Genomic DNA, 144,179 nt, shown 5'->3' with positions numbered 1-144,179 from the left:
TCTCCTGGAACCCCAATGCCCTGGATACCTAGGTACCAAATACTAGGGACTTATAAGGGGGGGTCCAGTATGCCAATTGAAATTGGTAAATGAAGTACTAGCCTACAGTGACAAATTTAAAAGCAGAGAGAGCATAAGCTCTGAGGTTCTGGTTAGCAGAGCCTCAGTGACACAGTCAAGCACTACTGACAACACATACATTAGGCCACAAACTTTGAGTGGTGGGGTCCTGGCTAGCAGGATCCCAGTGAGACAGGCAAAACACACTGACATTTAGGTTTTTATCTATGAGCACTGGGGTCCTGGCTAGCAGGATCCCAGTGACACAGTAAAAATACACTGACACACACTCTCAAACAGGCAAAAAGTGGGGGTAACCATGCAAGAAAGAGGCTACTTTCTTACACCCACCTGTCAGACTCACAAACAAGTGCACCAGAAGATCTCCCCTAGAAGAACTCATCCGACGATATCATTTAAATGGACCCCACTGAACTGCCTGGTGCTGCCGCTGATTCCACAGACTATTCGGGGTCATAATGTGCCAGACTATGAAATGATGAACCAACAGTTGCCTCACCCCCAACTTCCTGTGTCTTTGTCTTTGTGGTGATGGTATCATACGTCACTCATTATGGTTATTATGTTCTGTTTGGGCAGTCAAGCGCTGCTGGACTGTCCTTGGGAGGGGAATTGGAGTTTTGTTCAATGGTTTTGTCCTCAGTGATCTCCGGTGAGACTGTGTCTATTGATATGCAGAACGTTGAAAGGGTAGTGGGGTTGCTGGGGGTTATGAATCCAGAAGATTACAGAATACTATTACACAATGCCAATACCGTTGACTACACCATGTGATTGCCTGGAATGTTTGAGGGTTAGGATCTTTGGCCAAACAGCATAAACTTCTGTCATATTTAAAATGCCGGGGGTAGATATCGCTATGTTGCAGGAGACACACCACACACAGACAGACGCCGAGCATCTCCGCCGGCGCTGTAGAGGGCAACGGTTTGGGACCACTTATTCTTCATATTCCCGGGGTAACCTGATCTGGATTAGGGCAGGGCTACCTTTGGAAGCAATGAGGGTGGTAGTAGATGATGAAGGGCGATTGCCTGAGTAGGAGGGCACCTGCATGGTAGACCTATCTTGCTGTGGTCTGTATAAGCCCCTAATTACGACCAGGTGGCCTATCTCCATACCCTCTCTGCACACATAGCTGATTTCCCAGGGGGGCATACCTCATTGCAGAGGACTTTATTTAATGGGGTCCTGGACACAGACCTCGACCGCTCTTCCCAGCCGGTGCAGGGAGTTATCTCGATTAGGATTGCTGCAGGGCTGAACACCTAGCTGTCTGGCTGGGCCTTGGAGGATGTGTAGTGAGCACAACAGCCAATGCATCAGGACTACTCCTATTATTCTCATATCTAGCAGGTACATTCTAGAATTTATAGGTTTGTGTGCAGTGAGCCAAACAGTGGACAGATAAGGCATTCAGAGTATCTAGGACACACATTCTCAGGCCACAGCCCACTTCTGCTACATATGCAAGTGGTAGAGCCCCGACCCCATATCCCGACTTGTTGCCTACAGCCGACTGCACTGGAAGATGCCAGTTTGAGAGAAGCGCTGTCTGCAAAAGTGGCGGAGTTCTCTTCTTGCTATGAGGGCTCAGCAACACAGAGGCGGATGGAATGGGAGGCCCTCAAGGTGGTGGTACGGAGCCACTGTATGGGCCAGACGATGGGCTTTAGGTGAGTTTTGGAGGGAGACCTCATGCATCTCGAAGATCGATTGCATGCCTTGGACAATGAGCAGGGCCCGGGCCATAAACGAGTAGTTGGAAGTTCAGGAGGAATACGCAATAGCCCTTGATTATTACTTAGTGCTGTATGCCCACCCAGAGACTCCGCTACCGGACACACAATTATTTATTTTTTTAAACAAATTTTATTGGTATTTAGATTCAAACATTGTTGTTACATAGGAATGGCAATCAATTAATATTCAATTGTCCTTTTCCACTGATCACATTTTCACTGAATATTGCCCAACACGGTCTGTCAACACATACTGGTATAGACATAGTCAGCGACCCCAAAGCATAACGTGTCTATCCCCTCCCAACCCCTTTAAGTAGGTTAAAACTCTGTGAATTTATAGTCGAAAAGGGGCATCAGTTAGGACAATTCCCTTGACAGTTTGCTAAAATCACATAGGGAATAGTCCCACTCATCTCTCAGCTGACTCCTGTGCCTCTGCCGCCTGTCTGCCCCTTACCCAGTCAAGGATTCACGTAGTGTGCCCATATGTATATTACCTCTTGATGCCTCTTTTAGTGCAGAAATGTTATAGAGCAGTTACCGATTTGATCATCTACTTCTACTGTCTGTTTTGTGGATGTAGTCTCCCTTCAGATTGTGGGTATAGTAGATGACTCAGTCCCCTCAGTGTGGGAATTCAAGGACTCATTGTGCAATGCTGCAATAATCTGCATCCAAGCCTCCATTAACTCAGGAGAACCCCTTCCCCTACTAAGCTCCTTTTCTTCGCACAAATCTTTCACAGTCTGCCCATTTCCTTAACTCTCTCTTCCAGCTTTGAGGGTTGGGGCCTATGGGACTTTTTCAATTCTTTGTCAATTCTCGCTTAAGTGCGAGATCTTGAAATTTCCTAGTTGCCTTGTTCTTGGGGGCATGGGGAAACCGGTGTAGTCCACTACTGGACACACTAGATGACCTATTATCAGGAATGCAGCTGAGAACCCTCACTGAAGAGGCCGCTGAACTGCTGGGTGCAGAGGTGACGGAAGATGAAGTGAAGTCGGCAATCAAGGACTTGGTGACTGGTAAGACTCCTGGAACGGAGGGCTTTCCTCCAGAGTTTTTCAAATTGACATTAAGCATCTTGTCCCCAAGGCTGGTAGCAATGTATGTGGAAGCCTATGGGCGGGGCCTTATCCCTGTGACACTGAGGGAGGCGCTGGTGGTACCCCTCTCTAAAACTACTGATTGACATGCCGGGGTAAAAGACTTCTGGCCACACTCCATGCTCAATACTGATTTTAAAAGTCTGAGTAAGAACCTGATCCATAATGACCAATGTGGGTTCATACCTACCAGAAGCGCCTCACAAAATCTCCGTAGACTATACACAGTATTATATAGTTCCCCACACCCTATGGACTCAGACGCAGTGGTAGTAGCAGTAGACCTTGAAAAAGCTTTCGACACGGTGAGATGGGATTACCTCGAAGTTAAGATGCGATGGTTGGGATTAGGAGAAGCATGTTTTAAATGGTTTCAGCTGTTATGCGGTTCCCCATCTGCAAGAGTCAGAACTGGGTGGCAGCTCTCTGACGAGTATGACATCCATAGAGGTACCAGGCAGGGGTGTCCGCTCTCCCCATTGCTCTTCGCCTTGGCTATGGAGCCCCTGGCGGAGTGGGTCAGACAGGAGGGGAGTGGTAGAGGAATTTGTCAGGGAGGAGCGGAACATATCATATCGTTGTACGCTGATGACTTGTTGATTTACCTAAGAGATGGGGAGAGAGACTTGCCCCTGGCACTTTAGTCACTGGAAAGTTTTGGGACCTACTCAGGGTTATGCCTTAACAGAGGGAAGAAGTGTGTGTTTCCGGTAGTTGCTGGCAGTGCCCCGCCCAACACCTGCCCGATGGATGTTAAATGGGCCCCTAGTACATTCAAATATCTTGGGATTCAAATCCACCACAACATAGTCAATTTGTGGGATGGCAATCTGGGCAAAGCAATACGCCCTTAGTGGGAAGGGTATGCCCAGACGTGGGTCCCGTGCTTCCCATGCCACTGGATTCAAGCTAGCCTGGCTGATGAGGGGTGAAACCCCGAAACCGGTCCCAGGATGCTTGTTTCCAGTCCAGGGAAGACCTGGCCTAGCAGTTCGGGCTGGACTGTTCCCATGGGGAACAGGGTCAAGACTGATTTGCATATGGCTGGGTCCAAACTGGAATGGCATGGGCAGCAAAAAAACGATGGATTAAACCCAGATCTGTGACTGGGGGTGAATGTTTGACAATGTTCAGCATTCCGTCCATCACTTGCTGTTTTTGCATTTGTCGCCCTAAGTGGGAAGGGTATGCCCAGACATGGGTCCCGTGCTTCCCATGCCACTGGATTCAAGCTAGCCTGGCTGATGAGGGGTGAAACCCCGAAACCGGTCCCAGGATGCTTGTTTCCAGTCCAGGGAAGACCTGGCCTAGCAGTTCGGGCTGGACTGTTCCCATGGGGAACAGGGTCAAGACTGATTTGCATATGGCTGGGTCCAAACTGGAATGGCATGGGCAGCAAAAAAACGATGGATTAAACCCAGATCTGTGACTGGGGGTGAATGTTTGACAATGTTCAGCATTCCCTCCATCACTTGTTGTTTTTGCATTTGTCGCCCTAAGTGGGAAGGGTATGCCCAGACGTGGGTCCCGTGCTTCCCATGCCACTGGATTCAAGCTAGCCTGGCTGATGAGGGGTGAAACCACGAAACCGGTCCCAGGATGCTTGTTTCCAGTCCAGGGAAGACCTGGCCTAGCAGTTCGGGCTGGACTGTTCCCATGGGGAACAGGGTCAAGACTGATTTGCATATGGCTGGGTCCAAACTGGAATGGCATGGGCAGCAAAAAAACTATGGATTAAACCCAGATCTGTGACTGGGGGTGAATGTTTGACAATGTTCAGCATTCCGTCCATCACTTGTTGTTTTTGCAAAGCAATATGATCCCATAGATCTGGGGTTGGTCTTTGGCACTCCCTCAACTTGCCCTTCATGGCGCACATTTCACTGTCCAAGATGATTATGCTCCCACTGCTTCTTTACTTCTTTATTAATCTGCTGGTAACCTTTCCGGTACACTGGTTTAGAGCATTAGACACCCTCATCAGAGACCTAATATAGAATGGCGGGTGCCAAAGAGTTGCATTGACCACCTTTCGCCTACGTCTGGAAGCTGGGTGGCTGGTCGTACCAGACTTTGAGCTCTACTATATGGCAGCACAGCTGCAGTGACTGGCGCGGTGGCTGAATGCCCATGTGTTGTCCGAGGTGTATTGGGATGGGGCTGGACAGAACACAGATAAACAGATGGCTGGATTGTTCTGGCCGAGACTCCTGTCCCGGCGGGATGGGGTTCTCGTGACTGCGTTCTATAGGGCCTGGCATAGAGGACTTAGGCGTACTGAGGTCCGGACGCCCTACGCGCTTGAGATCCCATTGATGGGTCTTCAACTTGGTGAACCGCCACATTGCTTTTCAGAGACAGATGTCTCCCTGGACGGAGGCGGGGCTGGTTACCATGGGCGACTGTTATGCCCAGGGTGAGTGGTCATCTTTTGCGGAACTATTAGACCAGACAGAACTCCAGCGGGGTCAGTTCTTGAGGAATGAGGCAGTGACCTGAGCTGTACAAGACTTATGGGGAAGGGTTCGGAGCAGCCACCCACACATGCAGTGCTCCAGACGACACTCCAGATGGGTGGAGGACCCCACTTGGTGACCTGATAGTACAAGGCACTAAATGGAATGGCGAGTAGGCCACTACATTCCCTGAAGGCTGTATGGGAGGTGGATACAGGCAGGGAACTGACGGAGATTGAGTGGGGACCAGTAGTTTCATCTGCATCTCAAGTCTCACATCTCATGGAACACTCGCCTTGAACTAATTCAGTTCAATCTCATACACAGGACATGTCTAATTCCGCATAGGCTCTAGTCCATCAATGGTGGGGAACCCCGACCCTGCCCCAGATGCCTGGCTCGGGACGCAGACTTCCGACACATGGTTTGGGGTGCCCTACCCTGGGAGTCTACTGGGCTGGGGTGGTAGTGCATCTTAACCTCGCCCTAGATAGGTCCCTACCTGTGATCCTAGAGATCTGCTTATTTTGCCTCCTGGTCAGGACACCTCCTAAAAATGTGGGGAACAGGTTCCTAGATCTGGCCCTAGTGGCGGTGCGGTGTAGGATAACGATAACCTAGAAAACGCCTGAGGGACCCCGGCTTGCAACATGGGTACACAAAGTCACACACTGGGCTGGGGTGGAGGAGAGGACTTTAAGAAGAGAGGAATCACAGGGGCTCCAATGCCAACCCATAGAACATCTCTGGGTGGAGATTATGGAAGAGTGCAAAGCTATTGACCTCGCTGATGATGCCCATACAGAGCCCAGCACTGAGGAGGGCCCGAGATCAGGCCCTATCATTAATGCCAAAGTGGTCCATCAGAGGTTGCTGGGGCTTCCCAGATAAAAGTTAGGGTTACCAACCCAGCAGCGACAGACGAGCTGGTACTACTCAAATATTGTTGCGGAATCGCTGGTGATTGCACAAACAAGGTCATGGTTAACTAGTTTGTAGAGTTACACCTTAGTAATATAGGGGGTCATTCTGACCCTGGCGGTAATTACCGCCATGGCGGAGGTCGGCGGTAGCACCGCCAACAGGCTGGCGGTGCACCGCTGGGCATTCTGACCGCGGCGGTTCAGCCGCGGCCAGAAACGGAAAGTCGGCGGTGTCCCGCCGACTTTCCGCTGCCCTTGAGAATCCTCCATGGCGATTCTGACACCCCCTACCGCCATCCAGTTCCTTGCGGTTCTCCCGCCGGGAACAGGATGGCGGTAGGGGGTGCCGCGGGGCCCCTGGGGGCCCCTGCAGTGCCCATGCCAATGGCATGGGCACTGCAGGGGCCCCCGTAAGAGGGCCCCAAAAGGAATTTCAGTGTCTGCCTAGCAGACACTGAGATTCGCGACGGGTGCAACTGCACCCGTCGCACCTTCCCACTCCGCCGGCTCAATTCTGAGCCGGCGTCCTCGTGGGAAGGGTGTTTCCCGCTGGGCTGGCGGGCGGACTTTCGGTGGTCGCCCGCCAGCCCAGTGGGAAAGCCAGAATGACCGCCGCGGTCTTTCGGCGGGAACCGCGTGGCGGGCGGCGACCGCCGTCCGCCGCAGTCAGAATCACCCCCATAATGTCTATATTCTCTACCTGTGTGGTTTGAAGAGGCATGGGTGTGCTCTGGATAACAAAAGGACCTCACCTGAGGTATTCATGAGGTAGGTCGCAATTTGCGACCCCCTTGGGAATCGCCGCCGTCACAGGGATGGTGGCCTGCTGGAGACAGCAGACCACCATGTCTGTGACTGCTTTTAAATAAAGCAGTTTTTTTATTTTTTATGCAGCCTGTTTTCCTTAAAGGAGGCTTTTTTCCATAGGACCCCTGCCTGCTCAAACAAAATGTTTTTGCTGCGATTCACAAGTGGGAAGGGGTCCCATGGGGACCCCTGCCTGTTTGCAAATGGGGTAGCACCAGTTTGAAACTGATGCTAACTGTGATTGTTTTGTGACCGCATTCGCGGTCACAAAACAATCATACATGGGACTGCGACTCGCAATTAGGAAGGGAACACCCCTTCCTAATTGCGACTCGCAAACCCTTTTTGCGATTCGGTAAATAGTTTACCGAAACGCAAAAATGGGTCTGTACATCCCAAATTGCATTTTGCACGTCGCAAACGGCCCGATTCGCTGCTTGCAACGTGCAAAATGCTTCATACATGTGGCCCTAAGCATAAGAACAATTATGAATATGATATATTATGTATGCTCAAAACAACACAACTGTAACAATGCTCTATAATATTATGGCTACTGTCAAACACAAAACACCAATAAAAATATATTTTTTAAAATATGTGTTAGCATTTTAATTCAGAATCATCCACTTCCAGCCAGATTATGACATCTTTCTATGACTGATGGTACAAACTCCAGATGTGCAAGAGGCGCAGACTGTGCTCTCAATGTAGGTTGCAGAATGACTTATATATGGCATTTATGTACTAGCGGTGCCACACAAAAAGGATTTACATCAGAGAATGTTCTGTCCTCCGGACTTAGGTTTCCAGCTCTTTGAGCTGGTTTGGCAGTACTGATGGTCCATGGTGGAGCCCCACGGATGCATGTAATTGGCTCCACAATACCAGATTTGGAATGGGGGGACAATTCCATGATATTAGACATGTTACATGGCCATATTCAGAGTTTCCATTGTGAAGCTACATATAGGTATTGATCCATGGCCCTCATTACAACATTGGTGGTAAATCCCGCTTACAGCCGTGCAGAAGACCGGCAACACACCGCCGCAGCCGCAGAATTCCGTCACAGCTATTACGACCCACAGCTCGGAATCCGCCAAAATCCAGACATCCAAACAAGTCCGCCACACCAAAGGTCAGTGATAAACTGGCGATAACAAAACCTCCACCGTCACGCCAACAGGAATACGGCCACACTATCACGACCCACAAATCCACACGGCGGTCTTTAAACCGTGGTATTCCATTGGCGGTACACACTGCCGCACTCAAAATACACACACACTTACAAAACACAACCACATTGGACAAATCGAAATACACACACCTGATACACATACACACACCACTCCCACACACCCAATACAATATAAAACACACACCCACATCACCCACAAACCCTTAGGACCAGAATTGCGACAGAAGACCAGAGAGAGACACCACCATCGACAAACCAGCATCCACAGGTACTCAACACCATCACTCACACAACATCCACGCACCTCACACAACACACCAAACACATCCCCTCACACATCACAACACACACCACCTCACACATCACCCAAACCACACCATGGCACCGCAAAGACACCCCAGGTTCTCTGAGGAGGAGCTCAGGGTCATGGTGGAGGAAATCACCTGGGTGAGCCACAGCTATTCGGATCACAGGTGCAGCACACCTCCATAGCTAGGAAGATGGAGCTATGGCGCAGAATCGTGGACAGGGTCAACGCAGTGGGACAGCATCCAAGAACTCGAGAGGACATCAGGAAGAGGTGGAATGACCTACGGGGGAAGGTGCGTTCCGTGATCTCAAGACACCAGATTGCAGTTCAGAGGACTTGCGGCGGACCCCCACCTCCTCCCCACAACTAACAACATGGGAGGAGCAGGTCTTGGCTATACTTCATCCTGAGGGCCTCGCAGGATTAGCAGGAGGAATGGACTCTGGTAAGTCAATTCTTAAATACCAAATCCCCCACCCTACCTGCATGCTATCACATACCCCACCCTCACCCTCACCCTCATCACTCAAACACCTCACATATGTCCCACTATCACAAACCACCCATCCCAACACCAAGCTCTGCATGCAACAACAAAGCATGGACACCCATCACCAAAGCGTGTCCACTACAGATACCCACACAGATCCCCAAACCAAATATCACACAAGGTCCTACACAAGAATGTATGACTGGGTGACAGGGTCACCCACCCATTGCACACAATGGCACACACAGATGCTATAATCATGCCTTTTCTCCCCTGCAGGACCCCTACCCAATGTCACCAGACAGGAGGTTCCAGACATGTCCAAACCCCCACAGAAGAGGCCCACAGTGATGACAGCAGCTCTGTCCAACTGGATCTAGATGACCGGCCCGGCCCATCTGGGACCTCGGGACAGTCAGTTCCCCTGACACAGTCACAAGCTACCACAGAGCCTTCCCCCTCAGGAAACACCAGCACAGCACCCACCAAGCGGGCCCATACCTCTGTCCCCAGGACATGTCAAGCAGCAGTGTGTCAACCACTACAATGAACCCATGCAAACCCACCAACCCAAGAACAGCAGGGACCTGGGGGCAATGGCAGTAGGCACACGGTTCAGGGGACAGGGGCAGAGGAAAACCGGGGAACTGGGAGGTCTGCTGTGCGACAGGGGGAGGACATGCCCAGGGAACCCACTCTCCACAAGGCCCTCTCCAACATCATGGGAGCGTACCATCATTCCCAGGAGACAATGACAACGGTCCTGGCCAAGTTTCAGGAGACCCAGCGGCTGCAGGAGGAACAGGATTTGGGATTCAGGGAGGAACTCAAGTCCATCAACACCACCCTGGTCACCATTGTAGGGTTGCTGAAGGACCTTGTGAACACCAGGAGGGACACTGTGGCACAACAAGGGGCCCCTGACACTAGCCCGGACGATGAACTGCCCACAACCTCCGCTGGCGCTAGTGGACAGGAGGCACCGCCACAGGACCACAACACCAGCCCCCCCCCGCAGATGGAGAACCACCCCACAAACGGTCCCTGAGATCTAGGACAAAGACAGAGAGCAAAGCCAAGCCCCCGCCAAGAAATGAGACCACCCTGAATGTCATCCTTCTGTCCCACTTTGTCTCCCTGTCCATCCTTAAACTGCCCTAGCTCCACTTCCTATGCCCCTTTGGACAATGCACCTGTGAGACTAATAACTGGACTCTGCCATGGACATTCCTCCACCATGACCCCGGACCATTTTATAACCCCCTCTACTATTTTGCACTTAAATAAATTCCCTTGAATCACAAAACAATCTGGAGTCAGTCTGTACTTTCACAAATGTGTATTTGCAATTACTGAGGAAAATAGCAATGTCCATTGTATTGTCAACATACCTATGTCACACAGCTCTAGTCCATGAGGTAACATAGAAGAGGTCACACAGTGGGACCCACATCTGTGAAATGGAAAGGCAAAGTAGCAGGTCAGGGTCCATGCACGGGGTGAAAGTGACAGACATATGATAGGTCTAACAATTTTATCAGATGTAGGAGGCAGTGATATCTTCTTATCTGTGTCTCACTGGAAATATTGCTGGATCACGTTGTTTCTGTTGTCGATATCCTCTTTTTCTGCCTCCTCTTCTTCACTGTCTACAGGCTCCACAGCTGCCAAAAGACCTCCTTCTGGACCATCCTCCTGCAGAAAAGGCACCTTTCGTCGCAAAGCCAAGTTGTGCAGCATACTGCAGGCCACGATGATCTGGCACACCTTCTTTGGTGAGTAGTAGAGAGAACCACCTGTCATATGGAGGCACCGGAACCTGGCCTTCAGGAGGCCGAAAGTCCTTTCTATCACTCTCCTAGTTCACCCATGTGCCTCGTTGTAGCATTCCCCTGCCCTTGTCCTGGGATTTCTCATTGAGGTCAGCAGCCATGACAGGTGTGGGTAACCAGATTCACCTGCAAATGTTGAGGGACAACTGTTAGACACACACTAACCCTTAGGGACAACTCCAGACCCAGACAACTATTCACAGGGTATAGGGTCCTTGTCCTCACCTATTAGCCACACACACAGTGCCTCTGGGGTTGACCCATCACATAAGGGATTCTGCTATTCCTCAGAATGTTAGCGTCATGCACTGAGCCTGGAAACTTGGCGTTCACATAGGAGATGTACTGGTCGGCCAAACACACCATCTGCACATTCATTGAATGATAGCTCTTCCGGTTTCTGTACATCTGTTCACTCCTGCGGGGGGACCAAGGCCACCTGTGTCCCATCAATGGCACCTAAGATGTTGGGGATATGTCCCAGGTCATAGAATTCACCTTTCACTGTAGGCAAATCTTCCACCTGAGGAAACACGATGCAGCTGCGCATGTGTTTCAGCAGGGCAGACAACACTCTGGACAACACGTTTGAGAACATAGGCTGGGACATCCCTGATGCTATGGCCACTGTTGTTTGAAAAGACCCACTTGCCAGGAAATGGACTTCTGACAGGACCTGCACTAGAGGGGGGATTCCTGCGGGATGGCGGATAGCTGACATCAGGTCTGGCTCCAACTGGGCACACAGTTCCTGGATTGTGGCACAATCAAGTCTGTAGGTGACTATTACATGACTCTCTTCCATTGTCGATAGGTCCACCAGCGGTCTGTACACCGGAGGGTGCCGCCATCTCCTCACCTGCCCCAGCGTACGTGCCCTATGGAGGAGAACAGCGAGCACAGAATCAGCCAACACTGAGGTAGTAAAAAAACAATTTTATTGCACACATTTGTCAATCCTCTATGTGCCTGTCTTTGTGTTTATGCAAGGCCTAGATATGTGTGACGCATTTAAAATTAATGCCATGTGGCCCCCTGAAATGGCAGCTGCCTGACCTGTAATGTGGGACAAGGGGATATGAGGTAACTGCACTGGCGTTGTACACCTTCGCGGTAGGCGGTCAAAGACCACGCCACAATCCTGCATTTGTTAACATTGGGCCCTATGGATCCCAGGAGCCAATGACGATGTATGCTGGCGGTGACGGTACGCACCGCCGCGGACGTGACCGCCATTTTCTGTCTGTTCACTCACTTGTTACCTGACCTTCAACAGGAGAGGACCTACACTGCAAGTGCTGCTGTGACCTCAGTCTGGAAGCGACAATGGCACATGTGTCTGGGGAAAGGGCCCCTGCTTTCACATCGGAGGAGTTGCATAAACTAGTGGATGGGGTCCTCCCCCAGTACACGCTACTCTACGGTCCTCCAGACAAGCAGGTGAGTACACTGTGAGCATGCTGTATGGGCAATGCCTGTTTGGATTGATGTGGATGGAAGATACGGGGGGTGAGGCCTGCATGATCGGACAGTGAGTGTATGTGCGTCAGGGCAAAGGTGGGAGGAACATGGTACAATGACTGTGACGGTCCAGACAGTTAAAGTTTTTCCTTTACCCCTGTACTATTCCTCTAGGTCAGCGCCCACCAGAAGAAGGATATTTGGCGTGCCATCGCCAAGGACATCTCGACCCTGAGGTTCCACCACGGACGAGCACCCACTGGCGGAAAAGATGAGAGGACATTCGCCACTGTAGCAAGAAGACGGCGGAGGCCCAGCTGGGGATGGCCTCCCAACGTGGGAGGGGTGCCCATCGGACCAGGAGCCCCCTGATGTTCCGGATCCCGGTGGTGGTGTATACGGAGTTGGATGGGCGCTTGAGGGCATCATAGCAGCCACAAGGGGGTGAGTACTGTCACATCCATCTGACTCTGCGTGCATTGGAGGTGTCTGGGTGGGGGAGGTGGGCAGTGGGGCCCCTAGGCTAGGGCGAGCTTTGTAGGCAAGGACCCTTTGTGAGGCAGGCTAAGTGTCACCCCAACCCCACCAGTGGTAAGAGCCATCTACACTGAGTCAGGCTCCTGTGAATTCCATGTGTGCAGCAATCGGGCATAGGCCATGTACCCCATGTCCCTGTGATGAATTAGGGAACTCTAAGTGCATGGCATAGTGCAGAGGGCTGCCGTGTCTGTAGTGTTCGCCAACGGTAGCGGTGTTGCATGCACTGAACATGTCTTTCTTCTTTCTTCACCCCCTTTTTGTGGTCTCCCTGTTCTTGTGTGCAGTAGCATCATCAGGTGGAGGAACAGTGCCACCGAAGCAGGAGGGAGCTGCATCCAATATGGCCCTGGAGGGCGAGGCAACAGAGTCTGAAGTCACCAGTGGGACGGAGGGCAAGTGGAGCTCCACTGCGGGGACAGGAGCAGAGACCAGCGACACCGACTCCTCCTCTGATGGGAGCTCCCTTGCGGTGGTGGACCCCTCTGTGCCCACTGCATCTACAGGTACAGCCGCCACCCCCCCTACCAGCACCGCCCTCCCATCAGCCCCTCAGCATGTGTCCTGTGGCCGCTCACCCAGGAGGGTGGGCATCTCCTTTGCCCCAGGCACCTCAGGCCCTGCCCCAGTCAGCCCTGCTACCCTCAGTGAGGAGGCCATTAACCTCCAGAGATCCCTCACTGTTGGGCAGTCTACCATTCTGAATGCCATCCAGGGTGTAGAGAGGCAGTTGCAACAGACAAATGCATACCTGGAGGGCATTCATTCTGGTCAGGCATCCCAACAACGAGCATTTCAGGCTCTGGCCTCTGCACTGATGGCAGCCATTGCCCCTGTGTCCAGCCTTCCCCCTCCAACTTCCTCCACCCAGACCAATTCCCCAGTACCTCAGCCTATCCCAATCACCCCATTAGACCAGCATGCACATACCTCAAAACACAAGGGTGGCTCTGGCAAACATAAGCACCACACATCCCACAGGCACTCACACAAGCATCATACCCATGCACACATACCAACATCCACTGCCTCCACTGTGTCCCCCTCCTCCACGTCTCCCTCCTCCCTCCTCCCTCCCTGTCACATCTCCACTCACACCTGCATGCACTACATCTTCAGCCACTACCTCCATCAGCAGCACGCCCATCACCACACACCGCTCACGTGCACTCACCACCCCACTACCATTCACACATCCCCTGTGTCCTCTCCCTGTGTGTCTGTGAACCCTCCTCCCAAAGTACACAAACGCAGGAACACACCCACCCAACAGCCATTCACCTCACAACAGCCTCCAGCCCATGCACCTTCACCCAAAGTCAGCAAACGAACACCTCCTACAACCACTACCTCTTCCTCCACTCCCAAACCCCCTCCATCTACCAGTCCCAGTGTGTCTAAAAAACTTTTCTTGTCAAACCGTGACCTCTTCCCTTCACCTCCCCCACCCCGTCCGTCCCCTAGTGCCCGCCTTTCCAGGTCCCAACCCAGCACCTCAGTCACCACATCACCGGGCACAGTGGTGCTAGCAATAGCTGGATTTTGGAGTGTGCCAAGCAACAGGGCTGCCAGTGTCCCAAGGAGCGAGGCCAAGGACATTCCCCCACCCCCAAAACAGAAAAAGTTGCCTACATCCCGGACAGAGAAGGCCAAAACACCTGCCACCAAGTGCTCAGGCAAGACAATTGTTGGAAGGGGCAAGACAGCTGGGCCACCATCCAAGGTGGGGAAGGGCCTGAAAAAGAAAGGCAAGTCAACGTCGCCACCAACCTGCACGGTGGACAAGACCGGCACCGCCACATGCACCGCCGCCACAGACAGCGCCGCCAGCACCCCAGATACTGAGCCCTTCACCAGCACCGCAGTCAGTGAGCCTGCCACCAGCACCACCGCTACTGACATCGCTGCCAGCACCGCAGTCAATGAGCCTGCCACCAGCACCGCCGCTACTGACACCGCCACCAGCACCGCGGTCAGTGAGCCCGCCACAAGCACTGCCACTACTGACACCGCCGCCAGCACTGCAGTCAGTGAGCCAGCCACCAGCACGGCAGTCAGTGAGCCAGCCACCAGCACGGCAGTCAGTGCGTCCGCCGCCAGCACCGCCGCCACAATGTCCGCAGCATGCACTGCCGCTACTGACCCCGCCGCCAGCAGCCCGCAACATCCTGACCCAGCGGCACCACCGCAGACATGGCTGCCATCCCAGTGGTCATTCCTACGAGGACGGTGGTCAATTCCAGGGGCCTGGGCAACTTGAATGTTGCACCACCATCAGTGGATTGTCACATGCACTACCTCTGTCATTGGCAGGATGAAGCACTCTTGGCACAAAACCCCCTCCAGAACCAGTGGAGATTCACATCCACTACCTCTGTCCTTGGCAGGATGAAGCACTCTGGGCACAAAGCCCCCTCCAGAACCAGTGGAGATTCACATCCACTAACACAGTCCTTGGCAGGATGAAGCACTCTGGGCACAAAGCCCCCTCCAGAACCAGTGGAGATTCACATCCACTACCTCTGTCCTTGGCATGATGAAGCACTCAGGGCACAAAGCCCCCCTCCAGAACCAGTGGAGACTGTTATCCACTTGAGAGACTGTGGCTTTGCACTCCCCAGGATAAAGCAGTGGGCAACCCACCGACTGTAAAGACTGGTATGTATGTTTTTGTGGGTGAGGGTGGGGGTGGGTGTGTTGTGTGTTGCGTGTGTGTGTCACTCTCTTTTCCCTCACCCCTCCCCTGTGTTGTAGGTGCAGTACTCACCGTGGTCATCACCGCCAACGGTCGTGCTCCTGGTAGAGGAGCAGGAAGTCTATTGCAGGGAGTATTTGGAGTTCAGGCTCCATGGCGTCCTGTTTCCTCGTGGGGTGTGTAGAGGTGAGTGTTTTCCGTTCCAGGTCCTGTTTCCGCAGTGTTTTTGTTCACATTGAATCCCCCCGGAAAAGGTGGCGGATTGGCCTGTCATAATAGTGTGGGTGGTACATTGTCTTCCGCCTGTCTGTTGGCAGTGATCGCCATGCTGTTTGCTTGTATCGCCGTGGCGTTCAGAGTGTTAAAGTGGCTGTCTATGTTTGCGGTTTCCACCCTGGTCATAATTCAATTTCTTTTTCTGCCGGCCTGTTGGCGGTTTTACCGCCACTTTACCACCGACCGCCAGGGTTGTAATGAGGGCCTATATGTATTGCACGTGTGTAATGGTGTCCCTGCACTCACAAAGTCCGGGGAAATGGCCCTGAACTTTGTGGGGGCACCTTTGCTAGTGTAAAGATGACCTCACACTTAGTAACTTTGCACTTAACCTTCAGCAAGTGAAGGTAAGACATATAGGTGGCTTATAAGTTACTTAAGTGCAGTGAAGGTGGCTGTGAAATAGTGTGCACACTATTTCACGCAGGCTGCAATGGCTGGCCTATGCAAGGGTTTGTCTGAGCTCCCTATGGGTGACAAAATAAATGCTACAGCCCATATGGATCTCCTGGAACCCCAATGCCCTGGATACCTAGGTACCATATACTAGGGACTTATAAGGGGTCCAGTGTGCCAATTGAAGTTGGCAAATGAAGTCATTAGCCTATAGTGACAAATTTAAAAGCAGAGAGAGCATAAGCTCTGAGGTTCTGGTTAGCAGAGCCTCAGTGACACAGTCAAACACTACTGACAACACATACATTAGGCCACAAACTATGAGCGCTGGGGTCCTGGCTAGCAGGATCCCAGTGAGACAGGCAAAACACACTGACATATAGGTGTTTATCTATGAGCACTGGGGTCCTGGCTAGCAGGATCCCAGTGACACAGTAAAAACACGCTGAAACACACTCTCAAACAGGCAAAAAGTGGGGGTAACCATGCAAGAAAGAGGCTACTTTCTCACACCCAACAGTCAGACTCACAAACAAGCACACCAGAAGATCTCCCCCAGAAGATCTCATCCGACGGTATCATTTAAATGGACCCCGCTGAACTGCCTGGTGCTGCCGCTGATTCCACAGACTATTCGGGGTTATAGGATAATGGGCCAGACTATGAAATGATGACCCAACAGTTGCCTCACCCCCCTCTTCCTGCCTCTTTGTCTTTGTGGTGGTGGTATCATACAACACTCATTATGGTTATTGTGTTCTGTTTGGGCGGCCAGGTGCTGCTGGACTGTCCTTGGGAGGGGATTTGGGGTTTTGTTTAATGGTTTTGTCCTCTGATCTCCGGTGAGACTGTGTCTATTGATATGCAGAACTTTGAAAGGGTAGTGGGGCTGCTGGGGGTTATGGCTCCAGAATATTACATACTACTATTACACAATGCCAGTACCGTTGACTACACAATGTGATTACCTGGAATGTTTGAGGGCTAGGGTCTATGGCCAAAAAGCATAAACTTGTGTCATATTTAAAATGCAGGGGGGTAGCTATCGCTATGTTGCAGGAGACACACCTCACACAGACAGACGCCGAGCATCTCCACCTGCGTTGGAGAGGGCAACTGTTTGGGACCACTTATTCTTCATACTCCCGGGGTACACTGATCTGGATTAGGGCAGGGCTACTTTTGGAGGCAACGAGGGTGGTAGTAGACGATGAAGGGCGGTTTGCCTTAGTAGGAGGGTGCCTGCATGGTAGACCTATCTTGCTGTGGTCTGTATAAGCCCCTAATTATGACCAGGTGGCCTATCTCCATACACTGTCTGCATACATGGCTGATTTCCCAGGGGGGCATACCTCATTGGAGAGGACTTTATTTATTGGGGTCCTGGACACAGACCTCGACTGCTCTTCCCAGCCGGTGCAGGGAGTTATCTCAATTAGGATTGCTGCAGGGCTGCAAACCTTGCTGTCTGGCTGGGCCTTGGAGGATGTGTGATGAGCACAACAGCCAATGCATCAGGACTACTCTTATTATTCTCATATCCAGCAGGTACATTCTAGAATTGATAGGTGTGTGTGCAGTGAGCCAAACAGTAGACAGATAAGGCATTCAGAGTATCTAGGACACACATTCTCAGACCACAGCCCACTTCTGCTACATATACAAGTGGTAGAACCCCGACCCCATATCCCGACTTGGCGCCTACAGCCGACTGCACTGGAAGATGCCAGTTTCAGAGAAGCGCTGTCTGCGAAGGTAGCGGAGTTCTCTTCCTGTAATGAGGGCTCAGCAACACAGAGGCAGATGGAATGGGAGGCCCTCAAGTTGGTGGTACAGGGCCACTGTATGGGCCAGACGATAGGCATTAGGCGAGTGTTGGAGGGAAACCTCATGCATCTTGAAGATCGATTGCATGCCTTGGACAATGAGCAGGGCCCGGGCCCTGAGGCTCTCTGCGAGTTGTTGTAAGTTCGGGAGGAATACGCAATAGCCCTTGATTATTACTTAGCACTGTATGCCCACCCGGAGACTCCACTACCATCAGTTAGGACAATTCTCTTGACAGTTTGCGAAAATCACATAGGGAATAGTGCCATTCATCTCTCAGCTGACTCCTGTGCCTCCGCCACCCGTCTGCCCCTTACCCAGTGAAGGATTCACTTAGTGTGCCCATATGTATATTGCCTCTTGATGCCTCTTTTAGTGCAGAAATGTTATAGAGCAGTTACCGATTTGATCATCTACTTCTACTGTCTGTCTGTTTTGTGGATGTAGTCTCCCTTCAGGTTGTGGATACAGTGGTTGACTCAGTCCCCTCAGTGTGGGAATTCAAGGACCCATCGTGCAATGCTGCAATAATCTGCTCCCAAGCGTCCATTAATTCAGGAGACCCCCTTCCCCTACTAAGCTCCTTTTTTTCGCACAAATCTTTCACTGTCTGCGCATTTCCTTAACTCTCTCTTCCAGCTTTGAGGGTTGGGGCCTATGGGACTTTTTCAATTCTTTGTCAATTCTCGCTTTGCTAAAATAAGTGCGAGATTTCCTAGTTGCCTTGTTCTTGGGGGTATGGGGAAACCAGTGTAGTCCGCTACTGAACACACTAGATGACCTATTATCAGGAATGCACTGAGAACCCTCACTGAGGAGACCGCTGAACTGCTGAGTGCAGAGGTGATGGAAGATGAAGTGAAGTTGGCAATCAAGGACTTGGTGACTGGTAAGACTCCTGGGATGGAGGGCCTTCCTCCAGAGTTTTTCAAATTGACATTAGGCATCTTGGCCCCAAGGCTGGTAGCAATGTATGTGGAAGCCTATGGGGGGGCTTTTCCCAGTGACACTGAGGGAGGCGCTGGTGGTACCCCTCCCTAAAACTACTGATCGACATGCCAGGGTAAAAGACTTCGGGCACTCTCCATGCTCAATACTGATTTTAAAATTCTGAGTAAGAATCTGATCCATAATGACCAATGTGGTTTCATACCTACCAGAAGCGCCTCACAAAATCTCTGTAGACTATACACAGTATTATATAGTTCCCCACACCCAATGGACTCAGACGCAGTGGTAGAAGCAGTAGACCTTGAAAAAGCTTTCGACACGGTGAGATGGGATTACCTCGAAGTTAAGATGCTACTGTTGGGATTAGGAGAAACATGGCTTAAATGGTTTCAGCTGTTATACGGTTCCCCATCCGCAAGAGTCAGATGTGGGTGTCAGCTCTCTGACGAGTATGACATCCATAGAGGTACCAGGCAGGGGTGTCCGCTCTCCCCATTGCTCTTTGCCTTGGCTATGGAGCCCCTGGCGTAGTGGTTCAGACAGGAGGGGAGTAGTAGAGGGATTTGTTGGGGACGAGCGGAACAAATCATATCGTTGCACGCTGATGACTTGTTGATTTACCTAAGAGATGGTGAGAGAGACTTTCCCTGGGCACTTGAGTCACTAGAAAGTTTTGGGACCTACTCAGGGTTATGCCTTAACAGAAGGAAGAAGTGTGTGTTTCCGGTAGTTGCTGGCAGTGCCCCACCCCACACCTGCCCGATGGATGTTAAATGGGCCCCTTGCACATTCAAATATCTTGGGATTCAAATCCACCACAACATAGTCAATTTGCGGGATGGCAATCTGGGCAAAGCAATACGATCCCTTAGATCTGGTGTTGGTTTTTGGGGCTCCGTCAACTTGCCCTTCATGGGGCACATTTCTCTGTCCAAGATGATTATGCTCCCACTGCTTCTTTATTTCTTTGTTAATCTGCTGGTAACCTTTCTGGTACACTGGTTTAGAGCATTAGACACCCTCCTCAGTGACCTAATATAGAATGGCCGGTGCCAAAGAGTTGCATTTACCACCTGCCGCCTATACTCGGAAGCTGGGGGGCTGATCGTCCCAGACTTTGAGCTCTACTATATGGCAGCACAGCTGCAGTGACTGGCGCAGTGGCTGAATGCCCATGGGTTGTTCAAGGTGTATTGGGATGGGGCTGGACAGCACACAGATAAACTGATGGCTGGATTATTCTTGCCGAGACTCCTGTCCCGGCGGGATGGGGTTCTCGTGACTGAGGTCTATAGGGCCTGGCACGGAGCACTTAGGCATACTGGGGTCCAGACATCCTACATGCTTGAGATCCCATTGGTGTGTCTTCCACTTGGTGAACCCCCACATTGCTTTTCAGAGAGACAGATGTCTCCCAGGACGGAGGCGGGGCTGATTACCATGGGCGACTGTTATGCCCAGGGTGAGTGGTCATCTTTTGCGGAACTACTAGACCAGACGGAACTCCAGCTGGGTCAGTTCTTGAGGTATGAGGTAGTGACCCGAGCTGTACAAGACTTATGGGGAAGGGTACAGAGGAGCTACCCACACATGCAGTGCTCCAGACGACACTCCAGATGGGTGGAGGACCCCACTTGGTGACCTGGCAGTATAAGGCACTAAATGGAATGGTGAGTAGGCCACTACATTCCCTGAAGGCTAGATGGGAGGCGGATACTGGCAGGGAACTGACGGAGATTGAGTGGTAGTTTCATCTGCATCTCACGTCTCATGGAACACTCGCCTTAAACTAATTCAGTTCAATCTCATACACAGGACATGTCTTACTCCGCATAGGCTCTAGTCCATCTATGGTGGGGAACCCCGGGCCTGCCCCAGATGCCTGGCTCGGGACGCAGACTTCGGACACATGGTTTGGGGTGCCCTACCCTGGGAGTCTACTGGGCTGGGGTGGAAGCACATCTTAACCTCACCCTAGATAGGTTCCCTACCTGTGACCCTAGAGGTCTGCTTATTTTGCCTCCTGGTCAGGACACCTCCTAAAAATGTGGGGAACAGGTTCATAGATCTGGCCCTAGTGCTGGCGTGGTGTAGGATAACGTTAACCTAGAAAATGGCTGTGGGTCCCCGACTTAGAACATGGGTAGACAAAGTCACATGCTGGGCTGGGGTGAAGGAGAGGACTTTAAGGAGAGAGGAATCACATGGGCTCCAACGCCAACCTATGGAACATCTCTGGGTGGAGATTATGGAAGAGTGCAACGCTATTGACCTCCCTGATGATGCCCATACAGAGCCCAGCACTGAGGAGGGCCTGAGATAAGGCCCTATCATTAAAGCCAAAGTGGTCCATCAGAGGTTGCTGGGGCTTCCCAGATAAAATTTGGGTTTACCAACCCAGCAGCGACAGACGAGCTGGTACTACTCAAATATTGTTGTGAATCGCTGGAGATTGCACAACACAAGGTCATGGTTAATAAGTTTGTAGAGTTACACCTTAGTAATTTAGGGCCAGATGTAGCAAACTAAAAAATTGCGACTCGGATTTTGCGAGTTGATGCAACTCGCAAAATGCGAGTCGCAATTTGGAATGCAGGGAAAAAAAACGTGCCGAAATAGCGACTCGCACCCGGACTCGCAACGCAGTGTGCGAGTCCGCCGATTGCGAGGTCGCTTTTTGCGAGTGTGCAAAAAACGAACTCGCAATTAGCGAGTGGATGTCGCAAATTGCGATTAACTTGTTAATTGATTACAGGTGCAGCAAAACACTCCAGAAACCACCCCAGAACACTCTGGAAACACTTCCTGGCACATGATGATGACATCACAGCCAGGAAGTTTACTAATACACCTGGGAGGAGGGAGGACCACACCCTTTTATAACTGCTGAACTACACACAGGACAAACAGCAGCTGCCATGGAGGGAACACCAAGGAAGAGGAAGCAGAAATTCTCTGAGAGGGAGCTGGAGGTGCTGACAGACGAATGCTGTCAGCACTATGATGACTTGTTTGGAAAATCAGCCCTCAGTGTTCCTGAAGCCACCAAGAAACAGCTGTGGCAGGACATACAGGACAAGATAAATTCCCTGGGGGTGAGCCATAGGACCATAGACGACATAAAGAAAAGGTGGTATGACCTCCGCTCCCGGACTAAGGAGAGGGTGGCTGAAAGGCTCCGGGAGATGAGAGGCACAGGAGGGGGACCATCGTCTGTGCCACCACCCACACCCCTGGAAGAAAGGGTGGAGGAAACCTTGGAGCAGGAGGCAGTGTCTGGAATTGGGGACCTGGACACCTCAGAGCCCAGCACATCAACCGGTGAGTACCATGTGACATGCCTGTACCCCTATCAATGCCATACCCCCACCCACCATGTACAAAGGAGCATGCACAACCAAGATAGCTCCATTTCAGGGTAGAAAATGACAGAATGATGCATTATGGGAAATGTAGTCAAGGCAGTTCATGGGCAAATGTTTATTAGGAAGTGTGCAACATAAAGTAGACACTGACAGTCTGTTCCCCATGTCCCACAGGTCTCCAACAAGACACCACCACTACTCCAATCAGCCAGCCCCATGAGGACACCTCAGGACCCACCAGCACCCCCACCTGCACGGTCAACAGCATCCCTGCATTAGACACACCTGCTGCAACAGTATCACAAGAGGCTGCCCCAGCAACAGGCAGGGATGAGACAGGGGAAATCACAGGGCAGCCACCGCTGCGCAGGCGTCGCAGGTCCAGGACATCAGGGCTGCAGTCTGCATCCGGGCAACTTCCGCCCAGCACCAGTGAGGCACAGCTGCTGCATGGTCAGCGCCTACAAAATCAAATTTTAGGGAGGATTAGTGGTGTGCTGCACCGCTTCGTGCGCAATAACCATGCCAGCATGCAGCACCTGAACTCAAGGATGGACATGATCTGCACTAACACTGGGGACCTTGCCCTTGCCATGAGGGAACTGGCAGGAGGACTACTGGCCCAGGCCGAGGGTGGGCGGCGCAGGAACCGTCTGCTCCTGCACAGACTGGACAGGATGGCCACATCCATCGGCAGGCTCGCCATGAACACCACAGGCCTGTCGAGGAGGACAGTTGGGCTGCAGGTGGAAATGGGCCATTTCGCTGGGGATGTGGCTAGGGGCCTGGGACGTCTGACCCACATCATTGACTTGATGGAGACACGGAGTATGTCTAGGGGCACAGGGGAAACACCCCAGGACAGTGAGGAGGGCTCGACAGTGAGCAGTGTCTCTGTCACTGACAGCAGGGTGCTCAGGAGTAGCAGGCAGAGCACCACGGAAGCACCAGGGACCAGCCAGGCTGGCAGGAGGGGCAGAAGGTCATAGAGACCACCCTGGACCATTAGAAGTGGCAGATTACGTCAATGTGCCACATGCCTGGTTTGCATTTTCATGCCCATGGACATTCAGTACTTGTAAATAGTTTCATTTCTACACTAATAAAATAGTTATTTTTGTTCCACTTAACACATGGAGTTTTTGGTCAATAGGTGGGTATGTTTGGAGTTGACACGTACCTTCCAAAATATTGAGTTGCGATGTGTTCCCGTCTCAGTCTGCCTTGATTAGCTATACTCCGATCCCCATGATGGCGATGTGGTTGTTCTTGCTCTTCATCATCAGGATCTGGGTCTGCAGGGGTGAGAGGTAGCCCACGTCGGGTGGCTATGTTGTGGAGGATGGCGCATGCGACCACAATTTTGAATGCAGTAATGGGGGTATATTGGAGGGCACCTCCACTGCGGTGGAGGCATCTGAATCTTGCTTTCAGGAGTCCGAAGGTGCGCTCTATAAGGTTCCTGGTCCTCTTATGTGCATTGTTGTATTGCCTCTCACATTCATTGCTGGGTGTTAAAAACGGAGTCATGATCCATGGCCTTAGAGCATATGCACTGTCACCTGTTGGGCACAAAAAGTACACTGTTAGGAAGTCCTGATTGTTGTGCACAGTGACCTGTGTGTATGTCCGCAAAGTGTCTGTAGCTCTACCTAGGAGGTAACCATCTCCGAATTCCCCACGTTCCAGGCGTTGATGTATCCCACTATGCCTAAACGTGTATGAGTCATGGGTACTGCCTGGAAACTTAGCTACAATGTTCGTGATGACATAATGGGCGTCAAAAACAACCTGAATATTGAGTGAGTGGGTACACTTTCTGTTGCGGAAAAGGTGTTCCAGATTTGCAGGGGGGCATATTTGAATGTGTGTCCCATCTACACACCCTATGACATGGGGAAAGTGGGCAATGCGGTAAAAGTCCAGCTTGGTGCTGTTCATTTCTGCCTCATTCCTTGGTAGGTATATGAAGTGAGACATGTGCGTGACTAAGGCATCTAGGAAGGCCCTGAGGAACCTGGACACTGCACTTTGGGATACCCCCCCTGCCACAGCAATGACCCCCTGATAGCTCCCTGAGGCCAAGAGGTGCAGTGAGCATAGCACTTGCACATGCGTAGGGATGGCGCAGCCACGCAGAGGCTGGTGTTCTAGCTGTGGTTTCAGTAAATCAATTAATTATAGGATGGCTGTGCTGCTAAGGCGGTACTTATCGTATATCTCATCCTCAGTTTGCTGAAAAAGAGTCTGCCTTGTTCTATATATCTTCTCCTGTCTGTGGCCCCTCCTCCTCCTCTGCTGGGCTGCGTGGACTCTCCTTCTCACTGCTATCAGGTATATCTCCGCCATCTTGAGTAACCCAGATGCCTTCTGGGTCTCCTTTTATACTTTGGTAATGGTTACCACCTGCTCTGAGTTAGTGGTAAATGGGACGTGCAAAATTGGCTTTTTGCGACTAGTTGCAATTTGCGAGTTGCAATTGCATAAGGTCTGCGACTCGCAAATTGCGAGTCGCTATTTGCGGGTCGCAAAATGGGGTCGCAACTGATGCGACTCGCAAACGGGCCCCATCGCTTTTTGCAAGCCGGAAATGGGCTTTTAGCATCCCATTTCCGATTTTGCACTGTCGCAAATAGTGAATCGGCCCATTTGCGACTCGCTAAACTTTGCTACATCTGGCCCTTAATGTCTATATTCTCTACCTGTGTGGTTAGAAGAGGCATTGGTGTGCTCTGGATAACAAAAGAACCTCACCCGAGGTATTCATGAGGTAGGTCGCAATTTGCAACCCCCTTGGGAATCGCCGCCCACACAGGGATGGTGGCCTTCTGGAGACAGCAGACCACCATGTCTGTGACTGCTTTTAAATAAAGCATATATATATTTTTTTTAATGCTTTTTTCCGTAGGACCACTGCCTGCTCTGAAAAAATGTTTTCGCTGTGACTCACAAATGGGAAGGGGTCCCATGGGTACCCCTGCCCTTTTGCAAATGGGTTAGCACCAGTTTGAAACTGGTGCTAAATGTGATTGTTTTGCGAGCGCCTTCACGGTCACAAAACAATCATACATTGGACTGCGACTCGCAATTAGGAAGGGAACACCCCTTCCTAATTGCGACTCGCAAACCCTTTTTGCGATTCGGTAAATAGTTTACCGAAACGCAAAAATGGGTCTGTAGATCCCAAATTGCATTTTGCACGTCGCAAACGGCCCGATTCGCCACCTGCAATGTGCAAAATGCTTCATACATGTGGCCCTAAGCATAAGAGCAATTATGAATATGATATATTATGTATGCACAAAAGGACACAACTGTAAGAATGCTCTATAATATTATTGCTACTGTCAAACACAAAACACCAATAAAAATATTTTTTTTAAAAGCGTGTTAGCATTTTAATTCAGAATCATCCACTTCCAGCTAGATTTTGACATCTTTCTATGACTGATGGTACAGGCTACAAACGTGCGAGAGGCGCAGACTGTGCTCTCAGTGTAGGTTGCAGAATGACTTATATATGACATTTATGAACTAGCGGTGACACACAAAGAGGATTTACATCAGAGAATGTTCTGTCCTCCGGACTTAGTTTTCCAGCTCTTTGTCCTTGTCATTTTGCAAAGCAGACGACAAGTGGAAACGAGTAAAACCATAATGCAGCTAATTTAATATTGTCAAAGTGGCACTTCAGACAAACAGCATGTGTCACCAATGTCTTCTGCAGTGCAGAAAACCCATATTGATCATAGGTAATGACATTACCAGGTAAATTCGTTTTACAATACAGAAGACAGCTGTATATCAGGTGACAAAAGAACCTGATTACATTTAAGAGGAGGGATGGAGAGTTCACTTTAAAGGATCACTGAACACTTCAGCTTTGTGTAGCCACCTACATACTTTGTTATGACTTAAATCATTATAAAATGTGTTAACATCCTGCAAAATTGGAAAAAGGAGGCAAATAAAACAGTGCTGCCTTCTCTGCATTAGAGAGAGAGTAGAGCAACTTAAATTACATCTAACAGCCATATTTCACAGGAGCAGACATCCACTCCATGCTGCTTCGAAGATATCCATCATAAAAAATGTTTGAGGACGTATAAGTAGCAGCATTGTATTACAAGTGGCCAAGAATTCATTTGGAATCTATCATAACCTCAATGGATACTGTAAAATGAGAAAGTGTTCCGGAAGAGTACATTGCTTATTGTCATAAAGTTTTCCCATGTGATTGTGGTTTATGCTAAGTATTTGACAATGAGTCTTTGAATTAATTGCTAGTGTTATGATTGTGTGCTTTTCCACAAAATACACGTTGTTTTTTTTTCTAAATGAAGTATGTTCCTATTATTTTACTGCCCTAAGGCATTCACTGCTAATTACACTGCTAATTACAATGTATATTACATCATTCGTGACAATTTTATGACATAATTAATAACATTACTGCAACATTTACAATGACATTATTGATACGAAGCTGTGTATGGTGAGGGCGTGAGTTGTAATTTCTTTAGGGCACAAGTTAAGGTTACCATAGAAAACTATAACTGGTGAATTGTCAGTCGTTTTGTATGTTGAAAATGTTAGATTGTCACTGAAAATATCATGTCACTATGTTACTTTAACCTTTGTGTTTTTTCAGTTATTTACTAGAGTTTTATTTACCATAGAATAATATGTTGTTTCCATATGTAAAGCCACCCCCCACCCGCCGACAGCCAACCAGACACCCTGCACAGGCTTTGGCTGTTCAAAGTGTGAGGTTGACTGCAATGGCACAACCCCCTCCCCAATCCACTTTAAGCTTCGGGGCACCGATCGCCTATTTTTAATTTTTTTGTTAAGTGGAGGGGCACAAGGCCCTAATCCGGACCACTTAAGGACTGGGGTCCTCATCCCCTAGGCCACAACATATTTGTAAAGAGGAGGGGGTGCCCCTCCTCTTCGAGCCACAAAGGGCTCTGGACCTCATCCTCCTAGGATCATTACTTAAAAACAGGGGAGAGGCGCATGACCCCCATCCAGGAACCCCCTGCACTGGGCTGAATACCATAATAAAGGTGGGGCTGCACTTTTGGCCCCGTTGACCCCATCCACCAGGTCCTGTCCTAGCTATAGATAAGTGTCACAGTGCCCACCCAGGGTACTTACCGAGCAGCAAAGGGGCCCTGACAGTTCCCCACACACTGCAGGAGCCGGAATTGCAATTAAAACAGCAGCTATGGGTGATGGTGTCCCCAGGGTTACAGGTGGGAGCCTGCATTTCTTTACCACAAATTTGTGGTCACAATTTAAAAACTGTTTTGGCCCAGGCAGGGCCTCTTTTGGACCCCACCATCATGTCTAGAGGGTCAGGATATCCATACCCTGCCCCCTTAAGTCATTTTTGCACGTTTTTTTGGAGACTCATGAGTCCTGATTCCTAAGATGGCTGCCGCCACTACAACATTGCTGATGTCATGGCGGCTAATTAGATCACTCCAAGAGATCTGTCAGGTCCACAGGTCCTCAGCTATGTGATTTATATGACGTTTTTGTACATTAAATGTTCAAAAACTACTCAACAGATTAAAACGAAATCACAAAAAAACACTCTTTTTTGGACCAAGATCTAGCCTTCCTGCCACATTTGATATAAATCTGTTCAGTGGTTTGGGCTGCAGATGTGTTTAAAGTTCCTATGGAAAAATAAATGCACCCCCCTTTAACTCACCATTGTTTGATGGATCACCCCTAAACTTTCCAGGAAAAATGTTGGGAATGGTTTTTGAAGATTTGTGAAAAATGTAAGCAAACCCCAAACATGCATTTCCTGTAGAAACACAATCCTAAAATATATGCATGAGAAATGTAGGTTTGTTTAAGGTTGTCGGTCTCCTTTCTTATACCAGGACATCCTAGTTGTTTGCCTCCCCGCCTTTAACATTTACTTTCTTACCCGATATCCATCAAAATTAAGATGCCACAGCCAACTTTAACATGTTACCAATCTGCCAGATTTGATACAGATTGTAATGGTATAAGCAAATCAACACTTTTATGACCCCACTTTTAACTGTGATAAGGCATGGATCCCATGCTTACTGTGCTGTAGCATCCATGTGAGGCCTAACTAGGACAAAGCTGGTATGACATTCTTTATATTCTCCTTCACATAGGAGCTGTCCTGGCAGTTTTAGTTGGACTGTTTCTATTGATGCACAATCAAGATTTATTTTGATAAGGCTGGTTCCTTTCTGAAGTGGCATTGTGGTAAAACAGTAGACTGGAAAGCAAACTAATTTATTTCCACTTCAAGTAAACCACCCATCACATTTTTGTTGTCATCATTCAATTGACCAGTCAGCATGAAACTTGAGACTTTGAAATCCACTTGACATCTTTTAGTAACTCAAATATCAAAAAACTACTGAAACATTTCAAGTGCAATTCTAGTTTCATGAGAATTTTGGTATACATCTAGTCAGCAGTTTATGCGTAGTGGACAGCAAACATTCTTAAAGGAACTGGAATATTAACTGCTTCAAATAGACCATCCTAAATGGATCTGCAGTAATCTTAAAATTCTGAAACTTACATTTTTAAAATGTAGCATGGCACACTAATCTTGTTCTAAATAGGCCTATTTATTTCACAAACATAACAGGAAATGAGGGGGAAGGGTGGCTTTCAATGTATAGTGAGACTTAGGTCCTCATTACGATTTTAGTGGTCTTAATGCAAGACAGCTGCGGTGGCAGCTGCCAAAAGACTGCCATGGTGGCGGTCATCTGACCACCATATTGCAACGCACACTGTGAAGACCGCCACAAAAACAGCTAAATTTCCGAAACCGCCAGGACACTGGCAGACAGAAAATAGGTGGTCCCACCATCAGCACTGCCAGCCTGACACAAATCTGCCCACCAGTTTACAATCCACAAATCAGCACAGCGGTACTTCCATGGCAGAAAAGCATTGGCGGAGTGAGCCACCGCAGTTGGAAACCACCAATGAGAGAACACAACTCCACATTGGACGGTTTGAATACCAAACACCTGACACACATCCACACACCGACACTCTTACAGACAGAACTATATAACACACCCTCACACAACCCACAATCCTTTGCAACCAAAACGCCCTGCAGAGACAGTAAGAGCTGGCACATACACAGAGAGAGCACCCTGAAACTACAGGCACACACACATCACACACATCACACATCTAATAAACAAATACATTACACACTTAACCACCACACACATTCTGCTAAAACCATTCATCCCTCACAATGATCCACCAGTACTCGACCATTCACCCAACACTGCACCCTTTCATACACACCACTCCCACACACCGTAAACATAATCTCAAACATGTCCCCACAAAAGCACCTAAGATTCACCGACGATGAGTTGAGGGTCATGGTGGATGAAATTGTCAGGGTAGAGCCACAACTGTTTGGAGCACAGGTCCCGCTAACATCAAGTGCCAGGTGTGAGACCTGACAGCGTTAGGGTGGTCACCCTTAACTTTTTGCCTGCCTCCCTCCACTTTTTAAATACTGTTTTTGCTGCTTTTAAGACTCTTTTTATGCTCTCCCCTTTAAACATGGTAACTTTGGAACATACCCAATTAGAATATTTAAGTTACTTATAAGTCCCTAGTAGAGTGCACTATATGTGCCCAGGGCCTGTAGATTAAATGCTACTAGTGGGTCTGCAGCACTGATTGTGCCACAAATTTAAGTAGCCCCTTAACCTTGTCTCAGGCCTGCCCATTGCAAGGCCTGTGTGTGCAGTTTCACTGCCAATTCGACTTGGCATTCAAAAGTACTTGCCAAGCCTAAAACTCCCCTTTTTCTACATATGTCACCCCTAAGGTGTGCCCTAGGTACCCATTAGGGAAGGATGCTGTGTAGGCAAAAGGCAGGACATTTACCTGTGTAGTTTACATGTCCTGGTAGTGTAAAACTCCTAAATTTATTTTTACACTGTTGTGAGGCCTGCTCCCTTCATGGGCTAACATTAGGGCTGCCCTCATACATTGTTTGAGTGGTAGGTGCTGATCTGAAAGGAGTAGGAAGGTCATATTTCGCATGGCCAGAATGGTGACATTAAATCCTGCTGACTGGTGAAGGTGGATTTAATATTACTATTTTAGAAATGCCACTTTTAGAAAGTGAGCATTTCTATGCACTTAATTTCTTCTGTGCCTCACAATCCATGTCTGGCAGGGTTTAGTTGACAGCTCCCTTGTACATTCACTCAGACACACCCCAAACACAGGATATTCAGCCTCACTTGCATACATCTGCATTTTGAATGTGTCTTTCTGGGCTCGGAGGGTGGAGGGCCTGACACTTGCATGTCAAAGGACAGTAGCCTGCCCTCACAGAAAGGACTGCCACACCCCCTACTGGGACCCTGGCAGACAGGATTGAACTGAAAGGGGACCGTGTGCACTTCTAAGCCACTCCTTGAAGTCTCCCCCACTTCAAAGGCACCTTTGGGGATTTAAACAGGGCCTCTGCCCCTACCAACTCACACACTTCCTGGAGAAGAAACTTGAACCAGAACCTGCTTCCTGCCAAGAAGAACTGCCTGGCTGCCCAAAGGAATAATCTGTCTGATTTCTGTGAAGGACTGCTGCCTTGCTGTTGCCCTGCTGCCTTGCTGTTCTCTAGCTGAGGTGAAGAAGTGCTCTCCAAGGGCTTGGATAGAGCTTGCCTCTTGTTGCCTGAAGTCTCAGGACCAAAAAGACTTCATCTCTACAAGAAGGACTCCTTGTGTGGTGAAATTCGATGCACAGCCTGCCAGAAACAATGCACATGCTGCACCGCAGTGAAAATTTCACCGCACGCCGAACTGGAATGACGCAGCCCGACTTCCTAACAAGAAGATCGATGCAGCTCCAGCGTAGCGACTGGAAATTCTACGCACGGTCCACTGAATCAACGCACAGCCAAGGCAGAAACAACGCAGCCCGACTTCCAGAGAGTAATCGACGCAGCGCCTGCTGTGCAGTAGAAAATGTGATGCAACGCCCACTGAATCGACGCAGATCCTGTGACTTCGCCCTGCCAGCGCAGGAAATCCACGCATCGTCCCTGGGGTGTCTGAAAAGCATGCAACCCAAAGAGGATCCACGACCGAGTGCCAGAAATCAACACACAGCCGTCCCTGTGTGAAAACAAAACAACGCATCGCTGTGTGCAGCCCGAGAAATCAACACACATCCCCTTTGTTTCCACGCATCTCCTCCTCTGCGGTTCTTTGCGGAGATTTTGCACGCGAACCAGGTACTTTTTGCTTGAAAGAGACGTTGGCTCTCATTACAACATTAGCGGTAAATGCCGCTTACCGCCTTGCAGAAAACCGCCAACACACCGCCACAGTCGTGGAATTCCGCCACAGGTATTACGATCCACAGCTCGGAATCCGCCAAAATCTAGACACCCACACAAGTCCGCCACACCAAAGGTCAGAGATAAACTGGCGATAACAAAAACTCCACCGTCACGCCAACAGGAATACGCACACACTATCACGACACACGAATCCACGCCACACCATGGTATTGCATTGGCGGTACACACCGCCGCGTTCAAATTACATACACATCTACGAAACACTACCACATTGGACAATTCCAAATACACACACCTGAAACACCTACACATAACACTCCCACACACCCAATACAATATAAAACACCCACCCACATTACCCACAAACCCTTACTACCAAACATTTTGACGAAGGCCAGAGAGACAGCACAGCAAAGACAACACCAGCATACAGAGGCACACAACACCATCACACATACACATCCATGCACAAAACACCACACACCCCTAAACATCACCCCACACATCACAACACACACCACCTCACACATCACCCACATCACCCCATGGCACCACAAAGACACCCCAGGTTTTCTGAGGAGGAGTTCAGGGTCATGGTGGAGGAAATCATCCGGGTAGAGCCACAGCTATTCGGATCACAGGTGCAGCACACCACCATAGCTATGAAGATGGAGCTATGGCGCAGAATCGTGGACAGGGTCAATGCAGTGGGACAGCACACAAGAACACGGGATGACATCAGGAAGAGGTGGAACGACCTACGGGGGAAGGTGCGTTCCGTGGTCTCAAGACACCACACCGCGGTTCAGAGGACTGGTGGCGGACCCCCACCTCCTCCCCCAGAACTAACAACTTGGGAGGAGCAGGTCTTGGCTATACTGCATCCTGAGGGCCTCACAGGAGTAGCAGGGTGAATGGACTGTGGTAAGTCAAATCTTAAATATTACATCCCCCACCCTACCTGTATGCTATCACATACCCCCACCCTCGCCCTCACACCCATCACTCCAACTCCTCACAGATGTCCCACTATCACAAAGCACACATCCCAACACCAGGCCCTGCATGCAACAACCTAGCATGGACACCCATCACCAATGCATGGCCACTACACATACGCACACAGACCCTAAATAATTAGCACACAAGGTACAACACATGAATGGAAGCACTGGAGTACAGGGTCACCCACCCATTGCACACCATGGCACACACATATGCAATAATCATGCCTTTACACCCCTGCAGGACCCCTACCCAACTTCATCGGACAGGAGGTTCCAGACATGTCCACTCCACCCACAGAAGAGGCCCACAGTGATGACAGAAGCTCTGTCTAGAAGACCAGCCCGGCTCATCTGGGACCTCCGGACAGTCGGTTCCCCTCACACTGGCACAGGCCACCACAGAGCCTCCCCCCTCAGGAAACACAAGCACAGCACCCACCCAGTGGGCCCATACCTCTGTCCCCAGGACATGTCAAGCAGCAGTGTGTCCACCACTACAGGGAACCCAGGCTAACCCACCACCCCTAGAACAGCAGGGACCTGGGGGCAGTGGTAGTGGGTACATGGTTCAGGGGACAGAGGCACAGGAAAACAGGGGAACTGGGAGGGCTGCTGTGCGATAGGCGGAGGACAGGCCCAGGGAACCCACTCTCCACAAGGCCCTCTCCAACATCATGGGAGCGTACCATCATTCCCAGGAGACGATGGCAACGGTACTGGCCAAGTTTCAGGAGACCCAGAGGCTGCAAGTGGAACAGTATTTGGGGTTCAGGGAGGAACTCAAATCCATCGATACCACCCTGGGCACCATTGTAGGGCTGCTGAAGGAACTCGTGAACACCAGGAGGGACACTGTGGCACAACAAGGGGCCCCTGACACTAGCCTGGACGATGAACTGCCCACCACCTCTGCCGGCGCTAGTGGACAGGAGGCACCGCCACAGGACCACAACACCAGCACCCCCTGCAGATGGAGAACCACCCGCAAGCGGTCCCTGAGATCCAGGACAAAGACAGAGAACAATGCCAAGACCCCCGCCAAGAAATGAGACCACCCTGATGCCCCTTTGGACAATGCACCTGTGAGACTAATAGACTGGACTCTGCCATGGACATTCCTCCACCATCACCCCTGACCATTTTACAACACCCTCCACTATTCAGCACTTAAATAAACATCCTTAAATCACAAAACAATCTGGAGTCAGTCTGTGCTTTCACCAATGCGTATTTGCAATAACTGAGGGAAATAGCAATGTCCATTGTATTGTCAACATACCTATGTCACACAGCTCTAGTCCATGAGGAAACATAGCAGAGGTCACACAGTGGGACCCACATCTGTGAAATCGAAAGGTAAAGTGACAAATCAGGGTCCACACAGAAGTGACAGACAGATGAGAGGTAGAACAAGTGTATCAGATGTAGGAGGCAGTGATGTCTTCTTACCTGTGTCTCACTGGAAGTATTGATGGATCACGGTGTTTCTATTGTCTATGTCCTCTTCTTCTGCCTCCTCTTCTTCACTGTCCACAGGCTCCACAACTGCCACAACACCTCCTTCAGGACCATCCTCCTGCAGAAAAGGCACCTGTCGTCGCAAAGCCAAGTTGTGCAGCATACAGCAGGCCACGATGATCTGGCACACCTTCTTTAGTGAGTAGTATAGGGAACCACCTGTCATATGGAGGCACCTGAACCTGGCCTTCAGGAAGCCAAAGGTCCTCTCTATAACCCTCCTAGTTCGCCCATGTGCCTCATTGTAGCGTTCCTCAGCCCTTGTCCTGGGATTCTTAACTGGGGTCAGTAGCCATGACAGGCTGGGGTAGCCAGAGTCACCTGCAAATGTCGAGGGACAACTGTTAGACACACACTAACTCTTAGGGACAACCCCAGACCCAGACAACTATTCACAACTATTCACACTGTATAGGGTCCATGACCTCACCTAATAGCCACACACGGTGCCTCTGGAATTGCCCCATCACATAAGGGGTGCTGCTATTCCTCAGAATGTAAGCGCCATGCACTGAGCCTGGAAACTTGGTATTCACATGGGAGATGTACTGGTCGGCTAAACACACCATCTGCACATTCATAGAATGGTAACTCTTCCTGTTTCTGTACCCCTGTTCACTCCTGCGGGGGGGACCAAGGTCACATGTGTCCCATCAATGGCACCTATGATGTTGGGGATAGAAGTCACCTTTCACTGTAGGCAAATCCTCCACCTGAGGGAACATGATGTAGCTGCACATGTGTTTCAGCAGAGCAGACAAAACTCTGGACAACACGTTTGAGAACATAGGCTGGGACATCCCTGATGCTATGGCCACTGTAGTTTGAAAAGACCCACTTGCCAGGAAATGGAGTACTGATAGGACCTGCACTTGAGTGGGGATACCTGTGGGATGGCAGATAGCTGACATCAGGTCTGGCTCCAACTGGGCACACAGTTCCTGGATTGTGGCACGATCAAGTCTGTAGGTCACTATTACATGTCGCTCTTCCATTGTCGACAGGTCCATCAGAGGATGCCGCCATATCCTCACTTGCCCCAGCGGACGTGCTCTATGGATGAGAACAGCGAGCAGAAGGTCAGCCAACACTGAGGTACAAAAACACAACTTTATTGCACACATTTGTCAATCCGCTATGTGCCTGTCTTAGTGTGTATGCAAGGCCTAGATATGTGTGACGCATTTAAAATTAATGCCATGTGGCCCCCTGAAATGGCGGCTGTCTTACCTGTAAGGTGGGACAATGGGATATGAGGTAACTGCGCTGGCGTTGTACACCGTCGCAGTAGGCGGTCGAAGACCGCGGCGCAATCCTGCATTGGTTAACATTGGACCCTATGGGTCCCAGGAGCCAATGACGATGTACGCCGGCGGTGACGGTATGCACCGCCGCTAACGTGCCCGCCATTTTCTGTCTGTTCACTCACTTGATACCTGATCTTCGACAGGAGAGGACCTACACTGCAAGCGCTGCTGTGACCTCAGTCTGGAAGCGACAATGGTTACAGTGTCTGGGGAAAGGGCCCCTGCCTACACATCGGAGGAGTTGGACAAACTAGTGGATGGGGTCCTCCCCCAGTACACACTACTCTACGGTCCTCCAGACAAACAGGTGAGTACACTGTGAGTATGCTATATGGGCAATGCCTGTTTGGAGTGGTGTGGATGGGACATGGGGGGGAATGAGGCATGCATGAAATGACGGTGAGTGTATGTGCATCAGGGCAAGGGTGGGAACGTGGGCCAATGACTGTGACGGTCCGGACGGTTATATTTTCTCCTTTTCCCCTGTACTATTCCTGCAGGTCAGCACCCACCAGAAGAGAGATATTTTGCGTGCCATCGCCAAGAAAGTCCCACCCTGGGGGTCCACCACAGACAGAGCACTCACTGCCATAAAAGATGGGAGGACATTCACCGCTGGAGCAAGAAGATGGCGGAGGCCCAGCTGGGGATTGCCTCCCAACGTGGGAGGGGTGCCCATCGCACCATGACCCCCCTGATGTTCCGGATCATGGCGGTGGTGTATCCGGAGTTGGATGGGCGCTTGAGGGCATCACAGCAGCCACAAGGGGGTGAGTACACTCTCATTCAGCTGATTCAGCGCACATGGGAGGTGTCTGGGTGGGGGAGGTGGGCAGTGGGTTACCCTAGGCCAGGGCAAGCTTTGTAGGCAAGGTCCCTTCGTGAGGCAGGCTATGTGGCACTCCACCCCACCAGTTTTAAGAGCCATCTACCCCTAGTCAGGCTCCTGTGACTTCCATGTGTGCAGCAATTGGGCATAGGCCTTGTACCCCATGGCCCTGTGATTAATTAGGGAACTCTAAGTGCATGGCGTAGTGCAGAGGGCTGCTGTGTCTGTAGTGTCCGCCAACGGTAGCGGTATTGCATGCACTGAACATGTCTTTCTACTTTCTTTCCCTCCCTTTTTGTGGTCTCCCTGTTCTTGTGTGCATTAGCATCATCACGCGGAGGGGCAGTGCCACTGGAGCCCCTGCCCCTGTCAGCCCTGCTGCTCTCAGTGAGGAGGCCATTGACCTCCTCAGATCCCTCACTGTTGGGCAGTCTACCATTCTGAATGCCGTCCAGGGTGTAGAGAGGCAGTTGCAATAGACATATGCATACCTGGAGGGCATTCATTCTGGTCAGGCAGCTCAACAGCAAGCTTTTCAGACTCTGGCCTCAGCACTGATGGCAGCCATTGCCCCTGTGTCAAGCCTCCCCCCTCCAACTTCCTCCACCCAGACCCATTCCCCGGTACCTCAGCCTATCCCAAGCACACCATCAGACCAGCATGCACACACCTCAACACACAAGGGTAGCTCTGGCAAACGTAAGCACCACACATCCCACAGGCACTCACACAAGCATCATACCCATGCAAACATACCAACAGCCACTGCCTCCACTGTGTCCCCCTCCTCCATATCTCCCTCCTCCCACCCTGTCACATCTCCACTCACACCTGCATGCACTACATCTTCAGCCACTACCTCCATCACCAGCGTGCCCATCACCACACACCGCTCACGTGCACTCACCACCCCCACTACCATTCACACATCCCGTATGTCCTTTCCCAGTGTGTCTGTGAACCCACCTCCCAAACTACACAAACGCAGTCACACACCCACCCAACAGCCATCCACCTCACGACAGCCTCCAGCCCATGCACCTTCACCCAAAAGTCAGCAAACGAACACCTCCTACAACCACTACCTCTTCCTCCACTCCCAAACCCCCTCCATCTACCCATCCGAGTGTGTCTAAAAATCTTTTCCTGTCAAACCTTGACCTATTCCCTACACCTCCCCCACCCCTTCTGTCCCCTGGGGCCCGCCTTTCCAGGTCCCAACCCAGCAACTCAGCCACCACATCACCGGGAACAGTGGTGCCAGCAGTAAGCGGCTTCTGGAGTGCGCCAAGCAGCAGGTCAGCCAGTGTGCCAAGGAGCCAGGCCAAGGACATTCCCCCACCTCAAAAACTAAAGAAGTTGGCCACAGCAGTAGAGTAGAGATAGGCAGAGTAGTCCGGCGTTCAGAGAACGTATAGCACTGATATAGTGCTATACGTTCTCTGAACACCGGACTACTTGGACCGACTCTGCTTAACACATATTTTTCTGGGCTTATCACGGCCTATCTCTACTTAACCATGTCATGACCGAATTGATGCCCTGAGATTTTTCCTGATAAACCACGTTACAGTGATTTGCTGATTCACATTCACCTGTGAACGACACAATTCAATGCTGGACTCTATGATAACTCAGTCTTCTCATTTATGAATTCAACCTTATTCAATATATCTCGCCTTGAAAAAGTCTTTCGGACGAAACATGTGTTGGCTGTTTGCGCATTGTTTATACTTACCAGAATTAAAGGTTACTTATTGGAAGAAGAAAAATCTCTTAATGAATTTTGGACTTTTTTATTATCTATCTATACTGCTTGGACTACCTTTTGGCGTGCCCTGATATTTTTTTCTTAATAAGCTTTCCCGCACAGTTCGTAACTCTGTTATGATCCGTGCATTGGACACCTGGGTGGTTGGGTGTCATACCGGACCTGGCACCTTATATCTCAGCATTCTGGACTGACCAGCCATTCATCTCAATCACGGATATGCAGACTTTATAGCATCAACCACCGTTCTCTTGTTCTTATACATGCAGGACCTGTTGGGGAGCAAAAGGTTTGTATACCCAAGAATGGGGTGCCAAGTGTTGTGGTTGGAGATGACATTGACAAGTGGTTGGCTGACTATGAACTTGCACTAAGGGCCCATAGGACCTCTGAGGAGCAATGGGGGCCAGACTTGTGGTTTTATATACCAGCAGTGGGGAGGGACACACTTCTTACATTAGCTCTGCATGATCAGAATGTCTATGCAGCCATGAAAGCTGCTTTACTGGCCAAGTTTGGGCTGATCCCTGACAAATACCATCAGAGGTTTAGGGACAGCACCAAACCTTCCACACAAACTTGGGTAGGATGTTTTGCTTTCTCCAATAAGGCACTGAATGGATGGGTGCGGGGCAGCAAAGTAGATGATTACAAAGGGTTATATGATTTGATTCTGAGCGAGCATATGCTCAATATTTATTTTGCAGAGTTGTGCCAGCACTTGGTAAATAGTAGGTTGACTGATCCCAGGAAGCTTGCTGAGGAGGAGGACCTCTGGATTAGCACCAGAGTGTCCAAGAAGGAATCTGGGGGGGGGGGACACACCCACAAAGGTGGTCAGGGTTCCCAACAGAAGAAAGAGAGGGGAGATAAACTTAAAGATAAGGAACTCTCAAAGGGCCCCCAACACAATTCCCAGGTGGGTGGTAACCATTGCTCTTCTAGATTTGGGAAGAAACAAGTGTTCTTTGACAGTAAGTTAGGGAAGTTCATCTCCAAATGCTTAGAGTGCTACCAGCATGGACACTCTAAGGGCGACTCCCAGTGTTCCAAGAGAGCACAGTCCACCACTGGACAGACACCTGGGTTGGCTAGTGTAGCGCTCGGGGGGATAGTACCAGTTAGCTTTAGGGGGAAGACAGTGGTTTCTCTAGTATCCCTGGGAGATAGAGAGATTGTGCCTAAAGCCTGCATGCCTGCAAATACTTCAAAGTATAGGCAGTGGGTCACCATTGATGGGCAAAGGGTGGAGGCTCTGCATGACACAGGAGACAGTATGACTACTGTCAAGAGTCAGCTGGTGTCAGCAGAGCAGATAGTCCCTAATACATTCCACCAGCTCATTGTCGCTGACAATCATGAGAGTCACCTACTGGTGGCTCATGTTCCCTTTGAGTGGGGGGTCACTGGTACTCTGAAAGTAGCTGTGAGTCGTGCCATGCCTGCGGATTGTCTGTTAGGCAATGATCTTGAGCATACTGCCTGGAAGGCGTTAGAGCTCAGATCCCACCTGGAGATGTTAGGTTTGCCTGAGTGGGTCTGCATGACCACAAGGTCCATGGCTGCCGGGAAAGGGAGTCTAGGGTGTCTAGAGCCTGGAACAATGTCCCAGACAGCTGCAAAGAGGAAGCAAAGAGGAAGGGCAAGTGTCACTGGTATCCCGCCTCAAATGCTCCCACAGTGGTGGACGGGGCCCCTGAGGCGGAGGAGGCCCCTGAGCCAACTGGAGAGGACATAGCTGACCTGGGCAACCTGCCTGAACTTGCTGGCTGGCAAGTAGAGGGTGAGCCAACCAGTGTGGAATTCTGCAAGGTGCAGAAGGAATGCCCCACCCTTGAGGGTCTCAAGCGACAGGTAACAGCCCAAGCAGCTGGTGAAGCCTCTGGCGATCACCATATCTACTGGGAGAATGATCTCCTTTACAGTGAGCCTATGGTTCCGGCCATTGGGGCAGCACGTGTGCTGGTGGTCCCCCAGTGTTACTGGGCCTTCCTACTAGGTTTGGCTCACGACATCCCCCTGGCAGGACATTTGGGCCAAGACAAGACCTTTGCCAGGCTTGTCACACACTTCCATTGGCCTAGAATGCAGGTAGCCTCAGATCATTTCTGCAGGGCCTGCCCCACCTGCCAGGCTAGTGAGAAGACAGGGAAAAAGCTTAAAGCCACCCTGACCCCACTTCCTGTCATTGGCACCCCCTTTGAAAGGGTGGGCATCGACGTCATTGGTCCCTTAGATCCCAAAACTGCCTTGGGCAACAGGTTTATCCTGGTTTTGGCGAACCATGCCACACGCTATCTAGAGGCAATCCCTCTGAGAACAGTGACTGCACCGGTGGATATTTACCCGTGTGGGATTCCCTAAGGAAGTTGTGTCTGACAGAGGCACAAACTTCATGTCTGCGTAATGAAGTCCATGTGGGATGAGTGTGGGGTGACCTACTGGTTTACTACCCCTTATCATCCTCAATCCAGTGGGCTTGTTGAGAGCTTCAACAAGACCCTTAAGGGCATGATCACTGGCCTACCTGAGGCAATGAGATGTACGTGGGACATCCTCTTGCCATGCCTGCTGTTTGCTTATAGAAAGGTGCCCCAGAAAGGGGTGGGGTTCAGCCCATTTGAACTTCTCTATGGTCACCCTGTCAGGGGACCACTAAGCATAGCCAAGGAGGGCTGGGAGAAAGCTTCGCAGACACCTCGCCAGGATGTGGTCAGCTACATGCTGGGCCTCTACAACCAAACCCAAAGCATATTGGAAGCAGGCCAAGAGTAACCTTGAGGCCAGTCAAGAGGTGATGAAGGAGTGGTATGACCAGAAGGCCACTCTGGTTGAGTTCTCACCTGGAAGCAAGGTTTGGAAAATGGAGCCAGTAGAGCCTAGGGCTCTCTAGGACCGCTGGTCTGGCCCATTTGAGATTAAGGAGTGGAAAGGGGAGGCCACTTACCTAGTGGACCTCAAGACCCCAAGGCACCCCCTAAGGGTTCTCCGTCATAACAGACTCAAACCTCATTTTGAGAGGTCCGAGGTCAGTATGCTCCTTGTGACAGATGAGGGCACAGAAGAGGACAGTGAACCTCTCCCCGACCTCCTCTCTGCCAAAGAGGGTGATGGTTCAGTGGAGGGTGTCAATCTCTCTGACTCCCTGACTCTAGATCAGAGAGGAAACTGCTATGAGTTGTTGGAACAGTTCTCTTGCATGTTTTCCCTTACTCCTGGACTCATCCATTTGTGTGTCCATGACATTGACACAGGAGACAGTCCCACTGCAAAGAACAACATTTACAGGTTGTCAGATAAGGTGAAGGCCAGCATCAAGGAGGAGGTCTCCAAGATGTTAGCCCTATGGGTTATTGAGAAGTCCAGCAGTCCCTGGGCCAGCAACTGTGGTGCTGGTACCTAAGGCTGCTGCCCTGGGTGCAAAGCCAGAACTCCGGTTCTGTGTGGACTACTGGGGTCTCAACTCAGTCACACAGACTGTCACTCATCCCGTCCCCCAAGCTGATGAGCTTGTTGACAGGCTAGGTGCTGCCAAGTTCATAAGTACTTTTGATCTCACATCAGAGTAATGGCAGATCACCTTGACTAAGGGGGTTAAAGAAAGAGCTGCATTTTCCACACCTGATGGGCATTACCAATTCCGGGTGATGCCCTTTGGGTTGAAACATGCCCTGCTACCTTCTAATGGTTGGTTAACGGGGTCATAGTTGGCAAGGATGCCTACTGAGCAGCCTACCTAGATGACATAGCTGTCTATAGTTTCAACTGGGAGGAACACCTTCTCCACCTCAAGGAGGTGCTTCAGGGGCTCTGCAAAACGCAGGCCTGACCATCAAGGCTAGTAAATGCCAGATTGGGCAGGGTTCCATGGTGTACTTTGGACACCTAGTAGGTGGTGGCAAGGTCAGCCACTCCAGGCCAAGATTGAAACTATCAAGGCCTGGAAACCACCTAGAACACAGACCGAAGTGAAAGCGTTCTAAGGCCTCACTGGATACTACCGTAGGTTTGTCAAGGGCAATGGTACCATTGTGTCACCCTTGACAGAACTTACTTCCAAAAAGCAACCTAGGTTGGTGAATTGGACAGAGGCTTGTCAGAAAGCATTTAACTCCCTGAAGGAAGCCATGTGCACAGCCCCCGTGCTCAAGGCTCCTGACTACTCCCAGGAATTTATTGTGCAGACAGACGCTTCCGAGCATGGCATACGGGCTGTTCTAGCACAGCTAAATGAGAAGGGCTCAGACCAACCAGTACTCTTTATTAGCAGAAGACTATTACCACAGGAACAGAGGTGGAGTACTATTGAGAGAGAAGCATTTGCTTTGGACTGGGCACTGAAGAAGCTGAGACCATACCTGTTTGGGACTCACTTCTAGGTTCAGAAAGATCACAGGCCCCTCAGATGGCTCATGCAGATGAAGGGTGAGAATTCTAAACTATTGAGGTGGTTCATTTCCCTACAGTGGATGGAGTTTACAGTGGAGCATCGCCCGGGCATTGACCACACCAATGCTGATGGTCTCTCCAGATACTTCAGCCTTCACGATGAGAGCTCCCAGGAGGTTGGGTAACTCTCCACACTTTCAGCTAGGGGAGACACATATGAGACCTGACAGCGTTAGAGTGCTCACCCGTAAATTTTTGCCTGCCTCCCTCCTCTTTTTTAATACTGTTTTTGCTGGTTTTAAGACTCTGCACACTTTAGCACTTCTAACCAGTGCTAAAGTGCATATGCTGTCTCCCTTTAAACATGGTAACATTGGATCATACAAATTTAGACTATTTAATTTACTTATAAATCCCTAGTAGAGTATACTATATGTGCCCAGGGCCTGTAGATGAAATGCTACTAGTGGGCCTGCAGCACTGATTGTGCCACCAACTTAAGTAGCCCCTTAACCTTGTCTCAGGCCTGCCATTGCAAGGCCTGTGTGTGCAGTTTCACTGCCAATTCGACTTGGCATTTAGAAGTACTTCCCAAGCCTAAAACTCCCCTTTTTCGACATATAAGTCACCCCTGAGGTGTGCCCTAGGTAACCCTTAGGGCAGGGTGCTGTGTAGGCAAAAGGGAAGACATTTACCTATGTAGTTTCCATGTCTTGGTAGTGTAAAACTCTTAAATTAGTTTTTACACTGTGAGGCCTGCTCCCTTCATAGGCTAACATTGGGACTGCCCTCATGCACTGTTTGAGTGGTAGCTTCTAATCTGAAAGGAGTGGGGAGGTCATATTTAGTATGGCCAGAATGGTGACATAAAATCCTGCTGACTGGTGCAGTTGGATTTAATATTACTATTTTAGAAATGCCACTTTTTGAAAGGGAGCATTTCTCTGCACTTAAATCCTTCTGTGCCTTACAATCCACGTCTGGCTGGGTTTAGTTGACAGCTTCCTTGTGCATTCACTCAGACACACCCCAAACACAGGATACTCAGTCTCACTTGCACACATCTGCATTTTTAATGGGTCTTCCTGGGCTCGGAGGGTGGAGGGCCTGACACTTGCATGTCAAAGGACAGTAGCTTGCCCTCACAGACAGGACTGCCACACCTCCTACTGGGACCCTGGCAGACAGGATTGAACTGAAAGGGGACCTTGTGCACTTCTAAGCCACCCTTTGAAGTCACCCCCTTCAAAGGCACATTTGGGTATTTAAACAGGGCCTCTGCCCCCACCAACTCAGACACTTCCTGGAGAAGAAACTTGAACCAGAACCTGCATCCTCCCAAGAAGAATGGCCTGGCTGCCCAGAGGACTCACCTGTCTGCTTTCTGTGAAGGACTGCTGCCTTGCTGTTGCCCTGCTGCCTTCCTGCTCTCTGGCTGGGATGAAGAAGTGCTCTCCAAGGGCTTGGATATAGCTTGCCTCTTGTTCCCTGAAGTTACAGGACCAAAATAACTTAGGCGGTCATTATTACATGTCGGTGAACTCCGCAGACAGCCGTGGCGGCGGTCAACAGAAGCCCGCCGTTAGCGGTGAATAGAAACCGCCATATAATGAACCAAAATCCCAACCCCACCAAATATCACCAGTCACCGCCATGACCTTGTCGGCAGAAATGCTGGACCTCCCCACCCTGCCACTGCCTAGCACACCCACATCCCGCCCTCCAAATAATGATGCACAAATCACCTTGGCGGACAGTGGGGGCCGGACGACCATTGGCGTTGCTGACCGTCACGGGCGGCAATTTGACTTAACAGCAAGAAGTGCACACATTGGATAAGCTTGAAACCCACACACCTGACACACATCCATAACCCCATAAAACACTCATAGACACACCCCACAATCCTTTGCAATGAAACCAGGCCAAAGAAGACGGAGAGCACCAGAAGCAGACAGCGAACACCACAATACACAAGACGCACACCGTCCCACAGAAGAGCACCCTCACCGCGTACCTAGCCCTGACACCATTCACCACACTCACCATGTCACCCCCCAAAAATCCACGCTTCACAGAAAGGGAGCTAAGGACCATGGTGGACGAGATCTTGACGGTGGAGCCACCAATATTCGGGGCTCAGGTGCAGCACACACCCATCACAAGGAATATGGAGCTATGGCAGACCATTGTCAACAGGGTCAATGCAGTGGGACACCATCAATGCACCAGGGACGACATCCGGAAGAGATGGAACGACCTCCGGGGGAAGGTCAGGGCCATGGCATCCAGGCACCACATTGCAGCCCAGAAGACTGGGGGAGGACCGCCACCAACACCACCCAAATACACTGATTGGGGGGAAAAGGTGCTGGCCATCTTGCACCCTGAGGGACTTACTAGACTTACTGGAGGAATGGATTCGGGTAAGTCGTCTACATTTACCCCATATACACCATACCTGTGATGCACGCACCACCCCACCCCACCCACACCCACCAGGACCAATACTCCACCCAGGCAACAGCCACTGAATCCACCCCCCCTGCATGACCACAAACCCACTTACAGGCCCACATCACTCCCCCTGTGCACAGCCACCTACCCCTGCAAGGAATCACAATGGAACTACACCCCCCCAATGCAACCCCACACCCTAAGCAAAATGCAGTGTAAACCTCACAAAGGCACTCTGGATGGTCACTAAAAGTTACACCAGCACAAAATAGCCCAGTCCTGTGCACCCCAACCATTCATGCATTTGTAACAGACATGTCTATGTCCCCCAACAGGCACCACTACCCATGCCACCCTCACGGATGGGACAAGGAGTGCCAGTGCCCCCCATGGAGAAAGAGGCACCTCACAGGACACTGGTGAAGGATCCCTGGACATTGATGAGCAGGCAGGCCCCTCACACAGTCCTGGTCTGTCACCATGCAACAGCCCCACCCAGGATACCACTGACACCCCTACCACCCAGTCAAGAACAGCAGCCCAAGGCAAGCATCCCCACACCAGTGTATCTAGGCCACAGACTGGTGTAACACAGGTACAGAGGCCACAGTCTCCCAATCCCAACATGCAAGAAGGCGAGGGCCCCAGTACAAGTTGTACTGCCAGACCTGTGCAGGGGACACAGGCACAGGGGGTTAGGGCAAGTGCTAGGGCTTCAGTGGGCCAGGGTGGAGGCCACAGGATGGATGCAGCAGCCCAGGACGTGATATCTGAGGTATTGGGGGCCTAACAGCATATACATGACAGGTTGGCACAGATAGTATCCACACTAGAGCACAGTCAGAGGATGCAGCAGGAACACCACCAACAGGCCATGGAGCAGTGGAAACAGCACAACACCACAATGGCCAGCATAGCAGGACCACTGCTGCAGCTGGTACAAACCCAGCTTGAGACCCACACAGAACAGGAGGCCCCCACTACAGCACTGGACACAGACTGGGCAATTACACCATCATAAGAAACATCCCAGGAACTACCAACACTGTCCCCTGTCATAAAATGTGAACAAAGTGAAGTATGGATGCAACTGGCTGATAACCACTTTATTGTCAATGCGTTGCATGAAAGGACTCCTGTGTGCCTAAATGTGGCCCCAAACTAAATGCATGAAATTGTATTCTGTACCATGCAGACCTGGACCCAGTTTCACATATAAGAATCGAACCACCCTAGATGACAAACCGCATTGGCAGAATGTGTCACAAACCCCAATGTCAGCCCTTAGTCCCACATAGTTACTGGAAGTAGAGTTGTATTAGTTAAGTCCTGGAATTGACATCTTCCCCTTCCTCATCATCACTATCACTCTCTTCACCTCTCTGAGGTAGCTGGTCAGGACATACAGCACCCTCCACCTCCAAGAGGGGGATAGAATTTCTCATTGCCACGTAGTACAGCATGCAGCAGGCCACCACTATTCTACACACCTTTTCAGACCCATAGGCCAGGGAACCCCTAGAGATATGTAGACAACGAAATCTAGCCTTCAGGAGACCTATTGTTTGCTCCATCACCCTCCTAGTATGTCCATGGGCCTCACTGTAATTCTCTCTGCATCCATCCCAGGATTCCTTCCTGGTGTCAGGAGCCAACACAAGTTTGGATAGCCAGAATTACCTAGAAAAAGGTGCAATAGAGAGTAGTCATTGTCAAGCCTCTTAGTCAGACAGCCTGACTGTCCGCTATGTGTCAGTTAGTGACAGAAACACTTACCTATGATCCACCATCTGTCTTCTTGGAGTTGTTCCATCTTCTGTGGCACACTACTGTTCCTCAGCACAAAGGAATCATGGACTGAACCTGGGAACAAGGCATTCACATGTGAGATGTACTGGTCTGCAGTACATACCAATTGGATGTTCATGGAATGAAAGTTCTTTCTGTTTCTGTACACCTGTTCACTGACTTTTGGGGGTATGATCAGTATGTGGGTGCCATTGATGGCACCTATCATATGGGGTATGTTAGCAAAGGCATAGAATTCCGTCTTGATGGCAGGGAGGTCAGTACTTTGGGGAAATCTCACATAGGACTGCAGGTGTCGTACAAATGCATTTAGAAATCTTGTCAGTACCATGCTGAACATTGGCTGTGAAAATCCAGCACCCGTGCCCACTGTCATTTGAAATGCGCCCGTGGCCAGGAAATGGAGTGGGGAGAGTGTAGGAGGCTGGCCTGGCTTATAGTGGGTACCTTGTGGTACTTACATCTTGTGCCAGGTCCAGTTATCCCTTATTAGTAGATTAGAGGTGTTCTAGCAGCTTAGGCTGATAGAGATAACTATAGCAGAGCAGCTTATGTTGAACTAGGAGACATGCAAAGCTCCTACTATACCACTTATATCACTCAGTACTATATCATAAGAAAACACAATACTCAGAGTTACTAAAAATCAAGGTTCTTTATTTTAGTGACAATATGCCAAAAGTATCTCAGAGGATATAATCCCTTAGGAGGTAAGTAATATACACAAAATATACACACACAAACCAAATCAGGAAAGTAAACAGTTAGAAAAGTAGTGCAAACACCGTAGAACGCAATAGAATGCAATAGGGAGAAATAGGCCTAGGGGCAACATAAACCATATACTCCAAAAGTGGGATGCGAACCACAAATGGACCCCAGGCCTAGTGTAGTGTGTAGAGGGTCGCTGATAGTGTAAGAAAACATTAAGGGTGTCCAAGATACCCCACCCAAAACCCTGAAAAGTAGGAGTAAAGTTACCCTACTACCCCAGAAAGACAGTAAAGTTGAGACAGGGGATACTGCAAGGACAACAACTGACTGCAAAGCACTGAAGACGGATTCCTGGACATGAGGACCTGCAAAGGAAGGGGACCAAGTCCAAGAGTCATGCAAGTGTCCAGGGGGGGCAGGAGCCCACTAATCCCCGGATGAAGGTTCAAAAGGGCTGCCTCTGGGTGGAAGAAGGCGAAGATTCTGCAACAACGGAATGTGCCAGGAACTTCTCCTTTGGTCAGAGGAAGTCCCACAGTGTGCTGGAGGATGCAGAGTTGTTCACACACAGAAAGACCACAAACAAGCCTTGCTAGCTGCAAGAGTCACGGTTGAGGATTTTGGGTGCTGCTAGGGCCCAGGAAGGGCCAACACGGAGAGCCCATGCAGAAGCAAGCAGCACCTGCAGAAGCACCTGAACGGGCATTCAGAATATCTGAATATCTGAACACGACGGTCGATTCAGCACAACAAAAGGGGATCCCACGAAGTCGGAGTCCAACTCAGTGAGTTGGGCAATGCAGGACGGAGTGCTGGGGACCTTGGCTAGGCTGTGCATGAGGAAGTCTTGCAAAAGTGCACAGAAGCCCTAGCAGCTGCAGTACACGCAGTACACAGGATTACTGTCTGGCGTGGGGAGGCAAGGACTTACCTCCACCAAATTTGGACAGAAGGGCCACGGACTGTCTGAGTCACTTTGACCCAGCTCCTGTGTTCCAGGAACCACGCTCATCAGGATGAGAGGGGACCCAGAGGACCGATAATGCAGAAGTTTGGTGCCTGCGTTGGCAGGGGGAAGAGTCCGTCGACCCACAGGAGATTTCTTCTTGGCTTCCAGTGCACGGTGAAGGCAGACAGCCCTCAGAGCATGTACCACCAGGAAACAGTCGAGAAAGCTGGCAGGATGAGGTGCTACAGTGTTGCTGGTAGTCTTCTTGCTACTTTGTTGCGGTTTTGCAGGCGTCCTGGAGCAGTCAGCGATCGATCGTTGGCAGAAGTCGAAGAGGGAAGTGCAGAGGAACTCTGGTGAGCTCTTGCATTCGTTATCTTCCAAGATACCCACAGGAGAGACCCTAAATAGCCCTCAGAGGAGGATTGGCTACAGAGAAAGGTAAGCACCTATCAGGAGGGGTCTCTGACGTCACCTGCTGCCACTGGCCACTCAGAGTTGTCCATTGTGCCCTCACACCTCTGCATCCAAGATGGCAGAGGTCTGGGACACACTGGAGGAGCTCTGGGCACCTCCCCTGGGAGGTGCTGGTCAGGGGAGTGGTCACTCCCCTTTCCTTTATCCAGTTTTGTGCCAGAGCAGGGCTGGGGGGATCCCTGAACCAGTGTAGACAGGCTTATGCAAGGAGGGCCCCATCTGTGCCCTTCAAAGCATTTTCAGAGGCCAGGAGAGGCTACTCCTCCCAGGCCCTTCACACCTATTTCCAAAGGGAGAGGGTGTAACACCCTCTCTCCGAGGAAATCCTTTGTTGTGCCTTCCTGGGACTGGGCTGCCCAGGCCCCAGGGGGGGCAGAAACCTGTCTGAGGGTTGGCAGCAGCTGTAGCTGCAGAGAAAACCCCAGAAAGTTTGTTTGGAAGTACCCGGCGTATGCTGGAGACCCGGCGATGCATGGAATTGTCCCCCCAATACCAGAATGGTATTGAGGTGACGATTCCCTGATCCTAGACATGTTACATGGCCATGTTTGGAGTTACCATTGTGACACTACATATAGGTATTGACCTATATGTAGTGCACGCGTGTAATTGTGTCCCCGCACTCACAAAGTCTGGGGAAATTGCCCTGAACAATGTGGGGGCCCCTTGGCTAGTGCCAGGGTGCCATCACACACAGTAACTTTGCACCTAACCTTCACTAATTGAGGGTCAGACATGTAGGTGACTTATAAGTTACTTAAGTGCAGTGTAAAATGGCTGTGAAATGACGTGGGCGTTATTTCACTCAGGCTGCAGTGGCAGTCCTGCGTAAGAATTGTCTGAGCTCCCTATGGGTGGCAAAAGAAATGCTGCAGCACATAGGGATCTCCTGGAACCCCAATACCCTGGGAACCCAGGTACCATATACTAGGGAATTATAAGGGTGTTCCAGTGTGCCAATCAGAATTGGTAATATTAGTCACTAGCCTGCAGTGACAATTTTAAAAGCAGAGAGAGCAAAAACACTGAGGTTCTGGTTAGCAGAGCCTCAGTGATACAGTTTGGCACCACACAGGGAACACATATAGGCCACAGACTTATGAGCAGTGGGGTCCTGGCTAGCAGGATCCCAGTGAAACATATCAGACATACTGACAACATAGGGTTTTCACTATGAGCACTGGGCCCTGGCTAGCAGGATCCCAGTGAGAACGTAAAAACACCCTGACAATTACTCACAAAAAGGCCAAAATTGGGGGTAACACGGCAAGAAATAGGCTGCCTTCCAACAGAGACCACCTGTACTTCAGTAGGGGTGGCATGCTCATTACAATTTCCCAGAGTTAGTGCAGGATCCAGTGATGCACAAAGTTCCAGAATTGTTGCACGGGTGAGTCTGTAATTGATTATGATCTGACACTCCACCATGGTACTCATATCCACAAGTGGTCTGTACACCGATGGTGCCCTTCCTCGCCACAAGAGTCAGTACCTACGAGGGATATCAAACAAGTGTGAGGAACACACATACATAGGCATATATTGTCATCAATTGTGCACTGCATACTTGATTGTAGTGACTCAACAGTCACATGTTCTTGACAGATCTACATCTACACCTCAATGAGGGGACAGTGTTTTTCATGTGTGTTATGTTTTTTAAATGGTCAAATAGGGCCTGTGGAAGTTACCTCATACTGCTAGCGGTTGACATAACAGCATAAGGCGGTGTTTACTGCCGTTCTCACCGTCATTGATTAACATGGATGCCAATGGGTAATCCTGGCGCATCAGGATCGCCGCCGGCGGTGACGGTGCACACCGCAGCGGTACGTATGCAAATACGTCATCTATACTTCACTTGACTCCCTGATCTCGTGCGAACAGGTACTCCACTGTGTGTACTGCTGTGTCCTGCTTCTGGTCATGGAAGTGGCTCGTGTTGCAGGGGAAAAGGCCCCGGCCTTCACCCAGGACGAACTGGAGAGGCTAGTGGACGGGGTCCTGCCCCTGTCCCCCAAGCTCTATGGACGGCCAGACGTAAAGGTGAGTCAGGGTTTGGGGTGCACTGTTTGGGTGTAATGGATGGTTTTGTAAGGACATATGTGTGCACCTCTGAGCCTGCATGGGCCATGGTGCATGGCATGCTGCTTGCGTATGTCCTGTAAGTCTGACAGTACTGTCCGTCCCAGAGTGGATGAATAGCCAGCTGTACCTATCTTGCAAATGCCTGACCTCTGTGTTCCATTTCTGTGTCACCCTTTTAGGTCAGTGGCCACCAGAAGAGGGCACTTTGGCATGCCATCACCAAGGATGTGCGGACCCTGGGGGTCTACAACCGGCGGAGCACCCACTGAAGGAAGAGGTGGTAAGACCTGCGGCACTGGGCGCATAAAGTCTGTGAGGCCCAGATGGGGCAGTCCTCCCAATGTGGAAGGGGTGACCGTCGGGCACTGACCTCCCTCATGCAACGCATCCTGGTGGTGCCGTACCCAGACCTGGATGGGCACTTGATGGCTGCACAGCAGTCACAAGGGGGTGAGTACTCATGTCACAATCTTAAGCCTGGATGGATATCTGTGTGTGCATTAGGGTTCATGCTACTTAGTGGCAGGGACTCTGACTGTTGTCCATCTACATGATGGTCCCCATAGGGGGTAGGGGTGTCTTGGTCAGGTCTCCCACACATCGGGTCCTTAGGTAGTTCAGGCGATGGGTGTAGAGCAGGGTTCTGGTCAGTAGTCAGAGTAATGGCCAGGGGCATAGTGAACGGTGCTGCCTGTTGGGGGTGTCTTCTGAGTGGGTGTATGTCTGGCCACTATGTTCCTCCACTCAGTGTCTCTCCTGTTTTGTCTCCCAATCCCTGTTCTCTTCTGTTGTTTTTGTACATCAGCAACATCTGGTGAGGGAGCTGACACACCAGCAAGTGGGGAAGCAGCGGCCCATGGAGCCTCGGAGGCAGAGTCATCCGACGTCAAGGGGACCAGTGGGTGGGCTGGCGAGGGGAGTACCACAGGGGAGGCAACTACCACTGGAGGTAGTGACTCCGATACCTCCTCCGATGGGGGCTCCTCGGTGGTGGCAGACCCTAGTGGCCACACCACTACAGTGACATCTTCTGCCACCCCATATTCTATCACCGCCCTCCCTTCTGCTCCCCACTGAGTTGCCCGTCCCCCCTAATCCAGAAAGGTGGGCGTCTCCTTCGCCCCAAGCATCTCCGCCCCTGCCCCAGTCAGCCCTGCTGCCCTCACAGAGGAGGCTATTGACCTCCTGAAAACCATCTGTGTAGGGCAGACAACCATCATCAATGCCATCCAGGGGCTAGCATTAGAGGTGCAGCAGACCAATGCCTATCTGGATGGCATTCATGGTGCCGTGTCTGGCCTACAGAGATCTTTTCAGGCTCTGGCCTCCTTTTGGATAGCAGCCAGTTTCCCTGGCCATTCTGCCCCCCCTCCAACCTCCTCTACCCCTTCCAGCACCCCACTCCCTTCACCCGTCCAAAGCACACAAACTGACACGCAGTCAAGCACCTCAACACACAAAAATCACACTTCTAAACACAAGCACCACACCTCCCACCACAAGCATTCACACAGCCACCATACACATGCACACACAGCAACATCCACTTCCCCCAGTGTGCCCATCTCTTCCGCCTCCCTGTCTGTCCACTCTACATCCACACCCTCATGCACTGCACCTTCAGTCACTGTTGCTGCTCCTCTTACTGCACTCACCACAATAGCAGACATCCATACATGCACCCCAGACACCACACCTGCACTCACCACAACTACTGTAATTGACACATGCAGCACACTCACCAGACTTGCAGACGCCCACACAACATATATCCACACTGGCAGCCTGTCTTCTCCCACTGTGTCCACCTCCCTCCTCCAAAAACACACAAACACACCAACACACCCACCCATCACACATCCACCACACCTCAGCATACTGTCCAGTCACCTGCACCCACTACACGCACCCCTACACCACATACATCCACACCCTCTGCCTCCACTCCCACGTCCTCATCCAGGACCACCCCAATTGCTCCGAAAAACTGTTCCTCTCCTGTGCTGACCTCTTCCAACCCACTGGCCCACCCCATCTTGTCCTTAAGCGTGCACACCTCCTTGCCCTTTCCACTCCTTCTGATGATCAGCCCACCCCTGTCTGCCCCTCACATTCCCCTGCCCCTGCCCCTGAGTAGAAGCCCCGTGCAGACCAAGTCCATCTGGCTCCACCCCCTTGAAACAACCTTCAAAAGGTCAAACCCACACCCCCTCCACCTTCCAAGCGCAAGTCCAAGCCCCACCCCCACCCCCATCGCAAGTCCCCACCCCCACTATCCACAACCCCTGTTCCGTGAGGTGTCTGGATGCCCCTTTGTTGCCCCATTAGGTGGAGTACTGTGCACTTTTGGGAGTCAGGTTGGGGCCGTTGTGGCCTATAGGACTTCTTGCGATACGGACTGGCCATTGGCCTTGTTGGAAAAAGTTGGCTCTGTGAGCTTTTATAAATATTTTTGTGTGGCCTTGTGTTTTGATGGCACACTGTTGAACCCTGGTCTTTCGTTTCATTGTTTGTGGGTGTGGGGCATTTGTATGTACTTTGTTCAAGATGGATTTGCCTTGTGTTGGGTAAGTACCTCTTGCTGTGGGGTGTATGAGTTGTGCTGCTGTGAAGGGTTGGGGGGCATTGCTGGGTGGGTGGGTATGTAACTGTTCCCTTTCCTCCCTTGTTTCGTAGGTTGCGGTACTTACTGTTGACGTCTTCTTCGGCAGTCTCGGTCGTGGAGGTATATGGCAAGGAGCAGGGCTGGCATGATCTGCAGCTCTCTATCCATGTCTGCTTCGGCGCATTGTGTGGGCCTCCGGTGAGTGTTTCATTGGATTTGGTTCATTTCCACCTGGAGTTGCGTGGCGGTGGTTCCCGTCCCGGAACTGGCGGCGGACTAGTGGTTCATTATTTGATGGGTGGGTTGGGCCTTTCTGTTGGCCTGTGGGCGGACTCTGGCGTCGTCGTCGGCACTCTTCTATTGGCAGTGGGTGGTTTTCTGGATTCCTGTGTTTCAATTGGTTCATTATTTGGCGGTCCGGAACACTCCTCTGTTGGCGGTTTTTACCACCGGCAGCGCAGTAAGGACCGCTGTGTTCATAATGAAGGCCTTAATCTCTACAAGAAGGACTCCTTGTGTGGCAAAATTTGACTCACAGCCTACCAGAAACAATGCACAGTCTGCACCATGGTGAAAGTTTCACCGCACTCGGAACTGGAACGATGCAGCCTGACTTTGCAACGAGAAGATCGACGCAGCGCCAACGTAGAGACCAGAAATTTGACGCACGGCCTATTGACTCGACGCATAGCCGAGCTGGAATGACGCAGCCCGACTTCCAGAGAGGATTCAACGCAGTGCCTGCTGTGTGATAGAAAATTTAATGCAACGCCCACTGAATCAACACAACTCCTGTGACTTCGTCCTGCCAGTGCAGGAAATCCACGCATCGTCCCCGGGGCATCTGAAAACCCCACGACCCGAAGAGGATCCACGATTGAGCGCCAGAAACTGATGCACAGCAGTCTCTGTGTGTAAACAAATTGAGGCATCGCCGTGTGCGGCCCGAGAAATCGACGGACACCCACTTTGTTTTCACGCATCTCCTCCTCTGCCGTTCTTTGCAGAGATTTTGCACATAAACCTGGTACTTTATGCTTGAAAGAGACTTTGCTTTTAAATGACTTAAGGTACTTTATATCACTTTTACAGTGATATCTCAACATGTACTTATTGCATTTTAATCCTTTTGACCTGTATTCATCCAGATAAATATTATATATTTTCTGAACACTGTGTGGTGTATTTGTGTGGTGCTATATGGTGTTATTTTATGATTTATTGCACAAATACATTACACATTGCCTTCTAATTTAAGCCTGACTGCTTAGGGCCAAGCTACCAGAGGGTGGGCACAGGATAATTTGATTGTGTGTGACTTACCTTGACTAGAGTGAGGGTCCTTGCTTGGACAGGGGCTAACCTGACTGCCAACCAAAGGCCCCATTTCTAACACCAGGAAAATGGAGATATGGCAAACAATAGTCAACAGGGTCAACTCAGTGAGCAGCCATCCATGCACAAGGGAGGACATCAGGAAGAGGTGGAATGACCTACGGGGGAAGGTGCGTTCCATGGCATCGAGACACCAAATAGCCATGCAAAAGACTGGTGGTGGGCCATCACCTCCTCCCCACACTTTAAATCTTTGGGAGGAGAAGGTCTTTGAGACACTGCTTCCTGAATGCCTAACAGGAATACCTGGGGGACTGGAGTCTGGTAAGTACCCACAACATCAATGTAACACAATTGTCGTGTCCTGCATCCTTCCTCATCACCCAAATCCCCAGAATTCACTGATTTAACCACTGCAACTACCATTCACCTAATGCCCCTCCCCTGCATTCCACCACCCCATACAGCCCTGCTGCCCACACAGCCCTTGGCAAGGGCACAGATACCACAGCCTAATCCTATCACTACTACTCCCGCAGTGCACCAAACCATTAATGCTAAAAACCTGCATTGTGCACATCAGTTCACAGTTCATGCACATATGACTGTTGTACAACCTACACCATCTAGAATGTATGACTGAGGACCAGTACATGGCAATGACAGCAATGCAATGACACATTACAATGGAAAGTAAGGCAAAACACATCAACAGCTCTGTAACTATTCAAAATGGACACTGATCCATATCCTCAAGCCTGTAATGGACTAACCATGGGTTGGAAAGTAAGATGCCAGACTCCATGCACGCAAACAAGATCCAGAGACAGGAGTAGGAGCCTTGCATACCAACATACTCTATTCCCTATGGAACATCTTCGGGCAATGTTCAGCTATTATCTAACACTACTACCAATCCTGACTATACACCATGTACCAGAGTCTAATTATCATGTCAAGTATCAGATAGTTACAAAAACCCATCCACAGTGCCATATGTACCAAACATTGATGACAGCACACAACATGGAGTATGGCACTCCTGTCACTGAGTCATATGTACCACCAAGCTATGCTGTGCAGCAACTGTCATTGTCATTGCTGGGAATCATGCTAAGCATTGTCTGTATCACACAAAGAGGGTACCAAACATACTTTCTTAACTGTACTCTGTGTCTCACTCTATCCACAGGTAACCTTGCCATTGCCACCATGGAGAAGATACTAGACACTGCAAGCCCTCCTCAGGATGAAGGCCCCAGTGAGGACAGCACATCTGGATATCTGAATAGTAAAGAACCTGCCTTGCCCATCCGGGACACCTGGTCAGTTGACAACTCCCAGCCTCACCCTGTCCACTTCACCCCCACCACAGTTGCTCAGACATCACAGCCAAGCAAGTGCCCCCAAACCTGTATCCCAAGGACTGTTCAAATTATTGTGTGCCCCACTGTACAGGTTCCTGAGTCTGACCTTGACACCGTAGACAATGATGGCCCTGCTAACACTGGGAGTGAGCACACCGTGTCAGGGTCACAGACACCTGGGGTAAGGGGGTGTGGGAGGAATGCTGTGGGACAGAGGATGGGGCATCCAAGGAACTCCACTGACGAGGATACCATCTCCCAAGTCCTGGGAGTATACCAATCTTCCCCAGACAGGATGGGCCAGATCATCATCATGTTGGGGGAAAATCAAAGGCTGCAGAGGGAATACCACCATGAGGCCACGCTGTAGTGACAGGCACACAATGCTACTATGGCCTCCACAGCAGGGATGCTGAGGGACATCAACACCACCCTGCATGATATTGCTACCCACCATCAGGCCCCTTCCACTAGCAATGTTACATCTGCCCCCTCTACATCACCAGCATTTAGTGGAATGGAGGCCCTGCCAGGGGAGCCTCAGACATCCCTCCCTCTGTAACAGATGAACCCCACCCCACAAATGTGAAGGTCCATCCAGACATCTAGTTGCTGTAGAAGATGCCATGACCAAACCCACTGCCAGGAAGTGAACCTCTCCTCATTTATCACCCTTGTGTGCCTCTGAGACACCCTGTTGACTGTTCTGAACCCTAACTCCATTTCCCATGGGACAAGGATGCAGGACCTGTGTGACCAAATGTTGTAGCAGCTACTCCAATCAATCCATCCCCCATGACTCCCATTTATTATGTTCTACCCTTTGATTTGACCACTCACAAACTGATATGCACAATACATCACTTATGGACACAACTTCTGTACATGTGTGATTATTAGCACAACAACATATGTCCTTTAACATAAATGTGGGCTGGTAACGGCCCCCTGATTCCAACTGGCAATGTAATGATCATCAGACGGAGGCTCCCTCAGCAGGGATGTCACTGGACAGATGTCACAGTATGATTTTGAAATCCACAGCAACACCAGGATATAGACCGTTGAGGAACCTGCAATTAGAGCAAGACAGAGAGTATCATCAGGGAGGAAGGCATGAGTACAAAGTAAGCACATGTACAGGTAATCGGCTGTGTGCCTAATGTAGTATGACTCCACATCATGGGCATGGGGACCTATACAGCACAACATTCAGGGCCTTTCTACTATCATGTTAACAAGCTATCTATCCTGAACACCTCTCAGAACTGTAATCTATAACCATTGACTACTGACTGTGAATACCCCAAGCCCTAGGTAGCAGACCCACAGATGATATCCACACTCTGTGGGTGGTAGGAGCTGGCAACAGAAGAATACATGACATTTATCTAAAAACTGGTCAGTCCATTAGAGAAGTGATTGTTTGAATTAGTTGCTTCAACACATGTTAGGGCAGAACCACTAATGCGGTTTTACCAAAATTCCTCTTTCTGCTACAAAAACTCACACACACACACGCACTGGACATCATAACACCATCACATTTCCCAAAAGGTCAGGAGGTGTAATGGCAGCTATCCACTTCTGATTATGCACTGACAAGACATGAAAGGGTCCACCTCACATACCTGTCTGTCACTAGAAGTACTGATTGATGATCTCAGTCCTACGGTCAGCAGCACCTTCGTCCTCTGGCTCTTCATCACACTCTATATCACCATTTACAGGCACAGGTACCTCTGCCTCACCTTCACCCTGCCTCACCCTCAACAGCTAGCAATGGTATATGACATCTCATCTGGAGCATGCAGCAGGCAATGATGATTTGGCAAACCTTGTGGGGCGACTAGAGAAGAGTTCATTCAGATAGGCCCTGGCACCTGAATCTTGTCTTCAGGAGGCCAAAAGTATGCTCTATTACATGCCTTGTTCTCCCGTGGGCCTCATTGAAATGGAATGCCCCTGGCGTGGCTGGGTACCTCACAGGTGTCAACAGCCAAGGAAGGTTTGGATAGCCAGTCACCTGTGAACACAATGGTAGAACAAACCCAATTGGGGTACTGCAATTGTGCAGATTGTGATCACAGGTCACATAACATTCAGAAACATAACAACCCATACTCACCAACCAGCCAGGCCCTTTTTGCCTGTAGTCGTGCCTTCATTGTTGGGACAGTGCTGTTCCATATAATGTAGGAGTCATGCACTGATCCAGGAAACTTGTCAGTCACTTGGGAGATATACTGGTCAGCCAGACACGTCACCTGCACATTGATTGAATGGTAGTTCTTCCTGTTCCTTTACACCTGTTCATTGACAGTCGGAGGGACCAGGGATACAAGGTTGCCATCAATGGCCCAAACACATGGGGAATCAGTCCCATCTGATAAAAGTAATTCTTCACAATGGCCATATCCTCTGGTTAAATCTGATGTAGCTGTCCAGGTGTTGCAAGAAAGCACACAGTACATCCCTCAAAACCTGACTGAACATGCAGTGAGACATCCCTGCTTTTAGGCAACAGTATGCTGGAATGAGCCAGTGGCCCGGAAGAATAGCACTGAAAATACTTGTACGATGGGTGGCATGGAATAGGGATTGTAATTGCCTGGCATCAGATCTGGCTCAAACTGTCTACATAGATCCATGACAGTCTGGCGATTCAGACAGTAGGTCTGGATGACAAGCCTGTCCTACATGGTTTCCAGGTCTACCAGTGGATGGTACGCTTGTGGTTGTATCATTTCCCTTATGACAGGATATCTAATTTGAGAGGAGAATGTACAATAAGTCATGTATTTGGCACATGACAACAGCACATCATATACTTACAGACACCTACACTTGTGTAGGGGATTTGAAGCAGTGCTGACATAAAACCACAGACCATAGAAATGCACATCAGACACTGTCATTGCAGCACATTGGCTGGAATGTCAGTCATATAGGGGATGTGGCAGAGATTTATGTGAATGTGTGTGGGTTACTGTACAGCCCTGCACTGATGACACATATGTTACTAAATTAACCTATTTCTATCAGACGCCTATGTACCTCAGAGTACCTATATAGACCTATCCACAGGTATACAGGCTAAACACATCATTTTTTCATGTTTTCCCATTGTGCAGCACTATCATGAACTCACTACATTGGGTGACATAGATTTCTGGTCGATCAGATGTATGACGCACTTATTTAGGAACATGCTTCTAGTACATGTGCCCAAAATGGCAGGCACCTGACCTACTGTTCTGGAGAACTGGGAGTGACTTAGTCCGCCGGGGGAAGTCAGCATTTAACTTGTCATAGGTTAACATTGCTGGCTCTGGCAGACTTGGACCAATGGCAATGACCGCTAGCAGTGGTGGTCCTTTATGTAGTGGCTGTGACTGCCATTTTCTGCAGCCTTATTCACTTGACTCCTGGCACTGTTGCACGCAAAACCTCCACTAAATGAGATGCTGTGTACTGCCTTTGGGAGCCATCATGCCACATCCTGCACGTGATAGGTCCCCTGCCATCACACATGAAGTGCTAGAAAAGCTGGTGGGGGAGTTCTACTACTGTATGGATAACTATATTGGGCAGGAGAGGAACAGGTGAGTCCAATGCCCTAGCCATGTGATTGGTGCTGTATGTGACGGTGAATTGGCCATGTGAACTGTTGTTGCTGTAGATGCATGCATGTGGCATACCGCACAGGTGTGTGGGCAGGAAAGATTGGCATGTTTGCCCACTTGCTGTTATAGTTGTGTTGTGTCAACTACTGTTGGTATGGTGCATGTGTACATGACTTTCTCCTTTTATCTGTGTCTTCCATGCACGTGTACGCCCATCAGAAGACATGGCTCTGGCGTGACATTGCTAAGCAAGTGCAGACCCTGGGTGTCCACAGCTGGTGGAGCACCCATTATTGCAAGCAGTGGGAGGACCTGAGCCGCTGGGCCTGGAAGACCATGGAGGCCCAGCAGGGGACGTCCTCCCAAAGAGGCTTACCGTGAGGTGGATGGGTGCTTGAGGGCAGCACAGCAGCAAGGGGGTAAGTACTGACTGTTACCTGGCACTTGGCTCTGGTTGAATGCTGTTTGCTCTCTCACTGTAACCTCAGTGGTGTGGTAGTAGCTGATTAATGTTTCTGGACTAGTAATCACTTGGTACCACCTTGCCAGCATGTAAGATGTAGAGCAGCCATCATGATTTTCTATGTGTGAGTTTTGGAATCATGTATCATGATAAATTCTGACTGCATGTGGAAATGCCCAATGTCAATGGCACCTGTGCTGCACATCCTGCCCTTCCTATGCATGTGAGCTGGTGTTTCACCATACCTTTTTATCCTACCCCAACCATCCCTCTGCATATGTCCGCCAGTGGCTCTAAGGTACCTGACGACTCCCTTCTGTGCTGATCACCTGTTGTAGCAACAGGTTGAGTCATGTATTTGGAACAGGCTCTGAAAATTACCTTTTTACTGCTAGAGGTCTGGACTCTATCTGAGGCTGCCATCTCATGTAAAACACAGATATGGCCTGTCTCGGCCAGTACATATCTATATTTCTCGTTGTAACTACATTGTCAGTTTATCTCTATTCAATGGGTTACGTGAAGTTAGCAACGAAGGGACATTCTACTTTGGGGGTATGCTTTGGGTATTTGTAATGCAATTTTTTTCATGTGATTGACGTGGGTATTTCATCTCTGTAACAATGGGTGGGTAATGGAGAATGTTAGTGGTTTGCCAGCCTTATACAATATGTGATGTCAATGGTATGTGTGGAAATGGCCTACCAATTCCTTTGTAACCCTGGTAATATGCTGCCTACATCATGTCTCAATGGTTAATTGGGGGCACACCATGTGGAGTAGGACAATTTAAGTTACCCTTGGCCTAGCTAATGTGTCCAGTCAGGTGAGGAATGGGTACTGCATCAATTATGTGATCATTAGGTCATGGTCTGTTTGTTCCACTATGTGGAAAGCAGGTTTGTGTTGTAATGGAAGAAGTGTTTAATTCACCTGCAGTTGTGTTAGACCATGACTGTTCTCCAGACATGTTTTCTATACATCAGTTGTCACCTTAATGGGAGAGCCACCTGTTGTGGCTTGATCAGTTCTGGTACCCCTGTTGGAATATATGTATTGGGGTCAGCCAGCAATGTGAAATGTATGGCATGTGCTGTGTGGGATGTGAATTGGGTAGTCCACATTTTCAAGGGGTGTTAGTAATTGAGATGGACTGGTCAGGTGTAGTTTCAGGACATGCATGATGTGTTCTGATCACTCACCTGTTCTTCCAATTGGTGATAGGAATATGGAGCGATAGGATCTGGAATATGCATAATATTTCTACTGCTGCAAGGGCATGAGAAGCATGTAGACAACTTTACAGGTGTAGAGATGGATTAATCCAGTCATGCTAACTTACTCAAAATTTGATGTTTGATGTGGGTGAGAGGGATGAACTGAAGGGGTGGATAGTTTTAACATGGGGTGGGATATGTGTAGTGCCAATGGAGATAGCCCAGCCTGAACCTGTTCACCTGCAGTACTGCACGTTTCCATGTGTGTATGTAAAGAATGTGATGAACCTTTCTCTCCCTCTCTGTCTCTCACTCTCTCTCTATTTGTGTGCATCAGCATTGGCAGATGAAGGGGACGGGACACAGGTGAGTGGGGATGCTGCTGGCCAAGGGATCCGGAGTGCTGCAACCAGCGACAGCGAGGGTCCCAGTGGCCCGGAGGGCGTGGGGAGGGCCACAGGGGAGACTGGAACATCATTATCATCAGAATGCTCCTCCAGTGGGCATTGCCTGGTGGCACCGGACCCATCTGGGACCACCCCAGCACCACCTTTGTCTGCCACCCCCTTACAACCAACACCCTCCCTGTAGCTCCCCACCCGGTTGTCAGTGCCCGCTCACTCAGGAGGGTGTTCATCTCCTTCGTCGCAGGCACCTATGCCCCTGCCCCTGTCAGCCCTGCTGCCCTCAGTGAGGAGGCTATTGACCTCCTGAGGTCAATCTCTGTGGGCCAGTCTACCATTGCGAATGCCATCCAGGGACTTGCAGCTCACATCCAACAGAGCAATGCGTTCCTGGAGGGGCATTCATGGTGCACTGGCGGGCCTACAGAGAGCCTTACAGGTTCTGGCCTCCGCATTGTTGGCAGCCAGTCATCCTTTGTCTTCTGTCCCCCCTCCATCCTTCTCTGCCAAATCCCACACCCCTCTTTCGCATCCCAGCCAGAGCACACAGACAGATAAGCATGCATCCACCTCAACAGACAAAGATACTGCAGTCAAACACAAGCAGCACAAGACCCACTACCGGCATGCACAGTGACAACACCCACCTGCATACACACCAACAGCCACTACCTACACAGACTCCTCACCAACCCCACCTTCACAGACACTACACCTGACACACGAGCAGACACCATACCAACAGTCACAGATCCAGCCACAACTGTAATCCTATCTAATTTCAGCATAATAGCAGATCCACAAAAATATCCACCCCAGTCACCACATCCGCAGCCACCACAACCACCGACACACCCATATGCAGAACGTCCACCATACCTGCAGTCACCACCTCAACAGACAGGCATCGATCCAGCACGGCATCTCCCAGCTCTTCCACCCCTCCTCCCAAGACACATAGGCACCCACACTCAACCACTCAACAGATACCCAGCACACGCAAGCATTCCTCACACACACCTGCACCCAAAACATCCACCAAAACACCTCCTGCAAGCACTCCCTCTCCCTCCATTCCCAAATTATTTTGCCATAACCGTCCCAGTGTGTCTAAGAAGTTTTTTCCTCTCAGAGTTAATCCTTTTCCATAATCCTCTCCCACCCCATGTGACCCCACAAATTCAGTTTCCCTCCACAAGTCCAGCCCTACCAACTCCAAGTCCTCCCCTGCACCCCCTGTAATTGCCTGTGCCCCTCCCTCTCCAAGAGGTCGACCCCTCCTAAGCGTTCCCAGCACTCCCCTTAGCCACATCCGAAGCCCCCACCTCCCACACCCAAAGACCCCCTCCCAAACCTAGGCCCAAACCCGTACCACGGCCCCCCTAATCCCTGAGGTGCTTGCCTGCTCCCTTCATGCCCCTACCTGTAGAAGTAATTTACCAGTCAGGAGTCAAGCTGGGGCAGTCTGACATGCCAGCTGTGCATGTTGCACTTTGGTCTTTGAGCTAAATAATCTAAAATGATTTTAACTTTATTTATACACACATCTGGTCCAGCCAGTTGTTGGTTCCAACTTTATCATCTTTGTCCTTCCTTTCCTTCCTCATGGCTGTTATGGTCTTGCCTGCTTCATATTGTGTGTGAGTGTGTGATGTATGTGTGGGGGTTGTGCTGCCTGTTGTGTCTGAGCTGCTTGTGTGGGTTTGTGCTTTGCATTTCCTCTGCTGTGATGGATGGGTATGGGGTGTTGTGAATGTATGTGTGTGAAAGACACACAATTAGGTTGCTTTGTGTGGATTAATTGTGTTGGCTGTTGTGATTTGGAGTGTAGTGTGCCCTTGTGTGATTGTGCTGTGTGTGTGCGTTTGTGTGGTGATTGATATGTCCGAACCGCTGTGTGGTGTGTTTGCGTGGTGTGACGAATGCTTCGTTGTATGGCTGTGTGATTGTATATCTTGGTAAAATGATGTTGTTACGTTGTATTGTATATATGTATTGTCAGGTGTGGGTGTGAGTTGTGATGTTTTAATGGTGCATTTGAGGTGCTGCGGTTGTTGTGTAGTTGTGTAGTTTGGTGTTATTGTGTGTTGTTTTGTTTGACAGTGCCAGTACTGTGTGTCTGCGGCTCGGTATGTGTTTTGGTAGTGTGTGTTGTCTGTGCTGGGGGTCAGTGCGGGTGTGTATATTGATGTGTGTGAATGTGCGTGTCAGTGCAGGAGTACGTGTATGTGTCGCCCTCACCACCCATTCCAGATGTGTATGTTGTGTGTGCGTCACGACCTTGCCATTATGCAACAGTGACATGTAAGGGTGTGTACTCACAGTTGCTGCCGTTGTGTTAGCTGCTGGTTCGGGAGTCGCTGGGCAAGCAGGAGCAACGGGAAGATGTGTAGGTCAGGTTCCATGGTTGCTCCAGACAGGTGTGGCTTCCTGAAGGTGGGTATCTTCATTTATACTGTTCGTTTCTGCCAAGGTTTCTTTGGTGGTGCGCCACGGGGGAAACATTGGTGGTGTGCAACTTCGTAGTCTGTCTGGTGGAAACATGGTCTCTGCCGGCCTGAAGGTGCCTTCTGCCGTCCGTGGCGGTCTGACCACACTGGCACTGCTGGTGGCAGATTGGCTGTATTCTGTTGGGAATACTGCCCCGGTCATAATTTATGGTCTTCTCCGCCAGCCTGTTGTCGGTACAACCGCCACCAGCAACATGGCGGTCATGGAACAGCTAACGTTGTAATCACCCCATTAGTCATGACTAGATTGTCACTATCATTTACCAAAACATATTACAGACAGTGACTGTGATGCTTGAATTGTAGTTTCATTACTGTTTCATAGAAATATTTAATAACATTGGTGCTGCTCAATTAAACTCCACAAAATGTTTGTTGAGGTTGGCTCACCCACACTGACTCAATTCTCTTGCTTTTCCTCAACATCTGCAAATACTTGCAAATGATACAGAAAACTCCCCAATATGCTAAGGTTTTGTTCAGCACTGGTGACATGCCAAAAGAGCTCATCAATGTAATCAATGATGACATTTCAAATGACTTAATTGATCTGCTCCTAGATATATAAATCAAAGTGTGTGGACTTTGGCTGTGAGCAATGGGGATATTGGCCTTTGGAAAAGGTTTTGCACACAGCACATGTGTGGCCAGATAGAACTGTACACAATTTCAGAACTGTATATGAGAGGTATGGAGCAGGGCATTACCAGGCCCTTCCCCCACTACCACATCCTGTGTCTGGGCACATATTCAGGCCGATTATGATATCTTTAGTTGAAGGAACATCAGAAAACCATTAAAAAGAAGAAAAGAAGATGAAATAATTATCAAAGTGCAGAGATATGTGAAGCCAAATCAAACATTCAATATTTATTTAATCTTCAAAAATATGGCACAAAATGTTAGAAAAGACCTATTATAAAGGCGTATGTTTTTATACGGGTGGTCGGAACACGCTGAGTTTCACTCCATGGAATTCTGCGACGTTGCAGAAAAACTCTGCAAGATTCTGCAGAATTCCACCAACCGGCAAAACATATGCAGCTTGGTCTAAAATTTAGTGCTGTAGTATGAACAGCATGAAAATCATTGCAAACAGCACCGTGCGTTGCACAAGAGCATGTGGCAGTTCGAATTGACTTTCTGCAACCCAAGTAGAAAATCTACTTGAGCAGCAGAAACTCTACTCAATAGCAGACCGATGACCTCAAATGCTTACGAATGCTTGTGAATACCAGTGTTAGAAAAGCAAGCCTGGGGATGCCAAATCTTGCCAGTTTGTATATTCTGGATCCTCACAAGAGAACAATCCCTAAGCACAGCGATTAGAGGACTATGGCCATAACTCCATTATTAAAGCGTAATGGGGAGTGACTAAAATGCTAACAATTCTGCCGGTGGAACAGCATATTTAACCCACCCCTACTTTTGTTCCAATGACTCGGAGTACTTTATTTGAAATTGGGATGGTTGTGTATAAACTTTGTCTTCAGCAAACAAAAAGGTGGATACTTGGAATAAACAGGAAATACTACCTATTTTGAAAAAAGGAATTTAGCTAAGGCTTTAAAAGCAAATAATTAATTGGAAATACACACAAAGTTGGGAATCACAGAATTCAGGACTCATATATGCCCCAAATCATAACAGATCAAGCATCATCGTGTTGGAATAATATGCATTAAAGCTGCCATTGAACAACAATAATAGGAAGTCAACACATAAAAGAATTAGGAACCATTTAGAGGTATTGATAATGAACGTTTTTGTACACGGATGAGGGAAATGATTAATGAAACAAACAGCAATACATTCAATATATAATTATTCAAGGATAATGGTTGGGTACTCAATCCCTAAAATGCATATTAATGAAAATAAATATACTCTCTGGAAATGATTCAATAGTGGAGACACTGCCACAGTTTATAGACTATTACCTACAGAACAGCTTAAAAGACAGCTTTGTCTCAATAATGAATACAATAAATGCATAAATTGGAAGAAATAGCATTTCAACATTGGACGTTGGTAACATGCCATGGTAATATGTGTAGATAATTAACTCATATGGAGTGATAAACAGTAGTGACAATATGCTAATGGTGGAATAAAATGCTGAGATACTTGTCAAACTAGTAATTTCATTATTCATTTGATATTGTTTCGCAACTATTTAAAAATTAATGATTAGTTTTACCCACAAACTCTCAGGTTGCTTTGGGGAAAACATGGCACCAGCATTCGCAAATACATGCATACATGTGATACTGAATGAGTGGAATACTAAACTTATCATATGATGAGGACCCATTCATTTTGTATTGTTAGCATGTTCTGGAATCTCATGCCCTTGCAACCTACCTTAAAGTATGTACAACTTCAAGACAATATCAGTGCCAAACATTTACTACATGAATGCCAATTAGACTTCAGATCATACTGCAGCAGAGAGACAGCTAACAAAGTGTGGGTGGAACTCGCAGAGCCTCACGCAACAAAATTATGTGGAGTTACATAATGTGAAATTCCATGGAGTTCTGTGAGCGGGCAGAATTATGGCATGTTGCACTGATCTTTAGTTCAGGGAGTTTGTTCAGTGCTGTAAAAGCAGCATGTATGGCACCACAAGGCAAACCAGAAAGCGTTGGTTCTTTATGTTGCTTGAGAAGACTTTCAACTCGCGTGACAGCTTTTTCAACGTGACTGGCTGCAATCTGACTCAATTGACCACGTTGAGAAATCTCACAGGGAAATACTTTAGAGCCCGAAAACGACCGTAGGGGATGCAGATTCTTGCTCATGCTTGCAGGGTAGCTGGTGGAATTTTGCCAGAACTGCACACTGTAAGCGGAATGTGGAGTAGGCAAAGCTCTGCAAACTTCACCGGTGGAGCAAAATGTTTGCCCACCCATACAGTTAGCACACAAGTTAGGGACAACACCCTTCTGATCAGAGATAAAGATGACCCCTGCCTCCTAAAAATACTAGTGCTCACAGCTGCCTGCATCACCATCAATCACCCTTATATTCATGCACACCAAGAAGTCTTAAAGATCCCTATCTCCGGAAGCCTTCCCTTTTATTTTATCTTATCCGCTGTAACCTTAACCCTGGATAATGGGCCCTATGGAATTATACTCATTGATACCAGCTTAAAAATGCACCAATGCACTGAAAACACACATATATTTGTAATGCTTGTACCTCATCTACACCATCCAGACCTCTGCAGACCGCATACACATCCGAATATCCAACACCTACCTGAAGATTAACCCCATCAAAACCTTATTCCTTTTATTCAACAAGAACAAGCAACAACTAGTCCAAATCTGAACATGAGCCTGAACAGATTCAAACTTCAACATTCATCCAATGCCAAGTCATTCGGCTCAATCCTGGACACTGACCTCAGCCTCAAGGACTCCGTGACTAATAAAACCAACATGGTCTGGTGCTAGCTCCTCTTCGAAACAAAGGTAAACTATTCTGTTATCCCTGTTGCAGTTACACTTTGATCAGATCACAAAAGAATCATTGATAGACCGATATACTAATTATAATGTATTATTACTAATTCGATTTTACAATACAATCTTTGGATTTTATCTTCCTCACAGAGTGTTATTTTTTTTTTTCACAGTACTCATCTAAACCATGCAAAGTTCAATCCGTATTTAATTCTGTGGAAGACTTTCATATGTTTAATATGCTCTTTCCTCCACAGTCGGTCTGGTCTCCTCGCCAGCTGGTGCTCTTGGAAAGAAAGTCACAGGTAAGTGTTCTGGTTTTCCACTTTTTTCTCTCTTTCAATGTACTTAAGTTTCCTCTCTCTTTCATATTTATTGTTTCTTTCTTTCATCTACCTTTGTTTCTATGTTTCTCTTCCAGAGTTTGATGATTATTGTTGATTTATGTATAGTTCTCAGCCCTTTTCACTTATGCCCTTTTGTGTTTTGTGGTGGCTTCAAAGTCTGATTTGAATACAAAAAACGAATTTAACTAATAACTTAAGTTTGCTTGTTAGGGCCCATGAATACAAGTATAGTAGCCCAGCTGGTTTCTTCCTTATTGCACAACTTTCTATTTACTTAGATCCCAGTGACACCCTCTACCCTTCCAGCCCTTCACGCTTGCATCACCTGGTGACCCATGATCCTGGAGCATGGTGGTCTCGGGTACTTTGCCTGCAGTGTTTGCCTTGCAATTCCCCTGGTGACCTGTTGTCTGAGAGCTCTGCTAAGTCTGTGTCAGTTGATGCCAGTGATTTGAATTTGACAGTCCTATAGTTGGATGGTTCCTCCATTTCTTGAATGGGACACCATTCGGATGTTCCACTTCCCTTAGTTGTCCTGCGCTCCTAAGCTGTGCTTTTTTCCTCTGCTCCAGGAATTCTTAGAGTCTCCCTCTCTCTCTCTTTGCACTTCCAGTTTACGTCTGTCTCCTCCCCCTCATGCATTTCCTTGCATTTCCTTGAGGCCTTTTTCTTTTCAATATTTACTGTAAAAAGAAAGTCCTTCTTTTCTCTCTGCTGCTCCTTCCTTTACTTTCAGTTTCCTCTGTGTTTTTTAACTGTTTCTTCTCCTATTATTTTACAGAAGAAGATGCTGTTGTGGATAATTTGAGGAATTTATGCATGTCCTAAATTTGTATTTCCTCAGATATAGGGTGGTCTTCCCGAATCTTTTTTGTCTTTGTCCTCTATTTTTACTGAATTCATGTTTGCCATCATGAAGGCACTTGTGCCCATTACCATTGCTAATCAGTGCTGAATTGTTTCTGCTCTTTCCTTTAAACATGGCAACATTTGCTGACCCAAGGTACCATATTTAATTTTCTTGTAAGTCCCTAGTAACATAGTAGTACATGCACCTAGGGCCTATAAATTGAATGCTGCTAGCAGGCCATCCACAGTAGGTATTCCACCCACTTCAGTAGTTCTTTTAACCCCTTCGCTGCCAGGCCTTTTCCCCCTCCTTTGCCAAGCCTTTTTTTGGCTATTTGGGGCAGTTCGCGCTTAGGCCCTCATAACTTTTTGTTCACATAAGCTGCCCACGCCATATTTGCATCCTTTTTTTCCAACGTCCTAGGGATTCTAGAGGTACCCAGACTTTGTGGGTTCCCCTGAAGGAGACCAAGAAATTAGCCAAAATACAGTGAAAATTGGAAAAAAGGGCTGCAGATGGCAGCTCATGGTTTTTCCCCTGAAAATGGCACCAAGAAAGGGTTTAAAGTGGCAAGATCACCATCTTCCCAGCTTTCAGGAACAGGCAGACTCGAATTGGAAAACCCAATTTATCAATACAATTTTGACATTTTACTGGGACATACCCCATTTTTACTATTTTTTGTGCTTTCAGCCTCCATCCAGTTAGTGACCAAAATAGGTGAGAAACCAATGCTGGATCCCAGAAAGCTAAACATTTCTGAAATCTAGACAAAATTCTGAATTCAGCAAGGGGTCATTTGTGTAGATCCTACAAGTTTTTCCTACATAAAATAACAGCTGAAATAAAATAATATTGAAATTGAAGTGAAAAAACCAGCCATTTTTCTCCACGTTTTACTCTGTAACATTTTCCTGCGATGTCATATTTTTGAAAGCAATATACCGTTACATCAGCTGGACTTTTCTGGTTGCGGGGATATATAGGGCTTGTAGGTTCATCAAGAACTCTAGGTACCCAGAGCCAATAAATGAGCTGCACCTAGCAATGGGTTTTTATTCTATACCGGGTATACAGCAATTAATTTGCTGAAATATAAAAAGTGAAAAATAGGTATCAAGAAAACCTTTGTATTTCCAAAATGGCCACAAGATAAGGTGTTGAGAAGCAGTGGTTATTTGCACATCTCTGAATTCCGGGGTGCCCATACTAGCATGTGAATTACAGGGCATTTCTCAAATAGACATCTTTTTTACACACTGCCTTACATTTGGTAGGAAAAAATGTAGAGAAAGACAAGGGGCAATAACACTTGTTTTGCTATTCTGTATTCCCCCAAGTCTCCCAATAAAAATGGTACCTCACTTGTGTGGGTAGGCCTAGCGTCCACGAAAGGAAATGGCCCAAAACACAACGTAGACACATCAAAGTTTTTCACAGAAAACAGTGGTGTTTTTTACAAAGTGCCTACCTGAGGATTTTGGCCTCTAGCTCAGCCGGCATCTGGTGAAACCTAGCAAACCAGAAAATGTTTAAAAACTAGACACCTAGGGGAATCCAAGATGGGGTGACTTGTGGGGATCTGACCAGGTTCTGTTACCCAGAATCCTTTGCAAACCTCAAAATTTGACCCCAAAAAAAACTTTTTCCTCTCATTTCGGTGACAGAAAGTTCTGGAATCTGAGAGGAGCCACAAATGTCCTTCTACCCAGCGTTCCCCCAAGTCTCCCGATAAAAATGGTACCTCACTTGTGTGGGTAGGCCTAGCGTCCACGAAAGGAAATGGCCCAAAACACAACGTGGACACATCAAACTTTTTCACAGAAAACAGAGGTGTCTTTTACAAAGTGCCTACCTGTGGATTTTGGCCTCTAGCTCAGCCGGCATGTGGAGAAACCTAGCAAACCAGTGCATTTTTGAAAACTAGACACCTAGGGGAATCCAAGATGGGGTAACTTGTGGGCTCTGACCAGGTTCTATTACCCAGAATCCTTTGCAAACCTCAAAATTCAACCAAAAAAACACTTTTTCCTCTAATTTCGGTGACAGAAAGTTCAGGAATCTGAGAGGAGCCACAAATTTCCTTCCACCCAGCGTTTCCCCAAGTCTCCCGAAAAAAAATGGTACCTCACTTGTGTGGGTAGGCCTAGCGCCCACAAAAGGAAATGGCCCAAAACACAACGTGGACAAATCACATTTTTTCACAGAAAACAAAGGTGTTTTTTGCAAAGTGCCTACCTGTGGATTTTAGCCTCTAGATCAGCCGGCCCCAGGGGGGGCAGAAATGGGCTAAAATAAATTTGCCCCCCAATCCCCTGGGGAGCGACCCTTGCCTATGGGGTCGCTCCCCCTGCGTGTCATTGGCGCAAAAAAAAAGACCCCCAGTGCCTAGTTGTTTCTGGCCCCTTGGGGGCAGATTGAACTAAAATCAGCCGATTTGCCCCCCAGGGGGGTAGAAATGGCCTACAAAAAATTTGCCCCCCCTGGGGAGTGACCCTTGCCTATGGGGTCACTCCCCTTGCATGACATTGGCGCAAAAAAAAATCCCCCGAGCCTAGTTGTTTCTGCCAGAAATGGTCTAAATACAATTTGCCCCCCAGGGGAGCGACCCTTGCCTAATGGGTCGGTCCCCATCTCTAAAAAAACAAACAAAAAAAAAATTAGCCCTGGCGCCTAGAGGTTTATGCCCCCCCTGGGGGCAGATCGGCCTAATAACAATAGGCCGATCTGCCCCCAGGGGGGCAGAAATGGCCTAAAATAAATTTGCCCTCCCAACCCCCCCGGGGAGCGACCCTTGCCTACGGGTCGCTCCCATTGCGTGACATTGGTGCAAAACCAAATCCCCGGTACCTAGTTCTTTCTGCCCCCCTTGGGGGCAGATTGACCTAAAATCGACCTAAATACAATTTGCCCCTCCAGGGGAGCGACCCTTGCCTAAGGGGTCTCTCCCCATCTGTAAAACAACAACAACAAAAATCCCCGGTGCCTAGTGGTTTCTGCCCCCACCTAATTAAAATAGGCTGATCTGCCCCCCAGGGGGGCAGAAATGGCCTAAAAAAAAATTTCCCCCCAGGAAAACGACCCTTGCCTAAGGGGTCGCTCCCCTTGCGTGAAATTCGCGGAATCAAAACTCCCTGGTGTCTAGTGGTTTCTGTCCCCGTTGAGGGCAGATTGGCTTCATAAAAACAGGCCAATCTGCCCCCAAGGTGGGCAGAAATGGCCTAAATATAATTTGCCCCCTAGGGGAGCGACCCTTGCCTAAGGGGTCGCTCCCCACCTCAAAAATACAAAACAAAAACAAAAAACAAAAAAGATCCCTGCTGCCTAGAGGTTTCTGCCCCCCCCCAGGAGCGACCCTTGCCCAAGGGGTCGCTCCCCTTGCGTGAAATTCGTGGAACAAAAATAAAAATCCCCGGTGCCTAGTGGTTTCTGCCCCCGCCTAATTAAAATAGGCTGCTTTGCCCACCAGGGGGGCAGAAATGGCCTAAAATAAATTTGCCCCCCAGGGGAACGACCCTTGCCTAACGGGTCGCTCCCCTTGTGTGAAAAAAAACTCCCTGGTGTCTAGTGGTTTCTGTCCCCTTTGAGGGCAGATTGGCCTCATAAAAACAGGCCAATCTGCCCCCAAGGGGGGGAGAAATGGCCTAAATGTAATTGCCCCCTATGGGAGCGACCCTTGCCTAAGGGGTCGCTCCCCACCTAAAAAATATAAAAAAAATACTCCCTGGTGCCTAGAGGTTTCTGCCACCCCTGGGGGCAGAAAAGGCCTTAAAAAAAAATGCCCCCCTTAAAAAAAATGCCCCCCCTGCTAGTTTCATTTTGAAACAACATCCATGGTGTCTAGTGGGCGTTTTGACAGCCGGATTGCTTGCAATCCGGCTGCCAAAACGCTGAGAGTGACTTCAAAGGGAAGGAAATAACTTTCCTTCCCTTTGAAGTCTCTCTGCCTCCTCCACGTGATCGGAAGAGAAATGCTTTTGCATTTCTCTTCCGATCGCGCTGGAAGCTGAGCTTCCAGCCCGATGGGAGGAGGCCCTGTGACAATCAGTGCGCGCTCGCGCGCTGTTGTCACAGGGGGGTGGGGGGGTCTGGGGTGGAAGGGGAAGGTCTTCCCCTTCCATCCCTGCCTTGCGGGTGTGGGGGGCAACCCCACAGAGGGAGCGCTAGCGCTCCCTCTGGGCTCTGTGCCCAGGACGTAATGGTTACGTCCTGGGCACACGTGCACTGTGCCGCAGGACGTAACCATTACATCCGCAGCACAGAAGGGGTTAAACACGGCTCGAGCCTACCAGTGCAGCCTGTGTGTGCAGTTTTAAACTTCCATTTAGACCTGAGAATATAATCGCTGTGACAGTCCTGAGCCTTCTATTTTGATACACGTCACCCCTAGGGTTGGCTCTGTACAGCCCACAGGGCAGGGTACAGTGTATATAAAATGTCAAAAATGAACTCATGGGTTAACAATGGGTTCCCATTTAATATGTGATAGCTAAGGTTGGCAGCAGATAGGACTGTCATGTTAGATGTATGAGAAATTGTAATTAAAAGTCCCCTTTAATTGTAAGGTCTGAGTTTAAGTTACAATTTGGGGAATGCCCCTTGTAGAAAGTTGATATTTTCCTGCTCCAGATATTTGGTACCTGCAGCCTGTTCCTGGGTCACATAACTGCGTATAGTTGGCAGTTGCACTTTGTTTATTCCTCCCAGACAGTCACACAATAGTGGAAATGGATGCGCCTTCAATTGGCAGGATGGAGGAGAAGCTGGGCACAGCTGCACTTGCAACTAAGTAGGCTGTTGAATACTTTCAGCCAGGACAGGAGAGGCACAAAACTTCAAGGACTTCAAAGGGAATTCTTAAGACATTTCTCTGACTTCAAAATGGCAGCAGGTAGAAATAGTAGACCCTAAAACGCAACTCGTTAGTACATTCCTATACTTGGTAATGCTACAAAAGAAGGACTGCTGTGCTGCTTTTCTGCACAAAGGACTGTCATTCTTCTCCCCTGTTGCCCTGCTGACTGCTGGCTGCTGGTCTACTTGCTGAGAGGAAAGACTGGACCTGCACCCTTCATCAGAGGCTTAAGTGACTCCAAGGGTCAGCTGACTGACATCTTGTTCCTAGCTACAGGGACACAACTAGCCCCAGAGACCTCCCTGCATCTGCGCAGCTGACCTACTGCCTGGATCTGGAACTGGAAATGCAAGTAGAGCTGCCTGAGACCTCCTGGCCTCTGCTGGAGTGAGTTCCTGTTCCCAAGAGGAGTACCTCAGGTCCTGGCCCCTTGATGTGGCATAAGAGGAGAAATTCTGAAGTTCTGAGCTCTTTGACATGTTGCTACCCACATCACCCACCAACTTGAAGCTCTGTTGAACTCGACTCATTGCACCACAGCAACTGCCTGCGACACCCGGCAGCACAAGATTTGCACTTTGTTCTGTAGCATCAACAGCCTGTGGTTACACCAATGTGAACTTCCAGCAGCTCCTGTCTGTGACACCTGAAAGAAACTTCACATTTCAGCAACTACTGTTTGTGATACCAACCTTATCTTTATGCTACATCGATGACCATCCGCATTTCTCACCCTACTCCTCGCTGTCACTTTTGCCACAAATTTAACTTTTTGTCCTGGGTGTTTGAAGGTAACTTTTTCAGTGGAACTAACCTGATCCCTGTATGTGGCAAGCGTTACCTTGCAGTTAGCATGAACTTGTGACTTGCACCTGTTCTTGGACAACCAGAGTGCCATGAGTGGTCTTTGTATTTTTAGGTGCCTCAATTACCTGAAATTTCCAAATCTCGGGTTCTACTGATTAGATGTTTGTCATTTTTGTTTCAAATAATTTATTACATTTTACTAATTTTTTCCAAGCTGTTGTGGAATTTTTTTCCTGTCTTGTGTTTCCTCTTTAATACTGTGCTACATGATGTTTACACATTCCCTCTAAGTTAAGCCCGACTGCTTTGTGCCAAGCTAGCTACCAGAAGGCTAAGCACAGGTTAATTTGGGGTTTGATTGTTCCTCACCTTAACAGAAATTGTGGTTGCTTCTTGAGTAGGATTTTCACCCCCTCAACCAGTAGCCCAATTTCTTACATATTCCTCTCAGGAAGCTAGTTCAGAAGTGTTGGGCATGGCCTTTAGAATGGTGGAAGAGCCGTGTATTCATGTTAAAGCATGACAGAGGCCTTTTGATGAGGGTTTGCAAACAGTAGCTATCCACAGACAGGCAGAGAATACTTAAGGCTTTTTTAGAGTTTGGGGGAGTGGCTACTCCTTCGCAATGGTGATAGATGTCCCATTCACAGAAATACAAATCCCACAGGATATAATGGGATTTGTATTTCGGCAGATGGGATATTCGTCACCCTTGTGAATGAGAAATGCCTCCGTCAAACTCTAAATCAGGTCCTAAGTCAGGCTTCTACAATGTATTCATACACTCAGGTGTGGTTTTGTCAGATATGATTGGGAAAACAACTACAGTGTATCGAGAGAAGGAATACTGCTCCAGGGAAAGCCCTTTCTCTTTACCTATGTAACAAAAGTAAATATCAACAAAACTTAAACCAATTCATCTTGCTAATAGTGAGGAGGAAGGTACTGTAAATATAGCAAATCTAATAAATCCAGCTGACTTGGAAATCAGGGCTGGCTCTAAATCAGTCAGCCAAAATCTGAGGCTAGACCTAAAGAAAAGTCAGTAGCTAAGTGAGCTATACAAAATCTATGATGAAAAAGGGGTCATGAATGTTAAAAATAGTGCCACCTTCAGCTGTAAAGTAAATCGAAAATAAAGAGTAATAATAAAGGTTTGCAGGCTCAGCTGCAGAATTCTCATTGTCTCTGAAATGGGGTAACCACATCAGATGATCAAACTAGTGCGACAAGAGGGCCCAGATGGACTTTAGCTTAACAGTTTGCCAGACATCATAAGACCTAAATGTCATGGATATCTCATCCACCGCATCAGCTGACCAGGGGAATGTCATCATTATATGTCAGCCATCTTGTGAAAGAGAAGGACAGGGGACATATGATTAAAGTAATGATGAGGTCCATAATGTGAAACCTTCCTTGACTTCTATCTTTCAGATGATACAAACACATAGGGAGGAGACATTAATGTGGTACATTGATACAGGCAGATAACCAGCAGACTCAGCAGTCCTAAGTAGAGGTTGCTGGCAATATCCACATTCTAAGAGAACGCTGTACTCAAAAGGCACACTACAGAAACTGGTGGAGACTGACGGTGAGGTGATGATGCATACCATGATTATCATCTGAGGAAAAACATGGCAAATTCATGCGATTCAAATGAAGGTAGAAGACTCGAAAAATCATCAGCAGAGGAATAACCTTTCGGTGCCCAGAATTCCCAAAGGCTGAGAAGGAAACAATCCACATCAATATGTTAATTGATTGGTTTTGAAAGATGTTTCCAGATCTTGCAGATTGGGACAATGATTGTCAAATTGAATGTGCCATTTGTGCCCCATTCTAAAATAATGAACAACTAAATGTGTCTATTGGCAACAGGCAGCATCCAACTCTGGTCTATACTGGGAATTGTTTGGGCCCTCAAACATTAGTTTTTAAGGCCCTATCTAAACCTGTACCTGTAGTCTCCATATACTTTTTCGTTGATCAGATTTGTCTCAATCAAAGGTGAAGATGACAGCTCAGGTCGACGATTGAGCCTCTCAAAGCAGCTGGGGTTCAGGTTTGTTTAAACCACTGGCTGCATCATTTTCTATGACAAGAGCTAATTTTGTTTAAAAAAAACTATCCAGAGCTACTGCTATTATTAGTGTTATATTAGTGACCACATCAGACATAATTAATGGCCACCATATGCAAGATTACTAGCACTGATGACCTCAGTACATCTGGTAGGGTTTTCAGCAGTAACATAACAAGGGCTTTTTCAATTTGGAATGTGTCTCTATGTGTAATACAGAACAGCCATAGGTGCAATGCTCACTGGACCAAGGTAATTGTATTAGTATGAAGTACCCCTAATGTCACATAATTAATGATTCAAATATCAGCTTTAAATCTATTTTGGAAATGCCACCTTTTTTATTTTCCACATATCAACTAATGAGTTTTCAACATATACACATTTTTTCCTTAAGTACACACTGTCAATTCTGGTACACACATATTAATTAATCTAAGAAAGTGCCTCTAATTTAGTAGACTGGGCTTCACACAGGAAAGCTTCTTACAGGTAGCTGGAGAGCTACTAGTAGATCATGTGCTACTTGTTGGAGATGCCTGATGCATAGTAGCCAACAAGACTGAAGACTGTGTAGCATAGCAGTACTCAGTTTTGCTTTACTGAAAAGGGAAGCTACTAACCTTTTGAAGCAATGGAGGAAGAATGAACTAACAAAGAAAATGTCTGAGAATGATGATACAAATGACATTGAACACCAACTGCAATTGCTAAATCCTCTCTTTTAACCCTTCTGACATTTCATCCTCGAGGTGATAATAGCATGACTAGGCAGAGTATGTATCCATGAGTGGAATGACAAAGGAGAAGATGGCAGGCACATTATGCTATCTCAGGCATCTGACAGCAAAATAGGGATGATTTATTTCCCTAACTTTTGTGGGGAGGGTTGACTCTGTGGTTGGGTCCTTTTTCTTAAAAGGTGTTCTAAAAAGAAGGGCAAGCCAAACTAGAGCTGTTAACCGACCTCATGATCAGTATCTCAAAATGTAAAACAGCTCTTAAGATGGCATTAAGAGACTAAGGCCCATATTTCTACTTTTTTGGCGCCGCATTTGCGTCGTTTTTTGATGCAAAATCGGTGCAAACTTACAAAATACAATTGTATTTTGTAAGTTTGCGCTGATTTTGCGTCAAAAAACGGCGTAAACGCAGCGCTAAAAAAGTATAAATATGGGCCTAAGGGCCTGGTTTAGATGTTGGCAATAACAGTCCCACCATCGAGTTTTCAACTGAAAACCGGTCTGCCACTGCGGCGGTCCGCCACCATATTTAAATGTTGGAGGTCCCATAGCTTAAAGTCCACATTCAAACCTCTATCTCCACCAAGAAGAAACAACACCAACCTTGACTGCCGGAGAGGGAAAAGTAGATGCCGTGTCCTACTGCCATCACTCTCCATCAACAATTTGTCGCCAGTACACCACTTGCAGAGCTGTTTTATCTAAATACAGTGGGCGGAACACCGTTGACTTGATGGGCTTTTCAGGTTGGCGGTGACACCATCAAGATCTAAATCATGCCCTAAATAATGATCACTCAATATTTATGGAGATTATGATTTGGAATGTGTGTAGTATAAATAGCTACCTGGAATGCAGATAAGTCAGAGAAAATATCATGTTGTACAAACAGAATATTTAATGGTTAATCAAGACTCATATTTCTTATAAGGATTAAACTGTGCTGTGACACATGGTATATATTTTAGTCATATGTATAACTCAACACATATCTATACGGGATATAGCTATTGTAATCTATGTCCAAGATCCACTCTTTTGTAAATTAATGTGCATCAGATCAATCAGGGAGATGGGCTGTTGCTCAAATGCAAGTGAATTAATAGTCTTTAGTACATGTTCTGTCCATGACCCTAACGCAGAAGTGGATCCTTACTTGTTCAACATGCTAGCTGTGGAATTGACAACCTGGTCTGGGGAACCAATTAATTAGAATAGGTGATTTTACCTGCAAAATGCACTATAGATTAGAATCCACTAGTACATATGTGATGCCCGAATGGTAAATACTTGCTGATCTATACTCATTCTGATGAAGGTACATGGCCCCTTGACTATCATGCAAGTCCTGGAAAAAAAACAGTCCTGGCTGTACTTATTATACTGCTCCTCATAAACAGTACTCCGTGATCGATTTGGCTTTGGCATCTCACAATGTGATTTTCCATACTAATATTGAAGTATGTTCTAAAATAACTTCCAATAATAGCCTTCTTTGTGTAACAATCACCATCAAAACTCTGTGGCATGGAGAATGAAATAGGTGGAAATTTCACCGTCCTTACTTTCTGATCCCACATTTAAAAGAGTTAAGACAACATCATTAATATAGTTCTTAACAATTTATATGGGAACTGCAGCTACTTGGATAGCATAAGATGCCGTTAAGGCACATATCCAGGGATTCATAATTAAAATAAAACAATCCCAGAGAGAAGCGGAGACCTTTCTTAGTTTACAGAAAAGACAAGCTAGACTCATACTCAAACAAGACAAGAAAGAGAGGTTTGCCTAGAAATGGTCAAAGGTAGGAGTCAATTTGGCCACTCTTTTCACAAAAAAAGCTGCTCTGAACTGAAGACAGGCCTTCTGTTTTCAAATTAAAGAAAGGACCAATAAGAATATAATAACTTCCATAAAGGACAGCTAGGGAAGCAGAATATCAATCAAAGGAGATACTTACCAGTTCAAGATTTTTTTTATATAGAGTTTTATGGTACTGAAATACAAAATGCTGTTGTCTCCCTTCCATTTGGCAAGGCTTTTGCTAAAGATACTATTCCTTTGGAATTTTAGAAATCATTTATACACATGCTTTCACTTATTCTCCAGAATATAATTTGTGATATTGATAAGGGATCTGAAATACCTGCCACATGGAACTCTACTAATGTTGCCATTTTGATGAAAAGGGGAAAGCATCAATAGAAGAGCATCCATTTCTTGGATTAACATAGATGCAGAGATTTATGTTAATGTGTTAACTACTCAACTACCTTGGATCATTGAAACGATTACTAGCCCACTGCAACATGTGTTATACCTGGTTTCAATACCAATGCCCATATAAGCACAGCCATTGTGGCATTTGCAGTTGCCAGCACTCATAAGCCTGCTAGTATGATACTTTTAGACACTGAGAAGGCATTTGACGGAGATTAGCAGCATGAGTTGCATAATGACACCTTTTAAGGCTCCGAGAGCCAGGTTGATTCTTTCAGGACAAATCTCAGAAACCTTTTTCATTCACAGGGGCACCCCTCAAATATGCCCCATCTCTCCTTTATTATTTGCCATATATTTGGAGCCCTATTTGCACCAAATAATTTCTGATATGATCGTAGCTCCCATCAAAGTTAATGGGTTTACAGTCAAGCTTGCTGCCTATGCGGATGACGTGACCATGTACTCAGTAGACGCCGTTTGGACTATTGATCTCATCAAGAAGGAGGAAGCATTCCTTGAGCTTGTTTGGGGTATAAATTAAATTGTACACAAAACTCAGACCATTCCTAACTATACTCCTTCTCACATAACAGATGCTGCTGTGTATTTGGGGATTAAAATGACTATCCACAGGGTCTAAATTATTCACCTTAATTAACATGAATTATTGAAGCAATGCATACTGAAATTGTGCAGTTGGCATAGGTTACCAATAAGTATTGTTATAACAATGAGCAATTCCCCAAATATCTTATATTTGTTTCAAGCAATTCCATTAATTTTGTATGCCCAATTCATTGTTTCAAAAGGTTAGACTGCTATCAGCATGTTTTATCTGAGGTAACCAGAGAGCTCACTGATCCACTAGACTGATTAGGTTACGTCGTCCAAAAGGTGGCTTGTTTTAACCATACTTGATCACTTGATTGCATACAAGAACAATTAATGATCACATAAAATATCAATTCTATGACTAAGGTCTGCTAATCTCCCTGCTGGGTGTTGGGACATCACCCAGGAGAATCTTGATTCTTTGCCCTGGAAACTGGAGAACCAGAATCTCCTGTCTGCCAAGACCAGAGGATCCTGTGAGGCAGAGGTTGCCCGGAGGGAGTGACGTCTAGTGGGGATCCTGTTGAGGAGATTACTCAATGTGGAAGTGGGATTTGGATCTGCGTTGAGGACCACTGCACCAATTGGACTGTCTACCCGAGTGCTGCTGTTCTCAACCTCTTTGTGCCAGATGGGGGCTGTGGTGATGATTGAGGGCTTTTCCACTGATTGAGCCATCCGCCCCAATGCTGCTGTTCGTGCTTCCTTTGAGCAATCATGATAAAGTATGAGTACTCGGTATGCTTCGGTAGGTTTACACTTTTATATGTTTTTAAATTGTAAACAATTTGACTATTGATGTGCTATGTAATGAATTGTAATAAATATTTTTTTGTGATTTTGATTAATTATAGTACATCTTAATTTGCTTGAATAAAAATACAAACTTTGATAATAGTGAATCTGTAGTCAGTACTTGATTAAATCATCAATAATAAAATCATATCATATGGTTGGTATAATCTTCAATTCAATGTAGCTTTTAACCTGACTGAGACACATTCTGCATTTCCTGCAGCAAATAACGAGAGCTCAGAATTAGTAGTGGATGTCAATACATTGTAAACATATGCTACAACTAACTTCTGTCCACGGAGTATTACTGGTGAAATATGTGGTTTCCTAAGAAAGAATGCCATATATGCAGCATGTAAGGCTGGAGAAATGTTCTTGTTGACTACCACAAGTGAACCTTACAGTGATAAATGAGTGGCCATTATTAATAACCATGTCGCATTCCAGCATATGGCTTGAATCATTTAATACTTGCTTTAGAAATGACCACAGAATCTGATCTAATGCCTGCTTGACATTTAAGTGCATCAAATACAGAGAGTATTGGCTAGTTGTTGCATAGTCTATAATCTGCTAGTTTAGAATTACCGAGTATATCCCTTCCAGGTGTCAACACAATAGTGATCACCTTACCGATCCTCTGAGCCTATAGATAAGACTATATAAAGACAACTCTTATAATCTGAGAAATAAAAGGGAAATTGGTCAATACAAAAACATAAATTTTGGTGACGTTTTATTTTTGCAAAACACCATATAATCATGTTAGCTTCTAAGATAACATGGTAGGAGCTACTGACATTATTTCATTTATAATTGAGAAACCATGCTGGTCTACTACATAGATTAGAGCAATATAATGATTAATGGATATATACTAGGTACACCATCTGTACCTGCAGATTTAGCTAATGCACAGTGTGGATAACATCTGTATACTTTATAAATGTTAGTGGTGTTACCATATACACATATTTCACATCATGGATAGAACTCTCTGATCAAAACAATGTTAGGGGCCTGCTACTGGTTGTAAGAAATTGGGTCATTGGTTGTGAGGGTGAAGACCCCACTCACTCAGCCACCACAATCCTTGTCAGGGTGAACCACAAAAGTCACTAATTTAACCCTTTAGTAGTTTTGCACAAAGTAGTCTGACATAACTTAGAGGCAATGTGTAAAATATTTATGCAGAACCCAAACAGTAATAAAGTGAAAAAACAACTCAAGAAAAATCCTAAACCAATTTAGGACAATGGAGTACATTTTAATTAATAAAATGATATTAGAATGACAAAAATCCAATCAGTAGAATGATTTGGGAGATATAAAAAACATACTTTTTATGTAGATGTAGCTCCTAAATACACAAAGCTCCACTCACGGCCATCTGATCATGCTACACCTCCTGAAAAGTTTTAATTTTGGGCTCACAGCAATAGAGCATGGGCTGGATAGAGGGACCAGGTTAGCCCCACTGAAAAGGTTACCTTCTCAAAGTCTGGCATAAAGAATTCTATTTGCAGTGGTAGAGGCCGTGGTGAGCAGGGAGAGCATTGAAGATTTAATATACTATAGGGTATAGAGCAAGCCTTGCATCATGGATGGTCCTTGATATAGTATGAAGATCCAGTCGTGTGTCACAGAAGGTTGTTGCTGGAGCTTCTTGCTGGTGGTCACTGCAGGCTGTTGTTGCTGTAGCACAATGTGCTGCTCTTGCATTATTGGTTGTCGCTGGCTGTTAACATACTGCAAAGAGTCAGGTTGACCAGAGGTTCACAGAGGAGGTCATCACAGGTAGCAGATTCACAGCACAAACTGGCCCATTCAGGGTCACAAAGAGTCCAAAAATTCAGGATTTCACCTTTCTTCACAGAGGAGTGCATTATGATACCAGTCAAGGGTCCAGAAACTGAGGAGCACCTATTGGGGACTCACTCTTGCAGAGGTCATCAGGGCTCAGGTAGGTCCAGTTCTAGGTCCAGGGAGGTCCAGTGCAACAGATCAGCTGGCAGTTGCAAGGAGGCCTCTGGAGCTTGTTGTATCCCTGCAGCTCAGAAGAGGCGGTCAGACAACTGACCCTTGGAGTCGCTTAGATGAAGGGAGAAGGTCCAGACTTCTGTCTCGGAGATCAGGAAGGCTTCAAGGGGAAGGGCAGTCCTCAGGGGGATAAACCAGGCCTCAAGCAGTGGGGCAGTCCTCTGGTAGCATCAGGGCATTCTTCTGGAGAACAAGGCAGTCCATCCTCTTGTAATGTCCACAGGACCAGTTGTGTACTGACGAGTGCCTCTGGGGGTCCAATGTTTATACCCAGCTCCAGCCTTTGAAGGGGCAGTTCCCTATACTATCCCTAAATCTATGTCTGGAAAGTTCTTCCCTACTTCTGTCAAAGCTCTAAGAAGTCTGGAGTGACAGATGTCTAGTGGCAGGTTCCTTTGTGTGTGCTGGAGGCAAGCCCTTTGACATGTAAGTAGGCTAGGTACACCTTCACGCCCAACTGTACTGGCAGGATGCCCCACCCTGCCAACACATATTCTCCTTTGTCTCACTATCTGGCAGGAAGGCTGTTAGACTTTTCGTCCTTACCGTGGTCTCCCTTAACTGTTTGCCTATGTTTCCCAGGTGGTTGATGTGTGCTGGACTCTGATTTTGCTGTTGTTGTTACTCTGGGCACTTTACCACTGCTAACCAGTGCTAAAGTGCAAGTGTTCCTTTACAAAATGTATATGTAATTGGCTTATCCATGATTGGCATATTTGATTTATTAGTAAGTCCCTAGTAGAGTGCACTAGAGGTGCCCAGGGCCTGTGAATCAAATGCTACTAGTGGGCCTGCAGCACTGGTTCTGCCACCCACATAAGTAGCTCTGTAATCATGTCTCAGACCTGCCACTGCAGTGTCTGTGTGTGCAGTTCCAACTGTAAATTCGACTTTGCAAGTGTACCCACTTGCCAGGCCTACACCTTCCTAAGGTAGGCCCTAGGTAGCCCCAAGGGCAGGGTGCAGTGTAGGTTAAGGTAGGACATATAGTAATGTGTTTTATATGTCCTGACAGTGAAATAATGCTAAATTAGTTTTTCACTGTTGCAAGGTCTGTCCCTCTCATAGATTAACATGGGGGCTACCTTTAAATAAAGTGTAGATTCCCTTTGGGAGCAGATGGACATGTGGAGTTTGGGGTCTCTGAGCTCACAAATCAAAATTACATCTTTTAGTAAAGTTGATCTTAAGATTGTGTGTTTGAAAATGCCACTTTTATAAAGTGAGCATTAGCTTGCTTATACCATTTTTGTGACTCTGTCTGTTTGTGGATTCTCTGTCTGGGTCAGTTTGACAGTTAGGCTGGTTGCACCTCACAGAAGAGAGTGACACAAAGGGAGCTGGGGTGTAGTCTGTATTTCTTGATGAGCCATCTGTGCAGGTGGGAGAGGAGGAGTGGTCACTCACACCTGAAAGGGCTGTGCCTGTACTCACACAATGCAGTCTCCAACACCCTGGTGAGTGTCTGGGGCCTGGCCTGGGCAAGCCAGGATTTCACATTCAGGAGAGACTTTGCTTTGAAGTAGGCCTACTTCAAAGGAGAAATTGGGTATAAGAAGGGAACCCAAAACCACAGACTTTAGAACACTTCTGGAAACCAAGAGGAACCTCTGCCTGGAGAAGAGCTGAAGAGCTGAGGAAGAAGAGCTGCCCTGCCTGTGACTGCGCTTTGTGGTACTATCCTGAAGTTGCTGCTTCTGCCAGAGTAAGAGGGCAAAGACTGGACTTGATGTGCCTTCCATCTTGTGAAGATCTCAAAGGGCTTGATTTAGAGCTTGCGTCCTGTTGTTTGAAGTCGCAGAGACAGCAAAGACTTCTCTCTGCCAGCACCTGGAGTCTCTGGAGAGATTCCTACTCTGCCAAGTGGTGCCCATCCAGTTCCTGGGACCCTGAAAGGAGAGGCTGGCAGCCTAAGAGGAAAAAATCCACGCACAGAATGCCATGCGGGGAAAAGATCGACACGACTCCTACCTGCGGCTGGGAAATCGACATGCCGCCGGCTTCGCAGCTGAAAATCGACACTCGCCTGTAACACAACCAAAGAAATGACGCACGGAGCTGGAGAAATGACACGCAGCATCGCTGTCGGAGGCTGGTGAGATCGCAACCCGCGCTGCTTGGTTTTTGGATCATCGTGCAGTTGGATTTCTGACACAAGCACCGCTGGGCATGTAAAAACAACGCAAGGCCTGCCCGGACCCGAGAGTGCTGACCGGATTGACGCATCGCTCTCCTGTGGAGAGAAGAAACGACGCACCCCAAACCAACGAAAGGATCAAGGTCTTGCTTGTGAGTGAAATCGAAGCATTGCAAGCTCTTTTTGACACACACTCGCCTGTGTAGAGTTATTTTTGATGCACCCAAGGTACATTCTCATGCTAACAGTGTGTTTTAAACTACATAAGGACTCTTTTTGCTTTTTAATTGATAAGTTGATTTGTGTATTGTGGATTTATGTCATTTTGGTCTTGTTTTGTTTAGGTAAATATTCTCTGTTTTTCTAAACTTGCGTTGTGTCATTTTGTAGCATTTCCATTAAGTTACTGTGTGTGTTGGTACAAATACTTTACAGTTAGCACTCTGAAGTTAAGCCTACTGCTAGTGCCAAGCTACCAAGGGGGTAAGCAGGGGTTAGCTGAGGGTGATTCTCTTTTACCCTGACTAGAGTGAGGGTCCTTCGTTGGACAGGGGGTAACCTGACTGCCAACCAAAGACCCAATTTCTAACAAAGGCACAAACCTCAACAGCAGAGCTCTTCACACAAAAAGTTAGGACAAGAAAATGCCAACATTTTAAAAGTGTCATTTTCAGGACTGTGACTTAAAATCAGAGTTTACCATTGTTAAAACTTCAAGTATTTTGAACCTAAGCAGCATACCTCTGGCCTAAATCAAAAGTAGTGATGTATTAAATGAAATAAGGTAACCCCATGTTAGTCAATGGGGGAGATAGGCTTTAGAATAGTGAAAATTACTTTAGGAGTTTCTCACTACCAGGGCATGTAAAACCTAAACCCACATGTCCTTTTAACATACAAGGCATCCAGCCTTTAGAGCCTACCTTAGGGGTAACCTGTATGTCTTAAAAAGGAAGGTTTGGCACCTGGTAAAGTGTTTATTTTGCCCAGTTGAAATGACAGTTAAGAACTGCACTATTGGCTTCATTGGCACGACTGAGACATTTAAAAGGCTTGTTTAGCGGGTGTCAAAATGAGTGCTGCAAGTCCACAGTTAGCATTTAATTTACAGGCCCTGGGTACATGTAGAGTCCTTTACCAGGGGCTTATATAAATGTGCCAATTAAATGTAAGCTAATTTTACCAAGTTTTAGTGATAGAGAACAAGCCCTTTAGTACTTGTAGCAGTGTAAAGTGCACAGAGTACTAAAGCTAGCAAAAAGAAATTTAGCAAACAGGTGCAGTGAAGGCTAGCCATTTGGGTGAATACCAAGCCAAGAACGGCAGGTCTAACACGATGAGGTCAAGAAGGAGTTGAATAGGGCTCTTGATAGAACATGGAGAAAGCATATGCATGTCAAGTGGTATTAGGGGTCAATCAGTCCTAGGCTTTTGGGGGGATTGGTAGACACAGGGGAATGAACACAGGCTCACAACTCAAAATATATTCAATAGCCGCAATAAATGCTTGTTTAATCCAATACTTTTTTATGACAAAAGGACTATTTATAAACAACCACAAAGTGAAATATGGCAGTCACAACCAATTCACCAATTCCTCTAATGTCAGAGTTCTAGGGCCAGATGTACGAACTGTTTTGCATGGCGCAAACTGCGAAAATCGCAGTTTGCGCCATGCAAAATGGCCATTGCGATGCACATTCCCATTTTGCGAGTCGGTATTCCCTTTGTGAATGTCGCACAAAATGTTTTTTCAGAGCAGGCAGTGGTCCAATGGACCACTGCCTACTGTGAAAAAACAAAAACAAATGGTTTCATTTTTAATTTTGTATTGCAACTCGTTTTCCTTTAAGGAAAATAGGCTGCAATACAAAAAAAAACGAAAAAAACTGCTTTATTGAAAAAGCAGTCACAGACATGGAGGTTGCTGTCTCCAGCAGGCCACCATCCCTGTGAGTGCAGGGAATCTCAAGGGGGTCGCAAATTGCGACCCACCTCATTAATATTAATGAGGTGGGTCTTTGCGACCGCCTTGAGATTCGCAGAAGGTGTCTGAGACACCATTCTGCATACGATTTTGCGAATCGGAAATTGCAAGTCGAACCGACTCGCAATTTCCGATTTGCAAAATCGCATTTTGCTACATCTGGCCCCTAGTGTTTTATTGACAGTCCCCTGACCCCACTTCCCTTCACACTAAAGGTGGTGGTTATTTCCTATTCACTATAGGCGACAATCAGATTAGCCCCCTCTTGCAGTCTATATCTCAGGAGTCCCACTCTGATTCTTGCTAAAAAAGTCAAAGTGTTCCAAGTGCCAAAGTGCTATCTGGCAGACATGTTCTCCTGGGGACTTCTAGCCCTTGGTTCAGTCCTACCAACACCATCCAGGATTGTCCGACGGGAGTTTCTGAGACTGCCTCTCTTTCAGGGATGGTAGCTACAGCTGCTACCTCAGGTGAGAATAACACAGGTGGCAATGCATGGTCCACAGCAGGGTGTTCTCTGCGCTCCTCCGATGCAACACTAAGATTCCTTTGGTGTTCCCCACACGATAGTGGGATTTCAGTGGCTTCTGTTTTTGAGACTCAGTTGGGTCTCGGGCCCACATGGGTCATGACAGCAGCCTCTTCTCATGATGATGGCATACACCAGGCTGTAATACTTGTTTTCCGTCGGGGGAATATGGAGTCACCACACCTGCTCTTCACTCAAGTGATGGCTTGATCAGCACAGCAGGAGGCTGCTCTTCAGGGCAGCCACCTCTATCATAAAGGGTCACCGACTTACAAACTGCCTGAGGTTGGCAGACCAATTGGCACTGCAAGTATTAAAGCTAATGTCACAGAGGTCCTCTCTCAATGTGAATCTGCACACAGGCAGCAGCCCGATTGGTGAGCCAGCCATGACTGTGCTCCCTCCAACACTCTCCTCTTCATCATAAGGTTCATTTGCTTTGGCAAGTAGGCAGACACTGTTATTCCAGGCTCCAGAAGCAAGTGGATTTGGATGTCCCTTAGTGATGTCCCCTCACTGTGCTGGGACACTGGCAGGCATTAGCCTCAAACCATGGTCACAGGCAGAAGTCTTGTTGGGCTTCAACCCCTCACACAGCCTGGCTGGCTGCTTGACAGCTGACTATTTTGGAAGGTTCAAGCTCCCCTTCTTATATTCTATTTTAAGACATCAAATGTGATTTAGGGTCTGAGTCCTTGAAGCTTGTTTTGGGGGTCTGATTCATTTTTTAGTGCCTTCTCCTCTGCCCTGCCTTTCTCCCTCGTAGAAGACTGTCACAGCAGGAGTGAATCCAAATCAGATAGCCCCACAACACAGGTCATAGGAATGACTAAAGATTCACACTTGGATGTCAGCCGCAGTGATATGTGTGTCCAAAGGTTATCCCAAGGCCTCAACCCTACTCTTTATAGTAGCTCCAGCTTCTTCCTGAAATGTCTCCAGGCCCCTTTCCAATTGCTTTTCTCTGAATCAAAGAACAGTGTTTGAGGTGTGTTGGAGATCCTGACTCCCATTCCTCCAGGGTGTGTCCCATACAGCTCCAGGAACGCAGCAATCCAAAAATCTGTCAAGGGGGATGCATCTATCTCCTCATTCCACTCCAGTCAGCCCTGGGTCTCCCAAAATGAAACCCAGAATCTTCCAACAAATTGTACTATTCACAGGCACACTTACACCCAGCACATGCATAAAAAGCACATGCACTGAGATGCACAACATACTAATTTGATGTAGGTCAAGGGTGAGTTAAGTAAACAGCAGCGGAAATTACATGAGGTAATTCTATAGGCATCACTCCAGTGACACAGGTAAAAAGGTCTGTTCACACTTCTACTGATCACTGCATGGTATACTGCCAGCCTCTGGTTGTACCTGGCAAAGGTGGTATATTTTCACCACTGTGAGGGAGGGTTGCACTTTTGGTATCCCTCCTGGTCCAAAAAGAACACAATCCGTGAGGCTCGTCTATGTCATGGAACCCATGGATGACCTGTATTCACACATAACAACAAAAATTAGTAACAGGGATTCAGTCATAATTGCATTTTTGGCACTCAGGGCAGGAGTACAAGTCCATCACCATGCAGGGACTTTTCTATCCAACACTGTTCTTCTTTGGTTTTGACAAATCTACATTTGGCTATATATTGTTTGGTAACCCCACAGATCTCATCTCTCTTTGAATGCCAATCTTTTGGGTAGGTTAAGGCCTGATATTAATGAATATACTACAGTAGAACATAGCATAGCCATTAGGCAATACTTTGTCAAAGCTCCAGTAAATCTGGCTGCAGAGTTTTCTCTGTCATTGTGTACCTGATTATGGTTCATTTACACCATGCTCTTGTTTGAAGAGGGGGAACTGACAGTACCAATGGGGCTAAGGAGAATGCTTGTGCCTGCAGTGTCCCACCAATCCTGTTTTCCTTAGCTTGGTTCATCTACCACCCATATGGTGATCATCCCGAAACCTTCTTTGAAAAAGCTCAGGTGATTGATCTTTGTTTGGAAAGCTATGTGAAGATTTGTCAAAGGGCACCTAATTTATTAGCAAAATAAACAAAATGCTCTTCCTATGGAAACTATGACCTAACATACAACTACAGCATAAATATAAAACTACTGAATAGGTTTACACCAAACCGAGCAAAGGCACTTCCTTAAGTAAAGTTCACCTTTCATGCTGGTTTTGCTATAATTGTATTCACTGCAGCAAAGAGAAAACAAACATATGAGAGTTAAAATGTAAATTTTAACTTTTTGATCTCTAAGTGTTTTGGCCTTCCCTTGGTTTATCTGCAGATTCATTGAATAGCAGCACAGTTTTTAGTGCAATAAAAGTGCCATGTTATTGGAAGGTCTGACCTAATTTATTCTTTCTACAACTGCATGTACATGAACACACAATACTATGTGCTTTCTTTCAATTTCTTTTCAGCCTTACGTCTTTCACCTTTTTACTCAAATCAGGCAGTTGTCTTATTCCTAAAACTTATCTTTTTGCAGGACCAGTCGCCTCTACCTAAAAAAATGCAATAGTACCATGCCCAGAACCTCTTGGATGGCAGCACACAGCCTCATGTGCTGAATATTCTTCAACATCTCTTTCCTCACTCTCACTACCACCCAACCCCACCCAAACTGGTGGCCACACCCAGTACTCATGTCCCTCTGCACAATTTCCGGAACATCTTCCATCTGCAACCAGCCACTAAGATGGAAGGCTGGAAGAAATGCAAAGTCTCACCTCATCTACTTCAGATTTAACAGCCCACACACTGGAGGCTTTTTAGGATTGATAGTGCAATGTTTGTGGTGCCAGAGGAGTGCACCCTTTCCCACATGGGTCACTTGCCTTCCTTGTCTACTCCTGTTCTCAGAATTCATCTCACCCAGCACCACGACCAAAGGACTGCATATGGAAGTGTCTGCCTTTCCACCAATTGAGAGACGCATCAGGATGTAAGGTATATTCTCATCTGCACAGTGCAACAAATGAACAAATGTGGTAACAGTAGTGTGTTTGTGTGTGTGTGTGCGTGCGTACGTGCCAATGCATGTGTATGCATTGAGCCTCTGATGTAATTCTGTTTCCATGTTATATTGGGCGTATTACTTAAACTTTTATTTAACGACCGAATTTTAATGTATTAGCAGTAAAACTTGTACTTGTAATTACATTTGTTATGCAAAATGTTTTTTTCATGAAATACTACTTGAAATACTACTGACAATAGTGAACAATAATGTATACGGTGCAATGTGATGCTAACAACAATCACTGTCAAAGTGACTGCTCAACAATTAACATACTCGTGAAAAAGTCTAATACCAGTAAAATTAACTACTTCCAACATAAAATTGTTTAGTTGATGCAGCCAATTCTGCGGAATAATTAATGTATTATCAACCCAATACTTGTTAGGTGATAAGCCAGGTATGTTTCAGTACACACAGTATGCAGTCATAGTTATATTTCAATACTATAAAATACTTCCAAAATGTTTTTGATATTTAGCTCTTGATGCAGAGTTCATCCAGCATTTAGGCATCATCATCATCACCAATAAATTTTATTCAACTAATTTAGCCTGATTTTAGCAATAACAGGAGAATATGAGTCGTAGTTAGGTTCGGGATCTATGTTAGAATGTTGGACATCAGAATATTTTTTTACATAAATGTTGTGTCCTATTTGAGGTTTAAAAATAATTTCCGAATAGCTATTTTTTTAAACACCAATGAAGCAATATTTTATTAAACGGTATGTAGGGAACAGATATCATATCTGGCGACTTTCTATTTACAATATTCAGCTATCGTGCCTAAAATTGTAAATGCGCCTACGTTTACATTAGCAACATATTCAGGACAGATATTCATCGTCCAAGCAGTCCGAAGTTTTGGCATGGGCAGTATATTTTTGGGCTATGCACGTGTGTTCTAATGAACACAGAGGCCGCCCACAGCACCTTGCTTGGTTATAACTCATCGCCTGTTTTCCTCGTTAATATTATTCCGCAAGAAACATCACTCCCATTAGGAACGCTTTCCTTTATCTTGAACGGCTGTAAAAGAATGAAGGCAATAACTTGCCTTTGACAGTCATATTTCTGCAGTGTGGATGGGACCATTCCACGGGCAGTGATCTATGCCAACACGGTGATAGCAGCGGTAATTACCTCCAACCAGTGGTACCAGGAATGAAGCTGTCATTTGTCTCCATTATGGCTGGATGCTGAATCTGCCTTCCACTTTATATTGTAAATGAAATATATTAACACTTGATCGTGCAGTAGTTCCGAGCGAAGGAACATGAGGCGAGAGGCGTTATTACCTCAAACAATGATAAGAGACGCTGTTTGATCCGCACATATCTCATCCTTTTGTGCGTTTTTCTGTGTTATCTTGTTAAAGGCAGATACAAGAAACGTAGCCCTTTGAATCTTCACTGTTACTTTGTTTCCCTGGTGCTTTTTGCTTCTTCTTGTCCAACCTGCTTAGACTGTGCCTTCTGTCGACACTAATTAGTTTCTCCCAAGTGCTGCACAGTTTTTTCTGTTATCTGGTAGATAATACAAAAACAAGCTTGTGCAAAGGAAATGCTTCCATCAGGCTGTAGATAAGAGCAAATATAAAGCTGTGCGTGCTGCAGTACATACTGTTTTGGAACACGTTTGTTTATCGTTTTTCAAGCTAACAGATAACATCTGATAACATTTAACATCATAGGGTACCTCAAGAAGACTATTTACGGACCATAGCGCTCTTTCAAATACAAATAACATAACATACTCACTCTTTCTGAAACGCTTCTTGGCACTCTTACCTGTGAATCGTGGGGATCACAACACAGCAACTGGCTTCGTGCTGCTGACTGTACGTTTAAAATGTATTAATACGTTCATTTTCTCTCTTCAAAACGTCATGCATAAACAGCAACGACTTTTATCCATTCAATTGTACAACCGAGCATCTCTGCTTTAAGCTTCTTCATATCTAATATGCCGTATATTTACCGAGACTTAAAGCAGAAGATAAATAATTGACTTAATCAAAGAAGAATCTATCCATCAATCAGCATACATTCAATATCTATATCCGATAAATGCAGAGCTCGTAAGAATTTTGTACCAATAAATAACATAATGTAACAACACAAAATCTTCAACAAAACATACGCAAAGGAAAAATGGCCCTTTGCCTACGGTGACATTCGTAACGGTAAGGTGTTAATTCATGCTACCTATGATGCCACTACGGTCTTTTATGGAGTCATCTGTAACATCAAGTGTGAGATCAAGAGCAGCATATTTGATGCCCGGGTTTCTCTTAAGGGGTCAAAGGTATGGTTTGTTTAGCTAACAGTGACTGCATAAATTCAAGGTTTTATTATTTTGTAACCATAGCTTCACATTAACAATTTGACATTTTATGGGCTTTTTTTAAATATTCATTAATATGTTATGAGTAGAATAGTTATTATTTTTTAGGTGACCCTTTTTTTATGAATTCCTATACTCATCCTCTTTACAACTAGGTGTATACTTACCTAGAAGCACTTTCAGACTCTGGCCCGTGTAAGTGCTTGTGTTTTCATTTCCATTCATTTTTTGGAATCACAATTCCTTGTGGCCCTCAGCAGGTTTATGCCCTCCAAGAGGTGACTTGCAACTTGTGACCTTGGGAGGAGGTTCATAAAACCTGTGACTGCAGTCAACGTGGGACCTATTCAGAAATGCACTCTATAGTACATTTAGTAGTAGTAGTACAATAGTCCCACTTATGTACATCAAATTGCTCTTAATAAACCTACATTCTGATTTCATCCATTCCATATTTTCTGTGTGGATTTCCCCTCCAATGTAGGCATACATTATTGTAGTGCTAACGCGTCCTTCTATGTTAATTTATACACATCAGGACTCGTTTTAGGCCGATGAATCTTTGGACCCAGTGGTGAGACACCGTAAGACGAGATAACTGATCAATATATCAAGCAATATATCAATAATATTGTCAACATATATTACCACAATATATCTCAATTTAGACATTGGTTAAACCTTCGGTGCAACCATGACCTTTCAGTCATGAATAACCACACCTTATTGAAGTTTTTGTGTATTTGTTTTAAGTCATCAATTTGGTGTATCTTTGGGAATACTATTCCCAAATAACATGTCCCATACCATCCCTTAGGGAGACGGTAATATGCATTTAGTCCACAAATATAATAGATTTCAGGGATCGCTGGATCTTGTCCATTTAACATAAAGGTCCATTTACTCTGAAACAAAAACACATGCCTACATTCACTCGTACCCACAAACAAATTGTCTTGATCAGATTTTGGTCTATATATACAGAGCCTACCTACATGTAATGCATCTATAGCTAGTTTGCCTTGTGTTTTGATTGCAGTGTAAGCATAATCATTTGCATAAGTATGTTTTTCTAGTCCTTTTTCTAACCTTTCTTTCAATGCTTTGCGTCTATCATCTGTGTGATCTAAAAAGCTTTTCTCTACAGGAGACAATAAACAAGTCAAATTGTTGCGATGTGCATAAGCAGTTCCAAATGTAAGTGTTGGCTCAAAGAATCCTCTAACTATTTTTATATCATGCTCTTTAGCTAATTTATTTAGGAATTCAATCACAGGCACAAAAGAAAACACAACATCTAAGTTTGAGTAAAAGTATTGCACATGCTCTTGATTATAGAATCTTGTTAATAGCAAGCTGCAACTAATTCCATAAGTAAGAGGGAGGCTATGATAAGTAACTCCCTCCTGCACAGATGAAGGAATTTTAGTACATACATAACAATCTTTCGCATCCATAGTTTCCACATACTCATTTAATAAGCGATAGAAGACATTAGTAGAAAGTTCCCCTTTTGCATTAGTTCCCTCATGCATATGTCTTGCATCTTGCTCAAATCTCTCCAACGGTGATAGTTTAGTAGTAGTTTTAGGTTTCGAAGTTGCATTAATAGTTTCTTTCTCTCTCCATGGCATTCCCACAATCACACCCACAATCATTACTGCACATACAACACCTATTATAAGACCTAACCAAACACACACCTTACTTCCTTTGCTACTGTAAGCCATGTTTGTATAGAATCAGAATAGCAGATCAACAATCAACTTGAAGAAAAAGAAAAAAGAAAAAGAAAAAAAAAAACTCTTTGCGTATATCACAGCGTCTTCACTCGCTCCAGGACCCCTTTTGTCAATTCAGGTTAGCAGCTTGTCATAATCAGGTTTCTTTGAAGTCAAATCCGGTTTTAGTGTCACTTCCAGTAGTTTCTAAAGTCTCTTTCTCTTTTCAGCTTTCACAAATTCAATTTTAGTCGAGTTTTTCTGTTTGAATATCTTCAGGTACCGTAATATTGGCCTCGTACTTCTCGATCAAAACAGAATGCTAAGAACTCTTGCCATTCAGAGGTTGTAGCATATGCCCATTCAGGACCTGTATATCTTCTGTTTGCTATTATTTTTTCTTTTTAACCTTCGTTCACCTTGTTGTTCTCCTTCACTCAGATCATCTGCTTGTGAAGTATCACTTTCTTCTATTATTGTATCATTCAATACCTCTCTTATTTTAGGATGTGACTTGTCTGGCCAATTATCGCCTCTATGTGTCTTGGTTCGATGTTTTCCTTCAGGACGTTGGGCAGCACCCTCCTCTTGTGATTTGGTGTTTTCTCTTGACGGACCTGCAACTGGTTCAGGAGACTCTGACATGTTTCGATTTGTATCTACAGCTTCTCCTTCTCTTTCGTCTTCTGGTTCTATGTTGAGTTCGGACTCCAGCCCGTACTCGTCTACTTCTGGGAGAACCTCTCCTTGGCTTAGTTCTCCTGCTGCCTCGACTGAGATGGGCACTCTGTCACCTCTCTCGAACTCATTGACAGTTTGAGGGACATGGCTGTTCTCAGTGGGCTCTCCAGTAGTTCCTTTTTGACTGATCTCTGACTATGAGACTTCTCTTCCTGAAGTTACTGTACCGGATACTTCAAGTTCCTCTTCAACGGGACACGTTACCTTTTTCGTGTGACTGGCGTGTATCCAGTTGGGAACCCCGGCACACTTCACAGCAGTGGTGGTCGTCAATATTACTTGATACGGCCCCTTCCAACGCGGCTCAAGACACAATTTTCTCACGTGCTTCTTGACAACCACCCAATCTCCAGCTTGCAGAGAGTGACCTGGTTCGCCAATTGGTGGCAACGTGTTAGCTTCCTCCTGGTGAGAGAAAGAGCGAATCACGTCAGCCAAGCCTTTGTAGTAATCCAACACCATATCATCTGTGATATTCACTAGTGCATTTGCGGGTACCGCTGGCAATCTCATTGCTCTGCCCATGAGGATTTCATGGGGTGACAGTCCCGTTCTCTTATCTGGGGTGTTTCTCATAGACATCAGTACTAGAGGTAAGGCATCTGGCCATTTCATGTTTGTTGCAGCACACATTTTTGCTATTCTTGATTTTAAGGTACCATTCATCTGTTCAACTAGTCCTGATGCTTCAGGGCGATGGCTACAATGCAGCTTTTGTTCAATGTTGAGTGCGGCACACAAAAGTTTAATCACCTCATTGTCGAAGTGTGTCCCCCTATCTGATTCTATAGAAACCGGAAACCCGAATCTTGGTATTAGCTCCCTGAGTAGTAGTTTTGCAACTGTAAGACTGTCATTCCTACGTGTGGGATATGCCTCAATCCAATGACTGAAAACACACACAATCACCAACACGTACTTCAATCCTCCACAAACAGGCATTTTGATAAAATCCATTTGCATTTTGTTAAATGGACCTCCAGCTCTCCCAATGTGGCTCAAAGTTACCACAGTTCCTTTTCCAGCATTCATCTGTTGACAGATGACGCATCTGTGGCAAGTGATTTCTGCGGCATGTCTGAATTTTGGATTGAACCAATCAATCTTAAAGGATCTGATCATGGCATCTCTTCCCAGATGTGCCTGCCCATGGTATAACCGGGCAAACTGTGACAAAAGACTATTTGGCAGAACCAGTTTTCCCTCTTCTGAAACCCATAGATCATCTGCTCTTTGTACACACTGCATTCTCTGCCAGGAACGTTTTTCTTCTTTGCTAGCCAGACCTTGTAATGTTTTCAGTTCGTCTAAGGTATCAACCACTCGTAATGCTAGACTAAAACTTGTGTTGTTTTCAGGTTGTGGTAACAATTCCCACTGCTCTTTAAATGATATACAATTTAATGCACAAAATCTTGCGACCTGATCTGCATAACTGTTTCCCATAGACACAAAATCTTGTGATCTGGTGTGAGCACTGCACTTCACCACGGCAATTTCGAGAGGTAACTGAATCGCATGTAACAAATCTCTTATTTGTTCACCGTTTTTCACAGGAGAACCAGAGGAGGTCATGAAACCCCTCTGTAACCAGAGTTGGCCAAAGTCATGCACAATTCCAAATCCATATCTGCTGTCAGTATAGATAGTGACTTTCAAATTTACAGCTGCGTGGCATGCCTTTGTAAGAGCTATTAATTCTGCCACTTGTGCAGAAAACACTTTCTCGAGCCAGGAGGCTTCGACAATGCCAGTTATGGTACATACTGCGTAACCGGCTCTCAATGTTCCTGCTGAATCTCTTAGACAGGACCCATCAACAAACATAATGCAATCGTTTTCTTTTAATTGGGTGTCCTGTATGTCTGGGCAAGGTTTGGTACAAAGTTCAGTCACTTCAAGACAATCATGCTCAAATTCTTCCCCATCTTTGATTTCAGTATTTTCATTGGGAAGTAAGGTTTCCGGGTTCAGCACAGTGCATCTCTTTAGTGTGACATTTGGCGACCCCAGTATAATCGTCTCATATCTAGTGAGTCGTGCATTTGTCATGTGTTGTGTCTAAGTTCGTGTCAACAGGATTTCAACTGAATGTGGAACCATTACTGTCAGAGGGTATCCCATGACTATGCCTTCACATTGTGAAAGGCTTTGACCAACTGCTGCAACTGCCCGCAAACAACCCGGTAAGGCTGCTGCGACAGGGTCCAAGGTAGCTGAAAAATATGTTACAGGGCGATTTGCATATCCGTGGACCTGTGTTAAAACAGACAAAGAACAAGCATCACGTTCATGACAGAACAACAGAAAAGGTTTCTCATAGTCAGGTATTCCTAATGCTGGTGCCCTGCACATGCATTCCTTTATTTCTACAAATGATTCAAGCTCCTCTTTTGTCAAAGTTATTGTGTATGGCTCATCCTTGACTTCTTTTCCTGTCAATTTTATTAAAGGCTTTGAGATGATCGAGAAGTTGGGTATCCACTGGCGACAGTAGCCCACCATTCCCCAAAACATCCTGACGTCTCTTTTTGTTGTTGGGGGATACATCTGCAAAACAGCTGTTATTCTTTCCTTCGATATTCTTCGAGACCCTTTCTCAATCAAATGTCCCAAGTATTTTACTTCTTTTTGACAGTATTGTAACTTTCTGGGTGACACCTTGTGTCCATTCTTTCCCAGATGATTCAATAATGCAATGGTATCATATTTACAACTGTCTCTGGTTTTGGATGCAATCAGCAAATCATCAATGTACTGCACAAGAGTCGAATTAAAAGGCAGCACAAGAGGTTCCAAATCCTTCTTCAATATCAGATTGAAGATGGATGGTGACTCAGAAAACCCCTGATGAATTCTGCACCAACTGTACACCTTATCCAGGAATTTGAAACTGAACAAAAATTGGCTGTCTTCATGAAGAGGTATCGAAAAGAATGCTTGTGATAGGTCTACCACAGTAAACCATTCAGCATCACAAGGAACCTGGAACATTATTACCGCTGGGTTAGGTACCACAGGGCAGCATTTTATCACAATTTCATTTATTTTTCTCAAATCCTGCACAATTCAAACTTTTCCACAGGGCTTCTTTAAACCCATTATGGGAGAGTTGCACGGACTGCTCAAAACTTCTTTCAGGACTCCCTGTCTGAGAAAATCTGCAATTATTTGTGACACCTCAATGAGGACATCCTGGGTCATGTGGTATTGTGGCACCTGTGGGAACACTGCATTCGGCTTTATCTGAACCTTGACTGGTTCTACTCCTTTTATCAACCCTACTTCTTTCCCAGTTAAATTCCACACTTTCTCTGTTACAGTCCCTTGTAGATCAACAGGTAGGTCGATCAAGGTATGCATTGGGAATAAAATAATCAAAGGGTAGTCTTCATTTGTTTCTGCTTCTTCCTCTACAAATTGACACTCGTCTCTCTCATCGTCACTATTTGTTTGTACTTCTATTCCATCATTGGAACAGGTAATCGAACATTTTGTCTTACACAGTAAGTCCCTTCCTAGTGAGGATACTGGGCTTGAATCGCATACAACAAATCTATGCAGGCCTTGGAAATTGCCAATTTCAACCTGCACCGGATCAGTAATCGGATTAGTCAGGTACTGGTTTGCCACACCAACCACTCGTATAGTACGCCCTGAGAGAGGTAATCTTGGGACTTCTGCACTTCGAACTGTAGAGCGTGTAGCTCCTGTGTCGACCAAGAATGAAACCTTATAGCCCATTAATTTTCCCTCTACATTTGGGCCTCTCTGATCCACTTCTAAATATGCTGCAAGCCTGCACTCTTCACTGTCTGAGCTGTCATCTGACCAATCCTCATTCATGCCACTTTCACCTCGTAATGGGAATTGTTGCACAGTGTTATTTTGATTGGTTACCTGGCCTGTGACCTGTTGAGGAAGCATCACCTGTTGCTGTCCCATCGGAGCCATTGGTAATTGCGTTTGCTGTCTAGGCACCACAGGAATCTGCTGCTGCACTGGTTGCATTGGTACTGACTGAAAACGCGGCATTTGCATCTGCTGCATGGGCTGTACCCCTTGCATTTGTACCTAATTATTCAGAAAATTCGGGTTCTGATGTCTCACTTTTGGACCTCGTGAATTTTGTAATGTATTGACATTAATGCTCTGCTGAACTGCACCATCCTGCACCATATTCGGACAATCCCGTTTCCAATGCCCCACGCCCCCGCACGCGTGACATGGTGACATCTTTTTCACTCCTTGACCATCATTTTGAATAACAACATTATTCATGTCCGAACCACGGTTCACAAACCCTCGACCTCTGCCTCTCGGCTGTGCCTGCAACACACCATTCATTTGCGGTTGTTGCTGTATCATTTGCTGAACTCCATTTCCCTGTATTCCTGCCTGTGCAGCCCTTATCTGCATCACCATCACTTTCTCTTTCAACTTTTTCAGCTTTAACTCAATTTCGTCATTACAGTATTTCGCATACTGCAGCACCTCATCAATCGTCTTTGCTTGCCAACAAATCAAATGATTCTTAATCATCTTGCTAACCTCTGGTCTCAGCCCTTCAACGAATCTAAACACAAGGTGATTCATGTCCTTCAGTTCGATAGTCTCAGTACCACTGTAATGTTTGAACACTTTCAATAATCTCTCATAAGAAGCATGTATTGACTCCTTAACCTCTTGAGAGGTACGGTCGATTTTCTGCCAATCGGTCACCTTGGGCAACACTTTTTGTTTCAAGAACTCAATTACTTTATGATAATATTTCATCACCTCTTCTGAAGGTGCACCTGTCACCTTATCTCTTGCCGGCTCCGTCGTGGGCCAATCTACCCCTCTCTTGCACTCGAGCCACAAATCAGGCGGAACACTGATCTCAAACAAAGTATTCAAGTCCTCCCAGAGACACTTTGCAAGTTTCCCGAACCTATCCGTTTGTTGATACCACTCGATCGGCTTCTCTCTTAGCCTAGGATAATCATTTGTAAAGGATAAAATGTCTCCTCTAGTCCATGGCACATGCACTAAAACACCACCAGCTGTCTCTCTCATAGGTAAGATTTTTACTGAATCCGGATTAGGTGAGGTCCTGACTTCATTGGACCCTGCACTATCTCCCTTTCCCTTATCTCTTTTCTTAGCCCATCGGCCTTCCCATTTCTCCAATGCACACCAAATTTGTGAACTTTGCAACAGTTCTCTAAGATGTGCCTTCATGCCTGCAGATCTCATGTGTTCAAAATCTTTGGAGTCAAAATCTAATCTGTAACTTCTTTTCAAATGTTTAGTATTTCCTATATCAATATTGTATTTGTCTGCCAAATTCACTAATCTCTGATGTACTTTGCCTAACTCTTTGGTAATCTTGGGACATAAGTATCTCAATTCTGCCTCAGTGTATGATTCTAACCTATTTACTCCCATTGTCCCTTCCACTAACTCGGCAGCTTCTGTCCCTAGTCGCACAAAATTCAAGTATTTGTCTTGTTTTTCTTTCTCAGGTTCAACTGTGGTTACTGTAGTCTTTTGTGAGGCACAAGTTTTCTCTAACCACTCATTTAACTGTTGTACTGTAAAACCCTGCAGTGAAATGTTCCCTGCATGTATCATTGGAGAGTGTGAAGTATTTGTACTCATGGTTTGGGGAGTTAAAACTCCCAACCCTGCTTGACGCATCGCTTCGAGAGGTGCCCCTACTGGACTAAGGTCCATCAAGGGTCTCGGTGGCTCATTTACTTGCTCTCCCGGGGCCATTATCTGTAGAGCTCTCATAGGCCCTCCTCTTATCGCTTCCTGAGTCATAACTCCCTGATCACACGTCCCTGTTTTATCTTGCGCATACAATGGCACTGGGGGACCAACAGTAATAGGTAACGATATAGCGGCAGGTGTCTGACCTGAACCCAGACTTCTTGGAGCCGGAACACCATAGGTCTGCTCCAGTGTACCCGGTACGGGTACTAACGGTGGTCCCGCTACAGGGTTATACCCAGGTATCAACTGTGGCGGTTGAGACATTAGCTTCGGAGTCGATTCAATCTGTATTAACTTTGGCTTTGTGTATATCGGGTCTGGCGGCACTATCAAGTTCGTAGTAGTCTCAAGCACTGGAACATCAGGGTAGATTCTCTTTATCTGTATCAAAGCTCTATCGCTAGTCTGTACCGTATCAGTAACTCCCTTCTCCTGCGTCTGGTTCTCAGGATCCAAGCTAGTGATTGGAACGCTGTCGCTCACCGCATACGGTGGCGGACGATCATGTAACAATCTATCCATAAATTCCTCACCCTCTGAATCATCTTCCTCTTCCCAGGACCTTTTATTTTCTTTAGTTTTGCCTGAATCTTTGTCGGTTTTACAGGAGGCTTTCTTTCCCTGTGTCTCTTCTCCCTGGGTTATTGCTGGGAATAACTTCAACCCATCTATGATTCCCCTTCTCCACATTTTGCTCTCGTTGTCCCACCTAGCTTCTGCATATGATTTTTCTGCCCTTCTCAGCCTTCTCTGAAACCTTTCTTGTCTGTGTCTCAGAGCCATTAAGTCCCAAATCGCTAAAGCCTCGTATTGTGCCGGTCTTGGAGGTGGCTTCTGTGTACTTAACATCCACCTCAGATTTTCGAATACCTTTGGATTAAACGACCCATGCTCTGGAAACGCTAAACACCCTTCTTTTTCTGTTAATTTTCGCCACTGTTTCATCCATAAACAAGGTGCGACACCTTTCTCTTCCATCACCATGTAAGCCGGAGTACCCTCAGGTGGTGTAGGTTCCCCATCAGTTGCTACAATATATACATCTCCTTTTAGAGCGCTCTTGAATGCTTTGACAAAATTCATTTTTGCGATTCTATTATTTGGTATTTAATCAGAAATGGCTTAGTTCCCAGGACACTCTTCACCTGCCCTTTCTCAACCTATTGCCTCTCACGGACGGCAGCCAATCCGTGCGCGACCCCTCTCGGCATCTGACCTATCTCAGCGCGGCACCACTGACGTCACACTCACACACATTGCAGCTGACAAAGTCTTGCTGCTTGTCCACTCTTCACTGATCCCTATAACTCACACAAACTAATGCAAATTATTGCGAGCACCTTAAAACGACAACACAAATCTGTTGGTTTACTACAGTAAAGGTAACACATTTGCTTCAGAACTTTACAGAGATTTCACTTGAAGCCTCGGCCGCTACTCTCTCCTTCTCAGTTCCCGCATACGCAAGCAGAATTCGACCAGCAAATTCTACTCTCGACTTGTCAATGACTCCTGCTAGTGCACTTTAGAATTTGTCAAATCTCCATCGAAGGTTTCATACATGCATCATAACTCAAACTCGACTTGTCAACCACGCCCAATTGACCTACTAAACCGCTCAGATTACAACATAAACCACATTTACCATCGTACTCCGGAGTCTTAGACCTCAACACGTCCGTACACAACAATCAACCACATGGATAATTTTGAGCATCAAGCGCTACATTCACATGAAGTACGCCAACTTCCCTACTCTCATACTGTGGAGTACGCCTACTCCTGCTAAATAACACTTAATTTGGCCTAAATACACACAAAATTTTCACAACCACCTGCAAGATGCATAAGCTTAGGTAAGCGCAAAGACCCTAACCACGCACACTATGGTGCCGAGAACATTCCCAACTCACTTAGGCAGGCTCCGAGATCCCGGGAAAGCCATGGCGAACTTAGCAACCCATCATCTCTCCAAATTGCATTATCACAGAAAAACAAATTAAACAATGAAACTCCGTCCTAGGGCCCCCAAGGGCCAAACCGTCGCTCTGCTACCAGAACTGCTAACGCGTCCTTCTATGTTAATTTATACACATCAGGACTCGTTTTAGGCCGATGAATCTTTGGACCCAGTGGTGAGACACCGTAAGACGAGATAACTGATCAATATATCAAGCAATATATCAATAATATTGTCAACATATATCACCACAATATATCTCAATTTAGACATTGGTTAAACCTTCAGCGCAACCATGACCTTTCAGTCATGAATAACCACACCTTATTGAAGTTTTTGTGAATTTTATTCCCTATTGATTACAATCTAATAGCAGACATATTAATCTCAAAACCAAGAAGCAAAGAGCATAGTCACAATGTGGTAATAATGCAAAGATCACAAATCATAAGATAGTAATATGATGATAAACAAATCTAAATGCATAAAACCTCATATATGTTTAGTTCAGCATAGCACCACGTCAGTCACGTCAGTTACGTCAGTCAAGATGAAATGCCTCATCTAACCACAATTAGCATCAGCATGTTGGACTTCATGCAAAACAATTTAGAACATCAATTTGGAAAATATCTGACTAAGGTCTCTAATAAAAAATACACAGCAGTTGGTACCTAGAAAGAAAAGGCAAATAAATGAATTTCAATAGCAACAACATAATTACCCTCCTCGGAATAGGTCAGCATACAGGATCAGTCTTTGTCTTCAGGATATCAGTTAGATCGCTGTCAGTCTATCTAGTCTAAGGGCAGGGGACACTTTCCTCATAAGGGGGAAAGTGTAATGGGGCGTCTAAGGGTGAGGATGATTTTATTAAGTCTCAAGTCACCAAACAAAGTGACAGAGTTTCTGGATGCAATCGATATCATTCCCTACCTAATGCTCTCGAGTCTCTTGGGTCATGGGTTTTTATCCCTTTTTCATAATACATTCCCCCAAAATTCTATTGGATAATCACTACACCCCACTATCTGTAACCTATCAAATTATACATTAAGTAATTCATTTGTCATTTTACGATAATTTACAACTTTCTGATTGGTCTTCATAATTGACGTCTTTCGTAGTGGCACATACGGGGTTACTTCATTTTCTGGCACGTTCTTCGGGTCAAGAGTTATTTTTACTGTGGTTCAGTGTCCTTGAAAGTGTCCATATTTTGTTGCAAAGCGTACAACTTTATCCTAAAGCAACTAGCATGCGGATGAGAATATAACAGTCAATGATACAATAAGCGGAGAAAAGAACAAATGCTGGGTCATGGCCTTTTGCAAGTCAGCACACTGGAGAAACAGAAAAACATGCTTTAATATAAGAGCTACACAGCTAGTTTTCAACTCACGCTAACTTAAGGCTTATGGATTCTAATAAATGCAATCATCGTACGTGTTAACATATTCAATTCAAACAATTATTTCTTACAGTCGACATTAGTTTATGCAGTGAAAATTCTCCATGTTAAAAATACGTTTCAATGAATAATGTTGTTAATGCAGCGTTGTTAATATAAGCATTTCACATCTAAAATAGGTAATGTTTAAAGTACGCTCTCTCAGTAGTAAATGTAGGAAGCACCAGGGAGACGCTGGGAAATGGGGGAACATCCACCCACAAAAGAGTAAGAACATTGCTGTTCACAAACTGCACTTTTATAATAACTATACCCTAAACAGACCCAAAACATTAGTATTTGTACTCCAGCTTAGCTATGGAGGAAATTCAGCACTACACATGCCCAACTGCAACACACTCCTATATAATATAATGGAGCCACCGAATAACTAGACATATTTATTAACACAAAGGAAATGATTTGACTTTTTGAATTTATATATCCTAGTTGTTAAAAAACAAAATAGAAAATCCACTGCAATGTTATTCTTCCAAAGTTTTTTTCTTGAAAACATATCCTGTTGAATTTAATGACAAGGCGATTATTTGGAAGATCTGTTTTTGCCCTTAAAAGCAACCCCTGTTGCATTTGCATCAAGGTTTAAAACACTTGCAATACACCTGGTAATGCAAGTGACGTGATTGAAGCTGCGGAAGCAGAGCAGAGGTGTAAGCCGGGTGCTAGGAGCCTGATCGCCAGTTGTTCGCCAGCCGCTGCCTGTCAGATGTCTGAGCGGGGTTCCAAGCCGGGAGCCAGGAGGCCAGGTGTCAGATCGCCAGTCACTGTCCATTGGCTGCACTGTGCAAAGCTGCAAGAACCCTGAGACAGGACTTGGGAGTCTGGCAGCCACTCACCAGCTGTAAGGAGCGGTGGAGTGGAGGTCGGACGTCAGAGACAGGAGTGGGTGCTGTGAGAGTGTTCTCCTTCAGTCCTGCAGCACCCCCACCCCCAAAAGTGAAGTAAGATGTGGAGCTGGAAGTCAGGAGATGGGAGGCTGCCTCCCAGCCGCCGCCCATCGGCTGCATTGAGTGGAGGAGCGGAGGCCAGAGGTCAGAGGCAGGATGGGTGCTGTATTGGTGTTCTTCCACCCCCTCAGCATCCCCCACCCCCAAAAGTGCAGTAAGACGTAGAGCTATGAGTTAGGAGGTAGGGAGGCTGTTCGCCAACCGCCACCTATCAGCTGCATCGAGTGGAGGAGCCGAGGCTGGAGTTCAGAGGCCTGAGTGGGTGCTGTTTGAGTGTTCCACCACCCCTCGGTATCCACCACCCCAACCCTCCTCCTGCAGAGACTTATGCAGAGGAGACTGGACAGCCACATCACAAGGTTGTGGGGGCCGCACCAAAGTGCAGAGTCGCTGCTTGGGCAGCCCAGTTGACTTCCCATCAACAGGTCGACCGCGAGTCGCCACCCCTGGCTCTACCCCCGGCATCCAAGCCCCCACCATTGAGGGGGACTGAGCAGGACACAGACTGTGGCACAGACCGGGCAACAGACTGCACAGCATACAGCAAGGCGGCAGCCCCAGAAGGACACTGAGATGCAAAGACATAGGTCTGAAGGCCAGGACACCCAGCTAGTAGGGTGTCACCATGGTCCGGAGGCTGGATGGCATGCCTCAATCCAACGTGGGCCTCTACTGATGAGACTGAGCAGGCTACACTAGCCATGCAGCAGGCTATTTGCCGGCATAACCAACAATCCATAGAAGCAACAACTCGTGTGATGGACTGGGAGGCCCCTGCCCACAAGTTTCAGGCCACAAACCCAAGCAGCGGTGATCCCGAGAACGCAGTGGGCTGCTACACCTGGGGCAGCGAATCTGGCAGCTCTGGCCTATCACACAGCCTCCCTCTGAAGGGATCGAGTGGACTGTGATCACAGTGCCCTTACCAGTGCGACCCGTCATCAGAGAAGACGCATGCATTATGTTCAACACCAGGAGCCGCGCATCTGGAAAGAGGTAAAATAGTACTGGGAGCCTCGGGTGACCCAAGGGGCTCTCTAGAGTGACACAGGGGAGGTAACATACAGGAGAGGACTAAAGTGACTGGGCAACGGAAGCAGACACGGACCCTAGTGGTGCGGTTTGTTGCCTCTCTCCCCTCCTTCCTGCCCCTCTGCCCGCTTTGCCCAGCTCTTTGTCTGCCCAAACTTAAAAAATGGTAATTGCTACCTTGATTGTAAATATACATCTGATCGGAATCCCCCAAAGGGGCGCATTTTAATTTGGACTGGACTGACACTCATGTCCTAAGCTTCTTTAGCAGAAATATCAGATCACCTGAATAATACACTGGTACCTAGTGAAAGCAGGAAGTACCATCTGTGACTGACAATTATAGGCATTGGAAAAGGCACAATGACTGCCAAAAAATTGAGATCGAGTCACTTACCTTTTCCACAACAAGGATGCAGTAGCCCCGGGGCCGGAATTTAGAAACCAATGTTTTCCCTTCTGGGAAAAGGAGAAGGCTCCACCTGAACCTCTGGATATTAGTCCCTCTGGCAACAGGGTCATGCCTAACTTTTCGACGCTGGGAGAACCACAGCATCCCAGCATCAAGGGGTCAGCATGCATTGATGCCTTTGAAGAGGCCATCCAGGATTCCATCTCTTCCTTAGTAGTCCTCTCCCATACTGTGGTCCATGGTTTCTGCAAAACGACTTTACCACCCCACAGTACCATCCTCCATTCAGCTTGTAACTCTGACTGTGTTGCCCTCAAAAGGAAGAGCCTGCTCACAGGAGACTTGAAAGAGGCTCCTCCCCAAAAGTATTCACTAGGAACATCGGTTGGATGACTTCACTCTCCCGGATCCGGACTTAGAATTAAATAAAAGATATGGTCCTCAACAGGGGGAAAATACTCTCCAGTCTTCTCCCCTGCCATTGTCGATGGGCCTGCAGCTCTTTAGCAATACCCCCTTTTAGCCATCCTTCTCCCAAGCAATCCCCCAATCAAAATACACAGACTTCTTCCTCTCTCCTTAGCTTAGAGAGACTTCTATCATCTATTTTAAATCTATTAGGAAAATTTGTTGGTGGATCTGACTGTATCTTTGACACTGTCACTGCTATACTAAAGGAGATAATCACTATTAAAGGAGGTAATCATGAACTCATCACATTACACCAAGATGGAGCTTCAGCACGGCCTTGTCTTGCAGAGAATAGGGTTACCAATCCTGGGATTGACTTTTGCTCCCAGGCCAGGAAGCCTCAGGTTATGGTACTACCCACAAAATCTGCTTTAATTGAGAGCCCGGTAGACTCTATCAGATTTGTATTGAATGACTTTGCCCCAGAAACAAAAGCCTGAATTATTAACCCCAAAGCATAGTACACGAAGTATTTTCAATTTTTAAAACTAGCCCAAAGGTAAATACAGTGACCATAGAAACCCGTTCATTGTTGCAAAAGCCTATGTGTAAAAAGAAAAATCATAAGAGGACTAAGAAACTGAATTGAAGAATTTCTAAAAAAGCTCAGAGAAAGGTCTGTGTGATAGAGACCCCCCTCTTCACCACAAGAACCTCTAATTATGGAGGAACCTGTCCGATATCACCAAATTGCAATCTTGGAATCTTGAGTTTTGGATGCTCCTCTACGTACCCCCTGTGGGTCAGACAAGGGTGACCCACCTGTGGATCACAATACGCCTCCATCACCAACAAATATGCAATCTTTCAATCACCTAGAGCAAACGTTTGGAGACCCTACGTGGCCCAAGCCCTGACCGGACTGGTCACCACTCACAAGAAGGAAGGAGAGACTTGGGGCCGGATGTAGGAAGCATTTTTCAAGTCGCAAACGGCGAATCAGGCCGTTTGTGACTTGAAAAATGCTATTTGGGATGTACAAAGCCCAAACTGCGATTCGGTAACTTGTTACCAGTTCAAAGTTTGGATTTTGCGATTCAGTATTAGGAAGGGGTGTGACAAGGGGGTCCATTCCTAATCCCGAATCCAGATGGTATGTATGAATGTTTTGTGACCACAAATGCGGTAGCAAAATAATCGCAGTTAGCACCAGTTACAAACTGGTGCTAACCCATTTGCAAACGGGAAGGGGTCCCCATGGAACGCCTTCCCCTTTGTGAATGGCTGCGAAAATATTTTTTCTGAGCAGGCCGTGGTCCCACGGACCACAGCTTGCTCTGAAAAAATAAAAAGAAAACTTTTCATTTTTGATTTCGAAATGCATCTCGTTTTCCTCTAAGGAAAATGGGCTGCATTTCCCCCCCCAAAAAACTGCTTTATTTAAAACCAGTCACAGACATGGTGGTCTGCTGTCTCCAGCAGGCCACCATCCCTGTGAGGGCTGCTGTTCCCAATGGGGTCGCAAATTGCGACCTACCTCATCAATATTCATGAGGTAGGTCATTTGTGACCAGATTGAGAATTGCAAACAGTGTCATTGACACTGTTGTACATCAGGTTTTGCGACTCGCAATTGCGAGTCACTATGTCTCACAATTTGCGAGTCACAAAACCTGAATTTCGTACATGTGGCCCTAAATTATGTGGACACTTAGGCTTTAGATTTTATGCTTCAGTTTAATACAGACTTTTTTTAAATAGAGCTCTACTTTAAAAATATTTGTCGGAATTAGAATCGCTTAGACTAATTGAAAGTAATGACATACACATGGCATCTATGAAAGACTCCTGTTTTGGCCCTAAAACAAGAGTGTTCTTTTACTCAAAACTGATTGTTTACAGAATATTAAATAACTCTGAATGACTGCAATGTAAAGGTATTATTGTTGCTCCTATTTCAATGAAGATGGAGAGCATGCCTGCTGGTAAGGACTCACAGTATTCCCACAAATGGGGTAAGAAGCTCAGGTCTATTCCACCACCCCTAAGCAATATCATCAACTTGGAATTGGTTACTGGCTGCTTTAAGCAGCTCTTCCACAACGTCTCATCCAATAGTATCATCACATTAACAATGAGCTTATTTTTGCATCTTGGAACGTTGCTGGCATAAAAAAATAATGGGAAAAAAATAGAATTTTTGAATTCTTTGAATGCAGACAAAATTAGCCTATGAGAGACTTGGGCCCATATTTATACTCGGTTTGCGCTGAATTAGCGTCATTTTCTGTATGCTAATTCAGCGCAAACCTGACTCCATATTTATACTTTGGTGGGAGACACGTCTAGCGCCAAAGTTATGGTGTTAACGTAGTTTTCGGTACTTGAAAATCTGTCTTGCGTCAATGAGATGTAAGGTAGGTATTCCTGTCCAGAAAAGGACGATACGGCCTTTACGCATGCTAAAATCCAGCACGGGGGATGGGAGCCTTAAATAATGGCGCTAAGAATGGGCAGGTGTAAAGGGACCTGTCGGCATGTTTCCATGGTCAGAGACCATGGCAATTGCCCACAGGTGCCCTTCCCTGGCCCCAGGGACAACCCCAACCACACCAGGAGGACACCTAAGGATGGGGGACCCATCCCAGGTAAGTCCCAGTAAGTATCTATTTTTCTTTTATCCCCAACACCGCTCAGGGGCCCTGACTTAAGGCTCCCTGCATGGCACTGGCCCCAATAGCCAAGCCCAGGGGATTTGTCCCCTGGGCATGGCCATTGATGTGGTTAGCACAGCTCCTGTCTTTACTAAGACAGGAGCCATGTCCATGGAGGTTGTGCTTCAGAAAATGGCGCTACACTGCTTAGAGGCAATTTTTCTGTCTCTGAATAGTGTAGTGCTGTAATTTGGAGCACAAGCCCCGGTTTCCCCTACGCCTCCCCAGCCCTGTTAGCGTCCTTTCCAAGGACTTTGACAGGGCTTTAGCACCGGCTAGCGCTATTCCATAAATATGGCACCTGGCCAGCCTCTTGGAATGGCGCTAGTATAAATTGGCCCCTTGGTCTAACCACCGCCAAGCCTTACGCCAATTCACAGAAGCCCACTTTTTAAAAGCAAATTGCTCCAAAAGTAAAATTCTATTTTTATGGTAAAAAGGTTTTAAATATCACAGTTTCTGCTGGTCATTCTGAGCTCAGAAACAGAAAAGGTAAACTCATATACTTTCTTGAGTAAAATAGTTGGTGAGAACCTCAGCGACAGGGCACACAAAGAATATAACCAACGCAAACCCCTTTCCCAAGATAATGGCTTGGTTGCTCTTTATAGGGCAACCAGCAGGAGACATTTTAAACATGTCCTAGAGGTATACCGGGCAAAGATCCCTCCCTCTTTACTTTATGGTCTAGAGAAAGTTGGAGTTTGGGAATGGGGGTTTTAGATAAGCTAGAGGTCCACTTTTTGAGGAGTTTAACAGCCACAAACTCAGCCCTCTCAGCAGCAACCTTAAGGATTGAGATGGGCTTGTGAAGCATATTTGTGCAAGGACTGGCCGGGGCTGTACGCTGGGTGGGTATTTTGATGAATTGTGATGATGATTCTTAGAGCTCATTGTTAAGAAAAGATAATTTAGCTGGCAGAAGGCGAAATACACCATTGGCAGGAATTTTACACATGCCACAGATATCCCACAGTTCGATCTTGCCTCTGTTCTTAAACTTTCTCCTTTACATCTAAAATACATTATTAGGCAAGCAACCTGGTCCAGACCATATGATTCTGGCTCCTATTGTGACAGGGGCTGCTCCCTCTAAATACATTAGGGGCTAGATGAGATGGGTCTTCGGTAATCTGTCATCTTTGTCAAAATGACGATCAAGACCATCATGTTGTTTTTATTTGTCCTGCCTTGCTGTTATTTCGTCGTAGATGGTTACTTCCTACCTGTCTTCATCTTTCCCTGCGTACTACATCAGAAGTATTACAGGCCTTCTCTGCCCCCAAATGAAATGTTTTGCCATAGAATTGTTAACTTTTTCAAATTCTTTTTAATTTTGTATTAATTTAATTATTGATCCACCCTGTAGAAATGGGGAATGTGAATTGTTCATCAATGTTTGGCTTTTCTATTTCATGGTCGTCCTTTATATGTTTGTTTTATGTGGACCTCCATGGGAATTGTGTATCATAAATAAAAACAAACTTGAACTTGGTAATCCAAGTCATGATTGTTCTGAACTCTGCAACCCATCTACAGGTGAAACACAATTCAACACTAACAAATCAGAGCCAGGCTGACTACATAACTCATACACCAAGCAACCTTCTCTACCTTCACTGTGTCAGCAAACATATTTATTACTTTGCCCTTTAGTTTGAGGAATATTTATTTGAGGAACAGAGAGAAGGTTTACAGGGAAAGGACCAAATGCTATGGGATGTCCAGGTAAATTGTCATTGCCAGATACAGCTTCTTTACTGTTATAATCCATGACATGGTCACATACTGGGATCAGGAGCTTGACTCACTTAAAGCCCATGCCCAGACTATGCTTGTCTATGTCAGAATAATGGCTGCATTTCATTGAATGACCATTAGTCATTCCAGAGGTTCACCTATGACAATGATGACAACTCAGCAGCAAGCAAGTCTTGATGATTAAATCAGGTACTAAACTGCATAAACAGAAGTGTTCACAGGGTTATCTCTATATCATAGTCACTGATGAGACGGCAGAGGAATCATATGCTTTTCCATGCTTCCATCACATGGTAAGTGTCATTGACTGCACTCACATCAGTCACCTACATACACAGCACACCTTTTGTGCACTACATCAATGAGAAAGCTGTATGTGATACTACAGGCCACTTCACTGATGTTCATACTGCCTTTACTGGAATCACGCATGGCAGCTACATGTTATGGCAGTCACCTCTAGCATGTTGATTAGTTTCTTCTTGGGGTGGTGGGATCTTAAATATACTCATTAATCAGTACAACAAATTACACACATCCACTTACTGCATTTATGCAGGAATGTGTATCACATTTAGAGTTATAAATCTAGAAGTACACTGTTCCTATTGAGAGTAGTCATTTAGAGTGAACCAAATTCTACAGGAGCAAGAACCCTCATGCATCACATTGGATGACTGACTTCATCATTGGGAAAGCTCCTCGTTAGGCCGGTACTGCAATGCCTAACGGGCTCCCCCAGAGGGGGTGCTCTTAACCAGGGTGCTCAGGTGGTAGCACGTCCAAAGCAATTATTTAAAGAGGGTCCCCAATTTAGAAGTACCCAAGTATACGTGGAGCGAATAGAAAATTAAAATTGGTTCATCATCAACAAATATCACTCATAGTTTAATCAGTTTTATGTGATGAGGACCAAGATTAAAACCAAGTAAGAGAGTAACTGGTGATAAATAATGGTCACCTACTCTCAAAAAAAGGAGGATAACATAATATATGGTATCTCTCTATAGCAGGTCTACATGTTTCGCGTCCAAATGGTCCAGCCGGATCCTATGACGCTTCTTCAGGACCAAAGAAAAAAATCTACTCCAAGATTTCAATTCAAATACTCATCAATATCTAAAGATAAGTAGTCACTTACTTAGTTCTACTCGTACAATAAAGTCACCCTAAGTGGATAAAACATAAACCATGATCAATATGTATGATTAAAATTCCAAAATTAGTGCACGTGTGAAGTGATTAAAGTGGCACACTCTAGTGAGAGATAAAATAAACCACACCAGCTTACTCTCAATAGGAACAGTGTACTTCTAGATTTATAATGATTACATTGGGAGGCCGTACACTGGACCTGTAATCTCCCGGTCCCTTTCCTATTTTCCCTATCACATTTAGAGTAAAGGCACTTTAAAAAAAAATGTTATATCTGTGTTGCATAGAATAAAGTAATTAACTTAAATTTTTGTTAAGCTGCTAATTTGGTTGCTGCATTAATGTGGTTGGACTGCCTCTTGTCAAAGACGAAAGGATGACTGCTACCACTGTATCCATATTTACCATCCTGACTTTCTTTAATTAGAATAATGTCATCAACAAACATGCTGTGATCTAACTACAAACTATTTCTATCTTCATTTTCTGTTACATTGAAGTATGTTTTATTAACAATATTTAAGTACAAACTATCACATTGTACACTTATGTTTTTGAACAAAAGAACTAAAACCTTTACCTTCCAAACTTACATGAGGTACACAAACAATTCCTGATATTGGATTTGAGATCTGATAAATTCTTATGGGTTTTCCTTACATGGAGGAGTCTACCTCCTGAAGAATGGAGGTGCATCTCCTTCTCTTGAGGAGGGTTCGCTCCAGCCTGCAGAGCCTCTTTCTCACATGCAAAGACCTCTGCCTACCACAGCAAACAGGTAATTACACACATGAAGAGGAATTTAGCTATCCTGTGATCATTCTGAGGCACCCTTTTAACACTGCAACTCCACCCTCCTCCATCTAGCCAATTCTTCTATTTTTATAACCCCAACATTGCAGAGTGACACGACGAGAGGGCCTCCATATTGACTAATGAAGAATTGGAGATCATTTGTGAGGAATCTCTCCATAGGAATCCTCAGCTTATAGGGGTGCTGGGACTGAGCTGCTCATTGCAGTATGAGCATAATTTTGGAGGTTCAGTGGGCATCCACAGCCATTGGGGAAGCTCTTCAATAAGTGATGGTAAACTATGATGCTGGGGATTTAAGTTTAAGGCCCAGGACATTTTGGGATTGTCTTCCCAGCCTCATTCTAGGCACCCCAGCATGACACCACTATATATTAGGGTCCTGAGAACAGCCTGGCAGACCCTCCACACTCAGCTGGAAGTGATTGAACAGCAGACAGACGGTTAGTTCGGTTTCTGATGTATTAACTTAAGAGCACATATATTGTAAGAGTGGTGTCCAAATGTGTTCATTCTGAACTTTGATCTGGATTCCAATCTTGCATTTAACCTGTAAAATGTGTGGGTTATGAAAGGAATGATTGCTAACAAGCACACAGTGTTATAGTTTTTATTTGCTTGACTAAATATCTCACCTGGCATAATGAAAATTATTTTAATGTTCTGTACTTTGTGATTACATAACAGTTATAACACAACACCAGCACAACTTCAGCATCTGTAATCTGTTACATTTACATTTTGTTAAAGTTATTTTATGTATTAGTGGCATTGTGCATTACTTTCAAACTTCTGTATTTTTACAAAAACAAAACTAATATTCACACAATTATCATTTATTATTATATAAACCTTTTACACATACAATCATCAATAAGACAGAATTCTTTAGAATGCTTTGTTACCTTGTACAAATACATTCTGATGCCAGACAGGCAATGCAAAGAAAGATGTTGCAGAACATCTTCTCTACCTGAAGCACTGCATTAGGTAAAGGCAAAAACATCCACTGTGATGTTGGAATCACCACAAATAAATATGAAAGGAGTAGTGAGCCTGTAATTGCACCACCACCTTGTCCCATTCAGTAATTTCCGGTGATAGTGATGTGCATTCACAACATACACCTACTGCTCCAAGGTGTCACAACACAATTTGAAAAAGAAAACAGTCATGCACCATCAACACAATATGAACTAGAAATGTCCATTTTGTCAAGTACACCTTTTATTGATACATCATCTTCACACGAAGATCTTCACGTAACAAAAAGTAATCCTTTTGACATACATTGATGCAAAAAATAATCATTACAAAGTTAATACAACCAATAACCATCATTAATATCCACCATCACATGTCCAAAACCTAGTTAGGGACGTTCCACCCATCATCAGCATTGTTTGTCCATTCACTTATATGCAAATCTCTGTTTGCCATCATAAGACTGTTATATACGACTGTTATCACTTAAATTACTTTCAGTATGTGACACACCATGCAATTAGCAGGCTAAGGGAATGAATCCTGAGTTCGAACGGCTGCCATAATTCAAGAATGCCCTTGTGGCTCAGCTCCCTTGCCTGTTGAGGCCACAAGCATGATATCTTGGAGGAGAATCAAGTTTGTTTTTTCCCTCAGTGCACACTGTTGACAGGCTGTGGATGTTACAGGATTATCCTGAGGTTTACCATCCCAGGAATTAAAATGAAAAGCTTATTTCAACCTTAATAATGTACACTGAAAATCACTCACACCAACACAAAGCCATTTATTTAACTTTTGCTGTGCTTTTGTTTGCTTTGAAAGGTTTTAGTTAGTGTTATTGTGATTACAATATTGGGAAACTATTAGGTGGAGGGGGAATTGGCAGAATTTGTCAACTCCATGCTACTCTTGTAACACAAACTTCAAACCAAATTCCCCGTATCTCTCAGTGGTGGATTTTTTTTTCGCACAAGGATCCAGAAATGCAAGTATGAGGAAGATTTAGCACCCCCTAGCGCCATTTTCTAATGTGGGCAGTCACAAACAGTCACAATTGGTTTCGGTGAGAGGGCTGCATTTGAGGAGATTTACTGCTGCTTGAGTAGATTTTCTTCTTGAAGGCTGCGCACTCTTGTGCACCCCATGGTGGTGTTTGCACTGATCTTTCAGCTGTTCTCATGCTACTAGCACTAAACTGCAGGATGAGCAACAGGACATGCATATTTCTGGCCGTTGGCAGAACTCCATTGGTTCTCGCAGAGTTTTTATGTAACTCTGCAGAAGTCCACAGAGTGAAACGCCACAAATTCTAACCACAGCTAGCTTGATTTCTGAACTTTTTTCCTAGCAATCTGTATATAAACCATTTATTTATAAAACACACTAAAGTCACATGACACAATTCAAGATGGCTGACAGATGAATGTGAAAACAATGGGCCCTATTCACAAAAGGTAAACTTAGACCAAAAGTCTAAGTTTAGACCTAAAGTGTAACTTTACTCGTAGTAAAGTTAGATTGTAGGTCTAAACGTAGACGTTTTGTCCAAACTTGAACTTCTGGTTTACCTTTGTGAATCGGGACCATAATGTGCAAATCACCACTTTGGTAGGGCAAATTTAAAAAGTAGTATTTTCTGAAAGTAGAGGCACAGGATCATTCATAACCCTGTGTGTTTTTCAAGAAAAGAGACAGGTTTTGATTTATTTTCTGATTTTCATTTTTTTAATGCATTGACATATGTACCATTCACTTGTGTTATTTCGTGTTTTTCAGTTGTACAGAAAGTAAAGACTACAATCTATAGAAAGCCCACAGCGGGCAAAAGCATATTACATTCAGACAGTTTTCACTGAAAGTCATTAAAAGAAAGGATCCCTTATGGAGAATTACTAAGAGCCAAGAGACTGTGCAGTATGAAGGCTGGCTATGCAGCAGTTAAAAATGATATGCCCACAAGACTAAGAGCGAAGGCTATACTGATGCAACATTTGCCAATGCAAGCAGAAAGGTAGATAAACAATCAAGAGAGAATATACTTTTTGAGACTCAAATGAAAAACACAGGTGGATGCCAACAACAGAGATTCATAACCACAAATAATAAGGCACATTTACAGATAAGAACAATATTAAATAAACATTGGCACCTGTTAAAAAGTGATCCTTTTATAGGAGGAAAAATAAGAAAACATCCACAGATAATGTACCATAGAGGCAAATCTACCAAGACGTATTAGCGAAGATAGACATTAGACAAGGAGTAAGCAGTAACATTTGGCTCAACCCGAGAAACAATTTTTTTGAACGTATGAGATGCAAGGCATACATAAATGGTGAAAACATAAAAACTGTGGATGTGGGCAGTAAAACAGTTCACAGAATTAAAGGGCATTATAATTACAAAACAGATTATGTAGTATGTATTCTGAGGTGTAGTTGTCTCCTAAAATCTATGTAGAGAGTACAAAGCTACAAATTCATAAACACATTGTACAATGTATGAGAGAAATTCAAAACAAAGATGATACCTATCTGGTAGCACATCATATTCATGAGGCACATGCTGGGAAGATATGTCAACACCTCTTGACGCCATCATCTCTCCTCCCCCCAAGATTGGTGGCTTCAGGCTTAGTCACCTGCTTTATGCCGACGACCTTGTTTTGTTTAGTTGCACTAAGATCGACCTTCAACAGTTGCTCAACCAACTTGCGATGTATACTTCCGCCAATCAGTTAGACGTTAACTTGCCTAAAACAAAAGTGGTCCCCTTTTGGAGGAAAAAACATTCAGGCTTCAGCTGGTACTATAAAAACCGTAAACTTGTTTCTGACCAGTCCTACAAATATCTAGGGGTACATTGTGACTCCAGGGGCAGTTTTGTTAAACATAAGAAGGAAATGGAACTTAAAGCTGTGGCCTTGCAGGTGGCGTTTTCCAAATTAGCTAAGGTTTTAAAGGGCCAACCCTTCTTCCTTTAATGGATGTTATGAGAGCAAAAATCACTCCCTCGTTGTCCTATGATCAAGAAATTCTGTTGGGCAAAGGCTCTTGCTTACTAAATAGGTTGGTAAATAAAATCTACAAGAGAGTCTTTCATGTTCCACACCTGGCCTCACCTGCGCAGGTACGGCTGGAATTTGGGCTTCCGGATTCAGTGGCAGTTGACGCTGGTACTTTTTTTAAGTTGTGTTATAAAATGCATCAGGCCTCGAATGGCCACTTGGAGGCAGTCCTGTGGCAAGTAATTAGCGAGCCAAAATCGAAGTGCACCTATTCTCAATTTTTGGTTGAATGCAAACGGCGATTCGTTGCTGGTGATCTTTGGGAAAATAATCCCCCCTATTCCTTTAATCAGAGATTAAAAGGCTTATCCAACTGTCTTCTTATCATTCAGATTGCTCTCTTGTTGTCCATCGGAAGCATGCCTGAGCAGTAATTGGTTCCTTTAAGCCAGGTATGCCCTCCAGTTTTTTCTCTAGTACATACAGGTTTTGCTTGAAAAAGGCCTTTCTTGCCCTAAGGATGGGTGATTGGTTTTTTTTAAAACACTGGCCCAAATGGCAGCTACCCGCCGGGGACAGCGGGACATGTAGAGACTGTAGTAATGCGGACGAAACCATTGACCATGTGGTTTGTCTGTGCCCAGCTCTACTAAAGGAGCGTAGACTCTTGCCCCGGAGCAAATGGATCGAATTGGGAGTCCGCTCCTGTCGACAAGCTATGATCCAGTCTCTGGACCCTAGCAATCCAATGCTAAATGTGTTACTGACTAAATTTATTAAAATTGCACGATCTAAATTTAATGGCACTGCGATCAACAAACACGTCTAGCTGGAATCTTTCCACGCTCTTGTCATTTTGCTTGAGGAGCTCTAACGGTATAAGCTGATGCTTAGCGCAATTACTAATCCATGCACCTTGCACCTTAAGGCTGTGCCTATGTATTTGCCTTGTGTTTTATGTGGGGTTTTGATTTGGGTGATGTGTATTTTATTTATTATTGGGAGAAACATTTTTAACATGTCACATGCACAACATATGATGTGCTTTTATTTTGAATTCAGTCAATGAGGGTATTTATTTTAATTGTCATTGATTTTTTGTTGTTTTTTTTCTCTCTCTTTCCTTGTTCATTGGTATTGGATTTTATTATCTGTACAATAAATTACTACTACTACTACTACTACTACTACTACTATCTGGTAGCACATCATATTCATGAGGCACATGCTGGGAAGCCAGATGATTTAAAATATAGTGTGATTGATGGGATACTAAAAAGACATTAGAGGTGGTGACAGAGAAAATAAATAAAGAACTCTGGAGTCTAGATATATATTTGCCTTAGACACTAAGGCACCCAATGGATTAAACAGTAGTGAGGAATTATATATTCATTTGAGATAAAGTGTTGATTGTTTTTAATACAGTACTTTGTTTGTGAACACGGACAGGGAAATATTTTTAATCTTATCTTTAATTTAGTTACCACAGAGCTAGCGTGTGTAAGAAAGTGAGTTTTTGTTTTTTATTGCCCAAGCGGTAAGAGGTAGAGTTCCTTATAATGCCTACTTGGGCTAGATTGTGTGAGGAAGAGCCATACATGTGCACTGTCTAATTGGAGAGCAGGCCATTGTAGGCATTACGATTGCATACCTATTTATCTTGTTCTGGGATAGTTGGATAAATTCATGCATGCAAAATCGAAATATAACATTGTGATGTTTGTTTTTTTATTAACTAATGGGGAAGAGGTCGAGTTCATTATAATGCCCATTTAGGCTAGACTGTGTGAGGAAGATTCATATATGTGCACTGTACAATTGGAGAGCAGGCTAATGTAGGCACTAAGGTGGTCTTTACAACCCTGGCGATCGGTGTTAAAACGGCGGTAAGACCGCCAACAGGCCGGCCGTAAAAAAAATGGAATTACGACCGTGGCCGAAACCGCCAACATAGACAGCCACTTTAACACTCCAACCACCACAGCGGTACAAACAAACACATCGGCGGTCACCGCCAAAAGACAGGCGGAGGACAATGTACCGCCCACAGTATCACAACATACCAATCCACCACCTTTTCCGGGGCGGATTCACCATGAACAAAAACACGGCAGAAACAGAACTTCGAAGGGAAAACGCTCACCTCTACACACCCCACGAGGAACCAGGCTGCCATGGAACCGGAGCTCCACATTTTACCAGCCTTTATCTTCCTGCTCCTCTACCAGGAGCACGAACGCCGGCAGCGAAGACCACAGTGAGTACTGCACCTACGACACAGGCAAGGGGGAGGGAAAAAACAGTGACACAAACGCAACACCCAACCCCCACCCTCACCCATGACAACACACACACTAATACAGCATAATACATTACGGTTGCACCCTCCAACCTCCCGGGAGAATGCAAATACAAAAGGAAATGAGGTGAACGATTGCAATATATAAAAATTCAGTATTCAAAAAATATACATACACTATTAACAAATATATACACCAATAATATAAGTCCAAGGAATTACACCATTTCAGTCCATGGACCACTAGGTCCAAAATGCATGGGCGAGGCCAACACAAGATCCCCGAACAAGATGGAGAGAACACTGCAGGGGCATCAGATAGAAATAAAACAGGCACCTCAGTGGGAAGGGAAAGGATGGGCACCTCAGCCGGTTGAGTGCACGACGCCAAATCCACGAGGGGGCCCCATGGCCACTGTTCAATCCTGGGGAGTGCAAAGCCACAGTCTCTCAAGTCTCTACAGTGGGTGGTTTGCCCACTGTTCAATCCTGGGGAGTGCAAAGCCACAGTCTCTCAAGTCTCTACAGTGGGTGGTTTGCCCACTGTTCAATCCTGGGGAGTGCAAAGCCACAGTCTCTCAACTGGATGTCTTTCTCCACTGGTTCTGGAGGGGGCCTTCTGCCCAGAGTGCTTCATCCTGCCAAGGACAGAGGTAGTGGATGTCTTTCTCCACTGGTTCTATAGGGGGCCTTGTGCCCAGGGTGTTTCATCCTGCCAAGGACTGAGGTAGTGGATGTCTTTCTCCACTGGTTCTGGTGGGGGCCTTGTGCCCAGAGTGCTTCATCCTGCCAAGGACAGAGGTAGTGGATGTCTTTCTCCACTGGTTCTGGTGGGGGCCTTGTGCCCAGAGTGCTTCATCCTCCCAAGGACAGAGGTAGTGGTTGTCATTCTCCACTGGTTCTGGAGGGGGCCTTGGGCCCAGAGTGCTTCAACCTGCCAAGGACTGAGGTAGTGGATGTCTTTCTCCACTGGTTCTGGAGGGGGCCTTGTGCCCAGAGTGCTTCATCCTGCTCTTGGCGGCCTCAGTAGTGTCAGAGCTTTTGGAACTCATGGGCCTGCGGTGCTTGTTGCGGAGGTGTCCTTGGCAGCGGTGCTTGTTGAGGCGGTGTCCTTGGCAGCGGTGCTTGTGGCGGCGGTGTCTTTGTCAGCGGTTCAGCTGCTGGTGGTCCTGTCTGTGGCAGTGTGGCTGCTGGCGGTCACTTCCTGGGCAGCGGGGCTGCTGCTGGTAGTCCTGTCTGGGGCAGCGGTGCTGCTGGCCGTCGCTTCCTGGGCAGCGGGGCTGCTGGTGGCGGTCCTTTCTGGCACTGCAGTCTGCTGTCGGTCACTTCCTGGGCAGCGGGGCTGCTGCTGGCGGTCCTGTCTGGGGCAGCGGTGCTGCTGGCGGTCACTTCCTGGGCAGCGGGGCTGCTGCTGGTGGTCCTGTCCGGGGCAGCGGTGCTGCTGGCGGTCGCTTCCTGGGCAGCGGGGCTGCTGCTGGCGGTCTTCTCCTTGGCAGTGTGGCTGCTGGCGGTCGCCTCCTGGGCAGCGGGGCTGATGGCGGTCTTCTCCGCCGTGCTGATCTTCCCAGACTTGCTGGTTTTCTTGTGCCCCTTCCCCACCTTGGAAAATGTCGCAGCTGACTCCACACTCCCACCTGTACCCCTGGGAGCGGCTTTGGTGGCTGGTGTCTTCCCCCTCTCCCGCCGTGGCACTGGCCAACTTTTGATGCTTGACAGGTGGGGCACTGTCCGTGCTGTTGCTCCTTGCCACACTGGCTGCCCTGCTGCCTTGTGCACTCCATAATCCGGTGACTACGGGCACCACTGGTCCTGCCGATGTTATGGCTGAGGTGCTAGGTTGGGACCTGGAGAGTCGGGCCCTAGGAGACTGACAGGGTGGGGGAGGTGAGGGAAAGAGGTCAAGGGTGGCCAGGAAAAGTTTCTTAGGAACACTGGGACGGGTAGATGGAGGGGGTTTGGAAGTGGAGGAAGAGGTTGTGGTTGTAGGAGGTGTCCGTTTGCTGACTTTGGGTGAAGGTGCATGGGGTGGAGGCTGTCGTGAGGAGGATGGCTGTTTGGTGGGTGTGTGGCTGCGTTTGTGTACCTTGGGAGGTGGGCTCACAGACACACTTGGAGAGGACACAGGGGATGTGTGAATGGTAGTGGGGGTGGTGACTGCACGTGAGCGGGGTGTGGTGGTGGGTGTGCTGGTTATGGACGTAGTGGCTGAAGATGTAGTGCATGTAGGTGTGAGTGGAGAACAGACTGGGAGGGAGAAGGGAGACGAGGTTGAGGGGGACACAGTGGAGGCAGTGGATGTTGGTATGTCTGCATGTGGGTGATGCTTGCGTGAGTGCCTGTGGGATGTGTGGTGCTTATGTTTGCCTGAGCTTCCTTTGTGTGTTGAGGTGTGTGCATGCTGGTCTGATGGTGTGCTTGGGATAGGCTGAGGTACAGGTGTGTGGGTCTGGGTGGAGGAAGTTGGAGGGGGTAGGATGGACAGGGACAATGGCTGCCATCAGTGCTGAGGCCAGAGTCTGAAAAGCTTGCTGAAGGGCTGACTGACCAGAATGAATGCCCTCTAGGAATGCATTGGTTTGTTGCAACTGCCTCTCTACACCCTGGATGGCATTCAAAATGGTAGACTGCCCAACAGTGAGGGACCTGAGGAGGTCAATTGCCTCCTCACTGAGGGCAGCAAGGGTGACTGGGGCAGGGCCTGAGGTGCCTGGGGCGAAGGAGATGCCCACACTCCTGGGTGAGCGGGCACGGGGCAAAGGCTGAGGGGATGCTGGGAGGGCAGTGCCACAAGGGAGCTCCCATCAGAGGACGAGTCCGTATCACGGGTGTCAGCTGCTGTCCCCGCCGTGGAGCTCCCCTCGCCCTCCGTCCCACTGATAAAATCAGACTCTGTATTGTCACCCTCCAAGGCCATGTGGGATGCAGCTCCCTCCTGCTCCGGTGCCACTGCTCCTCCACCGGATGATGCTAATGCACACAAGTACAAGGAGACCACAAAAAGGGGGGGAGACAGAAGAAAGACATGTTGAGTGCATGCATTACCGCTACCGTTGGCGGACACGACAGACACAGAAGGCCCCTGCACAACGCCGCGCACTTGGGGTCCACTATTCAATCCCTGGGCCATGACTGTGACTGCACCGTCACAGTCATTGGCCAGAATCCCTACCCTTGCCATGTGGCACATGCACTCACTGTCGTTTCATGCATGCATCATTCTCCCCCCCTATCTTTCATCCACACCACTCCACACAGGCATTGCCCATACAGCATGCTCCCAGTGTACTTAAATGTTTGTCTGGAGGACCGTAGAGTAGCGTGTACTGGGGGAGGACCCCATCCACGAGTTTCTCCAACTCCTCTGTGGTGAAGGCAGGGGCCCTTTCCCCAGACGCACGAGCCATTGTCTCTTCCAGACTGATGTCGCAGCAGCACTTGCAGTGTAGGTCCTCTCCTGTCGAAGATCAGGTATCGAGTGATTGAACAGATAGAAAATGGCGGTCACGTCCGCGGCGGTGCGTACCATCACCGCCGGCGTACATCGTCATTGGCTCCTGGGACCCATAGGGTCCAATGTAAACCAATGCAGAATTGCGCCGCGGTCTTTGACCGCCTACCGCAACGGTGTACAACACCAGCGCAGTTACCTCACATCCCATTGTCCCACTTTACAGGTCAGACAGCCGCCATTTCAGGGGCCCGCATGGCTTTATTTTTAACTGTGTCACACATACCTAGGCCTTGGCTCAACACTCATACAGGGAAATTTCGGGTTATGAATATTTTTCTGAGTTATCTGTGTTTACGTACCTCTGAGTTGGTTGACGCTGTGCTCGCTGTTGTCCTCCATAGGTATCGTCCGCTGGGACATGTGAGGAGATGGCGGCATCCTCCGGTGTACAGACCGCTGGTTCACCTGTCGACAATGGAGGAAAGACATGTAATCATCACCTACAGGCTTGATCGTGCCACAATCCTGGAACAGTGTGCCCAGTTGGAGCCAGACCTGATTCAGACCTGACCTGAGTCAGCTATCCGCCATCCCACAGGAATCCCCCCTCAAGTGCAGGTGCTGTCAGTACTTCCACTTCCTTGCAAGTGGGTCTTTTCAAACTACAGTGGCCATTGCATCAGGTATGTCCCAGCCTATGTTTTCCAACGTGTTGTCCAGAGTGTTGTCTGCCCTGCTGAAACACATGCGGAGCTACATTGTTTTCCTTCAGGTGGAGGATTTGCCAACAGTGAAAGGTGACTTCTATGTCCTGGGACATATCCCCAACATCATAGGTGCCATTGATGGGACACATGTGGCCTTGGTCCCCCCCGCAGGAGTGAACAGGTGTACAGAAACTGGAAGAGTTACCATTCGATTAATGTGCAGATGGTGTATTTGGCAGACCAGTACATCCCCCATGTTAATGCCAAATTCCCTGGCTCAGTGCATGACGCTTACATCCTGCGGAATAGCAGCATCCCTTATGTGATGGGGCAACTCCAGAGGCACCGTGTGTGGCTACTAGGTGAGCACCTGGAACAAAATCAGTGGGAATAGTTGTCTGGGTCTGGGGATATCCCTAAGAGTTAGTGTGTGTCTAACAGTTGTCCCTCGCCATTTGAGGTGACTCTGGTTACCCCAACCTGTCATGGCTACTCCCCCCAGTGAGGAATCCCAGGACAAGGACAGAGGGACGCTACAATGATGCCCATGGGCAAACTAGGAGGATTATAGAGCGGACCTGCGGCCTCCTGAAGGCCAGGCTCCAGTGCCTCCATATGACAGGTGGTTCCCTATTCTACTCACCAAAGAAGGTGTGCCAGATCATCGTGGCCTGCTGTATGCTTCAGAACTTGGCTTTGCAACAACAGGTGCCTTTTCTGCAGGAGGATGGTCCAGATGGAGGTGTTGTGGCAGCTCTGGAGCCAGTGAAGACGAGGAAGCAGAAGAAGAGGACATCGACAACAGGAACTCTGTGATCCTGCAATACTTCCAGTGAGACACTGGTAAGAAGACAAACCTGTCTACTACATGTACTTTAACACTACTACCTCTCTACTGTCTGTCCTTTTCACCCGGTGTATGGTCACTGAGTTGTCACTTTCCCTTACGATTTCACAGATGTGGGTCCCACTGTGTGACATCTGCTTTGTTTCCTCATGGACTAGAGCTGTGTGACATAGGTATGTTGACATTACATTTGAAAGAGCATTTTGCCACAGTAATTGCTAATACACTAATTCGAAATCACAGACAGACTCCTGATTGTTTTGTGCTTTAAGGGTGTTTATTTAAGTGCTCAATATTGGAGGGGGTTGTACAATGGTGAGGGGTGATGGTGGAGGTATGTCCATGGCAGAGTCCAGTCAATTAGTCTCACAGATGCATTGTCCAAAGGGGCATGGGAAGTGGAGCTGGGGAAGTTTGAGGATGGACAGGGTGACAAGGTGGGACTAAAGGATGACACTCAGCGTGGTCTCATTTCTTGGCGGGGGTCTTGGCATTGTTCTCTGTCTTTGTCCTGGATCTCAGGGACCGTTTGTGGTGTGGTTCTCCCTCTGCAGGGGGTGGGGTGCTGGTGTGGTGGTCCTGTGGAGGTACCTCCTGTCCACTAGCGCCGGTGGAGGTGGTGGGCAGTTCATCGTCCAGGCTAGTGTCAGGGGCCCTTTGTTGTGCCACAGTGTCCCTCCTGGTGTTGAGGACTTCCTTCAGCACCCCTACGATGGTGCCCAAGGTAGAGTTGATGGATCGGAGTTCCTCCCTCAAGCCCAAATACTGTCCCTCCTGCTGCCGCTGGGTCTCCTGAAACTTGGCCAGTACCGCTGCCATATTCTCCTGGGAATGATGGTAGGCTCCCATGATGTTGGAGAGGGCCTCGTGGAGAGTGGGTTCCCTGGGCCTGTCCTCCCCTCCTCCCCGTCACACAGCAGCCCTCCCAGTTCCTCTGTTTCCCTGGGCCTCTGTCCCCTGAACGGCGTGCCCACTGTCACTGCCCCCAGGTCCCTGTTGTTGTTGGGGTGGTGGGTTAGCCTGGGTTCCCTGTAGTGGTGGAAACACTGCTGCTTGACGTGTCCTGGGGACAGAGGTATGGGCCCGCTGGGTGGGTGCTGTGCTGGTGTTTCCAGAGGGGTGAAGCTCTGTGGTGGCCTGTGTCTGTGTGAGGGGAACCGACTGTCCCGAGGTCCCAGATGGGCCAGGCTGGTCATCTAGATCCAGTTGGACAGAGCTGCTGTCATCACTGTGGGCCTCTCCTGTTGGTGGTGTGGACCTGTCTGGACCCTCCTGTGCGGTGACGTTGGTAGGGGTCCTACAGGGGTGTAAAAACATGATTAGTGCATCTGTGTGTGCCTTGGTGTGCAATGGGTGGGTGACTGTGTACCCCAGTGCTTGCATTCCTGTGTGGGACCTTGTGTGATGATGGTTTAGGGGGGTGTATGGATCTGTGTAGTGGACATGCATTGGTGATGGGTGTCCATGCTTTGTTGTTGCATGCAGGGCTTGGTGTTGGGATGTGTGGTTTGTGATATTGTGACATTTGTGAGGAGCTGGAGTGATGGGGGTGAGGGCAAGGTTGGGGGTATGTGATGGCATGCAGGTAGGGTGGGGGATATAGTAGTAAAGATTTGCCTTACCAGAGTCCATTCCTCCAGCTACTCCTGCGAGGCCCTCAGGATGCAGAATAGCCAAGACTTGCTGCTCCCATCTTGTTAGTTGTGGGTGTAGGAGGTGGGAGTCTGCCACCAGCCCTCTGAACCGCCAGGTTGTGTCTTGAGACCACGGAACGCACCTTCCCCCGTAGGTCGTTCCACCTCTTCCTGATTTCATCCCTATTTCTTGGGTGCTGTCCCACTGAGTTGACACTGTCCACTATTCTTCGCCATAGCTCTATCTTCCTAGCTATGGAGGTGTGCTGCACCTGTGATCCGAATAGCTGTGGCTCTACCCGGATGATTTCCTCCACCATGACCCTGAACTCCTCCTCAGAGAACCTGGGGTGTCTTTGCCGTGCCATGAGGTGGTGTGGGTGATGTGTGGGGTGGTGTGTGTTGTGATGTGTGGGCTGATATTTAGTGTTGTGTTGTGTGAGGTGCGTGGATGTTATGTGGGTGATGGTGTTGTGTGCCTGTGGATGCTTGTTTGTAGATTGTGGTGTCTCTCGCTGGCCTTCTGTCGGAATTGTTGTCGTAGGGGTTTGTGGGTGATGTGGGTGTGTTTTTTATATTGTATTGGGTGTGTGGGAGTGGTGTGTGTATTTGTATCAGGTGTGTGTATTTAGATTTGTCCAATGTGCTAGTGTTTTTTAAATGTATGTGTATATTGAGCGCGGCGTGTGTACCGTCAATTGAATACTGCGGTTGAAAGACCACCACATGGATTCGTGAGTCGTGATAGTGTGGGCATATTCCTGTTGGCATGACACTGGAGGTTTTGGTATCGCCAGTTTATCACTGACCTTTGGTGTGGCGTACTTGTGTGGGTATCTAAATTTTGGCGGATTCCGAGCTGTGGGTCATAATTGCTGTGGCGGAATTCCGCTGCTGCTGCAGTGTGTGGGCGGTCTTCTGCACGGCGGTTACCGACAATGTTGAAATGACCCCCTAAGACTTTGATGTTAGTTTATTGCATACCTATTCACCTTGTTGTGTGATATTCGGTTAATTTTACACAAGTAAAATTGAATTATAGCATTGCAATGGGGAAAATCTGTAAATATGGTCAGCTGATATATAGTAAGTCAGCTTTGTGATAATATGATGGAAATTCACAATAAATACTTGGTTGTAAATGTTATGTGAAAATGCAATCGTGACTATATAAACAATTAAATAAGATGGTGGTGAACAGGTTGACAAAGGAAGTAATACACCAAATCACGTTTCCTGATTTGATAAAATAAAAGGCTGAACCAAACTCACTCACAGAGTGCCTGACTTCCTTACAGTAGGAGGAATATATGTATTGTTATTCTTATCACCAAAATGCATCAACAAGCAAAATAGGTGGATTTCTTGCCACATTGGATTTTTGAAATTTTTGTTAATACAAATGGATCTAATATCCAATGTTGGGCGATAGAGAATGCCAATGATATATGCATTTATATATATTTTAATTTAATTATCTTGGAGTTCGTGTGTTTTGATATATATATATATATATATTGTATATATATATATATATATATATATATATATATATATATATTTGTACATGAAAAAAACGCGAAAAGGTCAGCCCCAAACGCGGCAGGCTGTAACAGGGTCGCGAACCCTATGTATTCAACCATAAATCACTCCAAAGGAAGAGGAAGTTACAGCCACTCAGGTCACTAAAGTAAATTTAATGTGGCACAAAAGCAAAAAACTGACAACAACTCTAACGCGTTTCAGGAGGCAAAGCTCCCTTGGTCACAGAGATATTTTCAGCCCCATTTCCCTCTCTATTTTACATACTACCTGAGTCATTGACATAAAAAACTGGCTAAATTTCTTTTACACATTGGTGGCTGCCATATTTAAACATGCTGCTAGTACCATAAACAAAACCACGGTTAGACAAAACTATCAACCTAATTCACTAAATATTCCAAATATTGATAATTCCAATATATATACACATATCTCCACTTATTATGCACCTGTGACACATGATTATTGATATTTCCTGAACATTACTTCATGTTCTAAATACATCAGTTCCAAAATATATCATCTAAATTCTCATACCTCTTATAATTGATAGAAAACCTCAAAATCATACCCTTCGTGAAATCCATGGATTAAATCCATTCACATGCTCAACACGAGTTCCTGTCAAGAGATAGAAATGGGAAAACATTAATAATATCAATCCAAACAGAAAACGAATAAAAATTAAACAATGAAATTATACTAAATTTACTAATGCTAAATCTAAAAATTCTATCAAAAAACTAAGTAACATTAGAATCACGGCTGGTTAGTGCAAATGTACAGATCATTTTTCGTCCTTATTCATCCCTATAGGGTCCATCGTATTGTATTTAATAATCAATCTGGATTCTAATTTCCTCAGATCCAAGGTCCTATTGCCACTTCTTACTTTCATTGGGACCCTATCCAGAACCATAAACTGTAGTCTGTTAACATTATTGTCATGATATTCCTTGAAATGCCTAGCCACAGGATACGACTTGTCTTCGTTTTTAATTGCTCTCATATGTTCTAGAATACGTTTTTTTGCCATATGTATTGTACTACCTATGTAGAATTTGTTGCATGGACATTTTAAGGCATAAATACAATAATCTGATATACAGGAACGATGTTTCCTTATTGTAAAGGATTTTGTTGTCCCCGGAAACTTCACCTCCTTACAATTAGAACTATACTTACACGCTTTGCATTTACCACAAGTGTAAAATCCTTGGATAGACTTTGGGGGTTATTCCAACTTTGGAGGAAGTGGTAATCCGTCCCAAAAGTGACGGTAAAATGACGGATATACCACCAGCCGTATTACGAGTCCATTATATCCTATGGAACTCGTAATACGGCTGGTGGTAAATCCGTCACATTTGGGACGGATTACCACCTCCTCCAAAGTTGGAATCAACCCCTTTATCTGTTCATTTCTCGATACCAGACAATGACTTAAAACATCTTTCAAGGAACGACTTCTTCTAAAAGTAAAGGCTGGGTAGTCATCTAATATTTTACCTATATTATCGTCTGTTCTAAGGGCCGGCCAAAATCGTAAAAAGGCCTTTTTAATATCCTTGACCCTATTGTGGTAAGAGGTTATGAATCTTATCTTAATACTCTCATTATCAGTGTTGTCCAACTTTTCAACCAGAAGATCCTCCCTTTTCATTTTTTGAACTCTACTTAATGCTTTATTAATGACTGTCTATGGATAAACTCTTTCCCGAAATCTATTAATCATTACTCCAACCTCATTCTCAAATGTGGTATCTAGACTACAGTTCCTTCTAGCCCGTAATAGTTCTCCATACGGAATACTATAAATCAAATTTTTAGGATGGCTACTAGTTGCATGGAGGATGCTATTACCCGCTGTGTTTTTCCTAAAAAGTTCACATTCTAATTTGTCCTTAACTACTATAATTTTTACATCCAAAAATTCTAGCTCAGCTGAGCTCAATGTACAGCTGAACTTCAAATTTAGCTGATTATTGTTCAATTCCTCAACAAAATGAAGAGCTGATGTTTTACTACCTCTTCAAATACAGAAAATATCATCAATATACCTCACCCAAAGGACTGCCTGGTCCTCAAAACCAGTGATGTTCCAGACCACCTGTTCCTCCCACCAACCGAGGTATAAACCTGCATAGCTAGGGGCGAAACAAGTCCCTATTGCAGTCCCCTGGCGTTGCCGGTATAGTGTATTATCAAAAATGAAAAAATTGTTGGTCAAACACATTCGTATCATATTGAGTAACATTTCGGTGTGTAAAAGATATGACAGTAACCTTGTCCACAAAAAGTGTCTCACTGCCTCAATACCCTTTTCATGTGGAATACCTGTGTATAGACTATTGACATCTAAACTCAGGAGGATATAGTCTTCCTCCCACCCAATTCCTTCAATAATCCGTAAAAAATCTTTCGTGTCTTTGATATAGGAGGGAAGAGACTCCACAAAAGGGCGCAGGAAAAAATCTACATATTTCGAAACGTTCTCCAATAAACTGCCCATAGATGATACAATGAGTCTCCCAGTGGGTCAGTTGCATTTTTATGTAGTTTAGGTAAGAAATAAATAAATGCAGTTCTGGGGAAATCTACCTTTAAGAACTGGTACTCCTCTAGTTCAATCAATCCTGAGTTTCTCCATTCCTCTAATCTATCATACACTTCTTTCTTAGCTGTTAACATTTAATTTCTATCAACTGTTAAGTAGCTTTCTCGATCTTGTAATTGTCTTAACCCCTTCATTTAAGTATTTATCTCTAGATAGAATTACAACATTTCCACCCTTGTCAGATTGTTTGATCACTATACTTTTATCACTTTGAAGAGACTGAATTGCTTTTCTATGTTCCATTGAAAGATTATCAAATCTAGGTCTCTTTATATGTCTGAGAGATTGCAAACATCCAATTACACCTCTCTAGAAAACATTAATTTCTTCACAATTAACTGGTGGTAGAAAAGTCGATTTAGATTTAAAATTACTGGGACATCTTTCATCAATGTCAATTCCCATCTGAGATAAATTTAGAAATGGATCTTGTTCTGCTACAATACTTTCATCCAGTTCACATAAAGTATGCAATAACTCAATATCTCCAATTTCCAAAATTTATGGCCTATTGTTACGATTTGTATTGCCATCCTTTACTTTGCTTTCAAACCATTTTTTCAATTTTAACTTCCTCACAAAATGAAAAAAGTCAATACGGCTTTGTGTATAGTCAAATTGCATAACCGGACAAAATGATAAACCTAATGCTAATACTTCACGTTCCATATCAGAAATTACTCTTGTAGAAAGGTTAATAACTGTCTTTTTTTGCATTACTTCATTGATGATTGGCCCCTCTTTTGTACTCCTATTGGGCCTTGAAGCCTCTTCTTGGTCTTCCTCCTCTTCCTCGCCCTGCGTGTCCTCCTCTGCCTCTTCCCACTTGGCCCATGGATCTTCCCTGGGCTATCAAGTCAAACTCCTTTAAAACATTGTCTTTTGCTCCACAACTGTCCGATTGAGAGGAAATATCACTCTTGCTTTCTTCACTGTCCTGGATAACACTACTTACTTCTGGTTGTGTTTTGGTTGTTTCGTCTTCTGATGACACAATCTTATCACTCCCTGTTCTTATATTCCACACACCTTCTCTAGATCTATTCCTAATCAGATCGTATTTTCTTCCAAAAGTGAGAATCTGTCCTTTCTCATAATCATTAAGATCCCTTAGAAATTTCTGTTGTTTCTTTGCCTTTATTAAATCCTCAGTCTTATGTAATTTTTCATTGCATTTTTCCATTTCTTTTTCAAATTCTTCTGCAGTACACATGTCCTTCAATTCCTTGGTTGTTACTTCAATCTTTTCACTCAATTTCTCTTGGTCCTTCCAAGCATATTTAACAAGTATTTTTAACATGTTCATACTGCACTGGTGGTTATTCTACATCCATTCCACAACCATTTCAGGATCAGGATTATCAAAGGTTGGTATAATGAAGATCCTCAAACCCCTAGGGATTCTTTCACAACCTATATACTTCTGCAAAGTTACTGGCTCCTACCATTTGGATTGTTCTTTCTTAGAATTTTTCAACAAATTATTCCATAAAGTCCACTGATTTTTCACACCTCCTCCATTACTTCCCATATCTGGATTTTTTTTATTAATTGCACCAAACAATGCCTCAGCTGCTGCCAGTCGTGAAACATTTCTATCAGAAGCCATGTTGCCTTATGCCAACAAGTCTAAATCCAAAGATCAAATATAAATTTAAAGTGACACTCCCTCTGTTTACTCACAGAGTCTTCCGCTGCTCTTCCCCTGCCAAGATACCTTGATGTTCTTCAAATCAAAATAAATCACCTTCACTATATAAGTATAGTATTCGTCAAATTCTTATTCGGGGAAAGAAACATCAAAGTTATAGTTAGTAAGAGCTTGTCCCAGCTTAAAATCAGATTTTTGATCAATATAAGTCTGTGTTAACTCTTAGAGAGGAGCTTTAATCCGTACTCACGTTATCGTAGCACTTCCTTTGCTGCTGTTCCGGGGAGTTTCGAAAGCGATATTTGTGGCACAATTCTTCTGCTTCCTCTCGCTCAGCGCGTAAATACCAAAGTCAGTTGTTCAACTCGCTCCAAGCTGAAGACTTTTCAGACTTCACACACGTTCGAAATCTTAATGCGTGTGTGCGCCTATCAAAATGAAACTCCGAACGCGCTGAACATACCCGCGCGTATCAGAGTTTCAAACGTGCCTGTGCCTCTTGTGAAGCACTTGAAATGCGTGTGGCTCCACGTAATCCAAAACGGACTCTCCAAAAGGTAAAAGCACGAACTACAATGCCGGGGCAAAATCACAAAATAGGCTGGAAAAGCGGGCGCTGACTTTTGAATCAAATTTGTACATGAAAAAAACGCGGAAAGGTCAGCCCCAAACGCGGCAGGCTGTAACAGGGTCGCAAACCCTATGTATTCAACCATAAATCACTCCAAAGGAAGAGAAAGTTACAGCCACTCAGGTCACTAAAGTAAATTTAATGTGGCACAAAAGCAAAAAACTGACAAAAACTCTAACGCGTTTCAGGAGGCAAAGCTCCCTTGGTCACAGAGATATTTTCAGCCCCATTTCCCTCTCTATTTTACATACTAGCTGAGTCATTGACATAAAAAACGGACTACATTTCTTTTACACATTGGTGGCTGCCATATTTAAACATGCTGCTAGTACCATAAACAAAACCACGGTTAGACAAAACTATCAACCATCTAATTCACTAAATATTCCAAATATTGATAATTCCAATATATATATACACATATCTCCACTTATTATGCACCTGTGACACATAATTATTGATATTTCCTGAACATTACTTCATGTTCTAAATGCATCAGTTCCAAAATATATCATCTAAATTCTCATACTTCTTATAATTGATAGACAACCTTTTGTGCCACATTAAATTTACTGTAGTGACCTGAGTGGGTGTAACTTTCTCTTCCTTTGGAGTGATTTATGGTTGAACATATATATATATATATACATATATATATATATATATATTTACATGATTTTCCACAATGTGTTTATATTTGTTAAATAATACATTTTTGTTTAGCTCTCTGGTGTGTACAAAGCTTTTACACAGTTTTCACAATAATTTTGCCCAGAGTAATTTTATGATTTGTTCATATCTTGCCATAAGCAGCCAATGATTTACATCACTCCGCCCTGTAAGAGGAATTTCTCTGACAGTAAGAAATTGTGTTGTTTGGAGCTTGTGAGATAATTAATAATCAATTATTTTTTTCTGTTTCTTTAATGTATTTGATTTCAGAAGCTACTTTTAAATTATAACTAGTGTTAAGATTGCTTATTTAATCCTGTGCATAGTGTGAGGGAGGGGTCTGTTTTTTCTCCTGTGGCATTTTCAGATGTTAAGTTTAGGCCTTACCTATTTTTAAAGCCTAGCCAGGGTTAGATGGTGATTTACCTCACACAAGTGATTGAGCGAAGGCTGTGAGGGTGGCTACTCAGTTTTTCAGATGCTTGTGCTCAATGTTTCAGCTGTACTGTCATCCTTTTGAATTGGTTTATCATTTATCTTGATATGTTTGAAAAGCAAGTGCTTGAACTTCAAATGATATAAGACTGAGACAGGAGAATCTCAGAGAGGCAACAGTGACCTTGCGGTTGATTCTGCTGAGGCACAGAAGTCCAGCAGTTATGATGAGAGTGTCTTAGATGATAATTTTAGTTTATTGAGGAGATGAAGAATTATCCTAAGAAGATATCTATTAGACTCTGTGGGAAGAAAGTCTACCAGGAAATGATAGTTACAATAAAGTGGCTCAGTTAATTCTAAAGGATCCAGGGTCTGACGTGTTCCACCTTGAAATTAGTCCTTACATGTCAGCTGTTGAACCTTGGTCCTAGAGGTAAGCAATGTTGTGTATATTTAGGCCTTAGCTGTGAAATGGCATAATAAAGATGCATATTTACATCAATTTTTATTATATTAAATTACGGCATGTATCATACTGTCGTAGAAACAATTCCTGTATATATGTTATAGATTATAAAAGCAAACATATTTTAAGACATCAACAGGAGGTCAGTGTGCAAATATTTTGTACAGAGATGAAGGGTTTAAAATTAAAAGAAAATGTTTAGGATTCAATGGTTGTATACTTTTCCTGGTGGGCGATAGACAGAGGACAACATTACTGGTTGAGGAATGTCCCCTCACATATGCTTTGAGGTCCATAGTGTTAAGCATGTGGGCTAATGAAGCTGTGTAGCTATAAATCATTATATGCATTTAATATCCTTGTACATATTGAGAAACAGTGTATGCTGAAACATCATCCATACACCTGGCTTAAGGAAGTGTATAAAGAGCTGCTGGGTAAAAGATTGCGTGAACCTGCCATTAGTGAACATTCACAGACAAGAGATGAAATTTAGCAAAGCAGTAAAACACATCATATATATTGATCAAATAATGGTAATGTTTAACTGAATAGCAAGAAATAGTTTATGGATACGTATCTAGACTTCCCAAGATAAACCAAGATAACTAATAATCAGAAAGATGTTTTTAGTGACATTGCATACTAGAAACTAGTAATAACTTTCCACTTCAAAAACTCACAGACACAATATGCAGGCAAGAGATTTTATGCAGAGAATAAAGTTATTCCTAAATGCATCTAGAGCCTGAGAGAGAGAGAGAAATGTGTGCATATGTTGGAAAGGAATCTATTAAACACTGACTGGACTTTCAGACTCTTCTATCCCTATGTTGACCAAGGCCAATCAATAACTTGGTGAGCTGGTGAGAGCAGAAAAGGTGGTGGTGGCTGGTTGACCGATTAGCAGATAGTGCAGGGCTTGCATATATTGAAGGGATATGCTAACATTTCTCAGATAGTTAATGTATTAAATCCAATATAATAAGACTACATGTAGCATAAGCATATAATGGACAGTCTTATCATTTTGAATTAAATAGAAAGCAAATCATACAAATGAACTCAATAACTTAAAACCAAATTTGGACAGAGAAAAGCTGTGTAAGCCTTACACCTACAAGTGGGGTTGAAGAGAATGAAACAGGAGTGTGGGTTATCTGCCCCAGCAATGTCCCAAACAAACACATAGTAGAAATCCAACTAACTTTATAGATGTAATGTCTGAAGGATAATGATCTATCCTCTTGTAACAGTGGGTAGGTGATAGAAAGGACTCTGAGACTCAGGTAAGTGATAGGGAGTATTTATTTAAATGTTCTTATAATTGTCACAATGTATCGGTGTCCTCTTAGTCCGAACTCTCTCTTTGTCTCTTCCACAGCTCCCTGTTTGACTGGCGGAGATCCTCTGACGCGTCTCCCGACGTACCGGAAAGGAACGAAAAGGGAAGGTAAGTCAGGATAGGTATTTCTAGGGAGCGCATAAATGACAGTTGAGAAGGGAGAGAGAGAGAGAGAGAGAGAGAGAGAGAGAGAGAGAGAGAGAGAGAGAGAGAGAGAGAGAGAGAGAGAGAGAGAGAGAGAAATATCCCAGGTGCGTATGTGGATAAGTATGAATGGTAGGTCGTGATGACAGTCACCCTAGGTGTCTGGCCAGAGATAGTCAAACGTAATGTATCTTTCCTATGAGATCTGTATTTCACAATAGACCTGTTCTTATAGTTCAGTCCTTCCTTGTCTCCTCACCTCCCTACCCTCCTCCCAGCTGCTCCCCTCCCCAGCCCCTCTCCCACCGTCTCTACCCTCTCCCCTCCTGTCACCCTTTTCCCAGTTTAAGAACTTGCTGTCCCTCAGCCAGGACCGTACCTTCGGTGAGCCACGTCCCTCCTGGGACGTGGTTGCTATTCAGCGTCTCTTCACTCGGTTCCGGGTTCTCCGTGCCTCCCGTGTTTCTCGAGCTGTCTGTGGTTCCTGCACTTCTCTTGGGCTCCTCCTGGTCCTCGCTCGCCGTCTCCGTGGGTTTGGTGTCTGCAAAACAGCCGCGTCCGACTCCCTCGACTCCTGCGTTCGTCCGTCTTCCCTTTTTTCAGTCACCCGGACCCGGAAATCCGGGGTTTACTTCACTGACGCCGGGGCCCCGGTCGTCATGGCCACGAGTAACGCCGATCTCACAGCCGCGCGAGTAGCGCCACTCAGATTCAGGCGCCGTGGCTGCAGTCAACCGGCTACACCTCTCATGTATGAGGTGAGGACTCAAACTCTACTTCAAGTGAAGGTTTCCAACTAGAATTGGGAATGATAGAGGTGTGCAAAATGCAAATATTTAGCTTTAACTCTGTAAAATTTCAGCAACATTACATAGAATTATGCATATTTATGTGACATGCAAACCCATCATTTTGCACAATATTCCAGCATAAAAAACATCATTCCATAAACTTCCTTGCTTGAGGATGCATTCAAACAAGAGCATCATGAACAATAATCACTCTCCTTCTGTTGTTTCTGTGTGTTCCTGATAAATGTTATGGTAAATTACTGTGAATTGTGCTGTCTACAGTAATATTTGCCCACAATTAGCACATATTCATGTGAAGCTTTGTAATGATATACTTTTGTGAATGTTATGTAACAATTGTAACATGAAATTCTCAAATTTACACTAATAACAACAGTGTAATTAAAATTTTGCTCCGGCCTAGTGCATACCATGTATGTGGATAGCTCCACTTAAGCATATGTAGAAATCTAGTTTGGGGATTATGTTGCTGGCCATCTGCTTGGTGGGAATGTCCCCTGGATGTAAAGAGGCATGTACCCTTCACTTGACTACCTATCTGTCTGTAAAATGGGTATATCAGGTTTTATTTTGACCTGGAATCCACAATAATCTAGCATATGTGCAGTGGTCGAAACTTGTCAATGACAATGCAAAGTCCATGACTTCTTCTGTGATCTTGAGGGGTTCACCCACCATGCCCTCATAGTAAAATGTATACTCTTGTCCCTGTCCTGTGTGTATTGCAGAAGGCAGTAATGATATTGCATTGTGTTTGTGACTTATTAACAACCTTATTTGAAGTCTTAACAAGCTCACACAGGTCATCACCACTTCACATCTCGTACATATTTTGTTACAGGTACATCTGCATAATACAATATAGACAATTTTCACATTTGAATACAGGCTACAAATATTCTGGTGCATAAAAGCCACACTGTCCATTCTCACTCTTTGATCTACCCAACCTTTGTCCGTCCTACACCACCAGACCTTCTTCCCTATGTCAGTGAAAGGGTGGCTTGATTATAGCTATCAAAAAAATTCTCCTATATTATCAAACCTAGAGCTTGGTACTGACATCCTGTGGGCATGTCCAGTCTGTAATACATGTATGGTAGTGAGACTCTGTGCGTGACCAAGGGGCTCATTATGAACCCAGCGGTCGAGACCGCCATGCCAGCGGCCGCTACCTAATGAACACAGGGAGGACTGCCACAGGAGGTCCTCCACTACTGCCAAGCTACCGCTGAAAGGGAGCCTGACGATGGTGGAATTCTTCATCAGACAGCAAGCAGCTCTGCCCTCTGGATAAAGAACCTGTGTTCCGCCAGCCATTCCCTGGCAGTTTCACCCACCAGGAAAAGGCTGGCGGAAGGGGTGCTCCAGGCCCTCCCTGGGGGCCCCTGCACTAACCATGCACTTGGCATGGGCAATACAGGGGCCCCCGTGCACAGCCCCTTCACGCCGGCCACTGCACGATTTATGGGCAGTGATTTGCACAACGGGTGCTACTGCACCCGCTGCACTGTGGCATTGACGACGGCTCCATGTGGAGCCATCAGCAATGTCCTGGCCCATCATTCCACTGCTGGAAGTGGCCAAGTGGAATGTTGATTATACGGCCAGCGGGGTCTCAAAGGGGCTGGCGGTCTATGTTTAGACCGCCAGCATGAACACGGTGGGGAATCTACATACAGTGTGTAAATTAATGCATGAATGTCTGAAACTTAATTACCTGAGAACTTATTGTCATTATTTGTTACCTATTTAAATGTGTATGGAGTTGAGTGAGTCAGTGTCTTATGAAATATGATCAAAGCCATCAAACAAGATATCCATGGGACTTCAAGTATATTTAGGTAGGCATTAATTAAAGTGATGTGGGATCAATCTTGGGTCACAGTTGGAGTAGTCATAGATATTATAGGAGGTTCATGGTTCTTATTTAATTACAGGTAATCCACATCATTTCCCAAAAAATTCCTAGAGAGAGGAAGAGCCATCTAAAGCGGGAAAGGGGAGCCTAATAGTTTCACCTAGCTTGCACATAGTAGTCAGAGACTAGTATATAAATGGTTACGAGTTTTGAGCTTTTAACTGATATATAATTTATCATAAGAAATCACAGCTCTTCAAGGACCATCATCAGTCATTCGGATCCAGTGTCTCTTTCTCTCAGGGCATTCCAGCGCCAATCATGTGCATTTAAGCAGGAGTCATGTAACGTCTAGTAGGAATTGAAAATAGGTAACTTGTTCAACATTGTGTCTCTGTGAGACAAACAGGTTAGTGCTTGACAGAACTGTGGCCCTCATTATGACCCTGGCGGTGAGTGAAAAAGTGGCGGTAATACTGCCAACAGGTTGCCGGTAAGTTCGCCAATGTCCCACACCAACTGCTACAGAGGAAACAACAGTCACCACAGCAGTATCCAACAACAGCCAGGCAGGAGACAAAGTATCACCCACCATATTAAGACACACAAAACCTCTATCTTTTCTGGGGCGGTACCAAAGCCAACAAAATCCTGGCGGAAACAGAGACCAGAAGTGAAAGGACTCACCATTGGAGACACAGGGAAGAACCACGCTGCCATGTAACCCAAACTGCAAGTTTTTCCGCTCCACATGGAACACTAACGGAGATGAAGATGACAACAGTGTGTACAGCCGCCAAGCACACAACGGAGGGGGGGTGGAAAATGAAAGTGACACACAAACGCACCATACACACCACACACACCATACACACACACACACACCATACACACAACCAGCTGTACACGTAAACCAATGGCACACAACACACGGCATAATAAAACACGGACCACATTGCTGGAGTACTGACAATGTATTAGCATAGCAAAACCCACCACACACACCAAATATATTTATAGATGTACATAAAGGGCCAATACCCAGTCCAAAGCCAAAGGGCGCACAAGGCCTCAGGGCACAGTCCAAGGCCCAACCTGTATCCTGAAGAATCTGTAGAGAACACTGCAGGGGCATCATTTTGCAAGTGGGAAGTCAAAGGCACCTCAGGCGGATTGGGGGCACCTCAGCCGAATATGGGAACTTCCCCACTGGTTTTGGATGGGGCTTTATGCCCATTGCTCTGTCCTGGGGAGTGCAAGGCCACAGTCTCTGAAGTGAGTGACTTGCCCACTGGTTCTGGGGGGGGTAACTTGCCCATTGCTCTATCCTGGGTAGTACAGTGCCACAGTCTCTGGAGTGGGTGACTTGCCCACTGGTTCTGGAGGGGGCAACATGCCCATTGCTCTGTCCCGGGGAGTGCAAGGCCACAGGCTCTGGAGTGGCTGACTTGCCCACTGGTTCTAGAGGGGGAAACATGCCCATTGCTCTGTCCTGGGGAGTGCAAGGCCACAGTCTCTTAGGTGGGTGACTTCTCCACTGGTTCTGGAGGGGGCAACATGCCCATTGCTCTGTCCTGGGGAGTGCAAGGCCACAGTCTCTGGAGTGGGTGATTTGCCCACTGGTTCTGGAGGGCACAACTCGCATAGCAGCCCCTGGAGTGTAGCCTACATGGCGTCTGCAGGTGGTGATGGCTGCACTGTGGTGGTGGCTGGAGATGCCTCCTGGGCAGTCTCTGTACTCTCTGATGGCTGCAATGTGGTGGTGGTTGGAGGTGCCTCCTGGGCAGCCTCTGCACTCTCTGATGGCTGCACAGTGGTGGTGGATGGAGGTGCTTCCTGGGCAGCCTCAACACTCTCCCATGGCTGCACTGTGGTGTTGGATGGAGGTGCCTCCTGGGCAGCCTCTGCACTCTCTGATAGCTGCACATCCACAGCTGAGGGTGGGGGCCCTGTGACAGCTGGTGGTGGTGGCGGTGTCAGCCTGACAGCCTCTACCGGCCTAGAGTGCTTTGTCTCCTCCTGTACATGGGTCATGGATCTCTTACCCTTCCTGGCAGGGGTAGATGGCCTCTTCCCCTCTCTGCCTGGTGATGCAGCCTCCTTCCCCTTCTTCCCAGGTGATGCAGGCCACTTCCCCTTCTTTCCAGGTGGTGCAGGCTCCTTCCCCTGCTTCACAGGTGGTGCAGGCTCCATCCCCTTCTTCACAGGTGAGGCAGGAGCCTTCCCCTTCTTCCCTGGTGGTGCTGGCTACTTCCCCTTCAGTGTGGTGGGTCTGGTATCCTTACCAGCACAAGTAGGTGGTGCTACCACTGTCCCCGTGGACTGTTTGGCTGAGGTGCTGGGCTGTGTCCTTGGTACCCTGGCCATACAGGCAGGACGGGGGAGGGGTAGGCAAGAGGTCAAATTGGGAAAGGAAAACCTTTTTAGGGGCGGTGCGGCGGGAGGAGGGAGGAGTAATGGGAGTGGAGGATGATGGAGTGGTTGTTGGAGGTGTATGTCTGCTGGACTTGGGTGCAGGTTCATGGGCAGTATGCTGATGTGAGGTGGGTGGCTGTTGGGTGTGTGAATGCTTTTGTTTGTGTCCTTTAGGAGGGGGGACAGACACAGTGGTAGAGGACACAGGGGACGTGTGCATGGCTGTTTGTGGAGGTGTCAGCCAGTGAGGTGTGTGTTCTGCTTGGTGTGGATATGCTGGTAGTGGATGCTGATGTAGTGCTTGAAGGTGTGAGTGTGGACATGACTGGGAGGGAGGTGGAGGAGGAGGAGAAGTGGGGGGGGATTGGAGGCAGTACATGTTGTCATGTCTGCAACTGTATGGTGTTTGCGTGAGTGCCTGTGGGATGAAGGGCCAGATGTATCAAAGGGTTTTACCCATTCTGTGTCTATGGGAAAATGCTTTAGTACATATGGCCCGAAGTGTGGTGCTTGCATTTGCCTCTGCACTCTTGTGTGTTGCCTTGTATGCATGCTCGTCTGTATGTGTGCCTGGGAATGGTTGGGGTTGGGTTGAGGGTTATGGGAGTGGGAAGTGGCAGTTGGAGGGGGGACAGTAGAAACAGGGACAATGGCTGCCAGCAGAGAGGAGGCAAGAGCCTGAATCGGGCACTGTTGGGCCGCCAATCCATTGTGGATGCCCTCCAGGAATGCATTGCATTGCAGCATTCACAATGGTTGATATCCCCACAGAGATGGATCTCAGGAGGTCAATGGCCTCCTCACTCAGGGCATCAGGGCTCAGTGAGGCAGGGCCTGAGGTGCCTGGGGCGAAGGAGATGCCCACCCTCCAGGGTCCTGTGGGATGCAGCTCCCTCTGTTGCCGGTGCCCCAGCTCCTCCACCAGACGATGCTAATGTACACAAGGACAGGATGAAAAAACAAGAAAGGGGTGGGGGAGACAAAGGATATACTTGGTCAATGACTGCACCAACGCACACAGGGAACAGGCCTAAGCAATATACATTGCACTACCAGTGTTATGGCTAGTCACCAAGGCAAGACGAGTAGCACACACAGCCAACTGCAGCACACCTGGGACCCACAATGCCCTGCGTGAAAGTGACCTCTAACAAGCTAGGTTACCTGTATTTGCCTTGCAACAATTACCCTAGAGATGATCCACGCTGCAATGTCTGGCCTGGCCTTAGAGGCACTCACTAACACACAACCACCATCCACATACCACCCCAACAGCCAAAATATGTAATGATACTGTAAGGAAATGCCTCCTTGGCATGGTTACCCCCTGACTTTTTGCCTTTGCTGATGCCAAGTTATGATTTGAAAGTGTGCTGAGGCCTGCTAACCAGGCCCCAGCACCAGTGTTCTTTCCCTAACCTGTACCTTTGTTTCCACAATTGGCACACCCTGGCATCCAGGTAAGTCCCTTGTAACTGGTACCCCTGGTACCAAGGGCCCTGATGCCAGGGAAGGTCTCTAAGGGCTTCAGCATGTCTTATGCCACCCTGGAGACCCCTCACTCAGCACAGACACACTGCTTGCCAGCTTGTGTGTGCTGGTGGGGAGAAAATGACTAAGTTGACATGACACTCCCCTCAGGGTGCCATGCCAACCTCACACTGCCTATAGGTATAGATAAGGCACCCCTCTAGCAGGCCTTACAGCCCTTAGGCAGGGTGCACTATAACATAGGTGAGGGCATAGGTGCATGAGCACTATGCCCCTACAGTGTCTAAGCAAAACCTTAGACATTGTAAGTGCAGGGTAGCCATAAGAGTATATGGTCTGGGAGTCTGTCATGCACGAACTCCGCAGCACCATAACGGCTACACTGAAAACTGGGAAGTTTGGTATCAAACTTCTCATCACAATAAATGCACACTGATGCCAGTGTACATTTTATTGTGAAATACACCCCAGAGGGCATCTTAGAGATGCCCCCTGAAACCATACCCGACTACCAATGTGGGCTGACTAGTTTTAGCAGCCTGCCACACACCAGACATGTTGCTGGCCACATGGGGAGAGTGCCTTTGTCACTCTGTGGCTAGTAACAAAGCCTGTACTGGGTGGAGGTGCTTCTCACCTCCCCCTGCAGGAACTGTAACACCTGGCGGTGAACCTCAAAGGCTCACCCCCTTTGTTGCCCGCCCCCTCCGTCCATGGCC

This window comes from Pleurodeles waltl, chromosome 8 (genome assembly GCF_031143425.1).
Source record: "Pleurodeles waltl isolate 20211129_DDA chromosome 8, aPleWal1.hap1.20221129, whole genome shotgun sequence".
Classification (NCBI taxonomy): Eukaryota; Metazoa; Chordata; class Amphibia; order Caudata; family Salamandridae; genus Pleurodeles; species Pleurodeles waltl.
The sequence above is the reverse complement of the archived record's forward strand: the minus strand, read 5'-3'. Positions refer to the sequence as shown.